Source organism: Hakea prostrata, chromosome 6 (genome assembly GCF_041222555.1).
Source record: "Hakea prostrata isolate BN-2017 chromosome 6, UWA_Hpros_2, whole genome shotgun sequence".
Lineage (NCBI taxonomy): Eukaryota > Viridiplantae > Streptophyta > Magnoliopsida > Proteales > Proteaceae > Hakea > Hakea prostrata.
The window spans coordinates 23806056-23924384 of record NC_142605.1 but is presented as its reverse complement, the minus strand read 5'-3'; the positions used below and the strand labels follow the sequence as shown (position 1 = coordinate 23924384).

The window sequence follows — 118329 nt, the reverse complement described above, 5'->3', positions numbered from 1 at the left end:
ATTTCTTGCTCATCCATACTTTCCTTTTAATTCATCTTCTCAATATCAACTTCTATTGGGACTTCATAATTTGAGACTAAAGAAAGGTCCATTTATTTTGGATTTTCACTCTACCATGATAATGATATGGGATCGACTTGTACTTATTGGACTTCACAACACGTGTTTATTATGTTGAAATCTACCATACTCATTGTGAGTCTGGTTCGTTCAATTTTGATGTACATTTTGATAAACGTTTCTTCTAATTCTTCTTTTTCTCTTGTGACATAGTAATTTATTTAAATAAGAATGGGACAATAAGCTTCCTTGCTTTTTATTTTCTTCTACTGAAATAGCCACTCAATGTTTCACTTTACAAAATTAGTCAAAAGTGAGTTTGCATTTACAAAACTGGGCAAAAATTGATTTTTCACATTTTTGGACATTTTTTACCCCTAAAACTGATCACATCGAGCGAAAAAATTATTATTTTGTCCAAAAGGGTAAAGTCATTATTTTTTTATATCCTTTGGACATTTTCACCCTTATGTCTGGTATGTTCAATTTTGGGGGTAAAAATATCCAAAGAGGTGAACACTATTTTGACTAGTTTTATAAATACAAAGCTTCCTTCTTAGCTAACTCTTTTTTAAAGTAAAACATTGAGTGGCTCTTCTTTTTCTAGTGAAAACTTAAAGCAGCTAATCTTATTTAACCATTTAAAACCACTAGGGTGTGAGCACCCTACATCATTAAATAACGTAAATTGGCCAATAGAAACATTTAAGAGGAGAACAACAAGAAAATAAGGATTCTTGAGATTCAGCTGCTTGAAGTGCCAATCGATCAAGAACATTGGTGGCTTCTCACAAAATATGAACACACTTGAGATGGGCAAATTCAAAGATAAGACACGAATATCTTGAATAAGAGTTCTGATTTTTCAAGGAGACGGATCTTTGTTGCTGCTGAGCATTTGTATAATGTTATAGTTGTCAATTTCAATGATCACTTTTGACAGATTCAAATCTATAGCCCCATTGCAGTGCCTTCTTAATTGCCACTATTTTTGCTGTTAAAGAATTGATTGCTCCACATCCTGAAGAGAAACAAAAGAGCATTTTCCCTTGTCTAAGGGTTCTTTCCTTCTCTTTAGATTGTACAAAAACTCATGTCATTTTGTGATGTATCTAGGTTGAAACAGCAGATGTTTGATTAAATACTGCAATTTGCATGTCTTGATGAACTAATGCTGCAGGAATTGTGTTAAATTCAGTGACAATAGTATCCAAAAGTTTCAATTATATTCAGTTTCATCATCAAACACCCACTCAGGTACAGTTACTGTTTCTCCATCTGAAACTGTGAAGGTTTCAATTATATTCAGTTTATACTTCGTTTTCTTTTATATATTCAATGGTTTCACTTAAAAGGGAAAATTGACAAAGGGTTGTAACTTTTCAAAAATATAAAACTAGCACAGGAAATGGCAACCCATTCCTGTCTGTATCCTACTTTTCTTCTGTTTTTAAGCATTATTCAGTTGAATCGCTTCCTACTATTCATGATGACAGGTTGTCTTGTTTTTAGTTTTCTCTTATCACTAGTTTTCTTTAGGAGAAGGGTTCGAACTCATCAAGGTAGGTTATATGTGAAACAACTGATAGTTGAGTGTTGTCTGACAGGTTTCTGTCAGAATGGGAGGACTTGCACCGCCAGTTGTTGTGAGTTCTATTTCTCCAGCATTTTCCTTCAATTGCATATCAAATCTTAATGTTGTTGCTCTCTGATTTCTATTTATGTTGAGTTGTAGTTCTACCCACTTGGTTCAGCTGGAATTAGTCCTATATCTTCTGAACATGATGCGATTTTCAGTTTTATTTGAAATGGCTATGGTTTGTATAATTTTCTTAGGTGAATGTTACCAATAAAGAGTTTTGTAGCTGCCGTTGTCATTGGGTTTCTACATGACATCCTCACAGTAAGTTAATACCCAGAGAATGGGGCCTGCAGGCATGAGGTGAGCTGTTCTGTGTTGGAATATGGTTGGAACCTTTTAGTCTAGTAACAGAAAGAACACCACCATCAAGGGCCAAAATTGTATGGGACTCAAGTTGTAAGGGATCGACTTGTTCTACCATACATAAGGGATCGACTTGTTCTACCAAAATTATGGAAGTTAAAAATAATGGAGAGGGGGCCACATGAGTTGGCATTCTCCCTCTTTGGGTCAGTAGTGAGAATGACCTGGGACTGCTGAAGCAACTCCAACCTAGTGTAATGAAGAAATAGGTTAGGATTGGCACTGAAGCAGTATATTTGTATAACAATGATACTTCAATATATTTTCGTATGAAGTACAAAAGGGTATTTATACAAAATACTACTAATTAAACTACTGCTAGTGTAGGTGCAGGTGTGGATGACATATGTGCTGGTGTAGGTGCAGATATAGATTCCTTATCACGCCCCCTCAAGCTAGGCGGGTCAATGATCGTGAGTTTGTCATGCATAAGTAAAAAGTTTCTCCTAATGTTTCGCCTTCTTCTTCAAGCATTTATACACTTGCATCTTTGGGTTGATGTCTAGCTCATAGTCCGAACGGCACGTTAGGCGTCTCTTGTCATCGTTGGCTGTAATATTACTCCACATTGGTACTTGGATTGTACCACGAGCCACAGTCAATTCCCATTGTTTCTTCAGCTGTATAATCAATAGGAAATATCTCCAAACTAAAGTTCGGGATTTCTTTTTCACCTATATACACATCTAAAAACAATAAGCCATGAGGGATGAGTTCCGAAGAGCTCAACAAGTAATTCATATAAGTATGCATATGTTTCATTCTACAAAAAGTAATAACTATAATATGCTATTATGCAATGCAATGTAATAATGCTCCTATACTCTAATTAGTGCAAGTCTCTATCTAGGTAGACACACATTAAGATGTAACACGAGACTTTTCTGGGCAGGTCTCGTCACTCTGATCTCTCATGGGTTGGTTACTGATCTTGAGATCATGGGTAGAGGATACAATCATTTCACACCTTGGCTGTGGATTAGGTCGCCGCTCTCTCACCACATCATTGGTTTGAGTACTGGTGTGTGTCAAGGATAATCCTTGCCCAATGCAAGTCATCTACTCTGTTATATCATTCTAGGTTTAAATACCTCCCCCTATGACACCAATCAACTCAGTTCAGTATCCTTCCCTATCTAGAGTCAATGTATCCTATGGCTTCAATCGACTCAGACTACGTCTTCTCTTAACCCTATTGGTCATCTACATATAATGGGCATGAAGCTCTCATGTCCTCTCATGGGTTGGTTACTTGTTTTGAGCGCCCATGAGCTCAAACCTATTATATGCTACCCTACAAATGAATGGCCCCCACAATGTGGTTGTGTCCTCTCACGAATTGGTTATTGGTCTTCAGCTCCCACCACCCCACACTGCTACCACAGATCACTCGCCCTCATACCCCTGCCAATAGGGTAATTACATGACGGGGTGCCTGACCATATTTCATCTAGACCACTTAGAGATGTTTTCTAATCTATATGTTACTTCTAAGGCTCCTAGGGTAATGGTTAAACTACAACCCCAGATCAAGTCCACTTTTATTCTAACTCAACAAGGCACCAATAATTAATGTAAACAATCATAATTTATAATTTTAGAGCATTACAAGAACGTAAACGTCTCCAAACAGTAGCATGTAATTGAATATACAAGTTGAACATCACATTAAGAATTGAAGATAAGCATAGGTAATGAATTCCCTCACCTTGCGAGTGAGTTGTAATTCTTCGAAAGAAACCAAAAAGTGCTTTATCATGTCCCAATTAATCCTATTTAAGCATTGGTTAATGGTTAGAAACAACCCTAGAAGTCCCATTCCGAAAATAGGAATGAAAACCAAAATTGGCAAGTAGGGGTCTCATGAATAGTAACAAGTATGGGTTTCCCGGGGAGACCCTGACCAATCAACCCGGGGGGGGGGGGGGTCACATGAACAGTAACTGTATGGGTTGACTGGGGAGACCCTTGGTCAATCAACCCAAGGGAGGGGGGTATGGGTTGCTTGGGGAGACCCATGGTCAATCAACCCAGGGGGTACAGGTTGCATGAATAGTGTTTGGTGATTGGGGAGACCCATGGGAGGTAGGGTCGCCCAAACAACACCCTATAGGGGTCGCTCGGGGAGACCCCTGTTCGAGTACGGACATAAATCACTCCGACAGTCAGTTAACTATGGGATTTTATTCTAAAATTCTTCCAAAGCAAGAAGAAAACTCTAAAAACATCTAAGAACAAGTTCTAACAGTAGTAATCATTCAAAAACTCAAAACAAATTGAAAACCTAACGAATCACAAAAAGGTCTTTTTCGAAATCTATCTAGAAAGAAAGGTAGAATAGAGAGATTGTAGGATCACTCTAAAGCCAAGATAGAGATAGGGTTTATGTATCTTTTAACTAAGGATATCTCCACAAGGATCCTCTAACAGCAAAGAATCAAAAGAAGATAACTAGAAGAAGAAAAGATATACTAACCTTAGAAAGTTTAGTTGGTGAACGGAAAGTACTTTGGAAGATCTCTGCAATGTTCTCCCTCTTTGCCACGAGCTCTCTAAATGCTTAGGAGTGAAATAAAACGTTTTAGGTTGAAGAAATCATTAAATAGGGGTTTAAAACGTCAAAATACCCAAACTACCCTTTTTACTAGTGGGCAGTAGGTAGGGGTCACCCCGGGAGACCCATACCCCAATCGACCCTGACCCTTTGAATTTCTCCAGGAGCAATTTCGGGGGTGGTTCTTCCTATGGCTCTTCTCCAATACTGAAACCATACTTAGGGGAGTGCTTACCTGACCTCTGGGACCTTCCTAACATGTCATCAGTGAACTCTTCATCCACCTTCCATATCCGTCAGCGTTCGAAAAAGATCTTCTTCCAAACTTCAACAACTCTCCAGCTTCATTATCTTCACCATCCACTTCCATTGGTTCAAGTTCCAATCCAATGGTCTCTATCTGGATGGCCTACAGTTGCCTTCCACTCGCACTCCGAGTTCTCGGACCTACAATACGGATTCCCGGGTTGGGATTATAAGGGATTTCACAGCCATGATCGCATGGGGTTGGCACACAAACGAGCATTTGTATCAACATCAATGCACAACTATATGTATTGTAACCCCCGACATATCCTTCACCTCAATTAATTCTCCCTGAAATGTCTATGTATGATGGTTTATTACTTCATCAAATAATTCAGATTCAGAGGTTGTCCATGTACTTGAAGGGGACTTTAGCTTTAGGATCTTATTCACATGCCGTCTTTGAAATGTGCAAGCATGAAAATTAGCCAAGTTGCAGTCTCCAAATTGCAACCATAGAACTCATGATTTCTAGTGTAGCATAACCTCTAGTTTGCCTAATTGTTCCTCCCTCTCCTCCTTTGTCTCCTGTATCTTGTTAATGATACTCTCAGTGCATGCTTCATTTTGGAGTCTTTCCAACTTCATTGTCAACAATTTGATCTGGCTTCGTACATGTTCAAAGGTCCATGCTTTAAACACAGGTTTACAATTCCTTATTTTTGCCATTAATTTGGAGTTTGGACTGCCCTTCCTGTGAATTCCCAAGCATTAGCTGCTTCGTCTGGGCATTGGTTATGTCACATCCACATTGATTCAAACCGCCATGACCTAGGACCCTTTGAAACACCTCCAATGATATCCATAATTATCGGCGTGTGGTCAGAGCTTTAGTGGCTTTTACCTAAACCACGATCTCCTCAAACATAGTAAACCATGCCACATTACCAAACGCCCGATCCAATTTGATCTTAATAGCCTCCTGTCCCGCCCGCTAATTACACGAGGTATGTCGAGGCCCATGGGATTGTACTTCAATCAATCTGCATGAAAAACCAAGTCCTAGAAGCCACAAACGTCCCTTTGCACCATGCAGCTTCCTCGATCTTTCTTTTGCTAGGAAAGAAGCGAATTGAAGTCTCTAATGAGGCACCATGTCTTATCCCTTCCAATTCCAGACTATTTAATCTGATCCCACACCCATTGCCTATTTGCCCTCTTTGGATCTCCATATACCTCAAGTAAAAGTGGAGTTGTGAAAATTTCTGTAATCCAAAAGTTTCAAAGAGTATAGCTTGGGGATCCATGAGGTTAAATGATTGGATTTCTGCAAATTTCATATGCAGTTCTCTACATATCTAATTGTCATCAGTGCCAAGTCAGACTTTAATGTAAAAAAAATAGAATGAATGCCTGTTTGGAAAGTCAAGAAATGTATTCACCTGTCAGTTAAAATAATGTTCTTATTGTTCTTGAATAGTAGACTCTATATATATGTCAAATCATGTTCCTTTTAAAACATCATTGAAAATTTGCGTTGCTGAAAACTAACAAACATAGACAAAGAAGATTGTACAAGAGGAAATGTTCCTTTTAACAAGTACCCTAATTTTCCATCAAGAAATACAACAGAGAAAGTAAAGTAGTTTTACTGTGTCAATAAGAGCTACAGTAAGTCAATCTCCTGAACTAATTAAGTTGTACAATCCTTGCATCAGAATCTGAATCTGAATCTTGACTAATCAAAACGTTGGCACAGGAACAATACCACTATCCTGATGGAACTCTGAAGAGGCTGTCACCACTGAAAATGTGGAGCTGTAGAAGCTTGCAGTTGCAGAATGTCCCTTCTTCTTTAGAAACCGATCGCAGTGGATTCGACAGATAGATAGCAATTCAGGAACCTTAAAGATTTGAGAACTAAGACAATTCTCATAAATTCTATAGGAAATCCAATGAAGGTAACTTGTCTCAAAAAGGAAGGTCTGGGTCTGAGATTCTTCTGCTTAGTTTTTTTTGGGCTGTAACTCGTGTGGAATCCACGGAGTCAGGTAAATCTTTGTAGACTTCTTTTTTAGAAAAACTTTTGTATATATGTTTCCCTCGCATTCTTTTCTGGTCTATACGAAAAGGGAAGGTTGAATTGATTTTTTTCTGTTTTTGTTTTTGGTCTTTCTTTTCTAGATTGTGTTTATATTTGTGATTTCAAATGGAATCACAAACTTTCTCTTTCTAATTTGATTTGATTTGATTTGATTTGATTTTATAAAAGAAGAAAAATATGAAGGGTACTAATAATTTGTGATGGAAAAAAATGATTAGAAAATTAATATGTAAAATCTGACATTTGAATGAATTTATACAATATCATATCTGAGGAAAAGATTTGCCAGGAAAGAGGACAGAAAAATTGAAAGTGTGAAGTGTCCAAAATAATGCTTCCAAAACAGCTTACAAATTTTTTTCTTAGAGCTTAACAGATTTCATTTTTCCCAAAAAAAGAAGAAGAGGCCTCTATAAATTAAACCCTTTCTCAATTGAAGATTAAGGAATCAAGGAGGAAAGGAAGAAAATTACAAGTTGCAAGGTAGCATCAAAAGATTTTATTGAAAATATGGCCAAGCTTTTCACCCCCACCTTTCATATCCTCTTCTTGGCCTTACTTTTGATTTCAGGTATTCATTAATTCATTCAACCATGTATGTTCATGTGCCTCACTATACATTCTTGTAGTTAGGTTTTCGAGAATTGGTATTGGATACTAGATCAAGACTAACTTGATCTTTGAGTATTCTACCTCAAACCACTGTTTTTATCACTTCAGCTTGAAATTTCAAATATATATATATTGATTCATTTAGGTAAAACTCTTCTAAACTTTCTCTCTCTCTTTTTCTTTTTGGTTTTATTGTGTAAATGGAACAGCAAAGATAATGGTGCAACAGGTGAATGGTGATACTGTGAAGCGCAATGAGGTTATGGGACAGTGCAATGAGATTATGGGACCTTGTAAGGAAGACTGCGATGCAACATGTAAGGCACTTTATGGACCTTACTCACAGGGTCAATGTTTGACACCACCTTCACAAAATCCTGAGTGTATATGTAGCCACCCTTGTAGACCCCGTCGTACACTCAAGTTTCATAACCAGATTCATATGTAACTGTTGGATATGTTATCAAGGGCAATCAAATAAGACAAATAAAACAGAATAAATAAGCACGAGAACTTATCTTTTTTCAAAACATGAATCTCCTTGTCAAAAGCATAGTCGCACACATCCATCTAGTGATTCATAAACAAAATTTGCAGAGTTGAGATGTGCTGGGGTCCCCAACGGATTTTTATTTGCGGCAGCAGCTGCTTGCTGCTGCCGACGGCTCTGATTGAGCCACGTCATCAAATTTACATTTAATGGTCAAGATTAAAAACTGAAAAGTATTATATATAAATATAAATTTTCTTTTGCATTTTAAGGGTTTTAGAGTTTTTAGATTTACAAACTCAGTCCCTGTAATAGCCGTGACCGGGGGAGGGAAGAGAGGGAAAAGAGGGAAGAGAGAGAAGAGAGAGAAGAGAGAGAAGCACGGATCGACCCTGTGAATTGGTTGAAGCTGAGCTCGAGTAGTTGGAGATTGGCGATTTTGCTGAGAAAAGAAGGGATCAGACCGGAGAGATTGTTCCAGCTGAGGCGGAGCGTGGTGAGATTTGTGACGGTTGAAGGGATGTTTCCGGTGAGATTTGTGACATGATGGAACATTAGGGTTTTCAGGTAAGGATGGTCACCCACTTCGGAAGGGATTTGGCCAGTGATGTTGGCTTGGAAGATGGGGAGTTCAACGATGCGATTGGTTTTGGAATCGCATCCGATGACGTACCCGGACGCAGCAATCGGTGTTGGGAACCCATGAGCTAAGTTGTATGGGTTGTGAAGTGCTGCTTTGATCTTCATCAAAGCTGTGTAATCGTGTTTGTTGCAGCGAACAGATTTGGAAAGAGATGGTGTTGGGAGAAAGCAGAGAAGATGGAGAGTGAAAAGGAAGGAGAAAAGAGTGGGTTCCATGGTAGAGGCCATTCGTGATCGATTCGTGTTCTCCTCTTTTGGGTTTGATCTGTGGAGATCTGTGAAGCAGTGATGTGTGAGTTCATGAATTTATAGTGGCCTTTCGCAATCATGTAAGGATAAAATGGCCTGGAATCAATTAATAACGTCGGCTTAGAATGTTGCCAGATATCAGTGCTGGCGGATTTTTCTACCGCAAGAATCAATCTTTCAACTGGGTTTGGATTCGGTTATTAGCAGGGACTGAGTTTGTAAATTTAAAAACTCTAAAACCCTTAAAATGCAAAAGGAAATTATATTATATATAATACTTTTCAGTTTTTAATCTTGACCATTAAATGTAAATTTGGTGACGTGGCTCAATGAGAGCCGTTGGCAGCAGCAAGCAGCTGCTGCCGCAAATAAAAATCCGTCCCCAACACTTCCTTTAAAGTATTTAAATGTCTCAAATAGTGCACACGGGTTCTGAGTGCGCTTTTCACCCCCAAGATCAATCAACCCCTCCATCGCAGACAATGCACCCTATAATTAGGGATCCGAAAGCTACATTCACCAGTCCGTTTTATGATATAGTTTAAAACAACTTCTCAAGGTAATGTTTTTGCAAGAATAAACAACCCCTTCCACCTTTATAAAAGAGAACAAAAGACATCACTATAAAGTTGTCTCTAGAAAACACGTCTTAAGATTGTTAAAGAAAATTGAAAAAGGATCACAGTGTTTGAGCTGGAACTTCTAGGCGCGTTACAACGTCGCTTTCCTTAAGACGTAATTCGCCCTCACATCAAGGTGCTATGAGGTATTGCGAACCGTCTCCCAGGATACAAAGAAGCCCAACTTCGAGTTGAATCTCTTGAGTTTTGCTAAGCACTCGCAAAACTCAAGAACAAAGAAGACTTCGGGATTTTCTCTCTTGTACTGCTGTTGTATAGGCATTGAGGTGCCTCTACTGAACAGTTCATGACTCTGTTCGTATGGGTGCACCTCTCTGTAGGGATACGAATGCTGACGTTCAGATATGAGCCGTCGGATCGTTCGGCCACACGATCTAACGGTCCATATTGAACCATCAAAACAATATTTATGGATCTACTTCCATCGCCCTAAATCTACCGTTGATCATAACACACGGTTTAGATCTGATCTCACTCGAAGCGGTGCTAAGTGCTAAGTGCGTGCGCCACAAACGCCCACAGCCCACGCCGCGCGTGCGCGCTCGGATGGTATACCGTCCTCACTCATACACTGCACACACACTGGCGTGTCTCATTATTATAAGTTAGAGTTAATAGGTGGTACCTACTAATTAACCTGGACTCCAACACCTCGGTTTCCAATGTGGGACTATATAATAATACATTTTCCTAAAATAAATAAAGGAAAGTTTTCCGCACTTACAGATCCAATAAAATGAAGCATATTTTATTATATTAAAAATAATACAACATCTTTTCCCTTGAGGCTTGGTTAGCCACCAAACTAGCCTTCCAAAAGATACACCTATTGGTCACTAAGTGTCCATTAAGAAAAGACTCAACCACTCTTCAAATGAAATTTTCAATTTTAGAATAAATCTATAAAATTACAACAATCCCCACAAATTTAAAAAAATTTGTACCACCTAAATCCATATCATCAACACCACTGGTAGTCACCATATGTTGGCGGGGATAGAGACGCACAACCCACTCTCAAGAGTAGGAAGAGGGAAAATCGAGAATGAGAGATGCTTAGAAACTAAATAGGAACAACGCAAGAAAAATTAATTGAAGGTTAGGGTAAGGAAGTGGGAGAAGGGGATAGAGAGAATGAGGGTTTAAATGTCGAAGCACCATTGGTGCTTGAGACCTACTTTTTTTTCTTTGAGTGAACATCGAACTTGTTTTTATCGGGAATGAATTTCTCAGTTTTGTTTCTGTTCTTTCATAACAGCATGTCTTAAATGTTCTACAAGAGGTGTTCTTGAGACCATTTCCTTACTGATTCGTTCATGAAAAATGGAAGAATGGAAGAACGGAAGAACGAACTGATTATCAAACGCCTTTAACCTGTTCTTCCGTTCCCAAAGACCAAAAGAACGTTACCAAACATGCTTTGTGTGCTTCTTTTAGTTTTCTTGGGTCGTTTGACCGAAAAATAAAAAATATTGGTGCACATCTCTCTGCATGCACAGCAACGCAACACCATAGCATGAGACGTGTAGTATAGTAAATAGAGAGTACTATAGATTAAATGAATGGTTTTTAAGTGAAAATACCCACTTTTAAGACCCATTTTAGTTTATAACCACTGGTTTCTAAAAATCCAATTCAAAGACTTTCAACTCTTTCAACTTCCCTCACTTGGGTTTCTTGTATTTTATCACTGTAAGGGATACACAAGTGCCAACTATTACATAGTCTTTCTAGTAGCTTCAATTCATGTACCAGATGTCATGTTCATGAGTTGTATCCATTAGTATATAAATAGCCTGCAACCTTTAAACTTATTATTGGGAAATTCATTATCTCACATGGTATCATGCCTTTTTGGCTCACACCATCCTTGGTCTTGGTATCAGGAAGCATCGTCACATAGTTGAATCTAGTCTTTCTCTTTTGTTTCAAGCTAGAACTCCTTCTTTTCGGACTATGGCATTTAGTACAACAATGTATTTGTTTAACAGATTGCCCTTTGTTGCACTTGGGAACTTATCTCCATTAGAAGCATTGTTATCTACCAAGCCAGATTATAAGTTCCTGAAGATATTTGGGTGCCTGTGCTTTCCATGGTTGTGTCCTTATTCCAAGAATAAGGTTGAGCCATGATTGTTCATTGTGTCTTTTTGGACTACAATTTGTAGTACAAAGGTTACAAATGTTGGGATCCAAAAGTCCAAGAAAATTTGTCTCTTGACATGTCAAGTTTGATGAAACTACTTTTCCTTTCAAGCTCTATATGCCTTATATACCTGTTGTTTCTATGGAGCAATGGCAATTTCATGAGATCATTTTCCTTGTATTAAGCTCATGTAATACCCCCTGTAACATCTCTATTGATAGTGGAAATACTCCACACCCCCTAGGGTTACAGGTAAGTGCTAATTTTGGAGATATTGGGATTCAATATGTTTCTAGGCTTATTAATACGTTACTTTGCCCTAATTGTGTTGCCAGCCCAAGTTGCTCTGAGCCGAACATGGCTTATGAGTCGTTTGAGCTGTCCCTTATGCGTGCCAAGTCTGCGCCTTCCTAGCCTCCATCTATGGCTCTAACTTTCTCCCACACTTAGCTTAGCCTAGAGCCAAATTGGCTTTCGTCCGCAGCTTCCACCACCTTTGGCTTCACCCGCACTAGTTCTAGTATGATGCCAAATACGGCTTCTAAGCTGCCTTCCATTTCTCTCCCTTCTTGTGTAGCTCCTATGTCACCCGATGGGCTTGGGCCCTGTTGTGGCTTACTTACCATCGAGCCTATTAGCCTCAATAGTCTTCTCCGGAACCAGTGATTGACAATGGTTCTTTGGTTTCAGTTCATCCTATGAAAACCCGCTCATGGACTGGATCACTCAAACCCACTTAAAGGTTGAATCTAGTGGCTGCTAGTGATGATACGCTAGTTCCCACCTGTTATATTAAGGCAATACAATTTCCTCATTGGTGTGCTGTCATGTAGGAAGGGTTTAATGCTCTTCTTCAAAATGGAACTTAGGACTTGGTTCCTGCTCATACAACTCAAAATATTGTTGGGTGTAAGCGTCCTGATTTATGGAAAATGGGCTTCATCAATGCCTCAGTTACGATTTTGAGGATTGCTTCAACCCAACCATTTGAGTGGTTCTTTCTTTGGCTGCGACTAACAATTGGCCTATTCGTCAGCTGATGTATCCAATGCTTTTCTACTAGGGACTAAAATGAGAGTGTTTATATGACTAGGTCTATTGGATTTGTGGATCCCCAATTTCTGACTCATTTTTGTCATTTGATATATGGGCTCAAGCAAACTCCTAGAGCATGGTTTCATAAGCTTAGCTCCCTTATCCTTTCTCATGGATTTGAGGGGTTCAAGAATGTTCTTTATTCTTCTAGCACTCCAAGACAATGGTACTTTACTTCTTGCTATATGTGGCAATATTCTTGTGACTGACAATGATCTTTTGGCTATCTTTTGTCACAACGTTGTTGTAGCATTCACAGCCCAATTTCAAGGGAGGGGAAATTGATTCCCAACATTCATACCATTTATCATAGTTCCTTCTATTGCATGCTCTCCATTTAGGATCTCTAGTTTTAATTCACCCGTCCTCCGTTTATTTAGTTCATTAATCACAAAGTAATTTTGTTAATCTTGTTAAAATTAGTCTTCCTTTTACATTGATAGTTAATGATAAAAAATTTTGTAGGATCGGTACTCTACTTATTATTTACTACTTGATTGCGACACGTGCACTTATGTAGCATTTTTAGACACAAGCAAACAAGTTTTTATACTACTCGATCAATTTTGGATTGGAACACTTTAGTATAAGACACACCAGTGTATCATTATTTTCTACAGGAAGAGTACCATGCACAAAAAATTCACGTATAAAAGCAACCAGGTGAGGATGCATAAGATCACAGAATCGCTGGTAAAACAATGGAAGCAATCTGTCGGGCCCATGCACCTTTAAAGGACTCCATGGCTATGACCGCACGGGGTTGGCACACAACCAAGCATTTGTATCACCATCAATGTATGATTGTATGTAGTTTAACCCTTTGCATATCCTCCACTTCAATTAATTCTCCCTAAAACATTTGTGTATGATGGTTTTTTACTTCATCAAATAATTTAGATTCAGAGGTTGTCCATGTACCTGAAGGGAGCTCTAGATTTAGGATCGATCTTATTCAAATGTCGTCTTTGAATTGTGCAAGCATGAAAACAAGCTGAGTTGCGGTAGATTGCAACCATAGAAATCGTGATTTCTGGTGTAGCATAACCTCTTGTCTACTCAATTGTTCCTCCATCTCCTCCTTTGTCTCCTATATCTCCTTAATGATACTCTCAGTGCCTGCTTCATCTTGGAATCTCTTCAACATCATTGTTAACCATTTGATCTACTCCTATACATGCCCAAAGTTTTGGTAATTCCATGCTTTAAACATAGGTTTACAATTCCTAGTTTTTGCCATTAATTTGGAGCTTGCATTGCCCTTCGTATAAATTCCCAAGCATTAGCTACCACATCTGGGCATTGGTTATGTCACATCCACATTGATTCAAACCGCCATGGCCTGGGACCCTTTGAAACACCTCCAATGGTATCAATAATTATGGGCGTGTGGTTAAAGCTTACTATGGCTATACCTAAACCACCGTCTTGCCAAACATAGTAAACCATGCCACATTACCAAACGTCGGATCTAGTTTGAACTTAATCGCTTCATGTCCCGCCCACTTATTACACTAGGTATGCTGAGGCCCATGGCACTGTACTCCAATCAACCTACATGAAGACACCAGGTCCTAGAAACCACAAATGTCCCTTTGCACCATGCAGCTTCCTCCATCTTCCTCCTGCCAAGAAAGAAACAAATTCAAGTCTCTAATAAGGCACTGTGCCATAGGGGTGCAAGTTTGGCCCTGACCCACCCTGAGCCCGAATAGGGTTTGGGCTCAAGATTTTGGCACTGAGGGCGAGTTAGGGACAAAATATTTTGTCCCTAACTGGGGCCAATGGCGGGCCTGGGATTACTCTGGCCTGCTAGGCCTGTCCTGACTTATCCTTAATTTATTGCCCTAACCCTAGCCCTAATTTTGATCCTAATTTTGTCTCTGATGCTTGATCTCAATGAATTAGGAACATGAACAAGGATAGATTCAATCAAGGCTAGGGCCAAGTATAGGGTCAATCAGAGCCAGGGACAAACAGGGTCAATCAAGGTCGGAGACAGGCTAAGTATAGGGCCAATTAGTGCTAGAGAGAGGGCCATGGACATGGTCAATCAGGGTCAGGGTCAGGGCCAGGGCCAGGGGCTAGGGACAAACAGGAACAAGGCCAATCAAGGCTAGGGCTAGGGCCAGAAACATGGCCAATCAAGGCCAAAGACAAGGCGGGAATGAACTTGGCTTGGCTCTATAGAGTTTACAGTCAGGGACAATAATCCTTGGCCCTCAATTAGGGTCAAGACGAAAATTGGCTTAGATTAGAATATATAGAGCTGAGCTTAGGATTGCAAAAGTATGACCCAGCCCGGCCCTATTGCAGCCCTACCATGAAATATCCCTTCCAATTCCAAACTATTTAATTTGATCCCACACCCCATGCCTATTTGCCCTCTTTGGATCTCCATATACTACAAGTAAAAGTGGAGTTCCGGAAAATTCTGTAATTTAAAAGTTTCAAAGAGTATAGCTTGAGGATCCATATGGTTAAATGATTAGAATTATGTGAATTTCATCTGCAATTCTTTACATATCTAAGTTGTCATCAGTGTCAAGTCACCTTTTCATGTAAAAAAAAATAGAATAAATGCCTGTTTGGAAAATCAAGAAATGTATTCACCTGGTCAATTAAAATAATGTTCTTTTTGTTCTTGAAAGATAATGTAGACTCTATACATCAAATCATGTTCCTTTTAAAACATCATTGAAAATTTGCCTTGCTGGAAAATTAACAAACATAGACAAAGAAGATTGTACAAGAGAAATGTTCCTAATTTTAACAAGCACTCTAATTTTCAATCGACTTAACCAAAAAAAAAATCCACCAAGAAATACAAACAGAGAAAGTATAGTAGCTTCACCGTGTCAATAAGGGCTCCAAGTCAATCTCCAAAACTAAGTTGTACAAACCTTGCATCAGAAATGAATATTATTGAGTAATCAGAACCATTGGCACAGGAACCACTATCCTGATGGAACTCCGAAGAAGCTGTTACCACTGAAAATGTAGAGTTGTATAAGCTTGCAGTTGCAGAATGTCATTACTCCTTCAGAAACCGATAGTAGTGGATTCGATAGATGGCAACTCCAGGAAACCTTAAAGAGGTCAGTAGGAAATCTAGTGAAGGTAATTTTTCTCAAAAAGGATGGTGTGGGTCTGAGATTCTTCTGTTTTCTTGTATGGGTTGTAACTCCGCTGTAGGTAAATCTTTGCTAAAAGGGAACTTTTGCATTTAAGTTTCTCCAGAATTCTTTCCTGGTTTATACGAAAAGGGAAGCTTGGATTGATTTTTTTCTGGTTTTGTTTTTGGTCTTTCTTTTCTAGATTGTGTTTATTATTTGTGATTTCTATGGAATGGCAAACTTTCTTTCTCTAATTTAATTTGATTTGATTGGATTGGATTGGATTTGATTTTCAAAAAAGAGGAAAAACAATTATTAGAAAACTAATGTGTAAAATTTGACATTTTAATGAATACATAAGATATGATATGATAGTTAAGGGAAATATTTGCCACCAAAAAATGAGAAAAAAAATTGAAAGAAAAAAGTTTCTTAAATAATGCTTCCGACAGCTTACAAAAAAATTTCCTAAGAGCTTAAAGCATTTCATTTTTACCAAAAAAATAAAAGTAGAGAAGGCCTCTATAAATTAAACCCATTCTCAATTGAATATTGGAATCAAGGAGGAAAGGAAGAAAATTACAAATTGCAAGTTAGCATCAAAAGAGTTTTATTAAAAAATATGGCCAAATTTTTCACCCCCACCTTTCATATCCTCGTGTTGGCTTTACTTCTGATTTCAGGTATTCATTCATTCTACCATGTATGTTCATGTACTTCATTATACATTCTTGTAGTTAAGTTTTCAGGAATTGGTAATGGATGTTGGATCAAGATCACTAACCTGATCTTCAAGTATTCTACTGCAAACCACTGTTTTTATCACTATTGCTTGAGACTTCAAATATATATTGATTCATTTAGGTAAAACTCTTCTAATTTGTTTTATTTTATTTTTTTGGATTTTATTGTGAAAATGGAACAGCAGAGATAATGGTGCAAGAGGTGAATGGTGATACTGTGATGCGCTATGAGGTTATGGGACAATGCTATGAGGTTATGGGACCTTGTGGAGAAGACTGCGATGCAAAATGTAAGGCTGTTTATGGACCTTACTCACAAGGTGTATGCTTGAATCCACCTTCACAGAAACCTGAGTGTGTATGTGGCCACCCTTGTTGACCCTGTTGTACACTCAAGTTTCATAATCAACGTCATATGTAACTGTTGGAAATATAATGTTATCAAGGGCAACCGAATAAGACAAATAAAGCAGAATAAATAAGCATGAGAACTTATCTGTTTCAAAACATGAATCTCTTTGTCAAAAGCATAGTCACTCACATCCATATTCCATCTAGTGATTCATGAACAAAATTTGAGGAGTTGAAATGTGCCGCGGGCGGCCGGCACTTTCTTTGAGTTATTCAAATGCCCCAAATAATGCACATAGGTTCTGAGTGCGCTTTTCACCCCCAAGATCAATCAACCCCTCCATCGTTGACGGTGCGCTCCATAATTGATGAACTAAGGGACAGAGGCGAGCTACTACGGGGCTGAGCAGTGCCATGGGTCCCCTTGATTTTTTTTTAAAATTTTCCATATTCTCTTTCTTTTTTTTCCCTTGATTTTCTCTTTCTATGTGTGCAATATAGTATTTAGCCCCCTTTTTTCCATAATTCCTAGACGTTCTCCTAAAATTTTGATTTCTTTATTAACAATTTCAATCTTAAGTTTTATTAGTTAGACATTTAGAATTTTAGCCATTAACTTTATCAAATCTAATCATAGCCATTGAATTTTTTACCTACTTAATTTATGAAAATTGATTGTTTTCTCCATATTTAATAGCGGTGTAAATGGATAACCGAAATCCAATCCTGAATTCGCATCCGCATCCGTTTAGCGGTATCTGAATTCGTCTGACTACTAATAGGATGCAGATATGGTATATCCCTTTAAACATATTATTATCCGTCTAATAATATTATCTGATTAAATTACTTATTTGGATTTATTTTTCTTCTTTCTACAACTTTTTTTGGAGATTTCTTACTAAAATAAGCACCAAAGTTGTTAAATTCTTAAATTCTAACCTAACCTCACAAATAAAATGGTAAAGATGTCAACAACTAGTCGAAAACTTTTATTCATATCATGCCCATTTAGAGGAATCTACTTAAGAAAATATCTATCCGATTAAACTTGTATTCATATCATGTCCATTTAGAAGAATCTACTTAAGAAAATATCTATCCGATTATCATCCAAATCCGACAGAATCTGTCCGAAAACCGATAGGATCTTATCCGAATACGTGAGAATATAATAGGATGCGGATGTGGTATTACCATTATCCGTTACACCCCTAATATTTAGTTAGTATACTTCAAGCCTATCTTTTCTCCTACAATGTCTCCCATAACTTCTTTGTTCATTATTTTTTGAAATTTTGGATGATAACAAATCTAATCATACAATTTTAGCCCCTATGCTTTATTTCAATGTATTTTTAACAACTTACCTATAATTGGGTTATATATATTTTAATCTTTCTATTAATATACCTATATTTTATTGTGGACCCCACATCAAATTAATTCAGAGGTGGGACCCACACAATGTATGTGGTGAAAAGGCGTTAGTGCTCACCTGCTGGGAAAGATGATCCATACTCAATATCCCCCCCTCCCTCCAATGTTCAATCCTTGCTCCTCCCCTACTAAGGGATCCGAAAGCTACATTCACCAATCAGTTTTATGATACAGTTTAAGACAACTTCTCAAGATAATGTTTTAAACTTCTCAAGATAATGTTTCCCAAGAATAAACAACCCCTTCCACTTTTAAATAGGAGAGAAAAAGACACCACTAAAGATTGTCTCTAAGAAACACATTTTTTCCCTTAAGGCTTGTTCATTAGCTACCAAACTAGCCTTCCAAAAGAGACACCTATTGGTCATTTAAGTGTCTATTAAGAAAAAACTCTACTCTCCAAACAAAACAAAACTTTGATTTTTAAAATAAATCCATAAAACTACAACAATCCCCCCACAAAGTATAAAGTTTTTGTACCAACTAAACCCATCGATTCATCAACACTGATGGTAGTACACCAATCCTTGGTGGGGACAAAGACACACAACCCACCCTCAGAAGTAAGAGGAGGAGAATCGAGAATGAGAGATGCTTAGGAACTATGGAGGAAAAATTGATCAAAGGTTAGGGTAAGGAAGAGGGAGAAGAGGACAGAAAGATTGAGGGTTTGGATGTCCAAGCACCATTGGCGCTTGAGACTTGTTTTTTGTTGTTTGTGTGAACATTGAACCTGTTTTGGGACCAATTTTCTCAAAAAAATTATATTCTTTCGTAAAAACATGTCTTACATGTTTGGCAAAATGTATTTTTGAGACATTTTCCTTACCGATTATTTCTTGAAGAATGGAAGAATAAACCAATTGTCAAATGCCTTTAATCCATTCTTCCATTCTCAAAGACCTGAAGAACATTACCAAACACGCCAGGTGTGCTTTTTTAATTTTCTTGGGTTGTTTGACCGAAAAAAATAATTTGTTGTGTGCATCTCTCTGCGTGTGCAACACCATAGCGTGAGACATATAATATAGTAAATATGAAGTCTAGATTAAATGATTGGGTTTTAAGCAAAGAAAGAAAAAAAAAACACTTTAAAGACCCATTTTAATTAGTCTATACCCGCCCATTTCTAAGAACCCAATTCAAAGACTTTCAATTGTTTCGACTTCCCTCACTTGGGTTTCTTGTATTTTAGGACTGTAAGGGGATACACAAGTCTTTCAAGTAGCTTCTATTCATCGACCAGATGTCATGTTCATGAGTTGTATCCATTAGTATAAAAGTAGGCTGTCACCTTTAAATTTATTATTGGAAAATCATTCTCTTACATGGTATCATGCCTTTTTGGCTCACACCATCCTTGGTCCTGGTATCTGGAAGCGTTGTCACATAGTTGAATCAGAGCTTTCTCTTTTGTTTCAAGCTAGAATTCCTTCTTCTTTTGGGACGATGACATTTAGTACAGCTAGTGTACTTGTTCAACAGATTGCCCATTGTTGCACTTGGGAACTTATCTCCATTGAAAGCATTGTTCTCTGCCAAGCTAGATTACAAGTTTGTGAAGATATTTGTGTCCTTACTCCAAGAATAAGCTTGAGCCATGATTAGTTCCTTGTGTCTTTTTGAGCTACTGTTTGCACTATAAAGGTTACAAATGTTGGGATCCAAAAGTCTAAGAAAATTTGTGTGCTCAACATATCAAGTTTGATGAAACTACTTTTCCTTAAGCTCTATATGCCTTCTATACCTGTTGTTTCTATGGAGCAATGGCAGTTTCATGAGATCATTTTCCTTGTATCAAGCTCATGTAATACCCCCCCCCGTTGTATCTCTATTGATGGTAGAAATACTCCCCACCCCCACCCCCCCTTCTACTACTTTGGGCTTACGGGGTAGTGCAAATTCTGGAGCTATTGGGGTCCAATATGTTTCAGGGCATCTTAATATGTTACTTTGCCTTAATTGTGTTGCAGCCCAAGTCACCTTGAGCCGATTACGGCTTATGAGCCGTCCACTATGCCCGTTGAGTCTGCACCTTCCTAGCCTCCATCTATGGCTCTAACTTCCTCCCACGCTTAGCTTAGCCTAGAGCCAAACCTGGCTTTCACTGCCTTTGGCTTCGCCCACGCCGGTTTCAGTACGACCAAATACAGCTTCGAAGCCACTTGTCATTTCTCTCCCCTCTTGTGTGGCTCTTGTGTCACTCAATGGGCTTGGGCCCTATTATGGCTTACCTTCAGGCCTATTAGCCTCAACAATCTTCTCTGGAATTAGTGATTGACAATGGTTCTTTGGTTTCAATTCATCCGATGCAAACCCGTTTATGGACCAGATCACTCAAACCCACTTAAAGGTTGAATCTAGTGGCTGCTTGTGATGATACGCTAGTTCCCACCTGTTATAATAAGCAATGCTATTTCCTCATTGGTGTGCTATCATATAGGAAGGGTTTAATGCTCTGCTTCAAAATGGAACTTGGGACTTGGTTCTTGCTCACACAACTCAGAATATTGTTGGGTGTAAGTGGGTTAGCGGTGTCCTAATGGCTCTATAGAGCGCTCCAATTTATGGCAAAGGGGTTTCATCAATGCCTCAGTAATGATTTTGAGGATAGCTTCAACAATCATTTGTGGATCCCCAATTTCCGAATCATGTTTGTCATTTGAGGAAGTCTTTATATGGGCTCAAGCAAGCTCTTAGAGCATGGTTTCATAAGCTTGACTCCTTTATCCTTTCTCATGGATTTGCGGGGTTCAAGATTGATCCTTCTTTATTCTTCTATCGCTCCAAGACAGTGGTACTTTACTTCTTGATATATGTGAACGATATCCATGTAACTGACAAATGATCTTTCAGTTATCTCTTGTCTATTGAAGGCTTTATCCACTACTTTTTCCCTTAAGGATCTTGGGGACTTACATTATTTTCTTGATATGGAGGTTACTCGCACCACTTCAGGATTATTTCTCACTCAAAAGATTCATTTTGGAACTTCTTTATCAAACCAAGATGCATGAGGCAAAGCTAGTCCTCACTCCCATGGCTTTTATTTGTCCTGCAATTTCTACTTAAATTGTGAGCATTACATTCATGCATAACTTCCATACCAAGGTTAGCATGGTTGATGATATCTAACCAAGTGTTAATTACACAACCTTGACTATCAACTACGGATTGGTTGAATTGAAACCATTTAGGTTAAAAGCCATGGTGCTAATACCTAAAGCAGTAAACTAGATACCAACTACAGGCCAAGCAACTAGGAAGAAATGTAAAGAATGAGAATTGTTGAAACTAGCATATTGGAAGATCAATCGATCAAAAAAACCATGAGCAGCTACGATATTATAAGTTTCTTCCTTTTAACCGAATCTGTAACCTTCATGAGAAGATTAATTTTCAGTGGTTTCCCTAATCAAACTTGAAGTTACCAAAAAACCATGCATAGAACTGAATAGGCACAAGGAAATATAATTGGGAGTTGTTTGATCGTCTTTCTCCAAGGAAGAAGCGAAACATAATCAATTGGAATTTGGGATAGCTATTCGAAAATTAGCGAAACACTAGATTTATTATTTCATGTCTGCTTTTTGTGAAAAAAAGACCAATTGAAGTGGAGGGTTTCTTCAACAACAAGGAGCCGAGTCAACTATTCAATCAAATGATATTGAGCATGTTTCTCGTCTCTTCTCGAGAAAGAAGTGGGGTATCTCTTTGCAAAATTGTGCTCAATTTCATATGTGGCAATTCCATCAAGATCTCTATGTTAGTTGGGGGAAGAATCCACACAAATCGGATTTTTAGAGGAAAGAGAATTGGATTTGGTTAAACAATGTGTGGTTGGTAAGCGAGGACCGGTTTTTTAGCATGGTAGGGAATGTATCATCAAATATTCAATATAATTCCACAAGATCTATTTTCGTTCAAGTAAGGGATTCTAGCCAATTGAATGGATCTTTTGATCAATCCAGAATATATTTATTAATTTTTTTCCATTTCATGTGCATTTTTAGATATTTTATATCTCAAAATTTCTTTGATCATATTTATATCATGTATACTTTATTCATGATTTTTTTCCCCATATTTTAAGATTTTTCCATGTTTATTTTCCATGTTTTCATATCACCTCATGGAGGGTTAGGGTTCTAAGATGTTAACTGAAATTAATATTCATTATTTTATTATTATTTCCAGCTGACCTTTAACACATTCATTATTATTTTATTAATTTTAATTCAGATGCTTTTTTATTTTTGTTTTTCGATCACAAAAGGAATGGAATTAAGAAAAAATATATTGTTTTAATGAATGAATCCCTCTCAATCTGCACCCAAAAAAGAAATTCTTGTCAATCAATAATTAAATTTTCTACTTAAAGAAAGAAATTGGAAACGGATATTTTCAAAAATAATGCTTCTCAAACTGCTTACAAAATGTTATAAATAATATTTTTTTATGAATATCCATCACCCCCAAAGAGATCATACTAAAATATGTAACTTCCAAATGAAGATCTCAGCCATCTCAACATGCGATCTTGACGATTGGCATTCTCATATTAACCAAAGATCTCCATCATTCCATATCAAGATCATTTTATTGTGTGTGAGAATCATATATTGTATTTCTTTGTAGACTCTAATATTTCCATATTAGAGAAGATGCTAGTTTTATTATAAATATGTAATGAGTAACTCAATAGAATAGTTGAACTTATCTTGTCTTAGTTTTCTTTCTTATCTTGAATATATTTATCTATTTTACAACACAAGAAATTTCCAAAATAGAGCTTAATAAGTTTCAATTCATTGAAGCCTTTATAAATTTAACCCTTTCTTCAATTGAAGGTCACAAGGAATCTAGAGAGTTTTACTAAAACTATGGCTAAGCTTTTCACCTCAACCTTTCATATTCTCCACTTGGCCATTCTTTTAATTCCAGGGATTCATTCATTTTACCATGTATTTTCAAATTAGTTCATCAATACATTCCATAAAGAGGATATTGTTCATAAGGACTTACTGGGACCAATCTGATCTTCAGGTATTCTAAAATCCAATACCAATTCCTCAAACCATAGTTCTAAAGTTTTGAAGCTTTATTTTGCTACTTGAGCTCAAATCTTCAAATATATATCTTCTAATTTAATTTAATGTTTTTTCCTTTTTGATTTTACTATGAAAATAGAACAGCAGAGGTGAATGGTGATAGTGTCATGTGCAATAAGAGATTAATTGATTTTCTTTGACTCTTCAAGAGGTGATTTTTGACATCAATGTTGTATGAAATATCATTAGGGGATGGGGGTATTACATATACCGCCGGCAATGGGTTGAACCCATGATCTCTCCACTGAGAAGTCAAGTTCCTAACCATCCTACTAACCCTCCATTGGCAATGTGCTAATAGATTTCGGGACCTTGTAGGAAGGATTGCCCTGCAAAATGTAAGGCTTCTTATGGACCTAACTCACAGAGTCTATGTCTACATCACCTTCACAGAAGGTGTGCATGTGGGCACCCTTGTAGATCCCTTGGACACTCAAGTTTTACAACCACATTCATATGTAACTACAATTTTTGGGTTAAGTCAATATTAATTACTAAGTTTTTTTTTTTTTTGAGATAAGGTTTTGTTGGTGTGAAAAATATGGTCTTAGCTCCATAGTTCGCTCTTGATTCAAACCTTACTCTTGAGATCAAAATAAAGTGAAAGTGGGCCACCTCTGAGGATGGGAAGCCACCTCCGACGATCAAGTTAGTTCTAGGCCAACAAATCAAAGACTCCATTGAAGAGTAAAAACCCAAAGAGATGAAAAAGATCATGCTCTTCAAGGGTTAGAAAGCAAGAGAGTAGCGGTTGGAGTATTCAGAGCTTACCCCGTTCAAACATGGTGATCAGTTTATATATTCAATCCATACCTAAGAGATGGTGGATGCTTCACAACCCTTGGATGCTTATTTGACGAGATGGAAGGTGGAGATGGCTTCATGTATCTGTGACGATAGACAAGCCAGATGATTTGATTGCTTGTCCGCCATGCCGTCCTATCATGGGATGGACCATCAATGCCTACTACGTTTGCACCTTGCGGCCGTTTGGACAGAGGGACTGACAGCGCTAGGCTCGAGGGAAACCCTAAATTGGACAGAAGCTTCCATATCCGCTACGGGATATGAGGGATCCTCTATACACGCGGAGCGTGGAAAAAGACAGGTCTGGAGTCCTTCATCCTTGCTTAGAAGTCTTCCGCAAGTACAAGTACTGTGCTATCCCTGGTTTAACTCTTTCCATGGGTCCTCCCGAGAAGTGCTATATCCTAAAAAGTCTTTAATATACGGTTCTTGGCCTAACACGTGAATCTTTGACCTTACTCCACGTGGCTATCCCCGGCCCATATCATTTTGGCAGATAACAGGTTTATTAATTACTATTTAATAAAGAGTTGAGTGAGATCTTTCAGGCGAATCTTTGGAACTATGTTTGCCGAGTTACCCCTCTATATACCTAAAAAGAAATAATAATAAAGAGTTGTTTGTGTTAAATAATTTCTTGTTTATTTAATTTAATAAAACTTTAACTGAGGTAGATACCTTTTGCATGATGTTCCTCCCCTGCGATGGCTGGCCACCAACTGTGAAGGCTCTGTCACAAAGGGCGCTGGTGGCTACGGTGTTATGGGAAGAAGAGTCATGGGGTTTTGATGTTCGCTATTGCCGGCAGAATTGAGGATGATAACATCCTAAGGCTCAAGCATCTCGCAATTAAGAAGGTCGTCGTTCAGAAACGTTTCAATCAGGTAAAATTGCTTGGGTGTTGTGCAATTAAAGTGCAACACCTGCAACGAACGGTCGAGATTTCAGTCTCACTATTCACTTCTAAAACGTGTATTATGACAATTTTGAGAAACGGCGGTCAAGATCTGGAATCTCGGTCCAGATCTCGACCTCGACCCTTGGTGCAGGTGGTTCTGATTCCTGTCAGTCATTGAAATAGTAATGAGATTATGGCAAGTTGTGGGATTGGTAGGTGATGTCTGTGAGCTGTACCTATTGTTTCTTTATTGCTACTTCCGCCATTCATTGAGAGAACTTAATCTTTGTTCTGATTTTTTGGCACGTTACTTTCACATAGCGGAATGTTCCTCTAGAGGTTCTTCTCAGCCTTGTAAGAGATGATGCCAATGGCAATGACAAGTCCAAATCACCTTCCCATCATGGGAGAACAAGGTGCTCTCATATTTTACCACATAAATAGAGATGAGACCCAATACCAGCTCCCTTTGCAGAGAAAAAAACTCCTCTCTTTCAGTACAGGAAATCCTTCTGTTGCTATTTCTTGGCTCTAGGTTGTAGTGTTGTAGGGACGCATCTGACAGGCTTAACTTTCGGTTTAGAAACCTTTCAAGTTTGATTGTTTGATGTTAGTAAAACTTATTTCCTCCCTAGCGCCTCATTAATTTCTAGTGTAGAACTAATAAAGTTGGATGTATTAGGTGTGATTAATGTTGTGGGTTGAGAGAGTTTTTTTTTTTTTTTTTTTGGTAAAATGGGTTGAGAGAGTTTGGTTCCGTAGTAGGGTGTAATTATATTTTACATATTTTTCACTTTAATGTAAATAACCTTTTAGCAAAAAAATAAAAAAAAAAACCATAAATGAAAGACAACCTAGAAATTTTTCCTACCAAATACCATTCCAGAAGGAAAAGGAAAAAAAAAATGAGATAACCGTGAAAGAATAAAATAATGCATAATCCATCCCAAACTATGCCTACCTACAGTATCTAGCCACTCAGACAAAATAATAATAATAATAATAAATGCGCAAGACCATCAAGCCATTCACTTTGGGCGGTGGGATCGAAATTTGGGCCTGATGATCCTGCGCATTTAATGCGCAGGATCCAAGCTTTTTCGCTCCCCAAACACACCAAAAAAAAAACCCTCAATATCACAACAGTTTTAAATTACCTGAAATAATAGCATGCATCTTGCTAGGTCATTGCAAATCTGGGGGGTAAAAGCTCTTTTTTCTTTAAAGGAATTTCTAGGAGACTTAGACAAATGTATTTTATTTCTCCTATTGGGGGAAAAAATCGTTCTCACAGCAAATGTGATATATTGGTTGAACTATCTAGAAATTTATTCACTATACAAATTTACATTTTTCAGTCTTAAAAGAGAATGAAGTAGACCGGCCACATTTAATCAACTGTGCAATTCGAAAAAACAAACTTTGAGAAGCAGACAGTTGAACCAGTGGCACGGTTACTTGAGCTCCGGAATGAGAATTGTGGAGGAAATATGAAATTTTAGGATCCAAAAGGGGAAGCAGGGAGACCTCAAACTGCAGTGGAAGTTTCCTCTGTTAACTGGTTTTGAACGAACTCGAGCACTGATAATCTCTACACAAGCAAATATGAGAATGGTTGAGAAAAAGATTGAAGTGTATATAAACACCAAGTGAGGAGTTGAAGGAGATATTTCTACCCGTTGCTCAAGTGTAGCCTGATTAGAATCTAGTTTCAAGGACTTCAGACATTTTATGGCTTCTTCAAATTCATTTATAGCCGCATCCTCATTTCCAAGATTCCTGTCTACATCTGCAACTTTGGCGAGAGAAACAGCCACATCCAAAACCTGAACTCATAAAGATTATTTTACAACTAAAATTCAGAATCCATGTGTTGATGTGGGTGCACAGGACTACAGAGACAGGAGGATATGAAGTACTGAATCTAAGACCCAAAAAAAAAAAAAAGGACATCCTTAGATAAAAAGGAATTTAATCAGGAACACATACAAGAAGTTTCAAATCAATGATTGCCTAAACTTGATGGGATTAAAGAACAGATGTTATGCAAAACTATAGTACCTTATCTGTCATTATTGTTAATCTTGGATGATAAAATAATGTCAAGAATAGTAACAAATATCACCCCAGTAAATATATTTGACAATAAACTAAATTAACAGTGGGATTGCATAAAGTAGGCCAGGGATACTCTTTGCTGAACATATCACTCAGTATTGTTACTGAGTTGACTTGGTGCTTGATGGGCTCCAAGAGGAGCAATGCATTATTGAGAAAATCTTAATGTAAGGGTAACAAAAAACACAGTTGCAAATTGTAGCCATATGCTAATATGCTATCCATCCTCACCCTGTCACAGTTACCTATTTCTTAGGCCCAAAGAAATCTCCATGCTTAAAAATATACCACTTGAAACATCCCCAACAAGAGTAAAGAGGAAGAGGAAATAAGATGGTTGCATGGCAGTATGGCATTAGGTACCACTGCCTACTGTCATTGTGAATGAGGGAAAAAGCCTAGCATGCCTTGTCACTCAGGTGACACCTTAACCATGCTCTTGAAATCTGCTTTTAAAGTCTCCCTCCACCATGATCAAATGTCTTAAATGCACTCATTAATAACTTAAAACCATTTATTTAATACCCATTTATTCCTGAATGTACTATGTACTGGGGTTTTGAGTATGACTCGAATGATTGGTCAATCCATCGATCCATTTCAATTAGCTATATTAATATTAGTACACATCATGGCTGGTCTCAGTGAATTTGAGCTAGAACTGATCAATCACGCTTTCACTGGTCAAGGTAAGCCATGAGTTATTTCAGCAAGTATCAAGCAATCCTAATATACTCGGTTAAAATTGACTGGTTCATTGTCCATAACAGCGACCAACCCAAACCCTGATCCCAAACAAATCACAGTGGCTAGGCAATCTAGAAAAACCTTGCTCTTGTAGATGTGAAACCTCAGTCAAGTCTTTTGTCAAAAGGCTGGTAACTGAACATCCTTGACACTCGGTCAAACTCTGCTCTTATATAAAGGTTAGGATGAAAAAAATTTCTACCCCATAGAACTGCTCTAAAATCGTCATATAAAGCTATTGTAAAGCAGAGATTAATGTAGTAATTCCTCAATTATTTAGTTTATATTCACAGTAAAAGCCTCTAATTGCATGACTGAATTTCACAAATGGCAAAAGCTGAGGAATGCAGATCAGGATTGTTGGTAGCCATGAATTTGAGTCTATGATGCAATCACAATTCACAACTGCTCAATATAGTCATGTGAGCCCACAATTCACAACTGCTCAATATAGTCATGTGAGCCTAAGAACACTTGTACAGTGTACTATCTTCTTCTTCCTGTCTGGATCTCCATCACGTTCAGGTGCAATTTCTCCGTAGTTTTTCTTCTTGTAATCATTCTCATCTTAATCATCTAACATCTTCTTTCTTCTACTCTATACTGAATGCTGTCTCATCAATCTGCTAAAACATTTATTTCCACTTCTTGAATCTGGAATTCAGTTTAGATCATACTTGAACAATTTCTAAATGTACCTTATTTTCTCTATCTTGAAGTCAGCCTGAAATATTAGCCACCTGGAGATCATCCATTACACATAATCTGATTTTCAAAAGCTGCAGTATAATTGATGGGTCTGAGTAAGCTGTTTACTTTGATCAGTGCTAGGTTCTGCAATATTTTTTCTCTTATCATACATCTAATCTGAACATATTGTGCCTACTCCTTCTATACTAATCCTGGAACGATTCTAGATTAGTGCTTCTAAATTCTTTCTAGAACGCTAGTTTCTTTAAACTCAAAACTCAATAAAGTTTGTCAGATTTCAGACTGTACTTCTGTATGCTGTTTCTGAAGCATTGTCTTCTACTTCAGAATGGGAGATTTCCTATGTCCTCATGATACTCAAGCTCTTAATTCATTTTTTGGACTTTTATTTATGAAGTCACAAGAAGCCATTAAGGAAACTCACAGTCGAGTAGAAGGTGCTCACATTTTCTATTGCAAGCAAAAACGCATGATGGGTGCGACCTCAGCTGTGACCCTTACCATAGTGACTAATTCTTGTAGTACCACTTACATACTAATCTCTTTCCTAAACATCATGGGGTTGGCTAGAAGCAGATAAGGAGGAACCTTTTTTCTTTGGATTGGAGATGTAAACATTAATTTTGCCCCACTGATGATGTCACCACTAATGAAGAATCCATCAGAAAAATGAAACTATGTCCTGTTCCAACTAAGGAGGTTTGCAATATGAGGATCATGTTTTCAACTGTGCCCGAAGCTACATTAAATGTCAACCCAAATCCATTCAAACTTTCCTCAGCACTTATGTACGTCACTTTTATCCATAAATTCATCAAATATTTTAATCAAATCAAAGACTATTTCTTTTGGGATGAATAATCAATCACTCTGTTATTACCTAACATTTTTCATAGAAGCCTTTTGAAAACCTGTATCATTTAGATTTTCAATAATAAAATCATGTTGGATGGTATCACTATGGTTTTAATCACTCTTTCTTAGAAAAATAATAACAATAATAAAATTATAAAAAAAAAACCCTTAACTTTATCACAAGAGTTCCAGGAAAGAAGTATCCCAACAACAACATAAAACTTTCTACATTGCAAATGATTTTTGTAAAATAAGTCAGAAAACTTCAAATTCAAGGATTAATTTCTTTGGGAAAAATTTAGATGAAGTGCAACCAACAAAAAACATAAAGAAGTAAGTATCTAACCCATGTCATCCTGAACTAGTATAAATTTCATTCTACAGTATCACTTATAATACTATAGTTCAACAAGAAAAAGATTAACAGGTTGAGAAATGATACAAAGAGGTTGCTAACCTGTGATGGGACATCCAAGCGATCCTTGATAGCATTGCGACGAACATCCAGAGATCGACAATAATAAGATCTTGCATCTTGCAGATCTCCATCATAATATTTAAGGTCGCCAATTTTATTTAGGGAAACAGAGACAGTGTGAGTCACCTGAGGAGAAACATGTCAAAAAGAGCCAGTATTTCCATCATCATGGCTGAGCAACTTTTGCAAAAGATTCAAAACTGTTTTAAGACTTAAAACTACTAAGTGCAAAGTCAACATGCAACAACCTCCAAGTCATCCATTGGAAACTTTGAGAGAAAATCAACACTCTCTTCAAAATAAGTAGTTGCAGAAGCAGCATCTCCCACCGCTCGGCTGCAATGAAATTATGGAATCAGTTCAATGCCTAAATGCAATGAGTAACAATAACCATTAAATAAATATCAAAGAAACCACAAAAGAAATTTCTTCCTAAGAATGTGAGTTTCTTCCTATAATGTGTTTGTAGGGGCTAAAAAGCCTATCTTTACCATTGCATAGGTAATTCTACAAGCTTGACATGTGGATGTGTAACATGTGGTCATGTCATAACAATTTCTGATGTTATTACCAGGTAAATTCAAGAAAGATTCAAGAATCTGCACCATATCAGTCAGCATCAGTCATAAACTAGAGACTGTTTGATCTACTACTCTAGTAGACACCCAGCCAACATCTATAATTGGAATGTTCTACCACTGAAAAGCCTAATCAACCATGAAATTTGAGAGGTTGAACTTTTTTGAACTGGATGGTGCAACAGAACAGAAAGTCAGTCTCTTCTCATTTCCCATTTTATTCAATTATGTCAAAGGTCTAGCTGCATGCAAATAAATGTAACTCATGGTTGTCAAGGAGACCAGGTGACCAAAAGCATCGGATGGGGAGCTTGAGCGACAAGCATCAAAGGTGTGTATTAATGACTCCATGTAATTTTAAATAATTTTGCTTATATGCAAACACAAATGCAAACACAAATCCATATTAATACAATATGATATTACTATGCAGTAATAGCCATAAGTATATATATATATATATATATATAGATTACACATCAGATCATATTTACTAGTCGTATGATACAGGCAAATTCACCCCAGGGCAAAAAAAAAACACAAACATTCAAGAAACAAAAAACAAAAACAAAATTAACATAATCTCTGAATGTCAACAAGGACATGTTGTCACCTTGGGGGCACAATAACAAGCCTCGGCATTGCTTTGACAACTATTTAAAACTGCATGGCATAAATTAGTATAATTAAGGGAACTTATCATCAGACCACATAAACGTAAAGCATCATCAATCGACACAGTGGCAGAGCCACGTAGGGATTTGTGTGAAATACCACTATTTGGCCCCCTCCAAAAATTAAAATAAAATTTAAGATATAGAAGATGGGTACAAATGTCATTCTTAATCATAATCAAATGGTTATCATTAAACCCCTAGTTTTAAGGAATAAAGAGTTAAATTCTAATTAAAAACTAACTCACGATCCATGAATTTCTCCCTATATTCTCTCTCATATTTTCATTCCTATTTATTCTCTCATGAATCTCCTCTTTTATTCCTATTTCTTCTCTCTTTTTTTTCTCACACGTCTCACAATATTGGAGTAGTTAACAGACATTGGAATTTTTCAAAATCTTCTCCACAATTATCAGTATTCACTCTCTCTTCTCAAATTATTCCTCTCTCTCTCTCTCTCACATTCACGGTTTTTCTAGTATTCATTTCATAAAGTATAATTTTATTTTTTTATTTAGTTGTTCTTTCTTTCTCCTAAAATTTGATTCTACTAATAGCAATTTGAATCTCGTTAGAATTCAGCCATTGATTTTATCAGATCTAATCATAATCATTGATTTTTTTTTAATCCTTAAACTTTTTCCTAAAATTTCATTCCTATTAATGGCCACCAAAAAGTTGTTATTCTTCTTTCTATATGTGTAAATGATGCAGATAAATCATAGACTGAGAAAAGACGGCTTATTATTCATAATAACTTAAACTAGATTACACATTTATTGGACCCATATTCCAAAGGTTTTTCAGAATATACCAATTTAACAGGTATAATATAGGGAAGGAGCCAGAACTAAAAGATTACTCAAGAAGGTTTAGTTGAGAACTTTAGCCTCTTTTTTCTAAGTCAGATGTCCTCTAGGTCAAGTCCTATAATCATTAGTCAGCTGCGTCTAGTATTACTTTCTATGTTATGTTCTTCATTGTAGTTTGGGTAAGAGTTTCATATTCTACTCATTTTTACTATTCCTGATAGTAGCTTCAATTCAAAATCATTCTAAGATTTATAAAAAAGTTAAGTTATGAATACTATGGATGGATATAGCGTTCTATGACCTCAAACAGATTCATGAAACAGATCAGATCAATTTTTCTGATTATTCTATTTATGTAGATTTAATGGATACTGCTTTAGATTAAGTAGAGTGCTTGAAAGACTCCAACTGGGGCTTAGGTGAACTCCAAACCTGCATATCTGTTATCCCTACATATCTTCACATCGAAGACAAGAACAACAGTGAGATGCTCTCAATTATTATTTTATGTGGCTTCCTATTTCTAGTTTATTCCGTTCAATTGCAGGTTGGAAGTTTCTGCGATATTCTACTTGCTTTGGGCTCAGATTGCTGAAATTAAACACTGAGTTTCTGAATTTTCAGGTCCATAGTTTCAGTTCTAGTTCTGCTAACTAAAACCATGGTAGCACTAGGAATCCACTGAAACTACCTACTCTGTTATCAAAATCAGTTTAGATTCTGCAGGTCTGATCTACCACCAGGGTGGACCACCAACTGGACTTTGGAATATGCTGATTATCCTCTTCAAATTATATGTTACCTGCATACTCCAATTGAACTAGTCTTCTATTGGACTGTTTCTTATCTGAAGATTGGTGTAATAAAATTTTGGCACAGCTATGGCAAATACTGCAGGAGACAGAAACAATGATATCAGCATTCTACAGAACTCTACAACTGGATAATATGCGACTACTGTATCTCAAAATTTTTCTGTCCGAAATAGCAGAAACTGGGACTTCTAATGCTTCAAGAAATTCCCTAGAGAAGAACAAACAGCCTTAACATAAGCTGCTAATAACTCATTAAAGTGTTAGGAGGAGTTTCTTCAGATCACCAGCACAGAAGATTTCTCTAGAACATGCCATGAACAACAGCTGAAGCTAAGAACTATATTAGGAGGACATACGATTCAAAGAAGATAAATTAGAAGTCAAAGATTACATCACTGACTATGAAGGAATGCCTCTAAAGATTTGGATCACCTATTCTTCAACTGCCTCTTCCTTGGCATCTTGGAATGGTTTACGGGCCTAATGTTTGTCCTAGGAGGAGAAGAACCCTGCCCTTTGATAAAGAACGGATGCAGCTGACATATCTTCACTGGGAAAATTAGTTTTTGATGATGCCATCTTCCATATCTGGTCTAAGTGTAACCTCAGAAAGTGGAACTTTGAGACTAGATCCTTTCAACAGACTGATATTAAACCAAAGGTTTTGGAGTCTCCTGCTCGATGTGTGGATACACCTAGAAATAGGCTTATTGTAAATGCCAAGGAAATTACAGATGTAGATTGCAGAAGAGATACATATTAAGTATTTCTAGCATCCAAAGCCAAATCACACTTCCATGGAAAACTTAGATTTGCAGGACCTGTCCAACTGAACAACAAAGATGCAATTAAATTATTTAAACCTAGCACACAAAGAAAATATTACAATGAAGACATAAAGCAAAAGAAAAGAAAAGTAATACCAGCAGTCGCCCAGCATCCCAAGAACTGCACCTAACTGTGAACACAGCTCTGATGAGTTGCCCAATCTTTCTAACTGCTCTCTGATGTCCTCTGCACACATGTTGAGTCTTGATTTGGCGCTTTCTATATTCTGCCCCCTAAATGCCTAGAATGAATAGCAATGATTTAATTTGCATAGCCCAGAAGAAAGATTTAAAGAGGTTTTTCTCAAAAGACTAGAAATTAAATTAGCCAGTTACACATAATGTATAGTGGGAACCATGCTGTCAAGAAAGAGCAATTGATTTCAGAGATCATGCTTCCAGTGGAGTATATATTGGCCTGCTATTAGCTTTGACCAGTTGAGCTAGGACTACAATGTCAGACCGTTAATTACTAGCCTATGGTCAGCCGAAGTGATGAGTAAGTAAACTACACAAGTCACAATGTCATGAACCTGGAAAGCTACAATTTGAGTTAAAGATGCAAGATAGACTTGTAAACCAACTACTGTACAAAAACCATTCATATACTTCACTTCTATTGCCATCATAGGTAACACCAATCACTGAACACTTCAATATTTAATGTAAATATTCATAATGCCACTGCTGTATTAAAAAAAAATGAACCCAATGATGTAAACCCATTCAGATTCATCATAGGATCTTGTTTTTTTAATAAGAAGCTATATTTGTTACACCAACCGGATAAAAGCCAAACTCACCCTCATAGCTTGCTGAACCAAGAAAGCACCCCTCTCCAGAGACACATCCTCATATATCACAGTTCTATTCTGATTGCCTTCTTCTTTTGCATCTGTCTTCAACTGTGGCCTTTTGATTCTGGCGTGACCATCAATGAAGCGATCAACCATATCTTGAAGTTCCATGTCTGGCTCAATCTTCTCTATGTCAGCTCCGCAGAGTGGGCAGTCCTTAAAGCGTGATATACATGCTCTGTTTGAAACCAAAAAAATAGGAATATGTAAAAGCTTAATAGCAGAAATGTTGAGAAAAAGTACATGATCAAAACTAGACCAAAATAGTAGATTCGGCATCATACTGCTTACCTGCAATACTTATGAGAACAAGGAACACATTTAGTACTTTCAAAGAGAAGCGCTTGGCAAATAATGCAGCTGAGAGGGCCCAGCTTAAATGTTTGAGAATCGTATCCAAATGGGCACTTGGGAGACACAACAGAGGAATCACTAGATTCCTTCTTAGCCCCAGAATTCATCGGACAGACATCATCTGGGCGTGCGGCTTTACTGAACGGGCAGACAGAAGTCATCTTGAATGATAAGCTTCTGTTAAAGAATATTTCAGAACAGTTAGTTTTGACATTTTAAAGAAACGTTCAAAAACCTATGTAACTGTCAAGGCATAAAGAGAAAAAGAGAGAAGGGGGGGAGGGGTTTCAAACTCAGAGTAATGTTAGATATTATGGGGAAAATGTTTAGTTCAAACACTATAGCAAAATTCATACAGGACTAGGGTTGATCACCTCATCCCATATGCAGAGGGGGATGCTCTGTCCTTCATCCAGTTTTATTAAACTCTCAACATAGAAAGTTTAACCCAATATGATACAGACTGGAATCTTAATAGGGATTTCAATTAACAAATTAAGGGCAAAACCAGTGCCGAAGGCTTCCGTACAAGCAGAGTCCCCCCGGGCGGGGGAGGGGGTGCAATTTTCTTACGCAGCCTTATCCCAGCGATTTTCGCCGAGCGGCTGTTTTGATTAACAAATTAAAGTAATGAGAAATTTTAAGGGATAAACTATAAAGCCTGCATGTGGTTATTAGGATTTTTCCAAAGAAAAAAATCAATTAACAATAAATCAGATAGTTAATTGTTGCTTAGGCATCAAGGCACTGGGCCATTTAGCTGTATCCAAGAAACACAGGTACCTGGGTGGTGACATCTTGATTTCCTCATCACGAATTGGTAACAAAGTGACCATCTTATGCATTACAAAGTTTTATTTTTATTACTATTCTCTTTAACCTTACATGATGGCGACTAATATTCATTTTGTTTCATTTCCGTTGAATAGTACATTATGGTTCCTAAGAAGCCATTACACAGGATCACGCTTTTAAAAGGGCAATCAACCGGCCAGATTACCAAAACCCAAACCTTTAGTCGGAGCATTTGACTCTCTCGTGTTCATGAGTAGCTTAGAAAGCAGAACAATAGAACAGCAAGAGTCTAGCAACCTTCCTTGATTCTAGCTCTAACAAACTTCTATCCCTTGATTCCATTGCCGGCAAACCTTCCTCCTACCTTTCCAGTTCTGTCGAAGTATGCTTTCTTTTCTTTTCTTTCTGTTTTTCCTTTTCTTTTATATCTAATATTTGCACTCTTTTTCTTCTCCTTCTTGTGCTCTGTTTCTCAATCTTTTGGCCATAAATGGCTTGTTACTGCTCCCCAGTGGTGTGCCCACTTCTTTTTTTCTTTTTTCTTTCTTCTTCTTTGTTTTTTCTCCTTTTTTTTTTATTTTTAATATCCTTAATGCAGCTGGAAGTCTAGTTGCTCCCTCTTGACCTTCATAGTCTTGTTCCCTTCTCGGTTCTCACCCCTTCCCTCCTTATTTCTTCTATGTACAAAGAAATAACATTAGAACACGTTGTTCACCAAAGCAATACCTAGTGGCTGCCCTACTGCCAAGACACTTAAGAAGCACAGTTCAAAAACTTGCTGTATCTTGACCTCCTTGAGATGACATGACATGAGACACAAAAAAACACCCAATTTCAAATAGTTCAATAATCTAGACCTCTTTAGTAGGCAGTCACAAACTCAGCATATCACATTATTGGACTCAGGAGTGGAGACACAGAAGGCTGGCTAATAAGTTGTCTATGACTTTTGAATTGTTCAGTGTACTTGGTTTTGGCGTCTACGTGACATGCATCATGCGCACTTTACTAGATGTAGTGATTTCTAGAAGAAATTTCAACTATTAATGACTACAACAACAACAACAACAACAACAAGCTTTGTCCCAACTAAATGAGGTCAGCTACATGAATTCCTGCCCTCAAATTAGTTTTGTTTGAGGCCATGCTAGATACACGGCCTAAGCTATGCATATCTTTTCTCACCACTTCTCCTAAGGTTATCTTAGGTCTACGCCTAGTTCTTCTAGTTCCTTCAATTTGGATTATATCACGTCTCCGTACAAGGGCATTTATAGGCCTCCATTGAACGTGGTCATGCCACCCCAAACAACTTTCTCATAGCTTATCACTTATGGGAGCAACTCCTAGACCAACTCTAATATGATCATTCCTTATTTTATCCTTCTTAGTTTTGCCACTCATGCATCCTCATTTCTATTACACTAAGTTTATCTATATAATTCTTTTAACAGCCCAACACTCTACACCATACATCATAGCTGGTTGAAGGACAGTCGTATAGAATTTTCCTTTAAGCTTTAATGGAATGCGCCTATCACAAAAGACCCTGGATGCAGCTCTCAACTTCATCCACCCTGTTTTGATTATTTGGGAAACATCATCCTCTACATCACCTCTTTTGTTTATAATTGAACCAAGGTACCTAAAACAATCACTATGAAGAATCTCCTCATCGTCAAGTTTCACCACTTCATTGTCTACCCAATCATGACTAAAGTTACAAACTAGATATTATGGATTCGTTCTACTTAGTCTAAAGCCTCTTGAATCCAAAGTTATTCTCCATGATTCTAACTTTGTATTAATCCCTACCTGAGTCTCATCTATCAACACAATATCATTAGCAAAAAACATACACCAAGGAACCTCATCTTGAATGTCTTTGGTTAATTCATCCATTATAAGTGTGAATAGATATGGGCTTACAGTTGATCCTTGATGGAACCCAACTGTAATTAAAAATTCATTACTTTGTCCTCCCACTATTCTCACATTTGTCACTGAACCATCATACATATCTTTAACTATGTCCAACGTACTTACTTGCAACCTTCTTTTTCTCTAGTAGGAACTCTATCATAAGTTTTTTTTAGGTAAATAAATATCATATGAAGGTCTTTCCTACACTCTCTATACATTTCTGTAAGTCTCTAATTACGCAAATAGTCTCTGTCATAGATCTTCTCGGCACAAACCCAAATTGGCTCTCCATAATTAAGGTTAAGTGTTTCAAACAGGTTTCAATTGCTCTCTCCCATAATTTCATAGTATGGCTCATCAGTTTAATGCCTCTGTAGTTATTACAGCTTTGAATATCTCCTTTATTTGTGTAAATTGGAACCACTATGCTTCTTCTCCATTCATCTGGCATTCCTTGTACTCGTAATCTTATTAAACAACTTTTTTAACTAAGCTAGCCCATGGGTTCTAAGCTCTTCCCTATTTCCATTGGAATTTCATCAGGACCTTGTGTCTTTAACTGTTAATTGCATCTTAAAAGATCATGTGCAGCATACGCAATTTTACCTTCAAGCTGTGAGTTTACATCTAACCAAAGATGCAATTCCAATAAGTTATTTTTCTTAACTACATTAATATTGAAATAAGTTTGCTAACCCTAAGACAAGCTTCCCTCAATATATATATATATATATATATATATATAATGGTAAAAACCAACAAGACTTCGCGATCTCAACCTTCTCAATCTGTCAAGATGAAATTTGAACCTTGTTTGGAAGTCCATAAAATGCTGGTCAGCTTGCTGCCTTGAGAACTCTGTTATATCAAAGCCTATATCTAAAATAGATTCTATTCTGCAGTTTCTAACCTATTTGCTCTTTCTAGATTTATTTCCCTGCATATGCAAGTTTCTGTTCATCCTACCACTTGATATTTCGATCACATAATCATCCCCATACATAAGTTTTATCTTCATCGAGTTCACAGTTTATAACTTCGGTCAACTTTGAGTTTACATTATGTTTGTCTCACTTTAGGATCACTGTGGTTCTGTTTTATGTAGGTTTGCCAGGGTTTTCAGCCTGGCAAACCTCATCGTCAGTATTTCATATCAGAAAATCTAGTTCTTGGTTACTTTCAGCTAGTCCTAAAATCAGGTTCAAGGTATTAATATCTGAAGAACATTTAGATAAATAATTGATGACCCCTATTCGACACACCACCAAAAAAAAGCAGCATCATTCATCAGTAATGGAAAGAAAAAAAAATCACTGACATTTATAATTAGATTGCAACAACATTGCTTGAAGTATAATATGGTCAAAAGTAGAGAACAATTCTTTTCCTTTTTCCAAGAAAATATAATCCTGGTTATAAGTTACCATCAGAAATTGTGTCATTAGAAACAATGTCTGATACAAATACACCCAGGTAAGTAAACAAAACACTGAAGGATTGAGATACGTTAGAGAGACATAAAAAGACACATAATAATTTGAGCAACAACTAACATGACACAAAAAATTATAGCAATAAACGACACAACTATTTCTTTTATTCGTATCATCTCTCTCAACAACATCAGATCAGTATGAATCCAATCCACAAATTAGTCTAACGCATACCATCACAAATCATTTTTTAATATGCAGGATTGGGGCCAGAGAGAATTGAAATTTAACTGCAGGGATCAAATTCATATCAATTGCTATCACTTGCAATTTAGTTAGGACAAACCCTGAATATGCTTTCTCAGGGAGATGAGGTGGATCCATGACATTAGACGCCACACTAGGGACGAATTGAAGAGCTTAATCGGTCCCAGTATACTGGTCATTTTGAGCGAAACAAGACTACAGATTTTTCGATGTTACATACATCTACCATCGTAGTCAGATCGGTCAACACGATAGGATTCCCAAGCAAGCTATTAGAAAATTCCAGATTATATAAGCCAGTCCCACTCCCAACCCAATCCGCCATTGTCATGCAAGGGCTAATAAGAGAGGCAATTTGACATCTAACAAACATTTCGTCAGTTTGATTCGCTTCTAACCCAAATAGCACCCAAGATTCATTTCCACGAACAGAATTGGTAGTTTATCATCATTCTTTTTAATGAGAACACTATTTCATTTTTTGCTGGAAATTCAAAATTCATAATTCCAGGATTTTTACGAGAGAGCATACCTTGTATCAGAGAACAGTCGCCGAAGCTGGAACGAACAGAAGAAGTCGGAGAAATTGAGACCTGAATGTGGAAATTGAATAATTAAACACCAGAGATTGAAGAAATGGGAATTAGGGTTGGCTTTGTACGGAAGGCTAAGGTGAGTCTAAATAGTTGCAGCGATTGTGCAGCTTGTGTTCGTCAGTTAAACGCATGGAACTAATGGCTTCCCTTAGAATTTTGTCTTAATAGCTTCCTTATCCATCCATTTCTAGAAAGGTGGAAATTAATGCGTGAGGTTCCACAACTCGACCTTTCAAACCCAAAATCGTGCACGCGTGTGGATGAGCGCGTGTGTTTGCATGCATAGGTGTGTAAATGTGTGTGCGTGTGTGTTAGCATGTGTGTCTGCATGCATACATGTGTAAGGTGCGTGCACGCGCATGTGAATGTGTGAGACCTAACCTATAGTTACTTCTTACGACTCGCCACAAATTTATCCAGTGAACATTGGACATCTTTGTAACGAGACTTACTTGTGAGCAAGGTTTAAAGTATCCCACGATACTATACATATCCATATTTGACCCAACTGATACTATACATATCGATACGTCTCTCCATTGAATTACACTAAAATACATTAGTCAAAGCGATACAATACTCAATACATGACAATACGTCTCTTAAATTCACCTTACCGATACGCTATGCGATACCGATGCTTTAAACCTTGTTTGTGAGTTGTGATCTACTTTATTAAGGTTGAAAAGTGAGCCCCTCTTAAATATGTGGTCAACAAATGTGAAGGGAGCACACTCCTTTACTTGAGTAGAGGATTATGACTCTTGTGTAGGTGTTTGTCGCTTATGAGCATGTGTCTACACAAGTGAGTGTGTGAGAAAAACGTGTACTTGTCCTTGGGCTCACCACAAGTATGTTGTGAGTGTGTGTGACCGTGTGTATAGGTGTGTTGTATGTGTGTGAGCCCAAGTTTGTTTCATTTGGAAGAAAAGAACATGACCTTAGAGCTACCCAACCCCTATAGCCATATTATGGAATCCTCCAACACTATTTAGGGGTGTGAATAGATTGGATTCGGATCGAATAGTGGTAATATCATATCAGCATTCTATTATATTCGGATGAATTCAGATAATATCCTATCATTTTCGGACGGATGATAATCGGATAATTATTTTCTTAAGTAGATTATTTTAAATGGGCATCAATGTAAAATTGAATACAAGTTTTCTACTATTGGTTGACATCTTTACCATTTTATTTGTAAGGCAAGAATTGAAAATTTAAGAATTTAGCAACTTTGGTAGTTATTTTAGTAGAAAATATAGAAAAATAGTCATACATCTCAAGTAAAAAATTATAAAGATAAGAAAAATAAATCCAAATGAATAACTTAATTGGATAGATAATAATCGTTAAGAAATGGATATACTATATCCGCATCTTAGTAGTAATCGGACGGAATGCAAATACCGCTAGACGGATGCGATTACCACTAAAAGGATGCGAATGGGAATTCGGGAGCAGATTTCGATTATCCATTTACACCCCTAATGCCATATGTGCTTGAAAATCCACTACAACGTTGGCATTCTCTATAAACAAGGACAGACTTGCAAGTTTTTGTTTTTGTTTGTTGGAATAAATTTTTTATCATATTAGAAATATGTACATAAATCCCGAAATGTTATCTCTCCACCCTTGTGGCGTGTATTTCCGTCATTGGGGAGTGTCTATGTCCGCCTTCGTGGCATGTCGCTCTTTGGATATTTGTGATAAATGATACGTGTGTCGTATTCCTTGTTCTTAGTAGTTGTTGTGGTTGTTTCAACCAATATTCTAAGGGCTTTATTGGGCTAGGCCCATTCCTTAGCCAGGATTACCTTGTCTATTGCATGTATGACATTTAGTCAATTTTCATTATTTGGTTTAGATTGAACCTTGTGTTTTCATGCATTTATCTTTTGTATTTCTTTCTTTTCTTTGATATGTGTCTGTATTTCTTTTTAAGTTCATGAATGAAGTTTTTTCAGCTTCATACAAAAAAAAAAAAGTCCTGAAGTGTTGCATTGTACCAAATACCAAATCCAAGATTTACTAGGGAAAATATAGCCATATTAGTAATAGCAAGTCCCACCTAGAGAATATTAAGGTGAATTTCCATATTGGCAGCGGCTCGATCCATCATTGGTGGCCTCCGCCTGTGGGCAGTTAAGCGAAAGTTAAAGTAGCCCGAATACAGCCTATGAATGACATGGCCCAACACATTCCAGGACCAAATTGGACCAGTTATTGAATAAGTTGTAGAAAGCAACCTTTTTGGACTGATAGGTCCAACTAGGCCCATCGAGACTAAGGATGTCAATCGGTACGGTTTCGGTGTGGTACCAACTCTGAATACAGAAAACCATAACCGTATCGTACCGAATTTAAACGGTACGGTACGGTTTCGGTATTTACAAAAACGGTTCGGTATGGTTTCGGTATTAAATCGGTACGGGAAAACGGTTTAAACACGGTATCTAGTGCGATACAATTTTGTTATGAATGAACTTGTGCCATTTTTGTTATTAGTTCATTAAGATCCTAATGAAATTGTGATCAACCAATCATTATAATTTGAAATTAACATAGATAAAGCAAATAAATCAAGTAAATCTAAGAAGATAAGTGAATGATGAAACGAAAATTTGAAATAGGGAATTAGGGATAGGGAAAAGGTTAAGTGTTTTAATTGTAAAGTTATAATTTATATCTCTTAATTTGGTACGGTACCAAATCGGTACGGTTTAGGTAGGTACCGTACCGAATTTTGAACGGTACGGTACGGTGCGGTTTTGGACGGCACGGTTCGGTACGGTTAAACGGTTTCGGTACGCAATTGACACCCTTAATCGAGACTGCCCTGGAATGGCTCAACCAATTGACAACCTTAGGCCAACTGAGCATCAATTGCAACTAAACTTTAAGAGACCTTGCCAATGGTGGATTTGTAGAGCGGTTAAAAGCCCACCCTCTCACGGCGTAGTCTTGGGTTTGTACCCATCCGGTGATATTTATATTAGTAATATTCTTCCCAACCAGGTAACCCTATATATAAAATCTTCGACTTCAAAAAAAATAAATTTAAGAGAGCATAAAAATTGTGAATACAGGAAAAGTTTCGGGCCTCTTAGTAAATAACACTTTCTTGTTATGCTTAGAAATCGAACATGCAACGGAGCTCTGAGTGACCATTAACTATATAATGACTTCAACCGTTTTTTGACTTTTGTCTTTTCTTTTATTTGTTCTTTCACTTCGTTGATTTCCCTTGTAAAACTCTCTCTATCTCTAAAAATTTGGATCTCTAATAAGTTTCTTCGATCACAACGCAATGCCATCTTTTTTTCTCCCTCATTTGTAGTTTCTTATCATGTTTCGCTTTCAGAATTCCAGTCTTACCGCAGTTTTACATTTTTTTCCTGGCTTCTTAGGTGATAATCGTTAGTACTTCAAACCGTGGTGGAGTTCCGACTCGAAAATGGCGACCATGGAGAGCTTGATTGGTTTGGTTAACAGAATCCAACAAGCTTGCACGGTTTTGGGTGATCATGGAGGAGAAGGATCGCTTTGGGAAGCGCTTCCTTCCGTGGCTGTTGTGGGAGGCCAGGTTCACATCTATGCACGTTAACTTATTCTCATTCTTCTGGATTTCATGTTAAAAAATTTATTCTGAAATGTATTTTGATGGAAAATAAGAGTTCCGGTAAATCGTCCGTCTTGGAAAGCGTTGTGGGGAGAGATTTCCTTCCCCGAGGATCTGGTAAATCTTGATTATCTTTGTTTGTAAATTTGAAAAATATGATTCTTTTGGGTGGTAATATGCAATCTAATTCTACATTTCTATATTTTCCTTCCGCTGTGGAAATTGTTTAGGTATTGTGACGAGGAGGCCGCTGGTGCTACAGCTTCACAAGATAGAAGATGGGAAAGCGGAATATGCTGAGTTTCTTCATGCTCCAAGGAAGAAATTTTCTGACTTCGGTATGTTAGAATCAGATGGAATATTTTGTGTTCCAAGTTCTAACTTACTTTTTCTTCTTCTTCTTCTTCTTCTTTTTTCCTTTCCTTTTTTCTTATTAATGTCATTTCTTTCCTGGATTGTGAGGTGGTCTATATTAATTAAGTGTAGAACCTCAAGGTTTGGAATAATCAAATTAGTATTAGGGTTATTGGTGGTTGGAGCACAGGGTCGCCTACTGAAGACATTCCTGGGCCCTGTTATTGGTAATAGCAGCCTTGGAAAATTATCACAGAAGGTTTTCTAAAACCATTTTGCTATGGAATCTTTTGATTAAACTTGAGCTTAGATTGATAGATTACAATTGTCTACTATATGATAATCTTTTTCAATGGCTGAAAATACTTAATTTTGGAAAGAAACATTTGAAGATAATTTTAGCTTGTTGAGAACTTCTATTAGCTTAATGCATGTACTTTGACAAACTTTTATGCAAATAGAGGACATCTTCTTCACCCGTACCTTTCAAATAGAGAATTTAATGACATGTCATTAGTGATGATGGAACTTAGATAACCAGGCGGGAGGGCCATTTGATTTTGTTTTCATTGTACCTGAGGATATTCTTAAGACCTTTTTCTATCTATGAGTGCAACATATCTAAGAGACATGAAGTTAGAAAATTTCAGGATGGAAATTATTTTCTCGCTGGGCTTCTTGAAGCTGTCATGAAAAAAAGAATATACATGAGCTTTCTAGTATTTTGTAGGCCAGGTAAGGGGTTAGTGTCTGTGTTGTCGTTTCCTTGCAACTAGGAGAACTGGAATATCATGAGGCTTTGCCCCTTTATATTTGCAATGCACCTTTACAATTATGAAGCTGCATTTCTAAGGTTCAATATATGCAAAGTATGGACAATGACATACATGGTCATTGAGCTGTGTGATTTTACTCCAACGTTGTAGATTGGTTTTAAGAAGTATGCAAATGGAATATGTAATTTGGAGTAGGAAATAAGATTGGGTTTCATGCTGTAGCCTACATAAGTTAGGGATCAATTTGACATGTATTATGGATCTATGACCACCACTCAGATATGGAACAATTCCTTGCCATTGTTCACCATTTACTACCATCTAAAATGCAATTTTTTGCAAGTTGCCAAAATAGACAGTCCAGCAAGTAAGTTATTGTGGAGCTTACAAAAAGCTTCAGAATTTTATCCAACAGTATTCGCACCTTATCTTGTATAAATCATTAGATGCAATGAATTGTTAAGGCATGGTGGTTTTCTTGGAAAAGGGCTGCATTGTCCCCTTTAGTGCATGAGCAATTGTAACGCATTTTAATCTAAAGCATAGTTCCTTCTCTACGTCAGCTATACTATCTACTTTGTTCAGACATTTGCTGCTAATGCTTTTCGAGCTTTATTAAAAAGTCTGGTGCTAAAGATTGAGGATTAAAAAGAAATAAGAAAGAAAAAAAAATTTGTACTGAAAAATAAGGACTCATTTTCCTTTGAAGCTGCTGTGCGTAAGGAGATTCAGGATGAAACTGATCGAGTAACTGGGAAATCGAAGAGTATCTCCAATGTTCCAATTCACCTAAGCATCTACTCTCCGAATGGTATGTATCTACATACATCTAGCTATGGCTTTTGGTCTACTTGTTGTAATGCTTCATTAAACGTAAATATGTAAATCTGAAGAATTTCCCACATTTCCAAAAATTGGTGGTGAAATTGGGTTCTTCTTCTTATTGTTTTACCAAGTAAGCTTACATATGAATGTAAAAGTGAAAGGCCAAATTCTAACCGTACTTATCTTGTAATTAAATTTACTTAACTGAGTAGAGCTAAGAAATTTTGAGATGTTTATTTTGTTTGCAAGTTAGAACCCATGAGGAATAACTAACATATTTTTAGTTTAGAGTTTTTCAGTGTTAAAAGGAAAACAAAACATTCTTTCACTGTTAATTTTCTCTTTTATGTTAACTTTCTTAGTGTACTTGTTTGAATTGGCAGTGGTGAATTTAACACTGGTTGATCTACCTGGATTGACAAAAGTTGCCGTAGGTAAGTTGCTGGATCTTATTTCTTGCTTGCCATTTTTATGTCAATGGTATACCATCTCTGTTTTGAATAAATCTGATAAGAACCTGTGAATCAAATACTAAAATTAATATCAACTCAAAGGAATTAACAATATAAACTGGTTTTAATGGCCAGTCTCCCCCACAGCACACTGCTGCCCTCAGCCATTAGGCTGCCCAAACACTCACATAAACTACTCCATGACCTCTCCTCAGAATTTCCACCCTATTTATAATCTCCCACTCAACAATAACCTTTTCTCTCTCCTCCACATGGCATAATCACAGGGCCCTAACAAATTCTTTCCTTGTAGAGGGACAACCAGAAAGCATTGTTGAAGATATTGAAAACATGGTCCGCACTTATGTTGATAAGGTGAGAAACATATCTAAATGCTTAATTCTTGTTAGTTCTTTATTTTTCTCTTCATTTACTTTTTTCCTGAGCTTAGGCTTCTACAAGAGGAGATGTTCATGGTCCTTCTTATGAATTTAAGTTATTCCACAAAAGAAGATTTTCATGATCCCTTTGGTGAATTTTGAATATCTGGACCCTTCTTCTAACTGTAGTATCTTTGTCAGATGTAAAAAACATGAAATTTAGTGTGAGATATCTGTTTTTCTGTCCTATTTGTACTGTTCTTTAATTCTTAGTAATGTGCATTTAATTTGATCAGTCAGTTGGACATTAACTGAATGCAGACTTGATCATTAAATACAGTTTGCATGATTGCTTGGACATTGCATATTTGCAAGTATATTTGGTTGATCTATAATATTGGGATCCCAATGCCTTGAGATTTGGGGGGTACATCTAACTCCAGGAGTTGCGTCCACTGTCCATGCTCCTTTTGAGGTCCAGATGATTATTGGAAAATTGCTCGATCAATTTCTTCCTTCCATAATCAATCATACTGAAACTTGTTTTGGTTTTGTAGCCTAATTCCATCATATTGGCTATTTCTCCTGCAAATCAAGATATTGCCACTTCAGATGCCATAAAGATGGCAAGACAAGTTGATCCTTCTGGTATATTGAGGTTAATTTTTTTTTTTTAAATTTATTTGTTTATTTTTATTATTTATTCTACTAGGTTGCATTGCTTTGTGTACATACTAAAAGTTCAAGATGTATATGGTTCACAATTTTATGCATTTACTGCATTAGTTTGAGTATCGTATTTTCTACTTTTGTTAGGTGACAGAACCTTCGGGGTGTTGACAAAGCTTGATCTTATGGACAAGGGTACCAATGCTTTGGATGTATGGATTTTCAATTGTGGCTTTCTATAGAAAATCTAGACCATACTTGTTATTTATGCTATGTTATTTATGCTGTACCCAAGATTACGTGAAATTAAATTGGTGCTTTGGTTTTTCTTTTCTTCAATCCTTTCTTCTTCCCAAACATACTCGACACTCTTGACATTCTCCCGGTAAATGTTTGGCATAAACCTGGTGATCTAAACTTTTGAAAAATGATCTGCTGTTGTTTCTGAATGTGTAAGGTTCTTGAAGGAAGAGCATACAAACTGCAGCATCCCTGGGTTGGAATTGTGAACCGTTCACAAGCTGATATTAATAAGAATGTGGATATGATAGATGCCCGTAGAAAGGAGGTAGAATATTTTCAAAATAGCACTGATTATAGTCACTTAGCACATAAAATGGGAGCAGAATATTTAGCAAAACTTCTATCTCAGGTGACCAACTGTTTTCTGGTTTTGGTGACCAACTGTTTAGTGGGTTTTTCTATCCATATTCACAAGGCTGCTAACATAGAAATGTCTCTTGTAATGAACAACCTTTTTCAACAGCATTTGGAGACAGTAATCAGGCAACGAATTCCAAGTATTATAGCATTAATAAATAAGACAGTTGATGAGCTAAATGCAGAGCTGGACCATCTTGGAAGGCCTATTGGATCTGAAGGGGGGGTAACAACTGAGGATCTCTTTTGAATCAATTATCCTATACCATTTAATTATCATATAGCCTTCCTTTATCTAACTCACGTATTTTGGTTGTCACAGGCCCAGCTGCTTACAATTCTAAGCATGTGTCGTGCATTTGACCGGGTATTCAGGGAGCACCTAGATGGAGGGTAAATAAAAGGAACCTTTTTTGCATTTATTACTAACCTACAAGTTGCAATAGATATAGTTGGTCTTCAAGGCGTTTCCTAGGTATTTGGCTTCCCTTTGGTCAAAATGGCGCTTTGATGTCTATGTGAGCTTCAACAACTTTGGTCACCTAGACACCAATTCAACTATGTCTTCCACTATGTTCAAGTGGTGGTAATCCAGTAAAGAAAAGTGGCTACTTTAATGGATTGTTTTAAGTGAACATGCAATCTGCAGTGACACTAAAAGCATTTTTAATTCTAATGAAAAATATCATTAAAGGAAAAGCAATCTTCTCTGTCATAACCAGGCATCTGCAATGTACATTATTTAATGCTAATAGTCATCTTTTATACTGTAGTATTAGCACCACTTTTTTTCTTTTTGGATGGCCTTGATGATAGTTACACTAAAATGCATATGAGAACTGTGACTGAGGATTTGAAGGCCAGCAAAGCATACCAGATTTGTGGGCATTTCATTTTGTTGTTTTCTCTTATGAGGAGACAATAAAAGGCTGCAAAATTATATCTTGTTAGCATATTAGTTTCTCCAATGCATTTTAAATTTGCAAATGTGTTGGTGATGAAAATACAGAAACACATAGGTGACAGTTACCAAATTGGATTCCTTGGTGATGAACTTATGGTCATGAAGATTTTGGAGAACTAACTCAAAAGCTCAAGAACAAACAATGAATCTGCACACGTCAGACCTGAGTTTAACTGGATGTATCAAGAAAGCAATGAAGAAGCCAATGATCACAACATGGCAATTCAGGAATTTGACAAATGTAATGATTTGGAAGAAGCAAGAACCAATGTGCATCAATATGTAATGATCAAAGACCAAGCTTCAATTGTCAGTAGAGTTAGGCCTTAACTTGAATATTTACACTGTGGTTGCATAGGAACTCTTTAAAATTTGTACACAGTTGCCCAAATTGATAAGGGAACCAGCCAGTCTCTCTGGATATTACTGTGACTTAACTGAGATTGCAGTCGATCAGATTCAAGATGCAGTGAACCAACAATAACTGCCATGACTAGGCTAAATAGTTTAATCCAAATGGATGGTTATCCAGATGTCCTATTCTCTGGATGGATGTCTGATTTACCAGATGGTCGACTGGACAGAACTGATCTGATTCAAAAAACTTTCTGAGACCAAGGTCTGGATATTGAGCCACAAGTGGTTGACCAGATAACACCCATATAGTGGACCGAGCAATATTTAAGGCTAAAATAAAAATTTTGTTCTGATAGCTAGTCATGGTCTGGTCAACGAGCTGAATCCAATAGTTGTATAAGGCTAGTTTTCTGATTGCCATGAAAATGGCTTTACTTCTCTCCTAATCCTTCTGAAAATGTTTATTACTCATAGTAACCTAGCATCTAGGAACAGCTAAGGTGTTGAGGTATTATCATTTTATCTTATACAAGTACCTGAGATAGATTGTTGCAGTTCTACTTTTGATTTGTATATGTGCCTACCAAGATGCTTGTTGTCTTGAGTTACAAAAATCAAGACCCTGAGTTTGTAAGAATTGAAGACATGGAGGAGTCAAGAATTAGCTGTTATGCTTGAAACAAGAAGTTTGGTTGCCATCCTAGGGAAAAAAATAGGTTGGTTTTTAGCCTGAAAAAAAAAAAATGGTAAATCCCACTGGGTGAGCAGGACTTGGGTTGCTACTAGGCTAAGTGTGAGCCTTTAACTAGTTTCCTATTGCTTTTTGGGTGAGTAAATATATATTATAAACACCCTGAAGAGAAAAGAACTGCACGGTGGGAGATAATGAGGGAGGGGGTTGAAACCTGGCTACCAGAGCTGTGGAGAAGCTAACAAAGAATCGTCTAGGTCCCAGGTAAAAACAATGTGCCTATTCCATGGGGTATTAGCTAAGGGTCTTTGGGGAAGGGGACCCAATCTAGAACTAACATCAGTGCAGCTTGCCTTCCAAGTCTGGTCATAAGGTCCATCTATGCATGTTGCGCTCATTCTAGATCAGCAAGATACAAGTACCAGACATCAGCTTCCCAACAGAGTCCCTAAAGGAGGAACCTTTGAAGAGAATGGCTATCCAATGATACTTGGTCTTAAATGGTTGAGCTCTTCTGGAAGTCGGCCAGATGGAGATAAGGGCTCTCAATCAAATGGGTCTTGTGAAAGGGCAGTCAAAGAAGAGGTGTGTTTGAGAGGGGGGGGGGGTAGGGATCAATCGGCTAACGAGCAGGGATTGAGTAGGGAGGCAAAGAGAGAGGATTAACCAAACAGTGAGGGAGTGGCAAGGGATGTGGCCAAAGAACCAGACTAGATTTCACCAAGGGACCAGAGGAGAAGGCAAAGGGATAAGATTCCTAGTAGAGATACTGGTGCAAACACCATGTTGGAAGGAAGCCAAAGAAGCTTATCTTAGGAGGGGGTAAGGTTTGGGAGAGGGGGAAAGTAGGTTCCAAGTTGAGTTGAGCTCTCAGGGGAAGGGGAAAGGGGGAGGCCAAGAACCTCAGAGAATAAAAGAAGAGAAAGGGGTATTTTTGGGGATGCTAGAAGAGTAGAGAATCATGGTGCCCACGACATGGAAGAGGATCCCAAAGGGGTGTCAAGGGTCAAGCCATAAGGAAATGTTGGAACCATCCACATATAGAAGGACAAGGCCAAGAGGGCAAGATGACAAAGGGTCAAGAGTTTCCTTTAGATCTAGGAGGAAAGGGGGGGGGGGGGGGGAGGCAGTCCAAAAAGAATCCTGCTAACCCAAATTGGATTCTCTTTTGTGGAGATTTCCCAATGAGCTTAATGAGGCTTGCTATTTTGAAGTCTTTAATGCCCTAATGCCAAGGCCACCTTCGAATTTGGGCCTATGGATTTTGGACCAAATAATGGGGCTAAAGGATTTTTTGCCCTTTTAGAGAAAGCTACAAAGAAGAGATTTTGTGGCATGGATAGTGGATTTGGGGATGGAAAAACTCCACACCAGTAGATGTAGAAGGAATGGAGGATTGACTTTATAAGATCAAGTTTGCTAGCATAAAAGACAAGCTTGCCTTTCTAGAGTTGGAGTCTCTTGTGGATAAGGTTGAGTGTAGGAGTACAATGGTGACCCCTAAGGCGAGTGGAAAGAAGCGGAAGGTCGAGATAATTGATAGGGAGGGTACCAAGAGAGAAATCTGTAAGGTGCAAGAGGGAGTTAGGGAGGGAGTCGGAGACTCCAAAGACAAAGAGATTAGATTTGAGGAGGTTGACCTAGAGGCTAGGATAGACAAACTCAAAGAGGTGGAGGGAGGTTATGATAGAGGAGAGGGAAGAGGGGTCATCTTTATAGAAGATCATGAGGTTATCTACAAAAGCAAGGTAGGTGAGGTTGTGATGTAAGCAGGCCTACCCTCCCTTCTCAAAGCAGCAAAGTTGGCCCAAGAACCAAGCCCGTTGGCACAAAAAATGGGTTGGCTGAACCCTCCAAGGGGTAGTTTGGTCTTTTCCCACCTCCTTTGGACACTAGTAGAGTCCAGTAATTTACTTGACATTTCTATGAGTCCATATCTACTTCTGTTTTCTTTATTAGTTTCGGGTTAGGGTCTTGGTCACAGTAGGAATCCCAATTGAATCAATTTTAAAGCAAGTTTTCATTGGGATAATTATTTATTAATTATTGCAAGGCTTTTTTTCCCCCCTTCTAGAAGAGTCTTGTGGCTGTCATTAATTGTTGAGTTGTAAAAGGAATCCAAATCCTAAGTGGGATTCCCTATTTGAGTCCAAGTTAGTTTCTTTGTTTAAGTCCAAGTCTATTTCCTCCCCCCAAACCCCCCCCCCCCAAAAAAAAAAAAGGAAAAAGAAAAAGAAAGTGTAAGGCTATTTAAAGCCCCTCACCTCCTTGTACAATTCAATTCAGTTGAAGATTAAAATTTGAATGACTTGGATTTAATGGAGCTAGCCCATGACTTGGGTTGAGGTATCGAGAGAGTTTTGGTAAAATTATACAAGCATTCTTCTCCTTCATCCTCTTCTATTTTGCGGCAGCCATGAAGCTTCGTCAAGACCAGCAACAACACATCCAGCCCCTTCCCTCCCAAGTAAGTTTAATCCCTACCCCATCCCCTTCCCTACCCATGGCAGACCCCTCCCCCTTCTTCTGTCCCTTGCTGCAGCAAGCCCCCACTGCCCTCTCTCTATAGTCCAGCAACTCCTTCCCCACACCGCAGATCTTCCTTAATCCCTTTCCCTCCTTTTTCCTTTTCTGTCCCCCTTTCTTGATCTTGTGGCAGCCTAGAAATAAAGAAGAAAAAAGAAAATAAGAAAGAATGAAAGAAAAGAAAAGTGAGAAAGAAAAGAAAGAAAGAAAGAAGATCAAGAAAACCAAGAAAGATTCATCAAGATTGAATCAAGAAAGCCCCCAATTCCTCCCAAGACCCAACCACGAGCTCTAAGAACCCAATCTTCCCTTGCCACAAGATCCTAGAACCCTCCCACCCCCTCGTGGGTTTAGTTTGTTAAATCCCTAACCCATCCATAACCAAGATACAATTTTCTCCAACCCATCCAAATCTTTGTTAAGATAAATTTATCCAAATTTCTCACCAAAACCATCCCGCTTCAGGTTTGTTAAAACCTTAATTTTTCCAATCCAACCCCATTTGATTGAAACCCTACTTTTCCCTGATTTTACCCAATTCAATCCCTCCCAAAATCTAACCCATCTAGTGATTAGAAAGATTCCAAGGTATCCAACCCATTCTACATAATCCTCAACTACAAGTATTAGTCATTGATTGTTGGTTCACAAGGAGAGGATCCTAAAGTGACCTTGAATTTTAGGGTTAAATATCAATTGCAAAAAGCCTGAAATTTTGGGAGGGGAGAGATTAGATATTGGTCAGTTTTGGATTGGATAAGACGAGGCAGAACTTCCAAGGCCAAGGAGAAAAGGTAAGTGGAGATAGGGCATCCTTGTCTAATACATACATTGGAAGAGAAGAAGCCTGTAAGGGACCCATTGACAAGGACAGAGGAGGGGATGAGATGCATTTGAGGGTCCAGTGGGAGAATTTGAAGGGAAATGCATTTGGTTTAGCACATCTTCTAAGAAGTCCCAACATAGGGTGTCGAAGGTTTTATGGATGTCAATTTTAAGAAGAGTAGCAAGGGAGCTGTTTTTGTTATGTAATCCTTTAACAATTATAGAGTGGAGGAGATGTTGTTGTTGAGAAACACAATGTTGGTAGAATGGCTTGATTAATCAATGTGATCTCAAGCCCTCTATTTATAATAAAGTGAAAAGAACACCATTACATAAATACCCTTACTTGGGTAACAAGAGATAGAAATTTATATGAACAAAAACTCTAATAAAGTTGGACTCCTAGTAGAACTCAACCAACACTCCCCCTCAAGTTGAGGCGTAGATATTAGTCATGCCCAACTTGCCTAATAGGAAGGAAATCTCCTTCTTTCAAACCCTCAATGAAAACATCTGCCACTTGGTCTCCAGACCTCACAAAAGGCATGCAGATAAGCCCTTGTTCCAACTTTTTTTTGACAAAAAACCTGTCAATTTCAATGTGCTTATTCCGATCATATTGCACATGATTATTAGCAATACTAATGGTAGCCTCGTAGTCACAATATAGTATCATAGGGTTTGAAACTTGGACTCCAATATCTTGTAGCAAGCCTTTCAACCATAGTAGCTCACAAACTCCACAAACCATAGCTTTATATTCAGCTTCGGTACTAGATAAAGCTACTACATTTTGTTTCTTAGTTCTCCAACTTGAAATTAACTTCCTGTCTAAAGATCCAGCCCAGTCTGCATCAGTTTATGCTTCTACTCTTAGATTATCAGTGGGGTGACAAAAGTATTCCTTTTCCAGGAGTTCCCTTCAAATATTGCAGCATTCTAGTAACAACCTTCATATGAGCTAAATATGGATCATGTATGAATTGGCTCAGTATCCTCACGGCATAGGCTATGTTTGGTTTGGTGTGGGATAGGTAAATAAGCTTTCCTACCAGCCTTTGGTATCTTCCTTTGTCCACTAGATCTCTCTCTTTTTCTTTAAGTTTAGCTCTAGCTTCAATAGGGGTATCAATTGCTTTACACCCCAACATTCCCACTTCTGATAATAAATCTATGACATACTTTCTTTGGAATAGGAATATACCCTTCTTTGATCGAGCCACCTCAATCCTTAAGAAGTACTGTAACTTCCCTAGATCTTTAATCTCAAACTCTCAACTAAGAAAGTCCTTCAAATTTTGAATTTCTTCACCATCATTCCCTGTGATGATAATATCGTCCACATAAACAATGAGAAGTGTGATGTTAGTACCTAACTTCTTGACAAATAGTGTATGATCAACATTGCTTTGCTTGTACCCAATAGAAGTCATTGCCTTCAGGAGGCGTCCAAACCAACATTTAGGAGACTGTTTTAACCCATAAATTGACCTCTTCAACCGATAAACTTTCACTGCAGTATTGTCATCGGAGAAATCATGTGGGATTTCCATATAGATTTCTTCCTCTAACTCCCCATGTAAGAAGGCATTTTTTACGTCTAGTTGGTGCAAGTTCCAGTCTTTGTTCACAGCTACAGACAACAGAACTTTGACAGTGTTCAGTTTCGCAACAGGGGCAAAAGTCTCCTGATAATCAATCCCATAGGTCTGGGTAAACCCCTTTCCAACTAGTCTAGCTTCAACTTGTTGACTGATCCATCCATATTTTGTTTAACCACAAACACTCATTTGTAGCCCACTGGTTTTTTTTCCTAGAGGAAATGTAACTAGCTCCCAAGTATCATTTTTCTTCATTGCCTGCATTTCCTCTACCATAGCTGCCTTCCATCTTTTATTAGCACAGGCTTCTTGCCAACTTTTAGGAATAGATATAGATGATAGAGAGGATATAAAAGCACGGTAAAAGTCAGACAAAGAGTCATAAGAAACATATTTAGCTATGGGATGTTGAGTACAAGATCTGACTCTTTTTCTAACAGTAATAGGAAGATTAGAAGAAGATACCTCAAGGGGAACAGTTGAATTTGATTCTAGAGCAGGAGACTGAAGTGGTAATGTGTCACCTTTCTCCACCTGTTTTAGCCGGTTATAATTCTTCCCCTGATAAGTCTGCACCTCCTTATTCTGGTCAATCTTTTTTGAAAGACCCCAATAGTGTGCCTCACAGGAGTTGTCTCCCCCTGACCAGGTTCTTCACATGGTTCAGAAAACGGAGGGGGAGAATTAGAGTCCTCAGGTATACTAGCTGAAGTCTCCCCTTGATCAGGAAACACTTATTGAACTCCTAAGTTGTGTTGTGGTGGTGTTATAGAAAGATCTAGAGTTGGAAAGAGCACGTCTCCTCTAGGACTCTCCCCCTGGAGAGGTGTATAATAATGGCAATACTCATTAAAAATTACATCCATGGAGGCAATGGTTTTCCTGGAAGGAGGATGATAACATTTGCATCTTTTCTGAGTAGCAGAATACCCTATAAAAATGCAGCGTATGCCACAGAGAGCCAGCTTACTTTGATGGGCTGTGATTTTGGGATAACATATACATCCAAAAATCTTTGTTGGAATAATAAAAGAAGAGGTTCCTTAGAGAAGCTCATTAGGACATTTAAAACTAAGTATCCTACTGGGCATCCTATTCATAAGGTAAGAGGCAGCGAGTATAGATCACTCAAGTATTGGTCAAGGACATTTATAGCAATTATAAGTGAATGAGCTATCTCTAAAAGAGCAAATTCTTCATTTCGGCAACCCCGTTTTGGGCAGCTATATCAACACAATTGGTCTGGTGTGTTATGCCAGAGACAGAGAGATATCTCTAAAATTCACCATCATTATACTCAGTGCCATTGTTACTGCGAAGGATCTTCACAGTGGCATTGAACTGAGTTTTAATCATATTATGAAAATCACAAATACATCGAAAAACCTCATTTTTTTGTTTTAAGAGATAAATCCATGTTGAACGAGTGTGACAATCAATAAAAGTAAAAAAGTACCTATGGCCAGTAATAGACACACGTCGGCAAGGGCCCCACACATCAGTATGAATTAGTCCAAAAGGAATAGATTTTCTATTATGAAGAGAAGGTAAATAAGTAGAATAAGTCTGCTTCGCAAAAATGCAGGCTTCACAAAAAAATTCATCCTTTTTACAAGAAGAAACTAAATCAGGAAATACTTTCTTAAGAGTTTCCAGAGGGGGGTGACCTAGCCTATGGTGCCACTGCTGAAGGTCCTGTATTACCGAATGGACCTAATTAGGAGATGCAGTCAAAGCAGAAGTAGATCCTCTAATTGTCTCCAATAGATAAAGTCCATTGTCTAGTTTACCATGTCCAATCTCCTTCCCTGTTACCAGATACTGAAAGACACAGTAAGATGGGAAAAATGTCACTTTACAATTCAAGTTATGTGTAAGACTACTGATAGAGAGAAAGTTTGTAGAGAAAGAGGGAACGTGTAAAACTTTAGACAAATAAAGTGATGGAGAATGTTGAATGGTCCCTTTTTCCAACAATGGAAGAATAAGAGCCATTAGCAATTCGAACTTTATATTTTCCTGAAGTTGGAGCATAATGTAAGAAAAAAGAGGATGAACCTGTCATATGATCTGTGGCTCCTGTATCAATAATTCAGGGAGCAGAAACTGAAGAAACATGGTAGCTTATTAAAGTGTTACCTGAAGTAGCAAGGTAGGAGTTGGTAAGGGTAATGGAGGAAGCAGTAGTAGAGGCTGTACCCGGCAGTAGAAGATTGCAGAATACGTCGAAGAGTAGTTAACTCCTCCTGTGAAAAACCAACGTTTGCAGAGGGTGTTTTAGAAACTGTCTCAGAAAGATTAGCTTTCGATTTTCCCCTTCTTTGTGCTTTTTTTTCTCAAAATCAGCAAGCTTCCCATGGAGCTTCCAACAATTGGCCTTGGTATGATATGGTTTGTGACTGCTCACACTTGACAAACTCTTTAGCCAAATCAAATTTAATACTAATAGACTGTAACGTTGATTTCTTCACAATAGGAGCATGAAGCATGGCTAATCGACGGCTTTCCTCACACTAAATAAGGGTATAAGACTGTTCTAGTGTAGGAAAGGGAGAACTACTTAACACTTGCACTCTGATCTGATCATACTACACATTCAAACCTACCAAGAAGTCATATACCCGAATATTATCAACATGCTTCCTATAAGTAGCCACATCATCCGGATTAGTGGGGTGATAGTCCCTTATAATGATCCAATTCCTGCCAAAGAGATCGCAACTCAGCATAATATTGGGCCACAGTCAATTCCTTTTGCGTAGTCTCATGAAGCTTCTTCTGTAGTTCATAAACTTGTGCATCATTCTCAATTGTCCATATGTTTCAGTAGTAGCCTTCTAGATTTGGGTTGCAGTATCAAATAATAGGTATCCATGAGCAATATTTGGATTCATGGAATTCAAAAGGAATGACATAATAAGAGAGTCATTCGAGATCCATTTATCCTGTAACACACATGTGGTGGTAGGTTTGATAGTGTGCCCGTAATGTGTCCAACAAATCTTCTTCTGGCAATAGTTAAGTAAGCAGATCGAGACCAGATCAAATAATTTGTTCCATTAAACCTTACCAAAAGAGGATGAAGAGTGGGGTATTATTCAAAGCCAGTGGAGGTAGTAGCATGGAACAAAATTCCATCGAAACTTGCGAAATTTCCACCGAAATTTCCCATTTTGGAAAATGCGAAACGAAACTCATGAGGACCGAAAAAAAGTCCTCAGTTTCTATCGAAACTGTCGAAATTTCGTCGAAACTTGTCGAAACTTTGTTCAACCCAGTTGGACCAGCTGGTTCATGAGGGAAAAAAATTCCCAAATTTCGGGGAAACTTGGGAATTTCGTGGAAACTTGGGAAATTTTATGGAAACTTGAGACTTTTTCCTGTAAATTTCGTAGCTTTCCCAAATTTTCAATTTTTTTGTTTATTTTATGTTTCCCCAAATACCCACGACAAATACCCCCTCCATTAGGACTTCCCTATCCAAAGTGTGTATTCCCTCAGGTTGGTTATCTTAAGCATATTGATGACCAGATTCATAAAGTTACAGTTGTCGATTAACTTGACAACCATATGCATAAAATGTCATGGAATGTCTATGTTCGTTGGTTCGACAAATGTCATAGTTTACTCAGCTCACAGGATAAATCCACTCTTGGCACTCCTTTTACCACTAAGTTGTATTTTCCTTTTATTGTCAACTATTTTGAAGTTAGAAATTATATATTGAATGTTATGTGCTTAAATTGTTAAGTTTATAATGTACTTTTTGGACAACTCTACATTGATGTTATGTACATTGAATGACATATCTACATTGATTTTTTTAGCAAAATACAACAAATGTATTCTTTATACTCTAATTAGCTCAAATACAGGATCCCACCCCAAAATACTCTATAAAACCTATTGAAACTTGATGTCTAAACTTGTACGGAAAAGTCCTCGGTTTCCTCGAAATTTCCAAAGTTTCCACCTAAGTTTCCCATTTTCACCCAGTTCGAAACTTGAGTTTCCTCGAATTTTTTACCATGGGTAGTAGTACCATCGGTGGTTGCCATGCCTAAAAAATGTCTGTAGTTCTTCAGTATTCACCCTTTCAAAACAATTGCAATGTCGCAAAAAATATATACGCAAAATTGCAATAAGACCCCTGGAGATATGTATAATTGCATATGGATTCCTGAAAACATATATAATTGCAGATAGCCCCCCTAAAAATATGGAAACTTGTAGATAAGTCCCTGAAAATATTGATAATTACAGATAACCCCCTAAAAATATAGATAGTTACAAGTAGGCCCCTAAAAATATGATAATTACAAATAACCCCCTGAAAATATTGATAATTCCATATAGACCCCTATAAATCTTTGAATTTTCAAAAGAGACCTCATATATATGCAATTATAACTAGACCCTTGGTTCAATGGTTATAAGATGGTTTGGAGCTCTCGTTTCAGAAGAAGAACAGAGAGAAAAAAAAGAAGTAGACGGCGGAAGGAAGAGAAGAGGGTTTGGAGCTCTCGTTTCAAAAAAGAACAGAGAGGAGAAAAAAAAAAACCCAGAAGTAGAAGGTGGAAGGAAGAGAAGAGTCGGTTGCTATGATGGTTTCAAAAGAAGAAGAAAGAAAGAAAAAAATCAGAAGAAGATGGGTTTTTGCGATGGATTTCGATGGAGCAGTGCAGCGATGGGTTTTGATGGAGCAGCGATGGGTTTCAATGGAGAAGCGATGGGTTTCAATGGAGCAGTTGCAGCGGCAGAGGTAGGTCTTCTCTTTTTTTTTCTTTCTCTTCCCTAATTGAACTTAGGCTCTCTTTCTCCTCCCTAATCGAACTTAGGCTCTGATACCATGTTGAGAAACACAATGTTGGTAGAATGGCTTGATTAATTAGTATGATCTTAAATCCTCTATTTATAATAAAGTGAAAAGAACACTATTACATAAATACCCTTACTTGGGTAACAAGAGATAGAAATTTACATAAACAAAAACTCTAATAAAGTTGGACTCCTAGTAGAATTCAACCAACAATTGTCATTGATGCTACAACTAGAGATGAAAGCCTAATGGCTAGGATTGACAAGCTAGGGAATGATAGACTTAATATGGTTGGCCAAGATTTTGGAGATAAACTTCTAGAGGAGATTACATAAGGAGATGGGCCAGAAATAAGACAAAGAAGAGGCTCCAAGAGAATTGGGGATCAAGCAGAGGAAGGTTTGGTTGATGTGGGAGATCTAATTGGGTTAAGGAAGAAAATTTGATAGCTTCAGTCAGCTTGGTTTCCACAATACCCTCACAATAGCAGTGAATACCCAAAATGAACCCGTCAAGGCTAAAGGCACGGTTGGGTTTGAGGGCATGGATGGCAGAGATAATTTTCTCATTAGAGGGGATGGCTTGGAGGGAATTCCAGAAGGAAGAAAGGGGGGTGGATTTATTGATGAGTAGGGGAGGGATGGGGGAGGGAGGATTGAAAATGGAGAAGAAATGGGAGAAGGCTTCCTCTTTAATGCCAGAGGTAGAGGAGATGGAAGAACCATTGAGGTGAGGAGGGAGATAAAATTGAAATTATTATGCGCTCTGAGGGAGAGGTGAAAGAAGACCGAGTTTGAATCTCCTAATTCGAGCCATTTAATACAGGATTTTTGGTGCAAAAAGCTTTGTTCTTGGGAGATGAGGAGAGTCGGTTAAGTGGAGAGCTGTTTCTCGCATCCCGATCCCCACTCAACCCTCAACTTGGTTTCAAATGACCCCCAGCCCATCTCCCTTTACCCTCAGTCTCCTTTAAACTTGAACCCTCTCGCCATTATCCCAACTCCTCCCTTCACCCTTGTTATCCCTTTCCCCATCCCCGAGCCTTTCTTCCCCTCTTCTAGTTCCTTTTCCATAGACCCGGATATATTTGAAACGCCATCGCCGCTCGGGTCCCCCTTGTGTGAGAATTCCCCTCCCCCTAGCCCCCTCCCCCCAGCCCCCTCCCCCTTTGCGATATTGTTGCCCCCCCTGTTAACAATGTTTGATTTCTTCATATGGAATGTCACGGGTCTCAACACCCTTGCAAAGCAAATTGATGTTAGAAACACCATCAATTTAGCTAAAGTCCCATGTTGTGCTTTTCTTAAAACTCATGTCCATATGGATAATGCCCATCGGATTGTTCGGTCCATTGCCCCTTCTTGGTCTTTCATCTCAAACTCTTCCCCCTCCATCAATGGTCGGATTTGGATTCTATGGGATCCCTTGAGATTTCAAGTCTCCCTCCTCTTATCATCTCCCCATCTTATGCATCTCAGTATCCTAGGTAACCCCTTCCCCCCCTTTCTCCTCACCATTATATATGCCTTCAATCGTGACAGCGACGGCGGCCCTCTCTGGGAGGATATCAGATCTATCTCCTCTGTCTCCCCTAATGTCCCTGGGGTATTGGTGAGGACTTTAACATTACTAGGTTTTCCCATGAGTGTGTCGGTGGCTCCTCCTCGGATCCTATCGCGATGGATGACTTCAATGCTTGCATTAATGACTTCAAGATTGCGGATCTCTGTTGGTCGGGCCACCCCCTCACTTGGCATAATTGCCGGTCGGGCCCGGCTCGAATCGCCTCTAAGCTTGATCGTTTTCTCACCAACGATTCTTGGCTTTCTTCATTCCCTTCTTCCCATGCTTCCTTCTCCAACCCTAATCTTTCCGATCACTCTCCCTGCTTTCCAAATCTCTCCTCCCACCTCCTTCAACCTGAAGCCTTTCAAATTCTTCGATATGTGGATGGCTGATGACTCTTTCTTGCCCACCATTCTGGAAGCATGGTCTAAGCATGTCCATTGTCACTCTTTCCTTCTAGTTGCTTTCGCCCGTCGGCTTCACAACACTAAAGAAGCCCTCTGCTCTTGGAACTCCTCTACCTTTAGCAATGTCTCAGATAGAGTCACTTCCTGCCGTTCTAGACTTCACCTCACCCAATCCCTCCTTCAAAATGACCCCTCTTGCCCCACTCTTGTTGAGGAGGAAAAATCCCTCTCCTTTGAGCTTTCTTCCCTGCTCTCCGTGGAAGAAAGCTTCTTCTGTCAGAAAGCTAGAATCAAATGGCTCGAGCTTGGAGACTCCAACTTTGCCTATTTCCACCATTTCCTCAAAGCCTGGAATAACTTCAACACCATCCCCTCTCTCATTTCCAATAATGGCACCTGCATTTTCTGATCTGGCCAGCATCAAGGCTGAGATCGTCTCCTTCTTCTCCAACCTTCTATCCCCCCCTCCCTGCCTCATCGCTCCCCTTCCCCCAACCTTATTAACAAATTCATCGACCCCTCTTCCTTCTCTTCTCTCTGCGCCATTTCCTCCTCTGAAGAAATCCTTGTTGCCATTCGCTCCCAAAAGCCCAATAAGGCCCCGGGTCCTGATGGCTTAAATATGGTTTTTTTTCTTCTTGCCTTCTAGGATTTCATTGAGATCGATCTTGTCCATGCCATCCATAGCTTCTTCCTTAACCCCTCCCAGCTATCCTCCATTAATTAAACTTTCCTTTGTCTTATCCTCAAGAAGCCAGGTGCGTCCTCCCTCTTTGACTTCCGACCCATCTCCCTCTGTAACCTCCTATACAAATTCATCTCTAAAATCCTAGCAAATAGGCTAAAAAAGGCGATTCCGTCCCTTGTGAGCCCGAATCAATCGGCTTTTATCTAGGGCCATAGCATTGCGGATAACATTCTCTTCCTTTGTGTAGAGATTGTCCGGGGCTTTGATAGATCCTCTCACTCCCCGGTTGCGCTCCTCAAAGTTAATCTTCATAAAATTTTTGACTCTATTCGCTGGGATTTCATTAGTGATGTTCTTTTCTCTATGGGTTTTCTTCCCCCTTTCATCCATGGGATTGAAACTTGTATCTCTTCTCCCCGCTTCTCCATCATCGTCAATGGCTCCCCGGTTCCGGGCTTCTTCCCCTCCCGTGTTGGGATCCACCAAGGCTATCCCCTTTCTCGTTATCTCTTCTCCCTCGCCTTAGAGGTCCTCTCCCGTATCCTTTAAGCCAAGACTAACCACCTCCTCATTTCCCCCATCCCCAAGTGCAAGTCCCTCAACCTCACCCATATTGATTTTGTTGATGATCTCATCATTTTCTTTAAAGCCAATCACCCATCCATCTCCTCTTTATTCTCTCAACCCTCTCTCAATTTGAATCCCTCTCGGGACTTCGGGTCAATCTCAACAAGTCAACCATTTTTCTCTCTAGTGTCCCTGATTAGTTCCATTCCTCTCTTCTCCAACTCTTGGGATTCATTCGCCCGATCAATTGGCTTCCGTTGCCGCCTCTGAGTGGCTTCGATGGACGCATTGATGTTAACCTTGCTTGCCACCTCAAACTCATTTGGAAAATTGCCCCAAAGCATGATTCTATCTGGGTTAGATGGGTCTACTCCTTTCATCTCTCGTCACCACTCCGGCTCACCTATGCCCTCCAACATCTTCGATGGGGGGCGATACTTCCCCCCCCCCCCCCCCCCCCATTCTCTATAACCCCTCTTTGGTCCCCGCTCATTTGGCTGTTGTGGCGGGCCCCCGGGCCCCGCGCTATAACACCCATCCACCCCCTTGTCAAACTTCATCTCAAATGGGTCCTGGATTCCTTTCCCTCTCCCCATTATCACACAGGTTTGGGAATTTCTTCCCCCTATCACCAGCTCCACTAGAGACCTCATCATCTGGCTCCCTTCCCCTTCCAATTCCTTCACCACTTCATCAGCCTGGAACCTTCTCAGACCCCATAATCCCAAGCCCCCTTGGCCCCCTTTGATTTGGTTCAAAGGTTACATTCCCCATCATTCCCTTACCCTTTGGAGAGCCCTCAACCAAGCCCTCCCCACCCAATCCTTCCTTATTAGCCGCCACATCCCTACTAACCCAAATTGCATCCTTTGCTAGAATGGCTTGGAGAACCTAGAACACCTTTTCTTTTCTTGCCCCTTCTACAGATCTATCTTGGGGAAAACCATAGCCTCCATTTGGCCCTGGTCGAGGCGATCCTATGGATTCTTCCGAGATTGGTCTTGGTTTTGAGAAACTTTTCAGGCTCTTCCATCTGCGATCTGACTGGTAAGCTAGTATTTTGTGCCTTGATCCATCACCTTTGGTGGGAGTGCAATCTTCGGAGATGGACCTTCAAATCCCGCACTATAGACAGTATTTGGAATGCCATCTATTTTGATGTATCTTATTGGTGGTTAGCTTTGCCCCACCCTCTTGTTGATGATACTCCAAGGAACATGCTTATTGTTGTCTCTTGGGGCCTTATCTCTTCTTTTCGGTCTCCTAATTAGAGACCTTGTTTTCCTTTTCCAGTTTTAATATATTTATTTATTCATCCAAAAAACAAGAAGGGGGTCCAAACTGCTAGAGAGAAGTTGGGCCTTGATGGAAGAAAGATCAGCACGGGTAGAGGAAATGCGGGAGGAGACATTGCCATAGGTGGAGAACTTCCAAAGTTTGAGATGAGATTTGACATTTCTTAGTTTGGCAGTGAAAGCTGGGGGGGGGGGGGGAGGCAGTGGCAACAGTGGAAAGGAAGAGGGAATAAGGTCCACATATTGAAGAATCAAAAGGCTTGTCAGCGAAGAAGACGAAGGGGAGGATTTGGATTTTATAGGGGCAACGGTTGGAAATGCCGGAAGGGGAAAAATTCAAAGAAGAACTAGGGAAGAAGGAAAGTCAAGCTAAGTAGTATCATATTTCTTTCCTTGTTTCTACCAATTTTATTTGGGATAGGGAAATTCCAGATAACTTGGGACTAATAGGAGACTAGTAGTTAGCTTCACTTCCACCTTCTTTATGATAGTATGTTGTTGGGTTTAATTCAGTTCCACTTTCTTTATGATGGTGGGCTGTTGAGTCATGAATCACGATAGGAAAGTTTAAGCATTAGGATAGCTCCATTTCCTGTTTTGGTTTCTTGGTGTTCCAGGTTTCTCTTATTGCTGCCCCCAAATGATAGTCTCCTTACTTAGCTCTGTTTGGTTCCTAGTTTCCTTTTTAAAGTCTTGTATGCTAGTTACAATTCCATGTAAGAGGATATACCTCACCTATGATTGCATGAATGGATTAGAAATAATTTGTTTGAGAATTGAGGTTCTTCGTCCCCCTCTCTCCCCTCTTTTCCAGAGCTCTCTAGCCCTTCTCTATTCTCTTCACCCACATGATGTTGGTTTTCTGTCTCTCCTTTCTCTTCTTACCTCAGATTGAATTCTTCTCTTCTTTCAACATGAAACTCACCACCAACTTACTTATCTACCAGATCTGCATTTAGAGTGCAGCTCATGCTAAAATGTAATAGGATTTTCTTTTTCAGTATGGCATGTTAGCTTATGGAATCCCACATAATAGGAAATTATTTTCTCTTTTCCTCTCAAGGCAGTGTTTGATTTTCCATAAAAAGCCTTTGTAGTTATTGAATTCTTTGTTTCTTTCAGGAGACCTGGTGGAGATCGGATATACGGGGTATTCGATAACCAGTTACCAGCTGCTCTGAAGAAGCTTCCCTTTGATCGACATCTTTCATTACACAATGTTCGGAAAGTTATTTCAGAAGCAGACGGTTATCAGCCCCATTTGATTGCTCCAGAACAGGGATATAGAAGGCTTATTGACAGTTCCCTTGGATACTTTAAGGGCCCAGCTGAAGCCTCAGTTGACGCTGTAATACTCTGGTTTTAATTCAACTGTATGCTGAAGATATTGTTACTTTTCAATTGTAAGCTGGCCTTGCAACCATGGTGTACCTAGCTGGTTCATCACTGAACCTCATGCATGGGAAGCACTATAATGTTATGTTCAGCATATCAATTTTTTGTTTCAACATACATATTCAAATAGGTTGCTGTTAAATATCAATTGATAATGCTTTTTTTCTTGATTTGAATTATTTAATCCCTCATTATCCAAGCCCTTGTGGATGGTTTCTTGTGATGTTATGTCAAGTCATGATTTTATATAATTTTGAAAGTAATAAAGTAATTATATGATTTATATCATACTACCTTTTGATTAAAAAAATATTTGAAAAACATAAATAACTAATAGTAAATGATGAATGGTTTTGTTTTTGAGGAACTTCCAAAACCAAGGTAATCTATTTGTTTGTGCACATATGGAAGGTTATATCTGTGGTGCATTAAATTCTAAAGAATTCAGATGGTGAAGTTTGTTATTTTATTTGCATCAAGTGATGTGAAAATGCACCTCTAGACAAAGACTCAACTTTAGTTTTTATTGATGTAGATGTTCTCTCTTGTTTCAGGTGCACTTGATTTTGAAAGATCTTGTTCGAAAGTCGATAGGTGAGACACAGGTGAGTATTAAGTAGCTGGAGAAAACTGTTTGCATGAGTGAATTTTGTGCACATGATAACTGATAAGAATTCATCCTAGTTAGAAATATTCTGTTTTTGTTTCGTTAACTAAGATCTATAAAGATCATGTCAAAGTGTCGCCAAGGTGACATTTTAGGAGGCGCAAAGCAATGGCTCACTTCTTGTGTATGCTTAAAAATGTATGCTTTGTGTCTCTAGATGACACCAAGGCAACACCTTATATGCCATGATACCTTATGAGCAGAGCGGTTGTTTTTTCTTTTGACATTTTGCATTTGATTTTCATTTTTTAGGGTTTTTTTGAAGGATTGAAATTTATTCCATATCACTACATACTATTGGTGGTTGGCTTTGTTACTGTAAGTCAGAGAATAGATGAAGAGGAGAAACCAGAATGGTGAGAGGAAGAAGAAGGAGAAGAAGATTGGAGAAAAAACTTGGAGGCCTTACTCATCGTGTAAGGCTCCTACAGCCAAAGACTTTATTTATAGATCACTCTCGTGATTAAAACCAGCAAGGAAACCAAAATAAAAAAAGAAAACTATGCTTTACATAAATAAGGAAAGTTGGGATTCTCATGTTAGCAATATTGCCAACTCAAGATCCTGTTTATTTCTTACCTATGACTCTTCTAGCACTCCCCTCAAGCTGGAGCATAGAGATCAAACATGCCCAGCTTGTTGCAAATGTACTCAACCTTGGCAGCCCCTAAGGTCTTTGTCAGTAAATCAGCCAATTCTGTTCTCCTATACGAGCATGTTTTGGAGAAATTAAACCTTGTTGCAGCTTTCTACAAATGAGGTAGTAGTCAACTTCAATATGTTTTCTATGTTGAAACATCTGATAAGTAGCAATACGAATCGCAGTGTAATTATCACACCACACTATCATAGAAGAATCATCACCAAAGCCTAACTCTTTCAACATGTGTTTGGTCCATATCAACTCACAACTGACCTGAACCATAGCTCTATACTTAGACTTTGTGCTTGACCTAGCAACAACAATCTGTTTCTTACTCTTCCAAGAGACAAGATTACAACCAATTAGAGTGCAGTAGCCTGTGGTTGACCTTCCATCAACTGATGATCCAGCTCAATCTGCATTAAAAAAAAAAAAAAACACCAAACCCCTTCAACTCTTCTACGACCATTATATCTATACAGTAGTCCACAACTAGGAGCCTTCTTAAGGTTCCTCAATATTCAGAGATTTGCGTCCCAATGAGATGACCTAGGGGCAGACAAAAACTGACTCACAAGTCACAACATTAACTAGAAAGGCAATATCAGGTCGAGTCATAGTGAGATAATTCAATTTTCCAACTAGCCTTCGATACTTATATAGATAATCGAGAACATCTCCATCTTCTGGCATAAGCTTTACATTAGGATCCATAAGAGTATGTAGAGGCTTAGAGCCAAGCAATCCAACCTCTATCCTCAAATTAAGTACATACTTTTGTTGTGACAAGAAAATCCCTTTCTTAGATAAGGCTACTTTAATGCCCAAAAAATATTTCAATCTTCCCAAGTCCTTGGTATGAAATTGTTGTTGCAATTTGTAATATAACTTCAACTTATTAATCCTTGTGGGTTCATCTCTAGTGATTATAATGTCATCAACATAAACAATGAAAACAGATAAAGTGATGTTCAAATACTGAATGATCATTGCCACGAGTAAGTCCAAAATCTAACACCATAGAAGTGAACCAACCAAACCATGTCTAAGGTAATTGTTTCAACCCATATAAAGATTTCTTAAGACGGCACACTATACCACTCTCCTATTGAGCAACAAACCCTAGAGGCTGCTCCATATAAACTTCCTCATGGAGATCACCATTAAAGGTAGCATTCTCAACATCAAGGTGAAATAGAGGCCATTAACACATGGCAGCCAGAGAGATCAGAATTTGGACCGGTATCATCTTGGCAATAGGAAAAAAGGTCTCTGAGAAGTCCACACCATACACCTAAGCATAACCTTCCACAATGAGTCTAGCTTAAAAATGAGCAAGACTCCCATCAGGGTTGACTTTGACAACAAACGCCCGTAGACATTTGATAGGTTTCTTCCTAGGAGCTAAAGGCACCAAATCCCAAGTACAATTGTTATGAAGGTAGGCAATTCTTCCATCATAGTAACTGGACATTTTATACTAGACAAGGCTTCGAGAACAGACTTACGGAGAGGGTAATTTTCAGTGGTAGATAAATAAGTGCAAAATGGGGAGGATACATTAGACACAAAATTAGAAACAAGATAATGAACACAACTGTGAGTTCCCTTACAAAGGGTAATTGGAACATTAAGGTTAGACAAAGGAGGGGGAGGACTTACAGTTGGTTTTGGGGAAGAAGAAGGTGCCGGAGGAGGAGGTGCGAGAGGAGGAGTAGCATTCGGAGGTGCGGGAGTAGGAGTAGCATTCTGTTGGCGACGTCATTGGTACACTATTGAGCTATTCATTTTATCAGCTGGAATTCACGGACAAACAATATCCTCTGACATAATAGTCTGAATAATGGTGACTGGGATATCATCATCAAAAGTGGAAATAGAATTGTCAGTAAAAGAAGTTGTGGACTTCAAAAGAAAGAGACATTTGTAGAGGCACAATACTTCTGTAAATCAAACGAATAACACTAATACACTTTTTGAGTGGCGAGTGCAAGAGTAACCAACAAACATACACTTCAGAGCTTTGGGATCCAATTTAGATAACCTAAGACGAAGATCACGAATAAAGCAGACACTCCCGAAGACCTGTGGCAGTAAAGCAAACTGAAGAACAGGTGGAAACAAGGTAGAAAACGGATTTTCCCTTTAAAAATAGAAGATGGCATACGATTAATGAGAAAACAAGCAATCAAGACTGGTTCAGCCCAAAAGGGTTTAGGCACCTTCATCTCAAACAACAAAAGACATGCCACTTCCATAAGGTGATGATTCTTCCTCTTTGCAACATCATTTTATTGTGGGGTGTAGGAAGCAGAGGACTATTGAAGGATGCCATTATAATTCATAAAGGAGGCAAAAGGGTTTGAAAAGTACTCCTTTGCATTATCACTAAGATGAATCTTAACCGTAATGCCAAACTAAGTTTGAACTTTTCGCTATAAAATTACAAAATATAATTGATATGAATTATTTAAGTTTTAGTATGCTATTTATATCACATAAATGATCGTATAAAAAATCACACTGAAACGCTTTGTTCACCGAAGTGATGCCATTTGGCCGACTAGGGGAGACCTCAAACGCCGTGGTCACTATCCCACTTCGGTAACTATGTTAAAGATTTGGGAATAACTATGGTTAAGCTTGATAAAAATAGCCCCCAAAATAATAACAATAATAATTGTAAATTCTTCATAACTTAGTGCTACCTTGAGTTGGAAGGAGTATCTTTTGCAAACTGAAATCATTGTCATTTTAAACTATGAATCAAATGCCCGTATAATACTTTCAGCCAAATTGTTAGATCACTTGCAAAGTGCATTTAGACAAATCCTGAAAATGCTGAAAAGTATCATGACATTTATCCAAATCAAAACCACATTTAAAAGGTAAGACCCTTTTTACAGAAAATTTGGCTTCATGTAATTGTAAGAAAGTTTTAGTTCAACAGTTGTAAAATTCTCATGGTATTTGTTTCGAATATTTGAGAAGATTTTGTTGTCATTTTAATTTGTGACTACATAACTGACATGATTCTTTAGAAAAGCAACACATGTGTCAAGTAGTTACAAATTTGAAGAATACATAATCCTCGAAAAAATATTGGATGCTTCATATAATTATACTGAGTTTTATGGTCTTTAAAATTGCCATATTCTAGTTGACTTCTTTCATGGCACCAAATTGTTAAGCTCATATTTATGATTGTTGATACGATAAACCTTTATTTACCCATCAAGTAACCTACTTACCGATTACTACTATCGGAAGGTAAAAATATCATAAAGTTATTAATTGAACCTTTTATTTTGCAAGCAAGAGATCATGGAATGGGTGAAAAATTCTGTTTGTGGGACAGAAACTCAGTCAAGATTCTGTGTTTGCCGGGGTTGGAGCTCTAAGCTCAATGGGATAAGAGATGACAATAAGATGATGAAAGTCTTTTCAATTCAAGTGTGATTCCTAAAATGTCCCCTCGGAGGATTGGTAATTCGGATGTTGGGGGGAATTCTCAGCTCTCGATTGGATCTCTTCTTCGAAGGTTGCCTCATTCTAGGCGGGGCTATTCCCCTAACGGGAGTTCCACAAGGCTCTAGGATGAGGTAATCTCACGGACCATGGTTCTCAAATTGAAAAGGTTCTCAATCAGATCCAAGATTCGATAGTTGCCATCATATTCACAGCTAGAGAGTGCGGAAGGCCAAGAAAAAACTAAGTGAAAGTGTATTTTTGATCCAGACTAAGCTTCTGACCAAAGCAAGTTGCTTGGTCAAAGGTTGACGGATGATAGCCTCTTAGTCTGGCCTTTCCCTATTGAAGAAATAAAAAGAATTAGACTAGGAAGAGCTTGCTAGTCCGCTTGCCTTGTGTTCAAAATAGCGTAATAAAAGATATTATCTATCTTTCTTTCCCTAGCCGCCTACAGGGCGAAGTACTCCATCAGGGGCAGAGCGTGAAGGTGGTGGGCAGTGGGCTCTTCCACCTTAACTTGAAAAAAGGCAATGAAATTGTCTTAAGACAAGGCTAAGATAGGGCACACTAAGCCTACTATGTCAAACCCTTAGTCAACAAGATCAAGAAAGCTCTAAACATCCTAAATCAAGCTTTTCTTATTAACTTTTCCTAGACAAAGGGAAGAGAGTGCTCCTAAACAAAAAAAAGAACTGAAACTAGAAGACGAAGTTGAGTGCATTGAATGACATCGTATAGTAATCAATGAACGCATGTCGTCTCCTGGAGATGTGTAAAGGCTTATGGACAATGGTAGCTGTGCACATCCACAAGAAGGCACTGAAGAGCAAGGAAGTGATTCATTTCCTGTAGAATAGTCCTTGTCCCATTGATCATTGCACGTTTGAGTAGCATTTCTGAATAAGTCATCTTTATTGCTGGTGACTAGCTTGCAACTACATCTTTAGGCGTGTGTTGGGAACTACACTTCTAGCAATAAAATAGAGGATGCGGGCACAACACGAACATTAACATGAATACCCCAACTCCGGCTCTCAAAGACAAAAAGGCAATGATTGGGGAGCTTCACCCAGAAGCCAGCTAGTTGAGGTTGTTCCCATGGGCATAGAAAGTTTGTTAGTTTGGTGACAAGTTGGATTGAATGACGAGGAACCACTGTTATAACTGGCCCAATCTTCTCAATAATCTCGAACGGCCCAATGTATTGGGGGCTAAGTTTTCCCTTGATATTAAACCTCATCACTCCCTTCATAGGTGATACCTTCAAGAAAGCTCGCTCACCTACCTAAAAATCCAAATCAATCCTCTTATTGTCTGCATAAGACTTTTGTCTGAACTGAATGGCCTTAATCCTTTCCTTGATCAGATTAACCATAGCACCAATAGTCTTAATCAACTCTGGACCCAAAATGCATTGTTCTCCAACTTCATCCCAATAAAGAGGCGTCTTGCAAATCTGCCCATACAAAGTTTTGAATGGAGCCATACCCATGGAACAAAATTCCATCGAAACTTGCGAAATTTCCACCGAAATTTCCCATTTTGGAAAATGCGAAACGAAACTCATGAGGACCGAAAAAAAGTCCTCAGTTTCTATCGAAACTGTCGAAATTTCGTCGAAACTTGTTGAAACTTTGTTCAACCCAGTTGGACCAGCTAGTTCATGAGGGAAAAAATTCCCAAATTTCGTGGGAAACTTGGGAATTTCGTGGAAACTTGGAAAATTTTGTGGAAACTTGAGACTTTTTCCTGTAAATTTCGTAGCTTTCCCAAATTTTCAATTTTTTTGTTTATTTTATGTTTCCCCAAATACCCACGACAAATACCCCCTCCATTAAGACTTCCCTATCCAAAGTGTGTATTCCCTCAGGTTGGTTATCTTAAGCATATTGATGACCAGATTCATAAAGTTACAGTTGTCGATTAACTTGACAACCATATGCATAAAATGTCATGGAATGTCTGTTCGTTGGTTCGACAAATGTCATAGTTTACTTAGCTCACAGGATAAATCCACTCTTGGCACTCCTTTTACCACTAAGTTGTATTTTCCTTTTATTGTCAACTATTTTGAAGTTAGAAATTATATATTGAATGTTATGTGCTTAAATTGTTAAGTTTATAATGTACTTTTTGGACAACTCTACATTGATGTTATGTACATTGAATGACATATCTACATTGATTTTTTTAGCAAAATACAACAAATGTATTCTTTATACTCTAATTAGCTCAAATACAGGATCCCACCCCAAAATACTCTATAAAACCTGTTGAAACTTGATGTCTAAACTTGTACGGAAAAGTCCTCGGTTTCCTCGAAATTTCCAAAGTTTCCACCTAAGTTTCCCATTTTCACCCAGTCGAAACTTGAGTTTCCCTCGAATTTTTTACCATGGCCATACCGATAGTAACTGATAACTTTTATTATAGGCAAACTCCACCAAAAGGAGGTGTTCATCCCACTTTCCACCCATATCAACCACACACACCCGAAGCATGTCTTCTAAGATCTGAATGGTCCTTTTGACTGGTCATTTAATTGAGGAAGATGCACCGTACTAAGATTCAACTGGTACCCAATGCTTTCTTGCAGACTACTCCAAAATCTAGAGGTAAACCTCAGATCTCTGTCTGATATTATGATGATCGGAACACCATGCAATCTCACCACATTATCAACATATAGCCTCGCTAGTTTGTCTATGGTGTAAGTAATCTTCATCGGAATGATATGGGCTGATTTGGTCAACCTATCAACTATCACTCACACCGAGTCCATATCTTTACTGGTACGAGGTGGGCTGTGACAAAATCCATCGCGATATCTTCCCACTTCCAACTAGGCATTGGGAGTGGCTACAAAAGACCATGCGATGGTTTTCGAATGGCCTTCACTTGTTAGCAAGTACTACAATTGGAAACAAAATCTTCCACATCATTCTTCAACCCAGTCCACCAGAAATGCTCTCTAAAATCCCTATACATCTTTGTATTGCCAGGACGCGCAATGAACACAGACTGATAAGCCTCACTTAAGATCTCCTTCCTGAGCTCTTCTACGGCTGGTACACACAATCTGCCTCTGAAGACTAGGGCTCCATTAGAGGACAAGGAGAAATCTGGCGCTTCTTGCGGATCGGTTTCCAAGATGACTTAAGTGATACAAAATTACTGATAAGCCTCACTTAAGATCTCCTTCCTGAGCTCTTCTACGGCTGGTACACACAATGCCTCTGAAGACTAGGGCTCCATTAGAGGACAAGGAGAAATCTGGCGCTTCTTGCGGATCGGTTTCCAAGATGACTTAAGTGATACAAAATTTAATACACATACATATGCTGTCTTCACAATCTAAAACACCTAAACCAGCACACATCTCATATATGAATGCCTTTGCTTCCTGTGAGCCCACTGGTGTTTTATGGTCTTCTGTAGGAATTGAAGAGGTTCCCAACTCTACAATCTGACATAGCAGCAGCAGCAGGAGAAGCCTTGGAAAGGTTCCGCGAAGATGGCAGGAGAACAATTTTACGACTGGTGGACATGGAATCTAGTTACTTGACAGTGGAATTCTTCCGGAAGCTCCCGACGGAGCCCGAGAAGAACTCAAATGCTACAAGTGCTACCGGCTCTAATATGGACCGATATTCAGAGAATCATTTCCGGAGGATTGGTATTGCTCTTTTTAAGTTTCTGTTACATGGATTTACGGATTCAGACAAAAAAAAAGAATGGTGCTTTGTGGAATTTTGGACATTTTCCAATCCTAACATAAGTCTTTGAATTGCTCACAGGTTCAAATGTCTCAGCTTATATTGGCATGATAGGTGAAGTGCTACATAACTCCATCCCCAAGGCTGTTGTTCATTGTCAAGTTAGAGAAGCAAGACGTTCACTGCTCAATCATTTCTATGCTCAAATTGGAAGAAGGGAGGTAAAGTCTTTACCATTTTACCATTTTACCATTTTCCGGTTGCCTTAGATCCCTCCATTTATGATTCAAGGAGTATAGTTGTTACAAATATTTAAAGTGAACATAGTCCCCAGAACCAGGCAAGGCTGCTAGTTTAGTCTTATTGAAGGTGTTCTAGTCACATGCTATCATCATTATTGCAAGGAAAGGGAAAGAGATTAAAGATAATATTAATGCACATCTGAATGTCCAATGAAGCTTTTCTGGGGAAAATCATGAGAAAATTTTCTTTTCCTAAGTGCTGAATTGGCATCTATTGATCATAGGGAAATTTTCCTTTTCCAAAGTATTAACTTGGCATCAATATCAGTTATCACTGATGCACATCTTGTTGAATATCTATCAATGCCGAAGGTCTGGAGATTTATGGGAAAAAACGTAGTGACCCCCAGAACTGAACAATGGTCTCTGATCAAAAAATTAGATTATCAAAAACGGGAAGTACTGTAGCATTTTGGTCAGCTCAGATTAAAGTGAGTCACAGAGATCAATGACCTTCTCTGCACATACAGCTAGAGCAAAAACATCATACTTCTTTTCTTTCTTTTTTTTTGATTGATTTAATTATCTGGAAAGTAAGAGGAAACTCATATTGACTGTAGATATATAAATCTACTCTGGATGATCTTATCTTGAAAAATGTATTGAAGATGATGTTAAATTGATTGTCTATGCAGAAGGAGAAACTAGGAGCAATGTTAGATGAGGATCCAGGACTCATGGAGAAGAGGGAAAATCTAGCTAAGAAGCTTGAGCTCTACAAGAAAGCTAGGGATGAAATAGACTCTGTAGGATGGAAATGAAGAGAACAAATATTGTTGGTCTTGCTTGCAGCATGAGCACAGGGTGCTATGCACAATTGCACGCTACCTAATTGATTAATTTAATTATTCTTTTTTTACCTTGACGCAATAAAAGCCCAGATGTACAAAATCTTAAGTTGGGCTTTGCAGTTTTTTTCTCCACTCCTCAGCATGATAAATGCATGGATAAATAATAGTCAGTGATTCTGTTTGCATTGCTTTTGGGATCAATTTTTTTTTCACTTTTCATTTTGCTTCTCTTCCCTCCAGTTTACTTCATCAACGGTAACCAAACAAGAGAGGTGGAGAAAAATCTTACCCTGGCAAAGATGACATCTTTTGACTTCATTCTACTTTTGTCTTGAAGTTACCTACCTTTCCTCTGGCTTCTTTGCTTCATGTCTCAATATAATCATTTGTTTTGAAAATCAAGTTTCTCAATAGTGGATTATGGTGCAAACAAGGAAAGAACGTCCGATCTTATTTCAATAAATTTCCAATCTCTACAAGGCCGGGATTCTTCTACTAAAGAAACGATCCAAATTCTTAATGTGCAACTTTGGCACCAAAAACATTTAGAGAGCAGAATCATGCATCTCTAGCATTGAGGCCTGAACAACATTGTCTGCTAGAATAATACCAAAGGCAATCTCCTTTAAGTACAATTCACCTTACTTGGTATTTTCTTCAACCATGTAACTTTTTATAATGACCGTTCAAGGTCAGGAATCAAGTCATCATGTTAACAGTGAATTTGCCATCGAGAGCCGCCTCTCATAACCATACATTATGGTTCCGGGCCATTGAAGGCCTGAAGATGCATCATCCAAGGTAAAAATTTTCGGAAAGCAACAATCGACCCTGGCAGATTGGGCTGTCCCCATCAAGGAGATTCCGCCGAGACAACTGAAGAATTGAGAGAGTCACCTGCCTCACTACAAAGTCCAGCATATGTTCATCAGCTCGCTCTACAGCTTTCCAGATTCCTGCGACAGGCCACCAGCAAGCCATCTACCATTGGATAAAACAGAAACAAATTACATTCTGAAACAATGCTTCCTTCTGGTCATAAACATAGATACATTTTACAATTTCCATATGAATTCCTACTTAGATTCAAATTAGCAAGAGAGTTAATGCATTGCATGGGAAACAAAAGAAGAAAAATAAGGAACTGGAAAGATTATGGCAACTGCTTCTGCTTCACATAGCCACAAGACTATATCAAACATTCCAACCATGCAACTGTATTTCCAATTCAATATTGATTTGGAAAAATTCACTTGGATCAGACAGGTAGCATATTCTGTCCCTAGCAAAGGCACACAGCTTGCCCTGCATCGATCCAACAATCTATTTGGTACTTCAAATTTGTATGCATGTTCAGTCCCAGCCTGCCAACTTTTGTTCAGAGGCCACACTTTTAAATGGCACCTTTAAGGCTGAACACAGAGGAAATCGATAAAAAGAAATCTATATACCTTTTGGGGCACTATACATATGTACACAATATGTTGAACAAGGAGGATAAACTTCAGTTATATTTGATTTCATGCAGCTAAACGGGCTTCATCAGAGGCCGGAACCACAATGTCGAGCCTCATCATAGGTTTGTACTTTTCTGGGACTTCTGCACCTGCATGCATGCATACTTCCACGACAGCCGGAGCCTTACCATAGAAGTGCTTCAGCAAACCTACCAATGGGGGTCCGTTTAGATCTCGCACATGCCATACATAATTAGGAGGGAAAACTTCTTCTACAGTCGCATCCTGCCACCCATGTTTCCCATCTCTCCACTGGTGCTTAAATGCACCACAAAGCTTTGCATTGTGTCCCCACGGTCCAACATGAACCTCGGAGCAATACCCACATGCCTTAACAGAATATTTCCTCATCAACTTCCTCACACCCCACCTCACTTTCTCGTAGGCATCCAGAGTCTCCTGTGCGATTTTTGAAACATCAGATGCTGCAGGTGGTGGAAGATGCAAAACATGGTCCCCATATGTATCAAGTTCCATGAGTGGGTATGAATCTCTAGATTGACATGGTTCTGGCTCATCAACAACTCCACCTCGATCAATCACTTTCTTCCCAATCATTCTAATGGGTTTGGTTCTTCTGCGCGAAGGGTATCCTGGTAAATCAACCCCTGCTTGGATGCACAATTCTACAACAGCTGGAATCCTGTCATAGTTGAACCTGGTCTCATGCTTTATTCTCTTACCAAAAGGGTCATAAAGGTGGTATGATTCAATAGGGAGAAGAACATCATTGATAGAACCTTTGACCCATGAGTGGAAACTTCTACGTTTTTGGCTGCCTGGTCCAAGACAGTTCTTAATATTATGACCTGTCTGGCCAACATGGACTTCAGAACAGTCACTGCAAAGAGAAAATATAAGACATTAGGCATGTGAAGGGGTGGAAATACAGGCCTCGGTTTAACATGGTGAAAGCTGGGTGAAATTAGGGTGGGTGTCAGGTATACTACCCTGGCACTACCCAACAATAACATGCGTATAATAAAGAACTTGCAATACACATTAGATATAATATAAAAGATTATATGGATATGCAAAAATTCTGTGATATTCAACATTTTATTGTCTATATAATAGATATGATTTTCTTTTGGGGAGAAAACAATGTTTTTGTTTTAGAAAAGTTTAATTGACATTCTCTAAAAATTTTAATACATTTCTTTTCAGTATTGCTTTAAGCCTTTTTACTTAAATATGTAAACAGGCTACCATGCTGAGTCAAGGGCAATTTGCACCATAGGATGTTTGAAAAAATACACATAAATATATCATCACTGAAGAAAACGCCACAATGGATCTGCAGGCCCACTGTGTGACATAGGCCAGAAATGGCCAAACCACAGGCTAGGTGGGCATAAGGCCATTAAAACTGTGGTGTCCAGCCTCAGTCCAGTGATCAAAAAAACTCCACCCCCTTCCCCCAGGTTTGTGACACGAAGAGTTGACTAGCCAAAGAACAACTGAAACAATGTGGCAATTATCACAAAAGATTAACTAGTTACCTGCAACCATATACAGGAATAACATGCAAAAGCTGCCCCAGGCCCTTTATTAGAATTTTCCAGGATTCCAACACATCATAAGCAACAGGAATCAGATCGGGCACCAGTAATCCATTCTTTGGAGGCTCAAGAGGCTTCTCTTTCCCCATTTCAGCGAGTTTTTGTCAGCCCTTGCGGCCTGCTGGATCTTCTTGAGTGGGATTGGATAAGGCTTTTTCTTTTTCTTTGGTAATATGGGTGGCAAATCCACATTCTGTGGATAGACTTCCTGTTTCTTGACCACTGGACCTGGTCTGAGCCCCTCACTAACACAAACAAAGGTCCTTGATGTTGTGACCTCACTGGGCTGAAGCAATTGGTGCCTACACTGGCAGCAAAGTAGAAAAGCAGGAATTAGATTCCAGACCATAGAAAAAGTGACGATCTAGAAGAAAATATCACCTGACTGAATCCTAAACAGAGCTGAGAATAGTAACTGGAGGGTAACAGAAGATGCACATGCTTGCATTAACATGGAATCAATAACATCCTTATCAAGCTAACGATGCCAAGATGAAAGTTTTATGCTAAAAACTGAGAAAGTTAATTAAAGTAGCCTCCTAAATAATAAACTCTCTTTCTCACTCTTAACTTATTCTGTTTCTCTGTGGCCAAACCACGCTAAATAGACTATTCAACTTGGATGCATGAGGATGCGAGAGTACCAGATTTGGAATTAGCGTGCAAAAGAAACATCATGCAGAACTTTTTCTTCTGAATTTTGAAAGAACTATCTGCCCTTGTTACTAGAAAACCAAGATGAAAGATTTAAAATTTTTCCCACCTCAAGCAAATAAATAGAACAGGTAGTTATTTTTGTCAGATATGGATGGTTCACCATGACCCAGGAGAAAATATGATTAACGGACCAGCATACTTAAACCCTTTTGTTTTAGGGACCATGACTTCTCAGAGAAAAGGATAATGTGGCTTGGGTGAACCTCACAGTTCATTTCCAGGCATAATAACTAGAATAAGGTTAACCACTTCCACTTGTCCTGTTACAAAGGCAAATTTTGGAAACAATTTGTTCTTGGATGAGGAACTTGGAAATGACATTGAACTTCTGGTTTGGAAAAAAAATATAATGGTGTTTGTTAGGGATTTAACAAATTAAAAGGGATATTCCCTTTGTTTCTCTCATGGACCAGTGTCAAGAAAGATTGGAAAAGACTGATTTTAACTTCAAGGAGTACATCAGAAGAATAAATTTTTTCTTTCATTACCAACAGAAACATAGAGATTGGACTTCTTGATAAGTAACAGACTTTTCTGAATGGAAAAAGGAAGAGTTAAAATGCAACAAGAAAAACAATAGCTACATTACAGGAAAAGGACCCAAGTACGACACATAACTGTAAAATACAGAGCAGGAACTTGCCAAGGTCTTGGTAATATCTTCTACCCCCCCTCCCAAAAAAAAAAAAAAAAAATTCTGAGATCATATGCAGATTAGGAGGATTACACTAAACAAGATAAGATATTAGTTGAACTGGGATCTCAGCCCAAAGCAAGCTAATAAGTGATTCAGTCTTGACCTGGACATAGATCTAACTTGTTTGAGTGCTCTCAGAGGTGCAGCTCTATGAATCATGAAATGAGCTTCTAAAGCACATTTTTTCAGTGAGAAACTTGCTGGATTGCACAGAAATGTTGAACAATCATTAATTTTGCGTAATCTACAACAAATTGAAGGGTACTGATCCTGTATGTCATTTCCTTAAGACCATTGCATTGAGACAAGAAAATATTTATTGGAAACTACAAGTAATAAAATAAGATTTTGAGAATGGAGGAGTTGAGGATGTCTATGTTGAGCTTGATGTACTTTACATTTCTAATTTGTTAAGTTGTTTTACACAAATTGTGTGATTTGATTGTTTTCCCAAATTATGTATAGAGTAGGGCATGTTAGAAGAGTTGTGACCTACCAACCTATGCTAGACTATTTGAAATATGTTTTTATGAAATCCGACAGTGCTGTGTTTAAATGGCCCAAAATATTTACATAAAATTTCAGGCAATCTAGGTGAAAACCCCACTGAGACCATCAATCAAGTTCCCTAAAAAAAATACACCAGCTTGGTATTTCAACCTACCAATTTGAGCTCCATAACAGAGTTATCAAACTAGGCTGCAAGGACCAGACTTCATTAACTCATCTACCATTACTGGAAGCCCTTAACCTCTAAGTAAAATAACCACTAAAAACAAAGCTCCAGCCCTATTCATAAAGTGCATATACCTCCACGGAACGCCTAACAGAGACTGAAGATATAAGCCAATTGGTGGACTACAAGGTATTCTTGATAGCGGCAGTGTGGACACATTTCCCCTTTTATCTTCATGCTGTCTTAAATGGGTAGGAGAACTGCTAAACAGGGCATCATTGCAAACTAACAATAACTAACTAGTATTAATATCCAAAAGAAAAAGACGGATCTTTCCTTCATATATAGTGTGAACCAGCTAGGATCTAAGCAACTTCAAGCAGAAAAACTGAGAAAATTAAATTTATCCATAAAAAGCATACTAGCAACAAATAAAATCAGGAAAAATACCAAAATTACAAAAAAATTGATTCTAACCGTTGAATGTATTTGTTTAGGTGTTAGTGTTCGCCCCACTCTTAGCCTGGTGGAAAGGGAGAAAGAAAAAGATAGGGAAACGGAGTCCATCTGCAATTATAAGCATCCGAGGTTTAGAGATTCTTCAATAAAAAATAAATGCGTAAAAATGACAGTGCAAGATTAATCTTGAGAATTACCTAGAATGCGTAGGAGTCAGATAGAGAGAAATAGCGTTTCTTTCTGGAAAGAGAACAGAGAGAGAAGGCAGGGTTTGTGGGCGGAAGGAACAGTGAACAGGATAGCCTGTGTGAGCTCTTCTCCGGGAAAAGAAAAAAAAAAAAAACAACCAGAGACTCAGAGAGCGAGAGAGAGAGAGAGAGGGGAAGTCGACTCGCTTGTCGATAACACCCGATCCAGCCGATTTACAACTGAGTTATTGTGAAAATTGAATTAAATAACGGTTCCTGAATTAAATGAGGCAAAAATGACTATTATAGCCCTCTGACCGATGCCCAGCCACCCATCGGCAGTCCTAGTGCAGGTTTAAAGTGTTCCACAATATATCGCCGGCACAAAGCGATATATCACCCTGTCATTGGGAGGCAACATGACTCCCTCCATGGTATTTACCATATGTCAACGACGTGTCGCCGATATATCGCTAATATTACCAATGTGTCGCCAATGTCATCAATATGTCGCCAATGTCCATTCTCTCTCTTGTTTCTTGTATTTGAAGTTTTTAACCCTATTTTGCTCTAATCTTCAACCTTTATGAGTACATCTTGCTTCGTTATGGCTGACTATTATATTATTTATATTGATCAAACAGGATTTCATACAAATTTGCAGGTTTTTCGGACTTCCTGTTTCACTCGCATATAGCCGGACATGTGTTGATCAATAACATTAGTTTAGGTGATGTTTTACATCAAATTAACGCTCCTAATGTGTTTATTGACCTCAAATTAAGCTAAATAACAAAACTTAGACTAAAAATGATCCCCAATACCCTTCAAAACTGGGGGTAGATTTTTCACCCCTCCAAATGTGTCCCGACATATCACGATATGTCACCGTGTCGATGGCGTCGCCAGCCACCGACAGGTGACACGAAGCGATATGTCGAACCTTGGCTATATTAAATACAATCGTTATAATATTAACGTTTGTTATAAAACAATGTGTCTCTCAAAATCAGTGGCCATGGCCCCTTGGATTTTTTGAAATTGTAAATATCCTTGTTTTTTTCCTTATCTCTCTATCTTTAAATGTGAAATACCACTATTTGGCCCCCTCCAAAATTAAAAAATAAAAATTTAAGATAAAGATGATGGGTACAAATGTCATTCATAATCTTTATCTAATGGTTATCATTAAATCCCTAGTTTTAAGGAATAAAAGGTTAAATTCTAATTAAAAACTAACTCACGATCCATGAATTTCTCCTTATATATTCTCTCCTATTTTCCTTTCTATTTATTCTCTCATAAATCTCCTCTTTTATTCCTATTTTTTCTCTTGTTTTTTTTCTCACACGTCTCACAAAATATTGAAGTAGTTAGCAAATTTTGAAATTTTCCTAAATCTTCTCAACATCAGGTATTCACTCTCTCTTTCTCAAATTATTCCTTTCTCTCTCTCTCACACTCACAAATTTTCTATTAATTTACCTAATTTTTAATGTAAACTCCGCATTAAAATATAATAATATATTATGATATGGGACCTACAGTGGGTCCCACATTGGCCCACATACATTTGGCCCCCCTCCCAATGTTCAATCCTGGCTCCGCCCCTACTCAAAATCACCTGATTGATGGATAGAATATTCGATACTCTTTCCTTGTTTCTATAATCTTTTCCCGTTGGTGAGAGAAAAGTGAGAGAAGAATCTCCTGCATGCCCTGCGCCACCATTTTGCTCTCCGTTTCCCATTGTTTCTCTCATTGGAGCTCCACAGTCCTGGAGAAGATCCTTACAAAGCTGCCATCAGTCATTAGCTCTTAAAATCATGATATGATATTGGATTAGGGTTTAGACCCCGAGCTTTGTCTCTATAATGTAAGTTAAAGCATGCTCTTCCGTTATGATGAACCACGGCTAATAAACACAACAATAAACTCAAGATAACTAAACTTCAGATTTTTAAGTTTTGCTTTGGTTTTTGGTTTGATGAAATGAAACCCAAGGAGGCTCAAGGACAAAAACCTAGTGGCAAACTTCAGTATGAGATGAAGGATACTGAATGTCAAGCCCTCTTTGATGAATTGGAATTTCGTTGCCTTTTCATGACATTATGTGGTCTTTAAATCCTAGAGGTTATAATAAATAAGGGTAAATATCACTTACCTCCTTTCTTAGCTGGACAAATAGCACTTACACCCCCTCTTACTTGAGAATATCATTTACCTCCTCTCTTACCTAGTAAATATATCAAACACCTCACCTCTGTTAATTTTTTCGGTTAAAATTTAACTTTTATTGTTAAATATTTTTCTAAAACCTCAAAATACCCTTGACTGAAAATATTTTTTTAATTTAAATACTAAATTACTTTAACCTTTTGATAATTCAGTATTAAAATGCATTTTGAAATTAAGCAATTCTTTTTTTTTTGTTGTTTGATAAAATAAAAATAAAATAAAAAATAAGGTATGTTGGGGTTTTAATAATTAAAGATAATTTGGGTTTTAAGTATGGTATTTTGGTTTTTAATAATTATTTTAATTGAAGGTAATTTAGTATTTTAGCTGCAATAGTGATTAAGGTAATTTAGGGATTAAATTAAAAAAATGTTTTCAGCCAAGGGTATTTTGGGGTTTTGAAAAAAATTAACGTTAAAAGTTAAATTTAACCGAGAAAGTTAACAGAGGAGAGGTGTTTGGTATATTTGCTAGGTATGAGGGGAGTTAAGTGATATTATTCAAGTAAGAAGGAGTGTAAGTGTTATTTGTCCCGTTAAGAGGGGTGGTAGGTGATATTTATCCAATAAATAAAGTTCTTATGGGTTTTTGTTACATCAATTTCAAGTTCAGATCTCTATCCGTCATAGTAGAGGTTTATACTTCCTTAATGAGTGGGGGTATCACCTTTCATTCATTTTTTAGATCTCAAAAATGGGCCCCGCCTAATATGTAGTGAATAAATGCAATAACACAGACCTCTATCCTACCGGATTGAGAATCCAGACTCATCAGTTTCATCAATTAGACTCAACTCAAGATAGATAACCGCATTCAACACAAAGCAATCGTGGAGGGTGGATAGGGGCATTAGCTGCTCTGAGGGGTCATGTCTACGTTGGAGAAAGTGGTTGGGTGGCATTAAGAAGGAAGTGGCTTGTGGCAAAGCATGGTAGTGTTAAGAAGATGTGGTGATGAGGCCCTGAGGGTAGAGGGTTGGGGATAGGTTAGATTTCATTATAGGTGTTAGGTGGGGTGATTAAGGGTGTCAATTGTGTACTCGAAACCGTTAAACCGTGCCGTCTAAAACCGCACCGTATCGTACTGTTCAAAATTCGATATGGTACATACCGAAATCAAATTTCTTTGGTACGGTTCAGGTTTTAGGTACTCATACCATTGGTATTATCGAAACCGTACAGAATTGGTACTGTACCAAATTAAGGGATATAAATTGTAATTTTACAAGTAAAACACTTTACCTTTACCATATCCCTAATTCCCTATTTTAGTTTTTCGTTTTATCATTCACTCCTCTTTTTATATTTACTTGTTTTGTCTTTGTTAATAAAATTTATTTTCTTTATCTCTGGTAATTGTAAAATTCTATTGATTGGTTGATCACAATTTTATTAGGATCTTAATGAACTAATAACAACAGTAGCATAAGTTCATTCGTACAAAAATTGTACTGCACTAGATACCGTGTTTAAACCGTTTTTCCATACTGATTTAATACTAAAATCGTGTACCGAACCATTTTTCTCAATACCGAAACCGTATCGTACCTTTTAAATCCTGTACGGTACAGTTCTGGTTTTTTGTATTCAAAGTTGTTACTGTACCGAATTACCGAAACCGTACCGATTGACACCCTTAGGGGTGATGTTGCAATAAGGATGGATTATTTTTATTTGTGCCACACTCCAGTTTATAGCTGCGCTATTGTTAGATACTTGTCATTGTCATCAATATACGTTTAATGTTCTAAATCAAAGTTGTAGGGGTGTAGTTGTAAATACTTTTTTATTTACATTCAAGGGTTTTAGAATTTGCAAATTTACAAAATCAAGCCCTTATAAGCACTCAACACTAAATCAATGTTCCCATACCCTAGATGCTTACCATACCCTTTCTTTTGATTGTAAGCATCCTTGTAAATCAGTTGAAGAGAAAACCAATCCTTTGCCAATGCGGAATTGGTAGAGTGGTAAAAATCCATACTTCTCAGTGGAAATGTTGTGACGGTGTGGGTTCGATCCTTGCAGATAGATAGTGTCTCCCCCCCTGAGGATTTAATCAAAGTGCGCGCAAAGCTGGCCTGGATGAATCTTAGATTCCAAATAAATAAATAAAAATTAAAAATAAAACCAACCATCTTTTTTGGGTATTTCAACTTATTGAAATTTATGTAAGTTATATAATTATATGTGGTCATGATTACAAAAGTTTTTTTTTTTCTTTTTTTTTTGTTATTACATTATAATATTAAATCTAATAACATACAGAACCATCGTTTTGATACTTAACCCAACCTTGGTTAGACATAAATGATTTTTGAAAGAGTTTGGAGATCCATGGAAGGTAAAGAATTGCACTATCCTTACACCCTGCCTCCCGAATATATGATGGAAGGGTGTGACTGTGTGAGGATAGCTTTATCCTCTCTAGAGTAGAGGATTCCAACTCTGTTGAGATTAGGCCAACTAATGGCCAAGAAAAAAAATAAATGGTGTATGTATAGCTAGCTAGGTTGATGGATCCTTAGATTCAACCAAGCCTGTCAAGCATATTCTAAATTTGAATATTCAAAATTCGGATTTAAAACCATTTGAATAAGTCTCAATTGTGATAAGGTTTGTTACTACTGAATTAGTCATTTCTGATAAAAACTAAGGAATTTGAGTTGTATATAATCTTTGCTACATGTAAATAGAATTTGAGTTGTAAACACATAATTTCAAAATCCTTTGAAAATACTAATAAACACAGTCATTCCTATTGTTTTGAGACAGGGTTTTTCAATTCAATTCAATCTCATTCTCTAACTTAGTATCATAAGCAATTGGCCACTGTCCTAGTGTCCTCTTCAAAATTCAAAGTTGTTGGCCTCTCCTCCTCTAAGGCTACTTAATTGGGCAACTTTTGAACGCATCTATCCGTCCCATTCTCAAGCCCATATCATGCAATTTAAGCACCAACTCTATCGAATCAAAAAGGTACTCAACTAATGGCGGATTACATTCAACATGTTAAAAGCATTATAGACAACCTTGCCGCGACAACAAACCCCATTTCTGAATCAGACATCACTCTCAGTATCCTTCGCAGATTAAGTTCTGATTATGAAAATTTGGTAACGTCTATCTTCTCCCGCTTGGAACCTCTTCAATTGGATGACTTTGTTGGTTTACTTCTCAATCAATAAATTCTCAAAGATCACCAAAAAAAAATGCCTCTTGAATTGCCTACAATTGGAGCACATACAACCACCAAATCACAAGGTATTCCCTCTCCTACTTCTTCCTCCAATACACATAGTAGAGGTAGACCTCAATTCAAGGTCGGGCCACTATGGAGAGTTCAACTCACGTGTGTGCAAAAATAAGAGTAAATTGCATGGCACCCCAAAATAGAGGGGTAAAACACCACACCCCATTATGTTTGAAAAACACATAGTCCTTTTCCATTAACATGGTTGTTGTAACTTAGACTATTATCCCTCTGTATGTTAGCTAGGTTGATTGATCGGACAAGATGTTTGATAAAATCTTCTCGGTTTTCTAAAATGGAAAACCTAGCATTCCGAGAACTTGAGAGCGGTCGCCTTCTCTCGATCTTGCCTCTTCGTCGAGTGGCCGCGGTTCGTTTTGGTCCATTCGTGCGCGCTGCGCCTTTTGCCGGCACGCTTTGGACCGCTCTGGACTTTTCTGGGGGGGCGCTTCTCTCGGCTGGTTTTGTTCTTGGCGTGGGCTCCATGTCTGACTTCCCGCCGTGTCTCGGTCTTGGTTTGTGATTTTGCTCTCTTGCTTCCGTTTTGTTTGGTCTTGCCTCTCATGTTTTTGGTGGTGTTCTTGCCCTTCTCGTTCTCGTTGTGGGTGCGTTCGGTTCCTCTTTGGGGCCTTGGTTCTTTTCCGCTCCTTGTTGCGGTGGTCCTCGTTTTTGTCCATCTGTTGCTTCGGTTCCTCTTGCTTCCGTGGGTTGGGTCTGCCGTTGTGGTCGGGTTTGTTTTTTATCCCTTTTCCTCCTGGCTCTGCTTTGATCTTCCCTTCTTCTGTGTCGCTCGGTTTGGGCTGGCTGGGTCTGAGATAGTCTTGGCGGGGGGGTCGCATCATCGGTCTACCACCTTGCTTTGGGTTGTCGTGTGCGTGGCCATTGCGTCTTCCTGGTGCACTTGTTAGGTGCTAGGGAGGGATGGCGCGCTCCGCCACTTTCTCCCCGGCTTGGGCGGGCCGCTCCTCCTTCGCGGATTCCGTCCTTGACGAGTCTGGGTTGCGGGGCTTCCGGCCGTGTTGTCTGCCCCCGTGTCCCGCTTGCGAACTCCACCGTCTCGCCGCTTGCGCGGGTTGCATGTCGGCGGTTGTCCCACCGGGGCCGTCGCCTTGCCCGATTTAGACAACAATCATTTTCAACCTACGAGCGGGGTTCACTAACTGCAATTGTGCGCGAGACACTCGCCGGTGGGCCTAGGTAGACCGGGACCAACAAGAACCTCATCTCCATTCGATTTCGATTTTGGCAGGTTATTTTGGGAATTAAAACTATCGGGCTTCGGCCTTTGCTACGGTTGGACTAGTATTTAATCAAAACTCAACATTGGGGTGTCTTTGTTTTCCAAACATAAAGTGGGGTGTCAGTGTTTTTAGGTCTCTATTTTGGGGTGTCAGTGTAATTTGCTCTAATAATAATCATGATAAAGGTCCTCTTCTTCCCACCCCTATTGGCTATCAAATTTGCAATTGACCATACCACATTGTAGCGAATTGTTACAATAGACTAAATCAAAATATTAATTATACAACAACAAATCCCAATCTAGAGGCATATCGGACTACTCCCACTACTTCATTTGATCCTACATGGTATCTAGATTCTGGAGCTACACACCACATCACCTCTGACATTAGCAACCCAATTACACACTAGTAATAGAGTAGGTTTGAAAATCTATCACAGTAGAACTTCCACTCTTTCTACTTCAAGTCATAATTTTTACACTTTGTGATGTTCCACACTATGCCCAATATTATGAAAAATTTATTATCTATCAGTGGATTCACTAGTGATAATAATGTGATTCTTGAATTTCATCCCACTTGTTGCTACATGAAGGATCTGCAAACGGGAATTTTGCTATACTCAAAGGGTTGATTAAAGATGGATTCTATTGTTTGCATTTTCCAATTAAATCATTGCTTCCCAAAATAAGATCCAATGTTGGAAAGAAAGTTTCTAAATCAACTTGGCATGACAAACTTGGACATCCGTCAACAACGAGTTTAGATCTTTTGCTTCGATATTATCAGTTGCCACATAGTTCAGATTTGTCGTTTTGTGTTTCTTGTCAGATGGGAAAGTCACTCGAGTTACCCTTTCCTTTGAATCAATTATTTCCTAATTCTCTATTTGAATTGATGCACTCTGACGTTTGTAGACACTACCCTTCATCTGCTATAGAAGGCTACAATTATTATGTTTCATTTATTGGTGACTTCAGTTGGATATTTCCTTTGCAATGTCTTAAGGGCCTGTTTGGTTACATGAATCCAGAGATTTCAAATCTCTCGATTCATGAATCTGAGAATTATACCCGTTTGGTTGTAAAAATCTCTAGATTCATGAAATCTAGAGATTCACCTTTTTACACTAAAAACGTGAATCTGTAGATTTATGGGTAAAGGGTGAAATCCAGATATTTCAAAAAAACTATACATTTGCATATTCACAAAAATCACGTCGATCAAATAGTTTTTTAGGATGAATCCACAGATTTCATTCCACAACCAAACATCTAATTTTATAAATTATAACTCCATAAATTTGAAATCTCTAGATTTGAAATCTCCAGACTCATGTAACCAAACAGGCCTTAAGATATTCCAATCTGATGGTACACAAGAATATGCATCATTTGATAAATTTTGACAAGCAGGGAATTATACAGCAATACTCTTTCCCTCATACTTTTGAACAAAATAGGCAACACAAGCATCGATAGATAAATCGGATTAATGTGGAACTCGACAGGGGCCAATCTGAATCTGACTTAGTCCATTGCTGCGGGATGTGGCACCGGGAGAGAATCTTCATATTTACTCAACCTCTCGATACGACTAAAAGCAAGGGGGCTCATCCCTTGCTTGTTCGCGGCTGCCGTTGGATCTAGTCGGGCCCTTGCTCGGTTATGGGAACTGTGGAACGGCTGCAGCCAATTTGCCAACAAGTTATTATGAAAATTGGGAAAAAGAACCGTTACTTCTTCTTTTTTTTCTTTTTTTTTTGAAAGGTAGCTTGTTACTATGGGGTGAGAATTAAATTACTAATATACGCCGCCGAGTGGATGCGAATTCAGGACCTCCCCGTGAGAGGACGGATCTTTAACCGCTTGACTAACCCATCATTGACAAAAGAATGGTTATTTTTTATTGAACAAGTGGAGAAAGACTACTATAGCCCTTCGATCCGATGCCCAGCAGCCCATGATGCAAGGGCCATGGGATCAAAGAATATTTGAATTAAAGAAGAAAGAGTAACCTAATTCCATTTAATGTATTAAACAAATTAATCTCTTTCACCAAAAAGAAAAAGAAAATCTTAAGATGTTCTTAAAAAATATATATATTTCTCCTTTAATATAAAATTCCTTAAACCTTTAAATTATTTTGAGGGGAAAAAAGAAGCAAACAATGAGAATCGCATGCAGAATTTTATTGGTAAGATTTAAAACTTCTAATGAAATATCCATCCATATAGTGGGCACCCCTTGGTGCTACAATTGCTCTACCTACATATGTCACAATTGAGCTTTTCAAGAGCATCTTTCAAGGACGTCATTATCTTTGGAAACTTCAAGGTTCTTACGATATTCAAGAGTGGGGTCTGAGCTTTCAAAGGTATCATGTTTGCGGGTACATCAAGTAATATCATTTTCAAGGGCGTAACCTAAATGCCGTGCATTAAATGCGCAACACTGAAGTTGAACTGAACTTTTAAAGTGAAAATCGAGTGGTTTATAGTTAGGGGTGTCAAAACCTAACCGGAGAATCAAGTGGATATAGTCGGGCCGAACCTAACCCGAACCGTATAACTGGACCGAACCGGCTCAAACCGAAGCTTAATGGGTTGTGTTTGGGCTGAACAACCTCAGCCCGTAATGATTTGGGCTGGGCCGGGCCAGCCCGTGTGTGGCCCGCTAGCCGGAACCGTTTGGCCTGAAACCAGCCCATTAAACCCGTTATAAAGAAATAAAATAAAATAAATTTAAATGTAAAAGACAAGAAAACCCCCAAGTATCCATTTGTTTTCCTTTATTGTTTTGATTTGGAATATGCAAACAACAAGCTTGTTAAAGCCTTTGTCATTTGGAAGATGGGGTTAGTAAATATTTAGCAAATGTATTATCATTTGAAAATCTTTTAATGCTTTATTTTGATCCATTTTTACAAGTGTCAAGGAGGAGGAGGAAAATAAGCAGAGACAACCCACTAAAATTCATCATGATGCCAGTTTTCTTTTGTATATTAGTTCTATAAATTTTATAAATATTTGTAGAAAAAAGTTTTTGGTTTTAAACACCAACCCAAAAGACTTGGAGATAACTTAATGCTTTTATATATGTTCACATACTCTTGATAAATTTCACATATTAACAAGGTATTCAAAACATACCGCTAGTAAACTCGAACCCAAACCGTTAGTAAACCCAATTCTAAACCGTTAGCCCAAACCATTAGTCAGTCCAAACCCAAACCGCACCGGCCGAACCTGGCCCGAAAACGTTATTTTCTTAATGGGTCGTGTTTGGGCTGAGTGTTTTTTAGCACGAAATCGTTAGGCCCGGCCCAAAACCGGCCCAACCCGAACTCGTTGACACCCCTATTTATAGTCGTGGGGCAATGAACGAAAGGAGATTTGGCTAAATAGGCTCTTTAGGAAATTAGGAATCCCCTTTCTAGGATGAAATATCAACTGGGTGAGAACTGGGCCAGAGGGGAAGGGGATGGAGTTGGGTCAAGAGAGTGGGAAAGGCTTTTAATTTTATTATACATTTCATAATATTTTAACTTAAAAATACAAAATTTCCAAATAAATTTGTTTTTTAATGAATGAAACATATTATTGTCGTGTAAAATGACATTGTCATATGGCCTTTAAAAAAATATAGACATCAAACCAAAAAGGATTGAAGAATCAAGGTCACGATATTTGGCATATTAAGAAGTGTCTGCATAAATCATAATACATGAATACTCATATGTATTCATTGTTTTTTATTTATTTATTTTTTGGATTATCACTAAACCCATTACAAGAACTGCGGCAATAAAGAGAGAAAAAGGTCTTGAAAATGTCAATAGAGACGCTTGCACAAGGTAAGACCATCACCAATGGAAATGTGTGATAATTCGATTCGGGGATCAGAAGCTAAGAAGCTGTTCAACCTCATCAAGGGTCCCCTGTATTTCCTCATGAACGGTGGCATCTCATCATTTTCTTCCATTGCAACTGCACCGAACATCAAAGTGTTATCAAATGCAATAATCCCTCCCACCTTAACTAGTTTCATCAGTAGCTCATGATATTCCATGTAATTTTCCTTGTCCGCATCAACAAATGCAAAATCAAAACTTCCTTCATGGTTTCCCTGCAAAAGCACATTCCATTTGGTTAGAATATTTATACATATATACTGTTTGATTTCATAGATCTTCAAGCTTTAAAATGGGTACCCATCAGTGTGCTTTGAAAGCAAAATAGTTAATGATCAGAGAGAGAGAGAGAGAGCTCACATTGCTTAACATTTCACTCAGGACTGGTATGGCAGGTGATTGGATGAAGTTGATTTTGTGTTCCACATTGGCCTTTTTTATGAAAGGCAAACCAATCCTGTATGCCTCCCCATCTGGGTCTATTGCAGTTACCTGCCACACACACACAAAAAAATGATCTAGATTGATTGTTCATAAATTTTTTTTAACTTGAATGCAGTTTTTAGGCAAAATCCAGAGTCAAAATCCTTAATATAATCCTGTCAATTTAGAGCCAAAATCCATGGTCGAACTGAATCAAATCAAATTAAAATCTTGGTTTCAATACTTGTAATCTTTCATGGGTGGTAGTAACTGGTAAGTAAGAACTTTAGGAAACTTTGTCATTGTAACTAACCTTGCCATCATGTGGCAATGCAAGAGCAGTGGTGAGAAGAGAATAACCAGTGAAGACACCAATCTCTAGTGTGTTTACAGCATTAATAAGCTTTAAAAGCATTGCTAGGAACTGCCCTTCATCAGCAGGCACGCCCATCACACTCCTGCATAACATTCATAATAACCACTAGATTTCCACACATACACGCAAACACGCACACAGCGAGAGAGAGAGAGAGAGGGAGAGAGAAAGCTTGGGAAGAAGCCTTAGTATACTTACATGTGACCATACTTCTTAGCAGTTGCATCTCTTAGTTCTCTGAGTTGAGCATGTTCTCTTGGATAAGCACTTGTTTCTAAGACATACTACCATTACAGCAACAAGAACAACAACAAAAACATAGCACAAGTAATGTAAAAGAAGACCCAAATCAAATCTCGTCAGTTTTCAAGTTTCTGATCTGATAATGTAGAAAACAAACCAGTTAGATCTGTGAAAGTCACAAACCTTAAGGAGTTTTTCACTTTGAAGGATGCCTCTTCCATCATGTTCTGCCATGGCTTAAGCTCTTGAAGCTCTAGAGAGAGCAATGGACACAATATATAATGGCCGATCACGTGTGAATAAAAATACATGAACCCATTAGATGAATATTTTTTTCTTCGATATTTGCTACGTACCGATTTACTTTTAATAATTATCTTGTCTGCCCGAGAGGCCGGAGCATCTGCCCATCCCCTTAGGTCTCTGGATGGGTGACACAGAACTGATTTTCTAAGCGTTAGGTTTTCCATTTTTCTTTCTCTAGGTCCCTAAAAATCCGACTTGGATTCGACTTCACAGGCCTTACTTTAATGCATGAACAAGTATAGCTTTTTTCTTTCTCCAGGTCCCTCTCACTTCACAGGCCTTACTTTGCATGAACAAGTATAGCCTTTTCCTTTCTCCAGCTCCCTCTCTCACTTCACAGGCCTTACTAGCTACACTAATTAATGGTTCCCCCTCGGCTCAACTCAAGAAGAGGACCGACAATTAAGCCACGCACCAGGACAAGTTGTGCACATAGTGTCAACAAATGTCTTTTCTCTGTGGATTCTTCCTTACGTTGTGGATGTCAATAATTAATAAGTACTCTACATAAAGAAAAAGACTTGGCACTAACTGATAGACACACAAATGAATAGACACAGAGAGCAAATAAGTGAATAACTATAGAACAGTAATTGTACAAACACACTATAATGATTTGACTAAATTTAAAAGTATCTGGAACATACACGTATACAGATTTGATGATATGGTCGCTAGCAAAAATAAAACTTCTCCTTTTTCTGGTAGAACATATCGGACTTTTTAGACCAACACAAATTTTTTTCCCCAAAGATTGACCAAAGGAGGCATCTGAAAGACTGAAAGAGAGGAAGTAATTCTAAGCTTCTTCAGATTTGTCAAAGGGTGGCAGAGTCTGAATCCAACGCAGGAGGAGATCATCAAGACCTTTCTACATATTGTCTTTTGAAAACTTTCTCCAACAAGGGCGAGGAGAATCCGGATCTTCTCCCTGTTTTTCACCGTGGGTCCCACTGATTTTTGTGGTCAGGAAGCGTCGGGTCGGGGTCGCTGATCCGGACTCGGGCGAGGAGGTCCAATTATTCATATTTCACATATGAAAAGGCGATGAAATGACCCAACAACTAAAGAAAGAAAGAGGGTTAAAAGGTATATATATATATATATATGGCAGAGTCTGAATCCAACGCAGGAGGAGATCATCAAGACCTTTCTACATATTGTCTTTTGAAAACTTTCTCCAACAAGGGCGAGGAGAATCCGGATCTTCTCCCCGTTTTCACCGTGGGTCCCACTGATTTTTGTGGTCGGAAGCGTCGGGTCGGGGTCGCCGATCCGGACTCGGGCGAGGAGGTCCAATTATTCATATTTCACATATGAAAAGACGATGAAATGACCCAACAACTAAAGAAAGAAAGAGGGTTAAAAGGTATCTATATATATATATATATATATATATATATATATATATATATATATATATATATATATATATATATATATATATATATATATATATATATATATATATATATATATATATATAAATCTTGCTAGACTAGTGTCGCTGACATGGTGTTACCTTCGCTTAGTGTTGGACGAAAATCGCATGGAATCCTATTAAATCTTGGTTGCCCAAAACTAGGGTGAGAACTTCCGGCGAACTGGCGAATTTCGCCAATATTTCGGGCAATAATTCTCCTATAATATCGCCCGGTTCACCCTTTTGTCCTTCGTTTTATTATGTCTAGTCTTTCAAACATGGGTTTTCAACTTTTCATGTAGGGTTGTGTTCATGTACGGCTTAAATAGGCTACATATGGAATGATGGATTGGTACATTAACTATGTCTTCAAGTGTATTTTAAAACGACTATTTTTTTTTTTTTTGGTAATCCAAACTTCATTCGGAAACTGAAATGTATTTTAAAATGACCTAATTAGACAATTTACTATATCTCACATATATATAACATCACATGAACATTGGGGATTAGGACACATTACCTCCACTACCAAGTCCATCAAATCAAAATGCATTTTTATTGAAATTTTGAAATGAAATTTCCAACCACAACAAGGTGAAAGGAGATTGTGTTTTTAAAAAATATTAACAATTAAAATTGATATTATGATCACCTAAGGATAAACATTTTCAAGATGACATTATAATAATTTATTTTTAAAGCTGGACTAATACCATTTTGAATCTTCAAGCATGTGAATATATTACGTGGTAGATTCCATCTAGATGCTCACATGCATTCATAACTTCATGTACACTCAAGCATGTGCAGATTCATCAATGTACCTCTAAGGCTCTAATATAAGAGAACTCACACAGATTGAGATCTCGGTTGGTTCCCCCTTTTTTTATTCTGACAAGTTGAAATACGAGTTAGTATCATAAATTTTTTCCATATGTCATGAACTCTTATTATATTTTAGATTATATTTTAATTTTATGCTACCCAATGCATGGAACAATTTTTCACTGAATTTCAGTGATATCATCCATTGGCGAACCGAAACCAGGTTGCGAAACGACATATGCGAGATATCGCTGATTTCTCGGCGATATCTCGCTTGTTCATAGCCGAAATGGTGATTTTTAACTATTTATTGCCGGAATATCGCTGGCAATCGTCAAACTTACAAAAAATCGGTTATAATCGCCGAGAAGAAGATGAAAATGCTTATCTTTTGATCTCGTCATCGCAGGTCTTGAGTTTGTTGCTGATCTGAAACTAAGCTTTTCGCCCTCCAGGTGATGGCAAAGAAATAATTTTTGAAAATTTGAGACCGAAACTAAAATGACAAACAGAAGAAATAGAGAAGAAGATGAACATTAAATTTGTTTTGATAGTTTTTGAATTCCGTTTTTGGCATTTGAACCACTGAGTTATGGCATTTAAAGTAATGTCCACAAACGTGGCTCTTAAATAACCATAGAATTGTTTAAAAAACACAAAAAACTAAAAACTTAAACATAAATATGAGCATGATTTGACTAGTCAACTTTTCTAAATATTATTTTATATAAAAAAACACAAAAAACAAAAATCTTAAACATAAATATGAGTATGATTTGACTAGTTGACTTTTTCAATATTATTTTATATATTTTTAAACATGATGCTTGACATTTTGCAGAGAAACAGTAAAAATTTTACATAAATTTGGGCCGAAATATCGTTGAAATCTTGGCGATATTTCACCCGGTTCGATGGACAGCAAATCCGGGCGAGATGAACAAACCTTCATTCATTGACACACTGAACCAAGCTTTGAATTAGAAAACAAGAAAATGCACCAACTTGGAGTTATCTCCAATTAGAACTTGAACCAATTCACCAATACTGTCTGGCTCTAACCTATTTCAACCAATTTATCCCCGACAAATTGTTTTCCGGTATGTTGAGCTACTCTATACTTCTTTTGAGAGAGAGATTTTCAACGCCTCTTGGGTGAGCATCCGAATTGTGGATTTTTGTTCGTGCCTGCCTGCAGATATCGTCTGCACAGGCGTGAAAACATGATATGTGTCTTTTAAATAATCTAATGGTTGGAATAATAGATACTTTAATAATTTGACATGTTAAGCTTTCAAACTATTTTAAATTATAGAAACTCACCTCCAAATAAATTAAATTTACAACAAAAGGGCCTTTTTCACGAATTTTGGGAAAAAACCAGATCCATCGAAGCCCAATCTTGTCCTCTATTCCTTTATTATCTCCAATGAATAGAGCCATATTCTTCTTCTTATTTGCAGATTCATCTTAACCCTATCCCTGGATTTCACAATCTCACTGGTTTCTTACTGTCGAAGGTACTCCGAAAACCTAATCCCAGGAGGTTTTGTAAAGTTGGTTGTATTGGTTCGGAAATACAGAAGTTATATAATTAATTTCCTCCGTATCTAAGATCGATATGAACAACTATGGACCTCATTAATTGAAAGAGCAACCTCACAATCTTCTACCGAGCTTGACTCTAAAATGTAAGATTATATATTTTTTGCAGACGCAACCAATTGGCTCAATCTGCTACTCCAATAGCCCTTTAGAATCAGAACAAGCGAATGCCACCAAGTCTTGATGGTTTTACAAATACTGATGATTGGAAAGAATAGAACAAGAAAGTTACTTAAACACACAAAACAGATTTCGAGTTTACCAAGATGAGCATGGACTTACTCAAGAGAACATTAAATTTTAGAAAAAACAGATAAACAACTCAAACAGAGAGTTTCGTTGTTTAAACATTTTAGTGAAAAACAGGGACTACCCACCGGCAAAAAACTGAAGCAGAAATAGGGTGAGGATTGGGGTTTGCTTACCAACTTTACCAAACCTCCTGGAATTAGGTTTTTGGAGAAATAGCAACAGCAAGAATTTGGAACCGGTGAGACTATAAAATGCAGGGATAGCGTTCGGTCAATGAATCTGCAACTAAGAAGAAGAAGATGGTTTTATTCATTAGAGATAAGAAAGGAATAGAGAACAAGATTGGGCTTCGGTGGATCTGGTTTTTCCCCAAAATTCGTGAAAGAAGCCCTTTTGTTGTAAATTTAATTTATTTGGAGGTGAGTTTCTGTAATTTAAAATAGTTTGAAAGCTTAACATCTTGAATTATTAAAATTTCTATTATTTCAGCCATTAGATTATTTAAGCAACACGTGTCATGATACTAAGCCTACGCGAGACGATATCCGCGCAGGCGCGAACAAAAATCCCCGAATTGTAGTTTGGTAAAATTTTTGAGTTGCAGGAAGCAGCTTCTTTATTTAATTATTCTCAATAACAATTCATTGCAAATCAATGGAATGGAATTAAATCAGATGCGCTATGACAAAACTTTCTTTACGAGCATAGAATGATTTCCAAACAGCCCTTTTGGTATATAATCTTATTTGGTATGCATAAAATAGGCCTTTTTTTTTCAATAAAAACAAGTTAAAAACATCTATTTAAATTTAATCCCTGAATTCTTCATAGTACATAAATAAGCATAAATTTATTAACAATAAAATTACAAACCTAATTATATAATGTTTCTAAGTAATTAACTGTTGTTGTAAAAGGAGTCTCCCAACCCATCAACTAGTAGTAAAAAAGAATTGGAATAGTTGTAAATGGACCTAAACATCTCAATTTTGTACAAAACATAACACAATAAAAGCAAATTCATAAGTGAAAAAAATAATAATTAAAAAGAGGGTAATTTTCATTTGGACCCCTAAGGTTTGGCGGCTTTGGCCTATGTTATTTTTAGTCTAAAATAACTGAAATTTTGCATCTACCTCTCCTATGTTATAGAAAAAGTCAATTTAAGGACAAATTATCACTTATGGCCAATTTGTCTTTTTTTTTTTTTAATTTAATTTTTTCACATACACATCCTTACCTGTCATGGAACTCATGACTCCCCTTTTAGTCTAAAAATTATAGAAAAATCCTAGAATCGGACTTTTCAAATAGGGTGAAGGGTGAAGGGGGAATCTCTTCAATCAATGAAGAAGATGGGTGATTATCCTGTTAGAATATTAATTGAATATTCCACATAAGGTGGGCTTCATTGATTGTGTTACACTTTGATTTGGTTTCTTATTGGTTTGATATGGGTAATATACTTCTACTCTTATATGGTCTAGTTGGCTATGCCGTTATCTTGATGGGATCTAATGGATTTGCCTATATAAGATGCTGGTCCCTCCTCTAACCCTATCATTCCATCACTCGCTTGTCGGGATATCCATCGCCGGTGTGGGGGTCTGGGAGATCCTCAGTTGATCATGGTCACTTCCACCTCGTTTGTTCCTGTGGGAGCATGTATTCGCTGCGCTTCGTCTCAAATAGCCATGAAGTATGCTCATCATCATCTTGTGTCATTATCATACTAAGGTGTTTTTAGTCGATCTATCGATCTTGGATAGTATTCTTCATGTGGTATCGAGCCTGTATAGAATCGATTAAAACCCATAGGTTGTTGAATGATAAACTTAGGGTTCTGAATGGAACCTATGAAACTTGTGATTTGTTTTCTCCGATTTTTCATCGTACCGTGGGGTTTTTTGTCATAACTTTTTTCTAGAAAGAATTTTGAATCTAAACTATCACTGCGTAGATCTCGGTGATTGATATATTATGGGTCTCCATCGGACTTCGGACGGCGGCAATCGCTGCGGAATTCGGCAGCATTTTTTGATTTTTTTTTGTGTGATGCTGACGTGGCAGTTTGCCGGTCACGGGTCGGGTCAGCCGCCCTGCCCAGGTCCGATTTTGACCCGTCAGGTCAAACGGGTCGACCCGGTTGACCGGTCTCGGTCCAACCGAATGGATTACTTGGGCGACCGGTTTTTGTTTGACCATTTTGGACCTTGTTTTTTGACTCAGCGAGTCAACTCGCTGATTTCGGTTTTTTTGATTCAGTTCGATTTCTGATTTCGATTCCGGTTCAATTTTGATTCAATTCGATTTCTGATTTCGTTTTTCGGTTCAATTTCAAATCGATTTCTAATTTAGATTCTTGGTTCAATTTTGATTCGATTCAATTGCTGATTTCGATTCGGTTCAATTTAGATTTGATTCTTGCTTATTTCGGTTCGGTCTGGTTCGGCCTTGATTCTGATTTATTAGACCGTTTTTATTTACTGGTTGAACCAGTTTAATATTACGTACTATATGTTTAGTATTTGTTTATTTCCACCGTAAGTTTTGCGTTCTTTGGGTTTTATATTTTGGATCATTTCAGCGCAATGGACCATTTTCAGACCCAATTCTACCCCTATATTGTGAATATTATATTCATGTTTTGGTTGGTGTAATTGATGCTTTTATTTAGTATTTTTTTATTTTTGGCTAAACCGTGGAACTTTGCGTTCTCTTGGGGTTTATGTTTTGGACCCTTCCGGCACAATGATTATTTTCGGACCAAATTCCACTTCTATATGTATGAAACATGATATGACATATTTATGTTGTATATGTAACTTCACGTTGGGTGATTTTTTAATATAGATTTTTTTATCATAGCTTTGTATTGTGGCATGTTTCATTGATATTATACATTGTAAATATATATCATGCATGCCTTATGGGTTCGATTGCCTTTTGGTTCCGAAATTTTATGCAAATGTATGATGTAGTTTATATATGCTTAGATTGCCTTTTGGTAATTTGGAATTTTATATAAATGTATGATGTATTTTATACATGCTTCGATTGCCTTTTGTAATCCGAATTTTTTTCCCAAACAATGTATTAGCATTATTTGTGGGTAACATAAAGTATATCCCATATGAGATTTCATGAGCTTGATTGTGTACTCAAGTGGCATTCATGTTGGTTTATGGAATGTCGCCATATATAGTAATGGGATGTCTCTTAATGTTACATTTTTATATGCCCAATGTTAATTATGTTTAGCATTAAGAGGAACATTACAACACTTGTTGGGAGATGATTAATCTGAGTTTATACACTCAAAGGTGGTAAATTTTTTAAGTTAATACTCTCATGGCCTCACGTTAGGATATCACATTGTATGTCATATTCTTCCAAGGTGTTTTCATGATGATATATGTGTACTCTTTAAAGTGATGCACTTATAAGTTATATGTTACCCACATTGTGATAATAGCGATGTACTAATAAGTTACATATTAAAGTGCTAATAAAGTGATTATATCCCTTTGTCTATTCTCCCAAGGTGTTTTCATGATGATATATGTGTTTCTTTCTAGTGATGTACTAATATTACATATTGTCTAATAAAGTGATTGATATCCTATGTCATAATTCTTCCCAAGGTTTTTCATGATGATATATGTGTGTTCTTTCTAGTGATGTACTAATAATTACATATTAAAGTATTAATAAAGTAGGAGTATCACAATTGTATGTCTGTTCTTCCAAGGTGTTTTCTGATATATATTTCTCTTCTTTAGTCACATTTTCTTCTATAACAATATGATTGTTATTGAATTCTTATAAAGTCAAACTTCGAAATTGTAGATAATGTTTGTTAACCACACATTCTTTATTACTAAGTAACTAATGGATATGACTCATAAGAGTATAGAAGACAAAAGTAGTTATGTTTTTTTTTTTTGCCCATTAAAAGTCCATCAACACTTGATGATTGTTTATCCATTGAATGCCTTTTTTAAATTGTTGAATGCGATGGCTAAGATACTAAGTCTCATCTAGTGTTGAAATAAGTATATTTCTATCCAAGATCCTAGATCACTAAAAACACCTTAGTATGATAATGGCACAAATGATGATAGCTACCTTTATTGGTTCTATTTGAGGCGCGCGAATATCTTCTTTATGTCTCCCACTAGGAACAAACTTGAGGTGGAGTTGATTCTATGATCAACTTGATGTTGATCTTCTCCTCTGACTCCTCCTATTCACTAGCTTGATGGTATATCCTTTCTTGACTGCGATGTGATTGTGATTATGATTAGGGTTTAGAAGGACCTAGCATCCTTTATATAGGCTAATCCATTAGATCTCCATCAATCTACGTTCCTATTAGCCCACACTAGCATCCATATAGTTCTATACGTATATTACCCTATCGGCCAATAAACCATCGTGTCACATCTCCCCCTTTATGTAGATATTCTTATATTCTAACTTGTATATTTCTATGAGTTTTTTATCATAAGGTGTGTGGTTTTGGAGGAGTTAGGGATTATTTCATCGGGATGATTATTTTTTAGATAAACTCATGATTCCTAATGTTTCTTTTATTATCCTTGCTATTATCCATCAATCCCTTTGCATCCTCTTAGTTTTGAATTATAAAGATCAATACCTTTTTCCAAGAAAAACTTTGTTCTTATGAGCATCAATACTCATAAATGTTCTAAACTAAGTCCGTCGACTAACAATTTGGGACTTGAACTTCCTTATAATAAATGATTTTTAGTAGGTTGCATTATTTCCTTACTGTCATTTATATTCTTTGTTCTTGTTTGAAGATTTGATTTTCTCTTGTCCCATTCATCCTGTTCTAATAGTGTCCTTATTCCCCACCTTCGTATAAATTATTATTTCATCATATTTGTTGATGACCACTCTTATATGGTTTTTGTATTCAATTAAAGAATAATCTAAATCTCTAAGATCTTCAAGAATTTTTTAGACTAAGAAATTGTTAGATCTCGGCAGAAGTATTATGTATATAGATCTTTCCTTAACCCATTCCCAATACTCAGATTCGTATGTTTCTTTCACTATGTTTGATAGTCCACAGTACCACTTAATCCCTTTTTGGACATAGTAACTTGTGAAACTTTTTTCTAATTATTTTTTTATAAGGTAGCCCATCCCTCTTATATCCTTATCATTTCCTTTCCAATATGTTTTTTTTTACTCCATTTTCCATTGCAAATTATTTATAAATCTAACTTAAACCATTTTAGCTTTGATTTTCTAAATCTAGGTTGAATAATCGTATTGCATTGGAACTAAATTTTTCTTGTTATTTTTTCTTATCATCTTGTTTTACCATCATTGTTAAGACACTTTATTCTTTAGTTTTCTGGATTTATATAGCCAAAATATAGCTTTTCCCACTACTTGATATAATAACATAAATACATTGCATTATTTGCCCATTCTGTTGTCTTTAATTAGATTTATGATTGTCACGATATATATATAGTTGATAGACATATATGTTTGGGAGCTTTTAAATTGCCCGGCTTTAACCCATTTATTTTAGTGGGTGTATAAGACTATAATATTCATAAGATTGTAGGTTTAACCTCCCTAGTTTACTCTAAATTGACTAGTGAATTTTCCCACCTATCTCTTCTAGGACTCTTTTAGAGTTATCCTATGTGATTGCCTTTCTTTAAACCTTATAGAGTCCTGTCTTTCCGGTTTTCTTTGCCCTTTTCTTTTTTTATCTCTTGGTGTACTCAGTCTTTTGTGGTTTTAGTGCTTTCACTATTTTTAAGTTTTTTTACTTCTTCGATTTTGTTGAAACTTGTAGATCATATATATAATATATATATCTCTGTTTTTCTTTCTCTTATTTATTTTAATATTTTGCTCACTAGTAGTGACTTCCTCCATCCCTTTTTTTAATTATATATCCTTTCTCTTTTCTTGGCTTGAGATCCATAGGGATTGTTCTCTATTTTTGGTCTTTCTCAGGGCTATTTTTATATTTAGGTTCTCTTTGCTCTTGATTTTTTTCTCGGAGATCCCCTTATTCTTTCCTTGGATCAGACTTGTTCTTTCTTATCTTGGACTTTTGATATCTCCTTTTCCCCTTGCTTGTATATATTTTATTATATATATATATATTTATATATATATATATATATATAGATTTACCTTCTAATTTCCGTATATCTACTTATTGTTTTCCTTATGGCTGAGGGATATATTTAAGTGTATAGTTATTACTTATTTCATCTTTATTTGCTCTGTTATCGTTCTCATTTTTGACTAAAGATCTCTCTATTCTTCTATTTTACATTCTATACCCATCCATTGTACTATGATCCTTCTTTTTTTTATTACCATGTGTGATCATGGTCTATCTGATTCTTTTGCCACTAGTTTTTTTAGGAACCTCATTAGACTTCATTTTTTTTTTTTATTTGATAGATCTATCCTTTCTTAACATTCTTTTTTTTGTTAACCTATTCCTCTCCTTTTATTTGACTATTAGAGGTTAAATGTACCCCGCTTTTTCTTTTTATTCCCCTAACTTCCCCCCGTCTTTGTCTCTCTTTTTGCCTTGTCTTTTTTGTTTGAGACTTTGCTCTTTTTTTTTCTTCTTCTTTCTCTTTTCCCGATAATTTATTTGAATTCTATTCTTTGGTGACATATTAATCTTCCATTTTATCTTTCTTTATTCTTTTGTGTTAACTTTGCAAGCTCTTCTTTTCCTTAGGTGTGTCTTCCTTTAAACTCGTTATAGATGCCTTCTGACCTTGTCTTTCTCTTTTTGTGGCTTGGTCCTTCCCTTGTCTCTTTCTCTTGGTCCTTCTCCTTTTTTTTTGTGGCTTGGTCCTTCTGAACCTAGTATTTTTCACTTCCTGGTTTCTTTTCTTTTCCCCTCCTTTCTCCTTTTCATGTTATATTTGTCCTTGGTCCTTTCTTCTCCCTTTCTCTTGGCTCTTGTGGTTCTCTAGGATTATCCTCGGCCAATATAAAGTTGTGCACATAAAGGTCAAAATGTTTTCAATGTATCTTTTTCAAATGTTTTCTTAAAACAAAGGAGATGTTTTGTTTTACTCGATGTGTCACAATCAATATAGCCCAAGTGGGAGAATGTTAGAATATTAATTGAATATTCCACATAAGGTGGGCTTCATTGATTGTGTTCACTTTGATTTGGTTTCTTATTGGTCCGATATGGGTAATATACGGTTACTAGAACTCTTATATGGACTGGCTAGTGTGGGCTAATAGGAACCGTTAGATCTTGATGGACGATCTAATGGATTTGCCTATATAAAGGATGCTAGGTCCCTCCTCTAAACCCTAATCATAATCACAATCACATCTGCTTAGTCAAGAAAGGATATACCATCAAGCCAGTGAATAGGGAGGAGTCTAGAGGAGAAGATCCAACATCAAGTTGATCATAGAATCAACTTCCACCTCAAGTTTGTTCCTAGTGGGAGACATAAAGAAGATATTCCGCTGCGCTTCGTCTCAAATAGAACCATAGAAAGGTATGCTCATCATCATCTTGTGTCATTATCATACTAAGGTGTTTTAGTCGATCTATGCGATTTTTTTCCCCCGTTGCTTTTTGGGGGGGGGGGGGGGGGGGGGGGGTTTTTGGGGGGTTTGGGGGGTTTTTTAATTTTTTTTTGTTTTTTTTTCTTTTTTTGGGGGGGCTTGGGTTGTATTTTTTTTTTTTTCTTTTCCTTCTTGTTTTTTTTCTTTTGGGGGGGGGGGTTGGGGGGGGGGGGTTTTTTTTTTTTTTTGGTGGGGGTGTTTGTTTTTTTTTTTTTTTTTTTTTTTTTTTTCTTTTTTTTTTTTTTTTTGGGGGTTTTAAAAGAATAAGGGAAAATTGGTCATAAAAGTGATAATTAAATTGATTTTTTTTTTTAGCATAGGGGAGGCAGATACAAAGTCTCAGTGCTTTTTGACTAAAAATGATAGTAGACCAAACCTCAGGGGGTCCAGATGAAAATTATCTTTAAAAAGATAAGATTCTGATTGAATCGAACCATCATCCCCTAGATAATACCTAGGCGCTCTTCTACTTGAGCTAAGGATTCAGGTAAAAAGATGTAACATGTTGAATATAATATCAAGTACTTGTAACACGGTGATGTCAATCTATACTGTTCTCCACTCATGATATGTAATTTCTCATGCTTGTATGGTAATGTATAGTGTGAGACAAAGTGATACCACATTCCAAACGACCACCACACCATAAAACACTCTGCTACCTGCTTCTAAGCCCATAACTAGCATAAAAGAATTGCCGCCCGCTGCCAAAAAGCTTTGAACAACCAAAATAATCCAATTCATGGGTGAAATTTGAAAGATGAAATAATTACAAATAAGAACAGAATTACTGCCTTTCTCTAATCTTTTAGATTTTCGTCTAGATTTGTTCTATAATTTACAACTTGGCAAACCTATGTTAAGATGGTTAGTATCTGTTATAAGTATTACTTGCTTTAGTGTGTGGCGAATGCGTAATGCAATAATCTTCAGGAAGACTATTGAGGACCCTATAAGAGTACTGAACTATATTAACAATTGGTGTCAGGAACTACAGTTATATCCATATAGGGAAACAAGTTGTAATCTCCAGACCTCTATATATGGGGGTTCTAGGTAGCTTTTGGCTCATAATCCAGGTAGTAATCCAATAAGGGATTCAATATGGAATAAAGCGCCTGCACAAGTGTGGAGATCCTGCAATGGAACAGGTGTGGAGATCCTGCAATGGAGCAATTTTCTTTTGCAAAAGGAGGGGACCATCCAACAGAAAAGAGGCACTGTTTCTGTTACTTCATGTTTTAAGTATATATGTGATTCTTCATTCTAACTCATCTTGTTTTCCCACTTCTGCCTTGAATTATGCTGTATGTTTTTGCATGTTTTCTGCTTTACTTAAACAGTTGAATAGGAAATCAACCAAAAAAGAAAAAAAATAAATATGGAATAGGTATAGGCTACATAGATTGGTATTTTTGCATGGTGTGATGTCTCCTCCTTTTGTGGTAAATATTTGTTGTCTAGGCCTTGAACTTTGTAGCCTTTTTAAATTTAAAAAGAAAAATGGGGATGGTATGGAACCCCAAACACTACACCTTGGCACTCTGAATCAAGGAAATTTCTTCGCACTTTAAAGAAGAAAGGTGGCACAGGGATATATCATTAGAAATGAAAGAGGTAAGCCAATTGCAGCGGTTTCTCTGGCCAAACAATTTGACTCAATTTTAGGAGGAGAAGCTTTAAGTGTGGGAGAAGGTATGTTGGAAAGTATATCTGAAGACATCAAGCACTTGTGGGAGGAGTCTGATTGCTAGGCTACAGTGCGAGCCCTTAATGGGCTAGAGCACTCCTTAGATTGGTCCCTGCTTAAAGCTTCTCGTCAATTTTGTTTTGTCTCTAGGTCTGAAAACTATTTAACAGATCATCTTGCAAGACGTTTGAAGCATTTTGGGTTATCTAGATGTTGATGGTCTTCACCTCCTCCTTTTCCTGTAAACAATTCTGTTTGTGCCTCTAGCAATATTTTGGAGAGCCTAATATAATAATTTCTTTGACCGGAGGAAAAAAAAAATTGATTGTCAAAGCGATGACTAACATGCTTTGAACAACGAAATCCCCTGTTCCTTATGGGGTGAGAGAGGTTATTGGAAGACATCCAGGTTCTTAGCTTCTAAACAGGCGGTTTGAATGAGTACTCAAAAAATGAACATCTCTTCAAACCTAGCAGCTGCGAGAACGGAATCACAACATTACCCGACCTCTTTGAATTGCCTTAATAAAGTTTTATAGGAATCACCACGGAGAGGTGTATATGACCTCATTCTTCATTGGGAATTCACAATTAGTTAGTTTTATAGGTTTCCCATTGCAGGTGAGAGTTTCAAACAGTAGATTACTACTTACCCAATAATGGGAAACTAATTATCTAGGGGCAACTCCCTGCAAAGGATTGAATAGAGGAGTTGCTACACTTACAACAGGTTGTTAGCCCTTTTAATCAGTAGTATAGCAGATAAAACTACCTATGTAGGTCAAGCTATTATCATTAGAATTGGAGTACTATTGATAGATAATCTTCTTTCTACATGTAATGCGGCTGCTCCCTTCATATTGGAAGTATAGTGTTTTGGCATGCAAGAACTCAAGAGTCTTATGCTTGTATTCTTCCCATGTTTCTTCATTTTCTTTTGGACAGGTGCTACAACCACTTACATAAGGTTATTTCTTGAAATAAAGAACTATGATAATGGAGTTGTGATTTTATTGTTTCAAATCATTATAGCCTAATTAGATAATTGTAGATGGACAGGGGTGTGTTATAGGATGCTTATTTGGTTTCAAAATTCTTTTATAATAATTAATTACTTATTTAGTATTTTTGCTTGTAGGGTCGTAATACAAGAAACAAGTATATAATCGAAAAAAATCAAGGTCCACCACATACTGTAGGTCAGAAGAGTTTTGTATGAATCCACCATGAAAAGGTAATATTTGAAAATGTTGACTATAGAACTCTTACATTTTATATATTCATAAATATTGTAGTATCAAATATTTAACTGTGATATTTACAATGTTAAAACAGCTGAAAGAAATTGGAATACAACTAGACTTTGCTGGTTTGTACATAGTCGACGTCCGGTTCATGAGATTGCACAAAAAACAATTGTATGTTTTCATTCGTTTATTATTATTTTTTTTTTATCAAAATACCAACCTAACTAATTCTTTTTCCAAATAAAATGAAGCATAATAAATGTGTATGATATATATATTTTTATATGTTAGTTGCAGGAAAAAAATTAAGGGAAAGAAAGTAGAAATAGATGCCTCTCAAGGCAATGGTGAGAGTAATAATTGAGACATTGACATCTTTTTTTAGGTATTAAGAAAGATAAACGTAAACGCATTCAAGGACTAGGATTGAGAGCTAGGCTTGCCTTTAAGGAAAATAAAAGAGAAGATGATCTTGGACAAGTTACTTTCTTGAAGAATAAAGTTAATGTGTTAGAAGCTCAAGCCACCATAATTTTGTCGTTTGTAAAACAATCAAATTCAGGTTGTCAGATAAAAGATTATTCATCTGAGGAACAGGTAATGTTACCAAAATTTTATCAATCTCTAAAGTTTCTTTTATTCCTTAAACTTTATGATTTTTATTTTAATTGATTTTACAAATATTGTATCTTTGTGATAGGAGCTTAATCACTTTAATAGTTACGAAGGAAATCACTCTTCTAGAAGAAATGATGCATTTTGTTCTCATAAAGGTAATGCGATACTCTAAGCTATGGGTTTCTTATGAATTTTTATGACAATATTATTAATTGTTATTTTTTTTTATATTGATTTCAGGATGATTTATTTAGAAGTGAAGTTAACCACCGCAGAGTTCCACATAGCAAAAGGCATAGAGGCTTAGATTGACTAGTTGATTCTTGTGTTTTCTTTTTAAGTACACTTTGCACTTTAGCATAGACTATTTATTTAGATTTAAGTTTTAATTTGCAGTTATTCTAGTTTGAATCAGTTGGATTACAAATAATTTCTTTTATTTATTTATTTTTAATTGATATGTATGGATTTCAGATGATGATGAATTCAATTAATGTATATTTTGTTTCCATACATTTGTTGCAAAGAAATATATATCTATTAATTCATGCATTTATAAAGAGTTTGTAGTTATAAATTTTATAAGACAATCCACACTAATATTGGTACCAATAGATGACTTGTGAATACATTTGTAGAATAAAATCTGTAGCTACATTTTCATTGTGGAGGAAATACCTACAAATAAATTTCCACACCTATAGTATTGTAGCAAAAATGTTGGTAGTTAATATACGGAAGCTATAAATTAGCCACGAAAATGTCAGTTGTTACAATGTGTATACCAAGAAATGAGATGCAAAAACATCCGCAGCTAAAAGATATATACCCATGGAAACATCTGGCGCTACAATATGTGTAGTTAGAAGTTAGCACTATGCGAAATATCCACAGTTATAGTTTTCGTAGCTATAGGGTAGCCGCGGTTACATATGTAGTTATACTTTCCAGCTAGAGGATATATAACCATGGAATTATCTGTTGCTACAATGTGTAGGTAGAAGTTAGATGCAAAAACATCCATGGTTATGTTTTTTGTAGCTATAGGGTAGCCGTGGAAACGTCCACAGTTATTTTTTCCGTAGCTAGATGATATATAACCACGAAAATATCCGTCCCTTCAATATGTATAGCTAGAAGTTGGATGTGGAAACATCTGTAACGAACAATCCGTAGCTATAGATATAGGGATTTTAATTTGCGGCAGCAACAGGCTGCTGCTGCCGACGGCTGGGACGCCAGTCACAGTTAATTAACGGCCCGTAACAACTGCAAGTATCATATAAATCTATTGTTTTTGCATTTAGGGTTTTTGATTTTAATTTACAAAATCAGTCCCTGCTGTGCGCTCCAAACCCCGTTGGCTGATTCTCGTGGTGGAAATCCGCCGGCACGTCCCCGACAACTTCTCCGGTGGTTGGTTGGGTTCTTCTGGGTCTTTCGTCTGTTGTCTCCATTGATTTTTCCGAATGAGGCAACAACGGGTACTCTTCTCCGCATGGGTGTTGCCGGCGGTTTGTTGGGGTTTGTTCTCTCGGTTCGGTTTTTGCTCATCATCCCTCCCCATGGTGCTACGCCGCGGTGCGGCTTTCGGCCGTCCATCACCATTTTATCCAGAATCTGGGTTTTGGTCACCGTTGTGTCCACATGTGGTGTCCCCTGTTTGCTCGTTCTTCCCTTTCTGGGTGGCCATCTGCGTCGTCTGCCGGATCTGTTGCCGATACTGAAGCTCTCTCCGCGCGTTTCGTGGAGTCTGTTGCCGCTGTCCATCTCTGTCTTACTCTGTATCGTTTCTTTTCTCAGAGGCTCATCAAGGATGTCTTGGTAATGGTGCAGTGCAAGACGCGGAGGACAGCGGTTACTCCCTCCATCATAGCATCCATCTTTAGCCCATATTGTTGGATGCCAAACCAAGGACACAACAATTCGTAACAGTGAGAGTTGTGGTTTCTTCCTTTCCAAGACAAATGTAAGAACCCTTTGTAGGCAGCTTTGGGTGTATTGAACCATGTAACGTTCGTCCATTTGTGTTCGTGCTATCATGGTTCCTTTCTGATATCAACTCTAAGGCAGCGGCACCCCATCGCACCACCAAACTGATGATTAGTTCCAGTTCTTCTCCTTTACAGTGGCAACTAGGGTATTGTGGTTGGTTGAGGAGACAGGTAGAGATTCAATGGAGTCAATTTCAATAGCTGTGTAAGGGGGAATGGAGAGATCAATATGTTTCTCCTCTTTACAAGGTACGAGAGCTCGATGGGTAGATGGCTTTGAGCAAGAGCGGCATCTCTATTGGCGGCTCTGGTAGCTTGTCTCTTTGCCGGGATGTTGCCGGTATTAGTGCCGGCGGTTTTCCGACAGTAGATCAGTCTTTCAACTGGGTTTGGAGTCGGTACTCAGCGACTGTTTTGTAAATTTAAAAACTCTAAAACCCTTAAAATGTAAAAAAAAATTTAGATTTATATATAATACTTTTCAGTTGTTAATCTGGGCCCTTAAATGTAACTTTGATGACATGTGAGAATCCCAGCCGTCTGCTGCTGCCGCTAATAAAAATCCTAGATATAGCTACAGAAATACCTGTAACTAAAAAATCATAGCTATAGACAACTTTGTACATGCAGTATTTTATGTGTAGCTACTACGTTTACCAGGGAACCTGTTGCGGCGGATAATAAATTGCATGTAATCTGTAGCTATAGGCTATTACTACAGATTTCTGTACATTTTACTGCGAAAAATTCCGCGGTTATATGCCCTTTTTGTTGTAATGGCCACTGTCCTAGTGTCCTCTTCAAAATTCAAAGATTTCTTCCTTTTCCTTCTCCCCAACCCCAACGTTACCATTGTCAAACAAGGCTCTATTTTACTTGTTAAACTTGATAAAACAATTACCTCCTTTGGAAATCTCTCCCATTCTTGGCCTCTCCTCCTCTAAGGCTACTTAATTGGGAAACTTTTGAACGCTATCCGTCCCATTCTCAAGCCCATATCATGCAATTTAAGTACCAACTCTATCAAATCAAAAAGGTACTCAACTAATGGCGGAGTACATTCAACATGTTAAAAGCATTACAGACAACCTTGCCGTGACAACAAACCCCATTTCTGAATCAGACATCACTCTCAGTATCCTTCGCAGATTAAGTTCTGATTATGAAAATTTGGTAACATCTATCTTCTCCCGCTTGGAACCTCTTCAATTGGATGACTTTGTTGGTTTACTTCTCAATCAACAAATTCTCAAAGATCACCAAAAAAATGCCTCTTGAATTGCCTACAATTGGAGCACATACAACCACCAAACCACAAGGTATTCCCTCTCCTACTTCTTCCTCCAATACACATAGTAGAGGTAGACCTCAATTCAAAGGTGGTGGCCACTATGGAAGAAGTTCAACTCATTGTGGTTGTGCTTATAATAATAATCAACATAAATGTCCTCTTCTTACCACCCCTATTGTCTGTCAAATTTGCAATTGACCATACCACACTGTAGCGAATTGTTACAACAGGCTCAATCAGAATGTTAATTATACAACAACAAATCCCAATCTAGAGGCATATCTGACTACTCCCACTACTTCATTTGATCCTACGTGGTATCTGGACTCTCGAGCTACACACCACATTACCTCTGACATTGGCAATTTGAACATTAGCAATCGTTATGATGGAAACGAACAACTCCGAGTTGGTAATGGAGTAGGTTTGAAAATCTATCATACTGGAACTTCCACTCTTTCTACTACAAGTCGTAATTTTACACTTCTTGATGTTCCACACATGCTCTATTAGCTTTTTTTATTTATTAAAATCTATATTATCTATATATTAAGTTTCAAAATTAGTTTTTGCATTTTTTTTATCTAATTGTTTTGTTTGTGTGTGGGACCCATGAGGTAATGGTGATAATGAGGCACCATGAGAAAGGAGGCCCTTCATGACCTTGGTTATGAGGCTCTTCATGACATTGGTCATGGGTCTTAAAGGTCTTGATCATGGTGATGAGGTGGGCTTACTTGAAGGGTGGAATTTACTCAAATTCTAACTCTTGACCATCATTTCTCATTTCAACTTCATGATCCTTCATGGCCATTACCATGAGTGGAGTTAAGGTCTTTGAATGGATTAAATCCAATTCATTCCAAAGAAGTGAATATGAGAGTTACTTCTCCAAGTAGTGGGGAGGTTAGGTCATGGGGGTTTATTTACATTAGTGGAGGAGGGACAAGCCCATTGATTCTCCATTAGTGGAGAATTGATTCTCCCCCTTGTGAGGAGGTGTGGTTTGGGCCTATATAAACTCAACCCAACCCTTCCTTGCATGTTGTGTTGAATTGAGACACTCCTCACACTCACATTATTTGTTTTACAAAGTTCATTTCTTTCTTTGAGTTGTCTAAGTGTTGTGTTCTAGCTTTTGGCTCCTTGAAGGGACTAGAAGAACTACCTCATCTTCTAGTTGGAGGTTGCTTTATCTTGGAGGTGGTGGTGTGAAGAACCCTTGGTAGTAGGGTGCATCAATTACCTTAAAGACATCACTCAATGTGTAATTCAACTTCATTGATCGGTGATTTGTTCGGTTGCAACATCAAGCTCTCCAGATTGGCTAAGGATCTTCATCTTTCAATTGTATTGCCATTTCATTTTTTGTGTTTTGTAGAATTTGTAATACAATTACCCCCAACAAGTTTAAGGTAATTGATTTTTGAAAGATCCAAGGCAAGTCTTGGAAATGGCGACTTCAACAAAGACGAGAACGACAACATTGAGGTTGTTAATGGAGTTAACACTAGGAGATCCTTCAAACAATACCGTTGAAGGCAACATCAACAAACAAGGTCACGACACATCCCTTGGCATATATGGTATGAAATATCCATTCCTTGCTACCCATGATTCAATTCCCACTAATGTAATTCCAACAGTGACAGATCTTATCCCAAATTTGGGTAAGATGAGGATTGTCTCTGAGTTTGACAAAATCAAACAGTTTGGAAGTCAAAACTTCAAACGTTGGAGGCAAATGTTGCTGTTTACCTTAGCCCAAATTAGGGTGGCATTTGCCTTGACTGAACCCATGCCAGAAAAAAAGTAATGATCCTATTAAGAAGGGCCAAAGGATGGCTTGGATTCAAGCGGATTACCAATGCAAGAATCGAATTTTGAATGCATTATCTAATGACTTATACCATGTGTATAATTCATTAGAATATGCTTATTTGATTTGGGATGCTTTGGTTAAAAAGTATTCTCTTGAAAATGTTGGTTCAAAGAAATTGGTGGTGGATAGCTTTCTAAATTTTTCTATAAAAGATAGTGACACCATATTAACCTAAATTGATCTATTTCAAATTGTGGATGGGAAGCTAGCAAAAGAGAAAATGGTCCTACCTGAAGAATTTGTTACCGGTGCCTTGATTGAGAAACTTCCACCTTCATTGAATACTTTCAAGATGCCTATGAAATATAAGAAGACGGGATTGATCTTAGACCAATTGGTTGTAAGGATTAACATTGAAAAAAAGAACCGGTTCAAAGACAATGGCAAAAAAAACATTGGGGAAAAAAACCTAACAGTGAACTTGGTGGAAACCAACAAGCAAAACAAGAAGAGGAAAAGTCATCAAGACTATGATGAGTCTTTTAAGAAAACAAAGTTGGCTTGTTTTGTCTGTGGAAATGTTGGCCATTTCAAGAAAAATTGTAGTTTCAAGAAGAAAAATAACTGAAAATGTCTTTTATTCCTATTCTGTGGGCTCAAATGATGAAAATAGGCTTGGATTCCATCCATATATTAAACAAATAAATCTCTTTCACCAAAAAGAAAAAGAAAAAGAAAAAGAAAATCTTATGATGTTTTTAAAAAGATATATATATTTCTCCTTTAGGCTTTAGTATAAAATTCCTCGAGCCTTTAAATTATTTTGAGGTGGTAAAAAAGAAGAAGCATACAAAGACAATGGCACGCGGAATTTTATTGGTAAGATTTAAAACTTATAATGAAATATACATCCATGTAGTGGGCACCCCTTAGTGCTACACTTGTTTTGCCTACAATTTTCACAATTGAGCTTTTCAAGAGCATCTTTCAAGGACACGTACGTCATTATTTTTACAAATTTCAAGAGTCCCACGATATTGACGAGTGTGGTCTTAGCTTTCAAAGGTATCATGTTTAGGGGGTATATTAAGTAGTGCCACTTTTAACGGCGTGACTTAAATGTTGTGCATTAAATATACAACAACTGCTACCAATCGAGATTTTGATCTCTACCGTTGGTTGCAAAATATTGCGCATTAAATGCACAACAGTGAAGTTGGACTACACTTTTAAAGGGAAAATTTTATAGTCGTGGGGCAATGAGCGAAGGAGAATTGACTAAATAGGCTGTTTAGGAAATTAGGAATCCTCTAATTTCTAGGATGATATATCAATTGGGTGGGAACTGGGACCAGAGGGGAAGGGGATGGAGTTGGGTCAAGAGAGTGGGAAAGCAAAAAGCTTGGATCCTGCGCATTAAATGCGACCGTTGAATTTCGACGGTTGAGATCGAAATTTCGATCGAAATTCTGATCCCACCGCATTTATTGCGCAGGACCCAAGCAAGGTCCGTGGGAAAGGCTTTTAATTTTATTATACATTTCATAATATTTTAACTTAAAAATACAAATTTTCCAAATACTGAAATCTTCTACCTGTTCACGTTGAAGCCTATTGTAGAAGATATCCTCACAATGGCGGAAAAGTTTTTGGGTTTTAAAATTTTTTATGTTACGAAGAATGCTAATGTAGTAGCAGATTTCCATAGAAGAATCAAGGTCACGATATTTGGCATGCAGAAGTGTCTGCAATAAATCTTAATACATGAATACTCATATGTATTCATTGTTTTTTATTTATTTATTTTTTGAAATATCACCAAACCCATTACAAGAACTGCGGAAATAAAGAGAGAAAAAAGTCTTGAAAATGTCAATAGAGACGCTTGCACAAGGTAAGACCATCACCAATGGAAATGTGTGATAATTCGATTCGGGGATCAGAAGCTAAGAAGCTGTTCAACCTCATCAAGGGTCCCCTGTATTTCCTCATGAACGGTGGCATCTCATCATTTTCTCCCATTGCAACTGCACCATACATCAAAGTGTTATCAAATGCAATAATCCCTCCCACCTTAACTAGTTTCATCAGTAGCTCATGATATTCCATGTAATTTTCCTTGTCCGCATCAACAAATGCAAAATCAAAACTTCCTTCATGGTTTCCCTGCAAAAGCACATTCCATTTGGTTAGATTTATACATATATACTGTTTGATTTCATAGATCTTCAACCTTTAAAATGGGTACCCATCAGTGTGCTTTGAAAGCAAAATAGTTAATGAGAGAGAGAGAGAGCTTACATTGCTTAGCATTTCACTCAGGACTGGTGTGGCAGGTGATTGGATGAAGTTGATTTTGTGTTCCACATTGGCCTTTTTTATGAAAGGCAAACCAATCCTGTATGCCTCCCCATTTGGGTCTATTGCAGTTACCTTCCACACACACAAAAAAAATGATCTAGATTGATTGTTCATAATTTTTTTTTAACTTGAATGCAGTTTTTAGGCAAAATCCAGAGTCAAAATCCTTCATATAATCCTGTCAATTTAGAGCCAAAATCCATGGTCGAACTGAATCAAATCAAATTAAAATCTTGGTTTCAATACTTGTAAATCTTTCATGGGTGGAAACTGGTAAGTAGGAACTTTAGGAAACTTTGTCATTGTAACTAACCTTGCCATCATGTGGCAATGCAAGAGCAGTGGTGAGAAGAGAATAACCAGTGAAGACACCAATCTCTAGTGTGTTTACAGCATTAATAAGCTTTAAAAGCATTGCTAGGAACTGCCCTTCATCAGCAGGCACGCCCATCACACTCCTGCATAACACTCATAATAACCACTAGATTTCCACACACACAGCGAGAGAGAGAGAGAGAGAGAGAGAGAGAGAGAGTCTCAGAAAACTTGGGAAGAAGCCTTAGTATACTTACATGTGACCATACTTCTTAGCAGTTGCATCTCTTAGTTCTCTGAGTTGAGCATGTTCCCTTGGATAAGCACTTGTTTCTAAGACATACTACCATTACAGCAACAAGAACAACAAAAAAAACATGCACAAGTAATGTAAAAGAAGACCCAAATCATATCTCGTCAGTTTTCAAGTTTCTGATCTGATAATGTAGAAAACAAACCAGTTAGATCTGTGAAAGTCACAAACCTTATGGAGTTTTTCACTTTGAAGGATGCCTCTTCCATCATGTTCTGCCATGGCTTAAGCTCTTGAAGCTCTAGAGAGAGCAATGGAGACAATATATAATGGCCGCTCACGTGTGAACAAAATACATGAACCCATTAGATGAATAGTTTTTTTCTTCGATATTTGTTACCGATTTACTTTTAATAATTATTTTGTTTGTCCAGACCCCACAGTGTGGGAGCTTCGACACTGGGTACGCCCTTTTTTTTACTTTTAATAATTATCTTGTCTGCCCGAGAAAGCATCTGCCCATCCCTTAGGTCTCTGGATGGGTGACACATAACTTATACAGATACCAAATTACCAAGCAATAATTTGTCATTTACTTTTCTGATTTTCTAAGCGTTAGGTTTTCTATTTTTCTTTCTCTAGGTCCCTCTGACTTCACAGGCCTTACTTTAATGCATGAACAAGTATAGCTTTTTTCTTTCTCCAGGTCCCTCTCTCACTTCACAGGCCTTACTAGCTACACTAATCAATGGTTCCCCCTCAGCTCAACTCAAGAAGAGGACCGACAATTAAGCCACGCACCAGGACAAGTTGTGCATGGACATAGTGTCAACAAATGTCTTTTCACTGTGGATGTCAATAATTAATAAGTACTGTACATAAAGAAACGAAAACGGCATCTTGAAGAATATGCTAAAAGGTCTGCAACAGGAGATCAAAAGCACAGACAAGAGTGGTTTTAAAGTTGATGAAATTTGGATAAACAATCTTGACATCGCAGATATCCTACCATGGCCTTCAAGAAATAAATGAACTCTTCGGGAACTGCCAATTATACTAGAGTTGGCAACAACGACAAAAAGGTCGGAATACAAACCTTTCACAAGCCCAGTGCTCCAGATGTATTTTGAGGGGTATTCCAAAACGGTAGCAACCTTACAAGATGAATGTAAAAGAACTATTTTCAATATCTGTAACTGTTTTTTGACATAATATTAATGCAATTTCTTTTTAAAGAAGAAAGAAAAAGACTTGGCACTAACTGATAGATACACAAATGAATAGACACAGAGAGCAAATAACTATAGAAGAGTAATTGTACAAACATGTACACTATAATGAGATATATAACATCACATGTGTACAGATTTGATGATATGGTCCCTAGCAAAAATAAGACTCCTCCTTTTTCTGGTAGAACATATCGGACATTTTAGACCAACAAGAAGCTAACCAAATTTTTTTCCCAAAGATTGACCTTAGGAGGCATCTGAAAGACTGAAAGAGAGGAAGTAATTCTAAGCTTCTTCAGATTTGTCAAAGGGTGGTGAATCCAACGCAGGAGGAGATCATCAGTACCTTTCTACATATTGTCTTTTGAAAACTTTCTCCAACAAGGGCGAGGAGGGCCAATTATTCATATTTCACATATGAAAAGATGATGAAATGACCCAAAAACTAAAGAAAGAAAGAGGGTTAAAAGGTATCTATATATACATATATATAGCCCTCCTCGCCCTTGTTGGAGAAAGTTTTCAAAAGACAATATGTAGAAATGACCCAAAAACTAAAGAAAGAAAGAGAGTTAAAAGGTATCTATATATATATATATATATATGGCAAGGCGGGGATCTTGCTAGACTAGTGTCGCTGATATGATGGTGCCTCTGCTTAGTGTTGGACGAAAACCGCATGGAATCCTATTAAATCTTGGCTGCCCAAAACTAGGGTGAGAACTTCCGGCGAATTGGCGAATTTCGCCAATATTTCGGGCAATAATTCCCCTATAATATCGCCCG

The 118329-nt window shown here is 37.7% G+C and overlaps 6 protein-coding genes across 8 annotated transcripts; 1 reads left to right on the top strand and 5 right to left on the bottom strand.

Moving 5' to 3' along the window:
- Positions 1 to 8362: 8362 nt before the first annotated feature.
- LOC149012761 (polygalacturonase inhibitor 2-like) lies at positions 8363 to 9250 on the bottom strand. Its single transcript, XM_089157656.1, has one exon. It carries the CDS (start codon positions 8939 to 8941, stop codon positions 8363 to 8365), a length of 579 nt encoding a protein of 192 aa, XP_089013782.1. The 5' UTR covers positions 8942 to 9250.
- A 17365-nt stretch (positions 9251 to 26615) lies between these two features.
- LOC149012760 (zinc ion binding protein) lies at positions 26616 to 40350 on the bottom strand. 2 transcript variants are annotated; one of them, XM_089158156.1, is made up of 8 exons: positions 40090 to 40350; positions 35077 to 35313; positions 34732 to 34963; positions 34025 to 34170; positions 30468 to 30555; positions 30199 to 30345; positions 26987 to 27136; positions 26616 to 26901 (listed from the first exon to the last, which is right to left on the bottom strand). In XM_089158156.1, exons 2-8 carry the CDS (start codon positions 35298 to 35300, stop codon positions 26839 to 26841), a joined length of 1050 nt encoding a protein of 349 aa, XP_089014282.1. In that variant the 5' UTR covers positions 35301 to 35313; positions 40090 to 40350; the 3' UTR covers positions 26616 to 26838. The 2 variants fall into 2 exon arrangements, with proteins under 2 accessions (XP_089014282.1, XP_089014281.1); XM_089158155.1 differs by having other exon boundaries at positions 35077 to 35316; positions 40090 to 40349.
- A 3051-nt stretch (positions 40351 to 43401) lies between these two features.
- Positions 43402 to 75418, top strand: LOC149012759 (phragmoplastin DRP1C-like). 2 transcript variants are annotated; one of them, XM_089158158.1, is made up of 16 exons: positions 43402 to 43745; positions 43835 to 43898; positions 44012 to 44119; positions 45621 to 45722; positions 46120 to 46170; positions 46502 to 46563; positions 47126 to 47216; positions 47385 to 47449; positions 47695 to 47889; positions 48004 to 48123; positions 48220 to 48290; positions 65326 to 65551; positions 66153 to 66203; positions 73818 to 74055; positions 74177 to 74316; positions 75033 to 75418. In XM_089158158.1, the coding sequence occupies exons 1-16, from the start codon at positions 43617 to 43619 to the stop codon at positions 75156 to 75158; spliced, it is 1839 nt and encodes a 612-aa protein (XP_089014284.1). In that variant the 5' UTR covers positions 43402 to 43616; the 3' UTR covers positions 75159 to 75418. The 2 variants fall into 2 exon arrangements, with proteins under 2 accessions (XP_089014284.1, XP_089014283.1); XM_089158157.1 differs by having other exon boundaries at positions 47695 to 48123.
- Positions 75419 to 76208: 790 nt separating this feature from the next.
- On the bottom strand, positions 76209 to 81174 carry LOC149012758 (APO protein 1, chloroplastic-like). Its single transcript, XM_089158159.1, is given in 5 exon segments — positions 76209 to 77546; positions 78208 to 78370; positions 78373 to 78574; positions 80835 to 80924; positions 81014 to 81174. Coding segments are annotated over 4 exon segments (1293 nt in total). The 5' UTR covers positions 81014 to 81174; the 3' UTR covers positions 76209 to 76708.
- A 10230-nt stretch (positions 81175 to 91404) lies between these two features.
- On the bottom strand, positions 91405 to 92981 carry LOC149012757 (flavonoid 3',5'-methyltransferase-like). Its single transcript, XM_089158746.1, has 5 exons — positions 92876 to 92981; positions 92648 to 92733; positions 92387 to 92531; positions 92011 to 92142; positions 91405 to 91865 (listed from the first exon to the last, which is right to left on the bottom strand). Exons 1-5 carry the CDS (start codon positions 92924 to 92926, stop codon positions 91572 to 91574), a joined length of 708 nt encoding a protein of 235 aa, XP_089014872.1. The 5' UTR covers positions 92927 to 92981; the 3' UTR covers positions 91405 to 91571.
- Positions 92982 to 115077: 22096 nt separating this feature from the next.
- Positions 115078 to 116652, bottom strand: LOC149012756 (flavonoid 3',5'-methyltransferase-like). The gene is made up of 5 exons (XM_089158529.1): positions 116543 to 116652; positions 116316 to 116401; positions 116057 to 116201; positions 115684 to 115815; positions 115078 to 115548 (listed from the first exon to the last, which is right to left on the bottom strand). The coding sequence occupies exons 1-5, from the start codon at positions 116591 to 116593 to the stop codon at positions 115255 to 115257; spliced, it is 708 nt and encodes a 235-aa protein (XP_089014655.1). The 5' UTR covers positions 116594 to 116652; the 3' UTR covers positions 115078 to 115254.
- Positions 116653 to 118329: the final 1677 nt, after the last annotated feature.

What these genes read in the sequence shown, in the direction of transcription:
- LOC149012761 (XM_089157656.1), bottom strand. Translation starts at nt 8,941, where the DNA reads ATGGCCTCTACCATGGAACCCACTCTTTTCTCCTTCCTTTTCACTCTC.
- LOC149012759 (XM_089158157.1), top strand. Translation starts at nt 43,617, where the DNA reads ATGGCGACCATGGAGAGCTTGATTGGTTTGGTTAACAGAATCCAACAA. An exon ending in AAGACAAGTTGATCCTTCTG is followed by an intron (nt 47,217 to 47,384) that starts GTATATTGAGGT and finishes TACTTTTGTTAG; the next exon opens with GTGACAGAACCTTCGGGGTG. An exon ending in CTATTGGATCTGAAGGGGGG is followed by an intron (nt 48,124 to 48,219) that starts GTAACAACTGAG and finishes TGGTTGTCACAG; the next exon opens with GCCCAGCTGCTTACAATTCT.
- LOC149012757 (XM_089158746.1), bottom strand. Translation starts at nt 92,926, where the DNA reads ATGGCAGAACATGATGGAAGAGGCATCCTTCAAAGTGAAAAACTCCTT. An exon ending in AAAGTGAAAAACTCCTTAAG is followed by an intron (nt 92,734 to 92,875) that starts GTTTGTGACTTT and finishes CTGTAATGGTAG; the next exon opens with TATGTCTTAGAAACAAGTGC. An exon ending in TGAGTGAAATGTTAAGCAAT is followed by an intron (nt 91,866 to 92,010) that starts GTGAGCTCTCTC and finishes GTGCTTTTGCAG; the next exon opens with GGAAACCATGAAGGAAGTTT.
- LOC149012760 (XM_089158156.1), bottom strand. Translation starts at nt 35,300, where the DNA reads ATGACTTCTGTCTGCCCGTTCAGTAAAGCCGCACGCCCAGATGATGTC. An exon ending in TGTTCTCATAAGTATTGCAG is followed by an intron (nt 34,964 to 35,076) that starts GTAAGCAGTATG and finishes GGTTTCAAACAG; the next exon opens with AGCATGTATATCACGCTTTA. An exon ending in GGGATGCTGGGCGACTGCTG is followed by an intron (nt 30,556 to 34,024) that starts GTATTACTTTTC and finishes ATTTCATTGCAG; the next exon opens with CCGAGCGGTGGGAGATGCTG.
- LOC149012756 (XM_089158529.1), bottom strand. Translation starts at nt 116,593, where the DNA reads ATGGCAGAACATGATGGAAGAGGCATCCTTCAAAGTGAAAAACTCCAT. An exon ending in AAAGTGAAAAACTCCATAAG is followed by an intron (nt 116,402 to 116,542) that starts GTTTGTGACTTT and finishes CTGTAATGGTAG; the next exon opens with TATGTCTTAGAAACAAGTGC. An exon ending in GCTAAGAAGTATGGTCACAT is followed by an intron (nt 116,202 to 116,315) that starts GTAAGTATACTA and finishes AGTGTTATGCAG; the next exon opens with GAGTGTGATGGGCGTGCCTG.